This window comes from Canis lupus, chromosome 9 (assembly GCF_011100685.1).
Source record: "Canis lupus familiaris isolate Mischka breed German Shepherd chromosome 9, alternate assembly UU_Cfam_GSD_1.0, whole genome shotgun sequence".
Taxonomy (NCBI): Eukaryota; Metazoa; Chordata; class Mammalia; order Carnivora; family Canidae; genus Canis; species Canis lupus.
In genome coordinates, this window is record NC_049230.1 from 19549226 (window position 1) to 19685556 (window position 136331).

Below are 136331 nucleotides of genomic sequence, written 5' to 3' on the forward strand. Positions count from 1 at the left end.
TGCCTGCCTTTGGCTCGGGTCGTGATCCCAGGATCTGGGATCGAGTTCTGCATCGGGCTCCCTGTGAGGACCCTGCTTCTCCCTCTGCCTGTGTCTCTGCTTCTCTCTCTGTGTCTCTCATGAGAAAATAAATAAATCTTTAAAAAAGAGAAAGGAAGGAAGGAAAGAAGGGAGGAGGGAAGGAAGGAAGGAAGGAAGGAAGGAAGGAAGGAAGGAAGGAAGGAAGGAAGAAGAAAGAAAGAAAGAAAGAAAGAAAGAAAGAAAGAAAGAAAGAAAGAAAGAAGAAAGAAAGAAAGAAAACCCAATCTTCAAAACAGACAAAAGTAGGCAGGGAAGCATCAAGGCATCACCTCGAAGACCCCAGAGACGTTTTGTGAAATCCTTAGGATTTCTCAATCTACACTTTGGAAAATCCTGATCTAGCCTAATCGGCTCATTTTACAGATGGGGAAACTGAGGCCCACAAAGATATGAGTTGTTCAAGTGGTCCAGTGAGTTGTGACATCACTGGTACTAGAATGTATGACTCCCAGGCTCCAGTGGCCAGGCCTGTGCTCTTTCGTCTCTCTGCCTAGGAAAATGTAAAAGCCACACTTGCTGCCCCTAAAACTCAGGGTGCTCAATCCCCCTACAGCCCACACATGGAAGCCTACCTCCAGTTCTGGCCCCCACTCCAGCCCCATGGCCACCCCTCCCCAGCCCCCAGCCTCTTTGGCCAGTTGGGGATCTCCTTCATCCAGGAGAGAGTTGTGGAGGAGGGGCCGGAAGGCACCTCCCTGCTCATCCAGCAATGGGAGGCCCGCTGCTGTCCTCAGGGGTCCGGGGGTCCAGGAGGAGCCAGGGTGAACCTGGGGCCCCGGGAGCAAGATCTGCTGGGGCAGAGTCCCAAGACATCTCACTTTACAAGGATGGAATTTCACGACCTGTGTATTTTAATTAAATTTTTATTTTTATGCAATTTTAGCTAAAGTTCCCCTACTCCTACAGCTCACTCATTGTTATTAAAAACCATGACAAGATGAGAAAAAAAAAAAAAAAAAACAAGAAAAGAAAAATGCTGTCCGAGCAACGAAAATGAGACTACTTTTTAGAAGAGGTCTGACCGCCTTGCACACTTGAAACCCACTCCCAGCCTTCGGATGCTGATTCTGCCCCCGTGACTTCACAGATCAGATTTTAAGTCTGTGGCTTATTGCTTTCTGAGCCTCCTGGGGCTTATAGGATTATTTGGGATTTAATCCTTTAATAATTTTTCCTCCCTCCTGTCTGAAGGCTGATTTTCCAGCTGAAATCAGCCTGGGTAAAACCGCTTGCTCCCAGCCCTTCTCAGACTGCTGTCCTCTATCACAATACGAAAATTAAGGAGGGGATCTGTGGAAAACCAACCACTTCGGGGACTTACAAAGAGAAAGCTTAGGGACCCTATTCTGAAGAAAGGGAAAGGCAACCATGCCAACACCTGTGCCTGAAGCCTGGTATACGTTATCCTCTTTATTCCTTACCACAGCCTTGGAAGTCGGGGCTGTTATCTCCATTTACAGAAGAAAGAGATTCAGGGACAAGTAACATGCTCCAGGTGACAGAGGTGGTAAGAAGCAGAACCAGGCTTTCAACCCTCTCCCACTGGACTCAGGATCCCTGCTCTCTGGCCACACCAGCTGCTGCACGCTAGCCACTTCCTCCCCCCCTCCCCCCACCTGTTATCTATTCCTTTCAGCTGAGCAGGTGGCTAGACAGTGACACCTATGGAATGGAGACCCCCTGATCAGCTACATGGCCCTGGCAGTGAAAGGGTGAATGATGCCCCAAGGTGATCCCCCTCACCAACATATTCTCCTCCAAGAGAAGCAGATATGGGCCGATTCAGAGTGCCCTGAGTGCCCACTCTAAACCAGAGGTAGAGGCATCAGAAAGACCTCCCACCTGGGGCAAGAACCAAACCCATCTGAACCAACACAACAGGCCACTATGTTGCTGCTGTGTGGGAGCCCAGGGGAGACAATGAGCCTCTGACCTGCATACAGGTGGTCAACTGGGCCTCGGCCTTGAGTGGATGGGTTGGGTGTCCACCAGCAAAGAAGAAACAAGGGGAGCACTGAGCAGGATGACAGCATGAGCAAAGGTGTGGTGGTCCAAAAGAAAGGGTGCATTAAAGGGGCGCCTGGGTGGCTCAGTCAGTTGGGCATCCACCTTCGGTTTAGGTCATGATCCTGGGGTCCTGGGATTGAGCCCCATATTGGGTTCCCTGCTTGGTCGGGAGATCTGCTTCTCCCTCTGATTCTTTTTTTTTTTTTTTAATTTTTTTTATTTATTTATGGTAGTCACAGAGAGAGAGAGAGAGAGGCAGAGACACAGGCAGAGGGAGAAGCAGGCTCCATGCACCGGGAGCCCGATGTGGGATTCGATCCCGGGTCTCCAGGATCGCGCCCTGGGCCAAAGGCAAGCGCCAAACCACTGCACCACCCAGGGATCCCCTCTCCCTCTGATTCTTCCTCCTGCTTGTGCTCTCACTGGTGCTCTCTCTCTCTCTCTCTCAAATGAATAATTTTTTTATCTTAAAGATAGATAGATAGATAGATAGATAGATAGATAGATAGATAGTTGGATAAGTAAGTAAGTAAGTAAATAAATAAATAAATAAAAAGGGTGCATTCAAGAAACTGTGGAAAACACAGTTCTAAGTGCAGAAGGGAAAGGGCCAGTCCTCGTAGTTTGGGGCAAGGGTTGAGATCTCACCGGCTCTGTGACAGGAGTATAAAGCAACAGGAAAGGCAGCTGGGGGACACCTGGGTGGCTCAGTGGTTGAGTGTCTGCCTTTGGCTCAAGTCCTGGGATGGACTCCTGCATTGGGCTTCCTGCATGGAGCCTGCTTCTCCCTCTGCCTGTGTCTCTGCCTCTCTCTCTCTCTCTCTCATGAATAAATGAATAAAAATCTTTAAAATAAATAAATTTTTTTAAAAAAAGGAAAGGCGGCTAGGATTCTGATCTAGCTTAAGGGAAGGGACAGGGTCCCCAGCATCCTTTTGCCATCTGGCATTCCCAGAGGGAGAAAATGAAATGGAAATGCTGATTCCCCATCCCTCCTTCTGGCATCTCTGGCTGGCAGCTGAATCAGTGGCCCTCCTGTTTAGGGCTTTCTGGGAGAGGGGGTTGCACTCATTCACCTTGACTGGTGATTCCCCAATACCTGGCCCCCTTGAACCCAGCAGTGGCCCTCTGAAAGACAGCAGCCGAGTCCTTAAAAGGGAAGTCTCTGTCTGCTGCCCTCCTTCCCTCAGCTGAGCTCTGCCACTGGTATGTTGTTCTGTGTGCACAGTTCATTCAATCAACAAACCTCTAGTAGGCAATTTCACTGTGCCACAGGCTATGCTAAGCATTGGAAGGTAGAGGTGAGAAAGACAGCCCTGGCCCTCCTAGTGGAAGGAAAAGACAAATAACAGCTCATGGCAACCCAGCAGAAGGCTTGTCAGTGGAGCTGGTTGCAGGGGCCTATAGCAGCATTGGTATCTCCAGGGATCTTGTTAGAAATGCAAATTTGCAGGTCCTCGCTCCACATCTATTGATTCAGAAACTGGGAGTGGGTTTAGCAATCTGGGGTTTAACAAACCCTCCAGGCAATTCTGATGCAGGCTACCATGTTGGAGAATCTGTGAGCTATATGGGAATACAGAAGAGAGTGGACTTAACCCTGAGTGGAGTGATTTGGAAGGCTTCCTGGAGGAAGAAATCCCTGCAGTGGAACCTTCCAGAACAAGGCAGCAAGTGCAGGGATAAAAAGCTGTCCTGGGTAGAAGAAGCTGTGCGTGCAAATGCATAGAAGGTGAGGAGGCTCTGGGTGTCTTCAAAGAATTATAGGAGTGGTGGGTGGGCAGCCAAGTGGCTGCAAATGAGACTGGAGAGATTGAGAACAGAGAATTTCTGATAGAAGGAAGGTGAGAAAGAGAATTCCAGTGGGCAGGTGGACCCCCTGCAGTAAACAGCCCAGCCTGAGCCTTGCAGAACACGTATCCCCAGGGGCCTGGAAGCCCCCCCAACCCCCGTCTCCCCAAAACTTAACCAAAATGGCATGACCTCATGTGTTATGGCTGCAAAGGCGTGGGGGAAGCCAAATCCGGTGTTTGTATTGAAATTAATTGGGGGCTCCATGGATGATGAAGGCTTTGAGGAATGCACGGCCCCCCTTGTGATCCCACAAACAATGGTGTCGCTTACGACCACCGAGGCCCCCAGAGGCCCACATCTGCACGTCCACAGCCCTTCTCAACGAAATAATAATCGTAGGCAGACATGAATATTTAAAATCCAAAGCAGATACCCACAGAACCTTGGGATGAAGAGGGCTTTGGGCAAGCACCCCAGAGTTATTTTTAGCCTAGGAAATGGAGCCCCCATTTTACCGGGGCAGCCGCTTGTCAATCAGGAAAATCCCTCTGCTCACCCCCAGCCCTGATTTATGGTGATTCAGAGGGGAGATGCTGCCAGGAACAGGGCTGAGGCCAGGAAAATTTCATCTGTCTGGAATCCGACAGGAAAAAAGAGGCCTGGAAATTTCAGAGGAAGCTGGGATCTGTGCCTGTTCCAGCGCCTCTGTTTGTGTTCGCTCAGCTGGCTCCTGTTAGCGAGTTAAGGGTCCGCTGAGGAAAAGCGTCAGGCCAGGTTTTTCCATCACTCCAGAACCTTGAGCTTGATCCCCAGGCAGCGGCTGCTCCTGCGACCTCCGACCCCAAACAACAGGAGCCTTCACCAGGTCCCCCCTGGCCCCCAGCCCTGGGCCATATCTTAAATCAACATCTTTGGGTGTTTTTTTTTTTTTTTCCTTTCTCTTAAAAAAAAAAAAGGATAGCAAAGTGATTCTTTTTTGTTGTTTGTTTAATCAGATTTAGTACACTCAAGAAGTAAGGTTCAATATGAACACTAATTAATTCAATTTAGTTTTAATTTCCTCTCCTGGAATGGCCAGCTGTCCCAAAGCAGCCTCCTCATCTGTCCTCCCTGGTGCTGGGGCACCAGGAATCCCCCTAACTTCCAAATCTGATGCTATGAGCTCTAGAAGAAAGCCAGGGATTAGGGCTCTGCTCAAAATCCTGCTGTGTGGCAAATCCTAAAGGGGCGAACAGAATATGTCCTTTCCATGCATGCATTCCTTCATTCCCTAAGAGCCTATCTTGTGCCGGGCCCTGTACTAGGGGTTGCGGGGGGGCAGCGGGAAGAGGGGATACAAAATGGGCAGGACCTGCCCTTGAGGAGCTCACAATTTGGTGGGGGGCATAGCCCTGTAAATAAAGAACTGCACTGTCTTAACTCCCGTACAGAGGAGCAAATGGGGTCATCCTGGGTAAGCGGGAAAGTCACAAAGCACAGAGAAGCCCCTTGGGCTGGCTCGGAAAGTTGATGAAAGGGGACAAGATGAAGGGGACAAGTAGATCCAGGGGGAAGGAACCAAGTGTGCAAGGACAGAGAAGCAGGAAAGACGGGGGCAGACACACACCCACATCCCGAGGAGTCTGGTGTGCCTGATAGGATAGGATAGGACATAGATAGGATCTGAGAGTCGGCCTGGCTCAGGAAGGGGGTTTGTTGAGGCTGTTGGGACTTATGCCAATGGTGCTGGAGAGTTTAGCTGAGGAACATTGAGGCCAGATGGATGCTTTGTCCAGGTGACCCTTATGCTACTATGGAAGCTGGAGTATAAAGGGATGAGGCTGAAGGCAGAGGGACCAGAGGCTGATAAGTCAGGACCTCAGGGATGGAAAGAAGGGCAGGGTTTAAAGGACATTTAGAATCCCAATTAGAGGGAGGCCTGCGTGGCTCAGTCAGTTAAGCATCTGCCTTCAGCTTAGGTCATGATCTTGGGGTCCTGTAATCAAGCCCCACATCGAGCTCCCTGCTCAGCGGGTAGTCAGCTTCTCCCTCTGCCCACCCCTCCACGCATGCCCCCTACCACATGCTGTCTGTCTCTCGCATAAATAAATACAATCTTTAAAAAACAAAAAAGGAATCTAATTGGGATTAGAATACCCATGGTGGTTGGCAGATGGGAGTTCAGCAATCAAACATCAGTGGGCAAGGGGAGACCTAACTTCCTAGAGAATCCAAAGCAAAACCTCATGCCATAATGTCTGAAGGACAGAAAGCACCTAGACCCATGCCTGCTTCGTACAGGCAGCCAGGGACCCAGGGGAAGTGAACCTCAGTGGCCTGGCCCTGACCTGTCCTGGAATCCAGGGTTTCCAATGAGGTGTTTTCCTGGGGCACGGAGTTTAAGGAGATGCTCCAAACTAAGAAATCAAGATAGATCCTATTTTAATGAAGTACTTTTTAAACCAAACTTAATGCAAAAACTTACAATAGAAAAAAATATGAAATTTTTAAATAAAGATCCAACCTCACATCCAGTCTTTTGCCTCATCTACCTCACCCTAATCCCAACTCTGGTTCCAAACAAAATCTTTATTTTAAAAAACAGGCAGCCAGGGTGGCCTAGACGGCTCAGCTGATAGAGCTTCTGATGACACTTGATCTCGGGGTCATGAGTTTGAGCCCCACATTGGGTGTAGGGATTACTTTAAAAAAATCAGTAAAATGTTTTTAATAAAATAAATTAAAAAAAAAAAAAAACAGGCAGCCGGACTGATTTTCTTTCTTTTTTTCTTTTTTTTTAAAGATTTTATTTATTTATTCATGAGAGACACAGAGAGAGAGGCAGAGACACAGGCAAAGGGAGAAGCAGGCTCCATGCAGGGAGCCCGACATGGGACTGGATCCGGGGTCTCCAGGATCACGCCCTGGGCTGAAGGCAACGCTAAACCGCTGAGCCACCCAGGCTGCCCTGATTTTCTTAAAATTTTCTGTTAAATTGTATTGCTCTTGATTACTGCGTTTTTTGGTGCCCTACTGCATTTTGAGCCTGTGACAAATGCCTCATTCCCCTCACCCTAGATCTGGGATTGCCAAAGAGAGCCCCTTCCTGGAATACAAGCCCCAGCAAGGAACCTCCAGCCTGCAGAGAATAAAATGCCCGCTTGAATTCTGTTTGAGATCTCTCTGAGCTCATGTGTCCTGAGGGCTCCACGCTGACCAGCAACTCAGAACCAAGAGGCCCTACAGGACATGGCACCCCATCGCTTGGAAAATCTGATGCTACCATGCACCTGGGAAGGGTTATGCAAACTTTCTTTCTTTCTTTTTTTTTAATATTTTATTTTATTTATTTGAGGGAGATAGAAAGTGAGAGAGAGGGGTACCTGGGTGGCTCAGTGGTTGCGCATCTGCCTTTGGCTCAGGTCGTGACCCTGGAGTCCTGGGATAGAGTCCTACATCAAGATCCCCACAGGAAGCCTGCTTCTCCCTCTGCCTATGTCTCTGTGTCTCTCATGAATAAATACATAAAATCTTAAAAAAAAAAAGGGGGGGGATGCCTGGGTGGCTCAGCGTTTGAGCACCTGCCTTTGGCTCAGGGTGTGATCCTGGATACCTGGGATCAAGTCCCACGTTAGGCTCCCTGCATGGAGCCTGCTTCTCTCTGCCTATGTGTCTGCCTCTCTCTCTGTGTGTCTCTCATGAATAAATAAATAAAATCTTAAAAAAAAAAAAAAAGAAGAAGAAGAAGAAAGAGAGAGAGAGCGAGCATGAAGGGGGCAAGTGGGGAAAAGGCAGAGGGAGAAGCAGGCTCCCCACTGAGCAGAGAGCTTGATGTGGGGCTCAAGATCCCAGGACCCTGGGATCATGACCTGAACCACCCAGGCGCCCTGGTTGTGCAAACTTTCTAAGCTCAGTTGCCTCCTCTGTAATGGAGAGAGGAATGATTTTTGTTGCTTTTCACTTCAAAGGTATCTAAGTCAGCCCTAGGCCAGGACTCAAACCCAGGAATTTTTGTACAAGCAGTCCACCAACAACAAACCCATGCCATGTGTCAGGCACTGTCCTGGGGAGATGGTGATAAACAGCATGGTGAGAAATGTATTCCCAATCCTCTACCTGCCACTACAGTTTATATGCACAGATTTCGAAGAGCTAGGCCCAGAGACCAAAATCATTCATTCATTTGTTCATTCATTCATTCAATAACAGACATCTGCTGAATAGCTATCTATGCCAGTTGCTGCCAGGCATTGTTTGCATCAGATGCGATCCTTGGCCTTAAGACCCTTACAAACTAGCAGAGTTGGGCAGACATAGAAAAATAACTGTGATGCAGAATGAGGTGTGCTCTTTAGAGGCCAAGGAACAAGGGGATTTAGAGAGTAGGGGGAGGTGTTGCAGAGCAGGACCTTGAATTCCATTCACATAGAATTGTGCGGGACAAGGAACTTGTCTTAGTCCATGCAGACTGCTAGAAGGCAAAGACCATAGCCTGGGGGGCCAGAGATGCCCAGAGAGAAAGGAGCAACCACCAGACAGGGGCCAAACACTGCCAGCTTCTCCAAGGCTTTGTGTCCCTGCCATAAATTCCCCTTTCCTTGGCATGACTCAAGCAAGACGCTGGGCCTCGCAGATACATGAACCAGATCAGAATAGGTCCATCTCGCCCACTCCTGGGAGACCAGTTTCCTCCTTTCAGCATCTTTAAAGTGGTGAGATATTCCAGAGCTCTGAGCTGGAGCGAGAAATACACTTCCCATGTATAATTTGTCCTCCACTTCTGGTGGATTACAGATGAAGTAGCTTTGAGGCTCTAGTTGGGGAACCTAAGTGTTATGTGGGAAAATGAGTGTTGACTTTGAAACAACCAGTTTGATGAAGAGTTGGGGCCTGAGCATGGTGCGCTGTGCAGCCCAGTTGAGATCTCATGTCTCCCTCTGTTGCCTCTTTCCTCTTGATCCTAAAACCTTACATACACCACCTTCTCTCTCCTTCCCCAGAACTTCTTGAAGGAGAGACACTAGAGTAAGGTTTTAGACAGACTCACTTTCTCACTACCTCCGGGAAGACCCTGCCAGTCCCATAGACACCACCCTCTCTCTCCTTCCCCAGAGCTTCCTGAAGGAGCCAGCCACACTCACCACCTCCACTTCCTCAACTCCTGTGGACTTCTCAACCCTCTTCCCTCCATTCCATGCAAACAGATGCCAGTCCATGGGTTGAATGGAGATACAGCCTTTGGCTGATTTTGAGATTTCTCTGGCTAAAGTCACCAATGACCTCCTTGTCTTTAAACTATTGTTTGGTTCCTGTCTTCATGCCCTTACCACTCCAAGCCCTTCCAGCTGCGTGGAACCCTTTCTCCTTTAGTGCCTCCACTCTCCTGGTCCCATGGATATCACTCTTTTCCTGCCAGCCTCTGATGTCCCTCACCCCTTCCTCTGCCGGCCTCTCATTTTCAGCTCTCTTCTCCCTCTATACCCTTTCTCTGGTTCAGTTAGTCTGAGCCCAAATGCCCCTGGCTTGCACTGGAGCACCTCCAGCCTAAACTCTTCACTAAGACTTGAGCCTATCCTGTCTCATCTGGTCATTTCATCTGAATACCTTTCATTCGCTCAGAATCAATGAGTCCTAAACTGAGCCTATCCTCTGCTCCCCAGCCTGCCCCTCCTCTCATATTTCCCTGTTTGCTGTCTGTGACCACTACACACAATTGTCCAGTTTAGAACCCTGGAAATCAATTTCAACTCCTCCCTCTTCCTCATGTTCCATATCTCCTTAGTCATTGAGTTGTTTAGCCTCTTATCAGAAATCTCCCTAACCCCATGCTCGCTTCGGCAGCACATATACTAAAATTGGAATGATACAGAGAAGATTAGCATGGCCCCTGCGCAAGGATGACATGCAAATACGTGAAGAAATCTCCTAACCCCAATCCTTGCTCTCCATCCCTACCATGACTGTCTTGGTTCAAGCCTTTAGCATTTTCCCCTTGGATTATTGCAAAATATCCCAACTACTTTTCTACTTCCAGGTACTTCCAGCTTCCATCTTCCTCTCCATGGCCACCAGCATTCTTCTTTCTAAAAACAGATCAAAAGTGCCATATTCTGCCTAAGAGCTTCCAATAGCTCCCCATTGCCAATAGAATAAAATCCAAATTTTTATTTTAGCATACGGGGCCTTTCATGGGCAATGTTGAGCTGGTCTTATCACTCCCTCTGCCACCACTTGCTCTTTGCATGCTTTGACCAGATTCCATGCTTCTCCCAATCTCTAATCATGCTGCTTCTTTCACATCCTGCCATAGCACATGCAGATCTGCTATTTGTATCCCCCCAAAAAATCCTGTTAAAATTCTAATCCCTGGGAGACCTGGGTGGCTCAGCGGTTGAGTGTCTGCCTTTGGTGCAGGTCGTGATCCCAGGGTTCTGGGATCGAGTCCTAAATCAGGCTCCCCACAGGGAGCCTGCTTCTTCCTCTGCCTATGTCTCTGCCTCTCTCTCTGTGTCTCTCACGAATGAATAAATAAATAATTTTTTTAAAAAAGATAAGAAATAGAAAAAGAGGGCAGCCCGGTGGCTCAGAGGTTTAGTGCCGCCTTTCAGCCCAGGGTGTGATCCTGGAGACCTGGGATCGAGTCTCGCGTCGGGCTCCCTGCATGGAGCCTGCTTCTCCCTCTGCCTGGGTCTCTGCCTTTCTCTCTCTCTCTCTCTCTCTCTTTGTGTGTGTTTCTCATAAATAAATAAATAAATAAATAAATAAATAAATAAATAAATAAATAAATAAATAAATAAAATCTTAAAAAAAAAGAAATAGAAAAAGATAACATCCTAATCCCCAGTTTGATAGTGTGTAGGGGTAGGGCCTTTGGGAGATGAGTAGGTTATGAGGTCAGAGCCCTCATGAATGAGATCGATGTCCTTATAAAATGAGATCCCAGAGAACTCCTTCACCCATTCTGCCATGTAAGAACATGGCAAAAAGACACAGATGGACATTTATGAACAAGGAAGTAGGCTCTTACCAGCAGTCAAAACTGCTGGCTCCTCAATCTTGAACCTCCCAGCCTCCAGAACTGTGAAATTAATTTTTGTTATTTATAAGCCACCCAGCCTATAGTATTTTTGTTCTAATAGCCTGAATGGACTAAGATGGGGTCCTTGTCCAAAACAGTATCCCTTGCTTCCACTACACACATCATGGCTCCCTCCACCCAGAGGTAGAGGAGTTGCCCCTTTAATGCACCAGGGATCTGGGAATCCCTGCTCTCAGCCCTCTCCTGCCAGCTGACTTGGTGCTGCCCTTCTGGAGGCCCTTCCTTCCAACAAGGGTCAGGCCCTGGGAGACTTGGGGTGGAGGCCTGAGGGTGTGTCCTCGGCCTCTGGCAGGAGGCCCACCCAGCAGGGCACCCTGTCCCCAGCAGGAGGGAGAGGTCACTGAGGTTTCTCTCCATTCTCAGCCCCTCCTCCCTCTGCACCTCCCACCCCATCCAGCCCCTGACCACACACACAGCCTGCGGAGGCCTCTCCCTGAAGTCACTGGCTATCCCTTTAAAAGTAGAAAGAATCCCCAAAGCAAACTCCAAATGTTTTACCTCCCCATCGTCCCACAGCCCCACCAGCCTGTCCCTGTTTGGAGCAAAGACAGACCTAGCAAGCACAGAAAATGACATCATCGGATGTTGGTTAGAGACCTTCACACCAGAAGGGGAGCTGGTCTGTGGAGGGGGCCAAAGAGTAGGACCTTAGCTGACCCATCACCCTGCCTGCATTCCGGCTTCTTTCTCCCCAGCCCTTCGGGCCTCCAAAGCTTTAGCTGCACAGGAAGATCCTGTCTTCCTTCAAGCAGGCGGAATGTTCGCCTCTGCTATTAACAGAACATCCGGTAACATTTTAATTGAAAACTGAACTCTAATTATTCCACCTGCTGACCAGGAATGCAAGCAAAGCCAAGGCCAACTGGGATGCAGTAAACAGATCCACTTATGAAAAGATAGGAGAGAGAGGCAAAGGCTGAGGATCAAGGAACCAGGGAAGCCCAAGCATCGTGTCTCTGCCTCCCCGGAGACCCCACTCTGGTACCCTGAGAGCTCACCTCCTCCAAAAACCCCCCAAACACACATACATCCTCCCCCTTCCATGCTGTTCCCAGTCCTATACTGGCTCAACAATTCCTATTTCTTGCTCAAAGCAGACTTGCAGTCAGCAGATCTGAATAGTGTGAACCCAGAAGATGACCTGAGACTGTCCCCTCTGAGTGGCACTCCGCTTCCCACAGGCATGCGGCACAGTGTAGAAGAGCCTGGGAAGCCACAAGGCGCAAGCATGGTGATAGTCATTTACTGGAATATTTGGCAGGGAGAACCTTTGTTCTCACATCATATCAACGCAGATAGATTATGAGGAAGAAGGCAAGATTTGCATGAATTTTTTTAAAGATTTTATTTATTTTAAAAAATATATTTTATTTATTTATTCATGAGAGACACACAGAGAGAGGGGCAGAGACACAGGCAGAGGGAGAAGCAGGCTCCCCACAGGAAGCTGAATGTGGGACTCAATCCTGGGACTCCAGGATCGCACCCTGGGCCAAAGGTAGGCACTAAACCACTGAGCCACTCAGGGGTCCCATGAATTTTTTTTTTAAGATTTTATTTATTTATTCATGAGAGACACACAGAGAGAGGCAAAGACATAGGCAAAGGGAGAAGCAGAACTCTTCTGCAGGGAACCCGATGGAGGACTCGATCCCAGAACCCTGGGATCACGACCAGAGCCAAAGGCAGTCCCTCAACCACTGAGCCACTCAGGTGCCTGATTTGCATGAGTTTTTAAAATACTGCCTTCAACATCACGTTGCCGGAAATATAACATGGTGCCCACAATTAGATCTTGGTACAGAGAAAGGACATGAATGGAAACACCAGAGGAAGACAAGTAAACACTGGAGTTTAATTGTTGGTAAGGCACCAGGGTTAACGTCTCAGTTTTGATGAAAGTAACATGGTTCTATAGGATGTTCACATGGGAACTCTGTGCTATTATTGCAACTTTCTTATTAATCTAAAATTATTCCAAAACAGAAAATTTAGTTAAAAAAAATTTTTAAACCTGTGATGGCTTCTGGCTTCCTTCCCCCGCCCCCGACCCCCCAAACTCCAGGCCTCACAAGTTCACTATTGGCTTCATCAGGGAGCCTTGGGTGGTAACCGCTAGGAGCCTCACAAGGATAAGCTAGGACCAGAGGCAGGATGTGTGGTCATGGGCAGATCTGAGCCAGCTTGAACACAAGGGAATCAGTCTGCAGAACCACAGTCAGACCAAAGCCCTGGAATTCCAGATCATTCCAGATCTACAGGTCATTTGTTCACTTAGTAAGTATTTATCATAGCACGCGCCAAGGGTCGTACTAGGCTGCTGTGAGAAGGCGAACGTAGGGGGAAGAGGGCCACGGGTACAAAGATGAGTAAGACCTAGAGAAGTACAGTCTCCTCCCCTGAGGAAGCTGTGAGGGAAACAGATGTGCTCCCCACACGGTGACAATACCTGGCAGTGACTGGCCTATGGGGATGTGCCTACTGGGGTGACCAAGGAAGGCTTCGCAGAGGAGGTGGTATAAGCTCTCACGACTACAGCTGGGTTGCTCCCTGTGACCCACAGCTAGCCACAGCCAACCCTCTGGCTCAAAGCCGCAGGAAGGAGCTGAGAAACAGGAGGGCCATGCTCTCTGCAAATAGCAAGTGCTGTCAGCACCATAAAGTCATCATCACCATCATCATCATCATCACCATCAGACTCTGAGGGCCCAGCAGGAGGCCCAGGCCCGCAAAGGGAGCCCCTGGTGGGGGACAACAGGCGTGGAGGAGCCCGCAGCCCTGGGCCCCAGCTGTTTCCCATACCCGCAGCTAGCGGGGCCACTCTGAGGTGGGCAGGGGCGTGTTGACACAGCTGGGAAGACAGGCCCCGTCTGCCTCATTAATCACTTCTGCACAGGAGCTCGAGGGAGGGGCACCCCAGGGGCTCAGGCTCACCCGGGGCTCCCCGAGGGCGGGGTGGGGGCAGTTGCTGGCCTCCGGCCCAGAGCCAGGGGAAGGCCTAAAGAGGCCAGGATGGCACTGATCGAAGCTGCCAGGCCCTAGGGACCCCCGCAGGCCAGGGGATTTCCCAGCCAGGATGTTTGTCCGAAGAGCCAGCGGCAGTCTTCCTGCCCGGAGGTTAAAAACCGCTTCCAGCCTGCGGCTGGTAACCCCCTAACAGGCAGGTCCCAGGAGAAGCATATTTTTTTTTTCTTTCTCATTTGGCCAAGCCAGTGTCAGCTGCTTGCCAGGCGGTTCCTGACCCTCCCTAAACCCCATCCAGGGTGTGTGTGTGTGTGTGTGTGTGTGCACGCTCACATGTATCAGAGGATACTCTGAAACCATCAATGGTCACCAGGCTTTGCTGAGAATAGAGAGAAGATCCATTCGAACCATAGACTGTTTAACTCGACCAGGGAGAGGATGGGAGGCCGTGGAACTGCTTCTTCGTCCTCTGCTCATCATTCGTTCTGCGAACACTCACAGAGCATCTACCACGGGCCTGGCATGATTTGAGCTGCCTGGGAGACAGCAGAAAGCAGAGAGAAGGTTCTGTTCTCCTGCAACTCACCTTCTAGAGAGAGCGGCAGAGAATAGGAAAGCAGTATGTTCACTGGAGTGGTCAGGAAAGCCAAAGCCCTCGGCCCAGACCCAGTTCCCAGAACTACACACCCTGGGCACCCTCTTCCTCAGTCCCTCAGAGAGGCCCGGGGCTGGACTGGCAGCTGGGGGCACGAAGGCCTGTGTCATCTGGACTCCCCCAAGGCCTGCTCAGAAGGGGGAAGGAAGGACTAGCATCTCCCTCTAGTTTAACCCTAAATGGTCTGGACTAGCAGGTGGCCACGGAGCAGGGGTCTCTGCCCTCCTTCCCCGCCCTGGGAGCTAAAGGTCTGTGCCCTCTGCCTCCCTTCTCCACTCCACACTCCTTTCTCTCCTTTTTCTTGTTCCCTCCTATTCTTCCATTCTTTCTCTGCCTCTCTTCCTTCTCCTCCATCCCCGCTACTCTCTCACCTCCCCCCTCCCCTTCTTCCTGTCTCACATTTTCCTGCCCAGGAATCAGACCCCAGACAGTACCTAGGAAGTCTGCGGCCTTGCCTAATAGAACCGTAATAGTCCTCAGGGAGGCGCGATAATGACATCCTCCTTAAATAAAAGGACTTAATGGAGATTTCCCAAATTTGAAAACCACATTTCCACTAGCAACCAATTCGGCAAGTGACTGCTCTGGAAAGGAAGCTACAGTGAGGAGGGGGCAAGGTAGGAGGAGGGAAGGAGTCTGTGTAAAGAACGTTCTGCTCAGTGACTTGCCCTGGCAGCACAAAACCCCTGGCCCAAGGACACAGATCATAAGGGTGAGCCATCTCAGTCCTCCCTCACCCTACTGGGCCAGCCCAGAAAAAGCTGAAACTCAGAATCTGGAAATCCTGTGTGACCTGGGTGAGTTACCATTCCTCTCTGAGCCTCAGCTTTCTCAGCTTGAGTTGCCTTGTACTCATCATCTCTCAATATCACCTGAAGAAGGTCAGGCCATTAGCATTTACCTAGCTCCTAATGGAGCAGAAGCCAGATGTACTGCAGGCCAAGCCTTCACACAGACAGACCAGAGTCCTTCTAATCCTGTAAAAGAGCAGGTAAACCAGAGCTAAGCCACCCATTCACCCCCGATTTAAGAAAATACCAGACTATTGCATGGAGAGAGGAGGGGAAAAAATGGTTTTCTCATTGTTTCTCACTGGATAGGAATTAGCAGTAAGTGAGGTACAAAATATAGAATTAAGATCTCTGAGACTCTGGGTACCTCAGAATACAGGGATGCTAAGACTGAAAACAAGGGCTCTCAAGCCCACATAATTCCCTCCAACCCCAGTCCTGAGATGAGCAATATGATGGGAAAGCGCAGATGACAAATGGATGTTAACCAAATGAATCAAGTCTGAAGTTTTACAACAGTGATGAACCCAGCTCTGCCACTGACTTGCTCTGTGCTCTTGAAGAAGGATCTTCACCTCTCCCAGCCTCCATTTACCGAGATATAGACTCACAGGATTAGGTGATCTCGGAGAGCATTCCCATTCTAAAAATAATTTAAATTGGAGGTAAAATTCTTCTGATTTGGGGCTCTCTGCAGCGTGTGGGGTTGTGGTGTTTGCCAACACTGCCACCCAGTGGCAGGAACACACAATTCCCTCTTGAGGCCTCCATTCCTCAGCCTGGTCAAAGCCACCAAAGTTCACCGGGTCCCCTCAACCCATCTCCCCACCCACACCCCATAGCAAAGACTCATTCTTCTCAACAGTGGCTCTGTTTTAAGGTACCTGGCTCGCTCAGTCAGTAGAGCATGCAACTCTTGATCATGAGTTCAAGATCCACATTGGGCATAGAGCTCACAAAAAACAAAAACAACAACAACAAAAAAAAAAACAGTAGCTCTGTTTTGAAAAATCTCTCTCCTAGAGTCTGTAACATAGGACACTCATTGTTGCAAATATGATTCTGTCTTGGAAAAGGAAGAGGATTACCATTTCCAAGCTCCTACTATGTGCCAGTTACAATGGTGAATATGGTATACACATATTCTCTCTTGATCCTGAAAACAATGCTGTGAGGAAGATATAATTGGCCTTTGTTGTACAGATGAGGAGATTAGGGGTCCAAGAGGTAAAGATTAGAACAAGATTACCCTGAAACTGGGGCACCTGGTGGCTCAGTGAGCTAAGTGGCTGCCTTTGGTTCAGGTCATGATCCCAGAGTCCTGGGATCAAGCCCCACATCTGGCTCTCTGCTCAGGGGGGAGTCTGCTTCTCCCTCTCCCTGCCCCCAGCTGTTGTTCTCTCTCTCTCTCTCTCTCTCTCTCTCTCAAATAAATAAATAAAATCTTAAAAAGATATATATATTACCCTGAAACTCAGAGAGGAAGATCACCAGACTCCACTGCCTCACCAGGAATAATAGCTTTTTTTTTTTTTCAGGTCTCTCAGAATCCATCTTCACAAGCCTCTTAAGCTGGGGAGTTGAGAGGATCCCCGGGTGGCTCAGCGGTTCAAGTGCCTGCCTTTGCCCTGGGATGTGATCCTGGAGACCCGGGATTGAGTCCCATGTTGGGCTCCCTGCGTGGAGCTTGCTTCTCCTTCTGCCTGTGTCTCTGCCCCTCTCTCTCTCTATGTCTATCATGAATAAATAAATAAATCTTTAAAAAACAAAAAAAAAGCTGGGGAGTTGAGAGGACAAAGGATCAAGGTCTCTGAACACCCTCACCCTGCTCCTGGGATGGGAATCAATGGAATCTCACCGAAGGCTCTCAGCTCACTAGGCTGACTTGGGGCACTTTTCCTAAGAATACGAGAACCATATGACTTTCTTTCTTCATTCTCCCCCATAGGTTGATCACAGCCTCTGGGAGGTGGTAGGAAGGTTGCCACCAGTGGCGACAGAATAAATTCACAAACATGCCACAGACACATGAATTGAATTTCTGGTTCCTCCAAGTCATAGGTTCATGCCTTCTTTATGATGTGGAGGTTTCTTCCTGGCATCTCAGGGAACATTCTGAAAGTGATTCTCTTCCTGACACATTTACTGCAAACAAGACAGGCCCAATTCCAAAGTTTGTATTTTCACAGTTCCTTATCAGTTACCTCCTCGAACCCATCAGAACATCTTGTACAATCGCCACCAGTGTAACCACCCCAACCCCCGTAACAGCCAACACCCCACAAACAACATGGGTGTCATGAGGAGAGATGGATGGAGAGCTGCAGTGATGACCTTTCCCCCCAGGCTGGAGATATTTGTTTGTAATTGTCTCATCCCGTAATCTTATCTTATTCTTCTGGGCTTTCACCCAAAGGCCCTGGAAATGTACCAAACGGACCAAGACGCTGCCAGTATCTCCTCTGGAGCCCACCGACACCAGGATGCCATAAACACGATGGCTCCAGGACTTTACCTCTTCCAAAATAAGCCTGTAGGACTCAAAGATTAAACAGTAGCAATAAGAATAATAACATAAAGGATGCGTGTAGTTCACTGGATGCAGAGCTAACCAGGAAAAGGCTCTGTCTGAAAACAAATGGAAAGGGAAGAGTACAGCCAAGGTCTCACTCCATGCAACCCTCTGCCCCTAAGCCTGTCCCTAGCTAGCTCACCCCAGTTCCACGTGCCCCCCACTTTAAACTTACTCTATCACTTTCACATTTATGCACACTACATGAGCACACCCAAATGTCCTTTATCTGAGACGTTGTCACTGTCTATTGAGTGTGATACAGGGGAATCCCTGGGTGGCTCAGTGGTTTAGAGCCTGCCTTCATGCACAGGGTGTGATCCTGGAGACCAGGGATCGAGTCCCACATGGAGCTCCCTGCATGGAGCCTGCTTCTCCCTCTGCCTGTGTCTCTGCCTCTCTCTCTGTCTCTCTCTCTCTCTGCGTCTTTCATGAATAAATAAATAAATAAATAAATCTTAAAAAAAAAAGTATGATACAATGGTGAAGCTCCTTAACAGCAGCTATCACTCCATGAGATGAGCCCAGGAGCCCACATACAACCCAGTGTATGCAGTTTGGTGCTAGCAGTGTGGATCATTATGGGTCACGGGTAGGCTGTGCAGCATCTCCGGAACCAGGACACCCCGTTCTGAGAGATTCCTCTCCTACCTGTGAGTTCCTACTTTTTTCTGGGTTCAACACAGGGTTTCAGTTTCACGCTGAAACTCTGCCAGCACACCACAATGTCCCTCCTCCCCTGCCCTACTTGATCACAGGAAGCTTGGAGAGCCATGGAAAACCGTGCACAAGCCAGGGGAAGGCTTTACCTCATCACTAAACACTTTCTTGGGGATAGCTTTCTTTTGCTTGTAAACTGGAGAGGCGCGAAGCCCTGCTAATTGGCGGGGTGGTGTCAGCCAGCCCAGCAAGCTCTGATTAACTGGTGAAGTGGTGATGGTGTCGGGGTGAAGTGCTGCCCCCTGACTCCCCATGTCCAGGTCGGAGCAGCTTTTATGATTCAGGGAGCAGAGACCCACCCCTCCAGCTCTTTCCCCTGGAAGGCCAGAGAGGTGTCATCTCTAAGGGCAGCATGCCAGACAGAGCCTCAGAGCAGCATCCTCCCCACCAACTGACACACAGGCCCCCAAAGAGCCAGCAGCACCAAGAGCTCAGCATAGCATGGACTCCTCAAAACTCGCCCTTTGGGGAGACCCAGGGCCAGGCCAACCTGCAGAAGCCCCCAGCTCTGCTGCTGCCTGAATTGGGGCAGAGGCGACTCCAGCCTCCAGAGGGTTAAAAAACCCACTCTCCTCCATGGCTCTGTTCCAAAAGGTCTCCGTTAACACCAGAGGTTTCCTGATATCTCACTCACTTTAATAGATTTTTCCCATTGACGGCTCACTTTATTGACTATCACTTCCTTTTCTGCAGGGGAGCTATCTTCTGGGTCACTGATCCAACCAACTTAAAAGGGGCTGCATTGATTAGGTTTTATTGGTGGTGACTTGCACAGAGATGAGCCAGCTTGCTCCTACCTGCTAACAGCTCCTTTGTTTCCCCTCCCAGCCCCCACTTGTTCTGTTGACTTAGGAGAGGGACAGAGGGACAAAGTTGGAGCACTAGGGTAGTGAGCTTTATGCAGTAACAGGGAATTTCTGGCTGTACTGCCTCAAGATCTCTGAGGCATTAAGATAAGGATCACACACACACGCGCACACACACACAGGAATTAGTGTTAGCAAGGGCTTGAATAAAGATAGAACCAAATCCAGAAAGTCATCAGTTCATTTACTGAGCATTTACTGAGTACCTGCTATGTGTGCTAATCATAAATAATGCCTTCATAACATTTACAGGTTGCAAAACTTTTTTGGATTTATTATCTCACTTGATGCTCACCAATCTGAGCCATAAGTAAGATGATTATTACCCCTACTTCAGGGATAAAGCACCAGAGGCCAAAGAAACCTGCCCTAAATCACACAATTGGCTAGTGGCAAACTCAGAACTAAGCCTTCGGTTGTCTGACTCCAGAGTCTCCATCCTTCTATGCAAAGAGCCCAAGAGGATACCCAAAGGTATAAGGCGAAGTTAATATTTAATGTAAGTATAAGATTATTTATGTATGTGCAGTGCATGTGTCACTAACAGACAAAGTAGGGGGTGGAGCACAAAGGAACAGGACTGAAAAAGCTCCAGCAGGCATCTGGTTCAAACCCCGCAACTGACAGGTAAAGAAGAACAAGTCCCAGGGATATAGGATCATGCCCAATCCACACAATAAAGTCTTTCATTCATTCATTTTCCATGTCAGGCACTAGTGTGTGTTCTCATGAGAGCTTATGTGGTGAGCAAGTACCTGAGTGCAAAGGAAGAGCCACTCACCTGTGGTAATCCTCATTCATGTGGGGATGGCATCTATCCAGGCAGATAAGAGATGCCTTCTCTCTTCTGGGTCACTGGCCTAACCTTTTCTCCCCCCCTGCATAGGCCTTCCCACCCCAGCCTGTGGCCCCATTTGGAGCAGCCCCTCTCCAGCCAGAACCCCAAAGCACCAAATCCCCCAGTTTGATCTTGGTCCCAATCAAAATGCCCCTCCAGTGCCATCTCTCACTCTTAGCTTGTCCTGTCCTGGAATCAGACAGACCTTGTCTGGAAGGACAGCGGCTGCTACCCAGAGTCTTTCTGAAAGTAAAAGGCCAAGATGAGCAGAACAAGAATTGATCAATTAGATCCAACTGCAAAGCCACGAGTCAGGTGGGGGGGAGCACGTATTTGCATGGGTAACCATTTGAGTGACAGCCTCAGCACACAAGGGACCGTGAACGTGTTTGTGTGTCTGTGTTTGAGGCCCATGGAATTATTCCTGTCCATTCCCCTACTTGTGTGCTCATTCTGTCATTCGGGAAGTTTCTATTCCCCCAGCATCTTCTCTGTGGCAAACATTGTCCTGGGATCCGGTGATTCAGAGATGAACAGGCACTGTCTCTACCCAGGAGACATCCATGGTGGAATGCGGGAGAAAAACACATGTGCTAAGAATTAGAGCCGCGGTGGTGAGCCTCACGGTCAAGATGTTTGCAAGGGAGAGGAGACAGGGAAGTGTCTGGTAAAACACAGCCTCTGAGCAGAGTTCTGGACAAATAAGCATTCACTGAGTGGGCCAAGGGTGAAGGAGGATGTTCCAGGCGGTAGAGAGAAACATGCAGGGGCATGGTTGGTGCTCTTGGAACCAGAACAGTCAGGTTCAAGGGAGGGAGAGAGGTGGGCAGGGTTGGATGGCAGAGGGCAGGGACTGCTACGGATGGCAGGTGGGGACCAGGGAAGCTCTGCCAGCAGGGGGAACAGAAGGGGCACATTGGGTGGAAGGACAAGAATGTTATTCCTCAAATCTGGCCAACAAGATCAGCTCTTTTTACAGAAAGATCCCAACGACAGGCCGTTATGTCTGTGAAGCTCCTTCTGATGGAGAGAAGTTCTCCTCAGCTTTAGAATCACTGTGTTCAATCCTCTTCATCCCTCTCTCTCCTTCAGACCCCTATCTTGCAGAATCTGGGGTTTATTTTTTTTAATATTTTCAAATATTTTATATATTTATTCATGAGAGACACAGAGAGAGGGGCAGAGACCCAGGCAGAGGGAGAAGCAGGCTCCCTGCGGGGTGACCAACACGGGACTCAATCCTAGGACCCCGGGATCCTGTCCTGAGCCAAAGGCAGACACTCCACTACTGAGCCACCCAGGTGCCCCAGAATCTGTGTTTTACTCTCTGTGATGAAAAAATTAAGTCGTCTGAATTTAATAAATTAAACAGATTTCTGCTCCTAGGCAGGAAGCTTGGCACACTTCAGAAAGAATTCCAGCAAACCCTCCAGAAACAAATAGAGAGCTTGAGATCCACCCAAATGAGCAACAGCTAAAAGGGTCGGCCGGTTACCAGAACTCATTTTGGTCCGCATAAATCTGCAGCAATCAAGGGACGTGCCTTACAAAAACACATAAAGGCTGTTCCCCAGGGGGGCAGCAGTGGGCGCCTGCCAGGCACTCCCGCCGCAGAGATGAGTTCTAGCCCCTCCACGTATGGCACATGCCACACGCGTGTGTTCACACAGGCACCTGCTAAGTCCCAGAGCCACACTCCGAAGAGAGGACGGCTTCTGGGCCTTGTTTTAAGGTGGTGCTCACACACTCACACACACACTTCTCACACACTGACGCTCAAAAATCATGCTCACTCACACATACACACATCTCACATGTCTACCATACACACATACCGGCAATCACAGCCATGCACAGGTACACACTCACACCACATCTCTTATGCACAATCACATCCAGGTACACACATTCACACACATCTCACACGTAACAACACATACTCAACATACACACTTGCTCATACACAATCACAAACACTTGTACATACACACATCTCACACCACACATGCATGCACTCCCATACACATGCATCTCACACACACGCACCTTCTGCGCATGCATTCACAAACCACGTGACCCCGTGCACATACACACACATCTCACACCACACAGATCCTCATACACACGCTGATAAGCACAATCACACCCACTCACACATATACACAGCCACACATGCCAACACATATACACGTGCGCACATACGCTCACGCATTGTCTGTGTTCCAGGGAAACAACACTAGCACCTCATACGTCAGAGGGAAAGGTGTGTACGAGCCGGTGAACTTCCAGTCTGCTCAGTAGTATCTGTCCTCTGGATAGGGCTTGGGTAATGGGAGCATTGCCTTCCTGCTCCCACAGCTAGACTCACCAAAGCTCGTTCTTTGTCCCAAGATGCCACTGGAGCTATTTTATGTGCAGTTTATTGGAGTAGAACAGCTACACAGAAATATGCACAGATCACAAGTGTAGGTTTGATGCCTTTGCCCTAAGACCAATCTTGGATCAAGAGGCAGAACATAAAAAAAAAAAAAAAAAAGAGAGAGAGAGAGAGGCAGAACATTTCCTGATCCCAGAGGCCCCCATATCCCTTCTTCCACTAGGATAACCGCTCTCTTGACTCCTAACAGCCTAGATTAGCTTTGCCTGGTTTTGAACTTTTTTTTTCCTGGTTTTGAACTTTATATAAATGAAATCAGAAGTTCACTTTGACACTCCATCATGACAACCACATCAAGAGATCATGACAACCACATCAAGAGATTCAGGGGGCCCGTGGCTGGCCCAGTTGGTAGAGCATCTGATTCTTAATCTCAGGGTTGTGAGTTCAAGTCTCACGTTGGGCGTTGAGCCTACTTTAAATACATACATACATATGCACATACATAAAAATGTATAAGTAAAGTTTAAATAAAAATTTAAAAATTAGAGATGCCTGGTGGCTCAGCAGTTTAGTGCCTGCCTTCGGCCCAGGGTGTGATCCTGGAGACCCGGGATCGAGCCCCACTTCAGGCTCCCTGCCTGGAGCCTGCTTCTCCCTCTGCCTGTGTCTCTGCCTCTCTCTCTCTGTGTGTGTGTCTCTCATGAATAAATAAATAAAATCTGTTTTTAAAAAATTTAAAAATTAAAAAAAAATCATAACATTGATACAATAGGACAAAAGAAGATTAGGAAACAGGTATACAGAGTAGCATTTGTCAAACCACTTAAAAAAGGAATTAGGAAAGGTTTTGAAAAGTAAAAATGCAATCCACTGATGCAAGGGGTTCTTTGACCGATCAGGCAAAACTAGCTGCTCAGAGTAAAGTCAGATCTGCTGTAAGACACGGGCCCTAGATAAAAAGACACGAGGTACAACCAGATCTATCCCTCCTTGGACATTTTTCAAAATGGGTTGAAACCACTACACAGGAATGCAGACTCAGGAAATCTGGGCCAGAGTCCCAGCTCTGCCCCTAAGTCTCTGGTGACCCTGGGCAAGCCAGTTTGTCTCTCTGCACGTCTGTTTTCTCCCCTGTGCAGGAAGGGGTAAGAATAATAATAATTACACTTTCATGAGCACTTGCTGGGTGCCAAGCACTGCCCCAACCTACTTAATCTTCTAGACAAGGGGTCAGCAAACTGTGGCCCGTGGGCCAAATCTGGCCCCTCGGCTAGTGGTATACAGCCAACAAGCTAAGAACTATTCTCACATTTTTAAATGGCTTGAAAAAAAATCAAAAGGATGATATTTAGTGACACTTGAAAACTATGATATTCAAATTTTAGTGTCCATAAATAAAGTGTTATTGACATACAGCCATGCACATTCACTTACATCTATGACTGTTTCCAGAGCAGCTGTAACAAAGACCTCATGACCCACGAAGCTGAAAATATTTACTATCTGTCTCTCTATACGCAAAGCTTGCTGACCCCTACTCCAAACCACCCTCACCTTGGGCACTCTTTTTGATCGTCCCCACGTAACTGATAAGGAACCTGAGATACAGAACAGTTAAGAAAACTACCAGGGGCCCAGCTGAGAGCAGGAGGTCCAAGCTAAGTGTAGGCACCTGGCTCCAATCTACCCACTCCAGGGAGTTACCTGCCATATGCCAGACCCTTGAAGGCAGTGGGCATGATGGCATTGCTTGGCCAACAGCAGAGGAGGGGAACGTGAGATGGCTGCCTCCCTAGCCTCCTGGCAGTCATCAGTGTCTGAATCTACACACATCTCTCAGATGAAAATGCCCCAACATGCTACACATACCACATCCAGCCTAAAGACCTTCTGATTTGCGTTAACCATTCTCTGTTCTTGGCCCATTATCATAATAAGTTTTTGCAGGGCCATGCTCTTGGCCTCATTCATTCATTCATTCATTCATTCATTCTATTTTATCCCCATAGCTCAAGTCCATATGATAGTGTCTATCGTTCTGCTTGCTGCGTTCTTACAGAATGAGTCGTGTTTTTTTATGTGTCTGGTTTTTTTATTTATTTAAATGATATGTCATTTCTTCTTGTGTCTTCTTTTTCCCTTGGCAATACACTTTGCTCTCTACTCTCCTGCCCAGGTATAACATGCATAAGGTAAAATGTGTAATGGTCTTAAGTATAAAACTCGATTTTTTTTATCCATGAATATACCTGTATAATCACCATCTACACCAAAATAAGACATTTTTCCAGCTAGAAGTTTCCCTGGTTACCCTTTCCCCCATCTGCTGCCAGAGATAACCACTCTTCCAACCTCTGTCCCCACCCAGTAGTTCAGGTTGTTCTTGAACTTTATCTACATGGAATCCTTTGGTGGGTCTTCTTTCCTGTCCTTCTTTCGCTCCACTTGTCTGGGAGATACCTACCTGTGGTGTGGGTAGCAGTGGTTTGCTCTTTTTAACTGCCGTGTGGCACTTAGTTTTTAAGATCTAGCCACGCAGCTCTGTGTGCGTCCTGTCTGTTGCTTCTCACTGCTGCTCCATGGCATATCCACTTTACCTTCCCATTCTGCCAGCAAGGGACAACACGGGATGCCCCCACGACCCTCCTCTTCCACCTCCCCTTATGGAGCTGTGTGTACGCTTCCCCCAGAGGAATACCCAGGAGCAGAATTACCCAGGCCCAGGATCTGGGCGGGCTGAAACGGACAGGTTCTACCGAAGCAGAAGCTAGGAGAAGGAAGAGTGGCTGTCCTGGTCTTCCCCTGACCCCAGGCTCCCTCCCCCTTCCCTTGTAGAAAACCTTTCAGCTCCTCCTCTGTGTCCTCTTGCAGGACCCAGTTAAGCGCCTTGCTTCCTGAATGTCGCTGCCTGCGTGGCAGCCCGCACCATCCTCCTGCATTATAACAAGACGATAATCAATGAACTGCTAACTCTATTGCAATAAAGGAGCGAGCCCAACCTTATATAATTCTTTTTAATTGTTTTCTCACATTACAAGGGTTTTTTTTTTTTTTTTGCTAAACTTATTCCGCCATAAGTTATGTCGTTTAATTTCTCAAAGTGCTAATAATTTAATTGCTTCCTTCCTGCGCACAAAGTGCCTGTACTGTCTGTCCTCCCTCCCCAGCACTGAGATTATAAAACGGAGTTGGCAGGAATACCTAAGGGGGGAGTCTTTTTGGCGGTACGATTTGATGGGAAGCAGCTTTCTCAGAAGTCAGTGTGTGGGACTGGGAACCTGGCTTCGGACTTCAAAGGGGCATGGGGCCCAGCCAAGCCTGCCTGCTAGCTAGCTCCAGGGGGTTTGTGATAATCACAGGGGAGGGGAGAGGGGAAGAGCCGAGATTAGAGGGGCGGGATGAGGTAAAGGAGCACTGAACACAGAATGTTCCCGGTTCTGAGGGCTGTCAGGGAAGCTGGAATCCATCTCCAGCGAGAGGGATTTAGATCAGACCTGACACATTCCTGACAGTCAGGACCCCAAGAAGCTGACTGGACCAGGGCAGGGTGGGGAGGCGACATCTGCTAAAAAGAACCAGCATTTATTGAACGCTTACTGACAGCCTGACACTGGGTTCCCCTAGGTCATCAAATTTTGTCTTCACACCCAACTCTCTGAAGTTAGTACTATTACTAACCAGTCTTTAACAGATGAGGAAACTGAGGCAAAGAGGCATTCACTTGCTCAGGTCCTCATAGCCTGTTGGTGGCAGAGCAAGAAGAGTCGGCCTCCAAAGTCTACGCTTTCATCTGCCCCGTGGTAATGCCTCCACCGGCTGAGTGGAATGATGACATCATGGCTTATGTGGCAAGATGGGAGAGGTAGAGGCCTCTGAGGACAGGATTAGGGATGAGCTACTCTGGAAGGTTCCAACGCAGTGCTCTCCCTCTGCCCCTCTTGCCCAAGGTCTGATCCTCAGAATCGCTTTAATATCCCCCACATTTCCACACCCCCACTGCCCCGTGATGCCATGTTGTCTATAGGATATGAGGTCCTTGGGGCGCTGGGGTGGCTCAGTCAGTTAGGCATCTGCCTTCAGCTCAGGTCATGATCCCTGGGTCCTGGGATCGAGCCCCGAGTCAGGATCCTTGGTCTGCAGGGAACTTGCTTCTCCCTCTCCCTCTCCTGCCCGCCACTCCCCCTGCTTGTGCTCTCTGTGTCAAATAAATAAATAAAATCTTTAAAAAAAAAAGGATACAAGGTCCTTAACAAAGTTTCTGGAATGTTCACACTCCCCAGCCCCATCTTTAATGCCCCAAACTCCATTACCCTGGGACACAAACTTCTTTTCGGGCTTCTACTGCTTTGTCAATGCTGTTTCTTCGACCTTGAACCATTCTCCCTCCTTTCTGGATGCAATTTCACAAGGCCCAGCTCAAGGGCTGCCTCTCCATTCCCCCAGACCTCCTAGGACACTGGGGACACACTTCTCTGGGAAGAACGCCTGACCCTGCTGCTGTATTCTTGGCATGAGCTTACTCCTTTGTCTCCCCTTGCTACTTACTAGCTCTGTGACCTCAGAAACCTGATTTCTCTGAACCCCACATGTGTGATGGGCAACAAGTGAGCAGCACACATGAAATGTCTAGCCTGGCACAGGGTGAGCACCAAAAGAAAGATTGGCTGTATTTTTGGCTGTCGTGATCCATGGATTCCCATCTCCTGGCACACTACCTGTCCTGCAGTAGTTGCTTAATAAATAAATAAAATGGGTAAAATATCTAATTAATTAATTACCCCCTTACTCTCTCCCCTCCGTCCAGCCCCAGAAATGCTGCTGTGCATCCAAGTTTGGGACCCCAACGGTGGATCTCTTCACTGTTTCCATTAGCCTGGTATTTCCTCTGGGAGGGGGCAGGGCCTTCAGGGTTCCACATAAATTAACATCAAGTCCCCACTCCTCCTCTACTCCATAAACCAGGCAGCAGAGGGCATCCTGAGCCAGGAGCCACAGGCATGGGCCACTGTCCAGGATGTCCTGCCTCCAGATTTGGAGAACCCAGAGCTTTGCCGCTTTGCCACCAGCCATCCTTTCCTGTTCACTTTCCTTTCTCTGGCTCTGGTTATGATCAGCACTCTGCTTCCTTGCCCTGCTCCTCAGGATGGAGGTGTCTGGTTCAGGCTGCATATTTCCTGTTCTCCGTCTGTTGAGTCCATTCACATAAGGGAAAAAGGGCTAGATAAAATCAGAGAGGTTCTGGCTCCAATTACCATTCCTGGCTGTGTGACATTGGGTAAGTCACTCACCCTCTCTGAATCCCCAGGTTGTGGTATGATACTGATGGGTGAGACTCAGCAATGTAAAGCCACACAGAGATTATTCTGATGGTTCCCCTTCCCTGTGACAGCTGCCTGCCCTGGGAGACTGGGTAGGGCGGGGCCAGAGCTAAATACCTTGGGGTCTCCGGGGTTTGAGATACTGAGGGGACCAGAGAAGAGGGGTGGGATACAGAGCCACCACCATTACCCTGGCCTTGGAGAGGTGGGTGACTTGGAGGGCATGGACAGACACTGTCCTACCAGGGGGACCTATGTGACAAGGCACCGTAAGTGTGGCTCTGGGCTGCCACACTTCCCTGTCCAATGCATTTGCCGGAATTGGGTTTGAACAAAAGGCACAACTTCCTTCTCCGGTACTGTCTGAACAACTCCTAGAGAAGGAACATGGGGGCCCCAACATCTCAAAGCCCCCTCCTTTCTCCCCAGGGAGGACAGACATACAGATCAGTGTGGCTCTAAAGTTACTCCCTCCTCAGCTGAGTGCAGCAAAGACCAAATGGGGCCTGACACCCCAAAATATGGGTGGAGGGTCCCAGTGTGGCCCCTGAAGGACCTCCAGGAAAGGCCACTATTGAGCAGAACAGGGGGCTCAGATCCTCTTCGGGCTAGAATTGGAGATGCCCCCTCTGAGAGTGGCTCCCCACCCTCATGTTGACATATAGTTGCCTGGATTGCCTTTCATGCCTCAAACTTGAGTTATGAAAAATGTTATTATTATAACATTATGCTGCCACTCCCCACCCACCTCCCCGACCAGACAGGAAGCCTCTGGCAGGTAGAGGCTTGTTTTACATCTCCACGGACAAACCCCTTCCCCCAGCACCCACTCACTTCTTCCTTCCTTCGCTCACAAATATTTATTGGCTTCTGAAATCAGACAAGCCTGGGTTAATAGGCCGGCTCTGCCCCTTCCCAGCTGGGCGACCTCAGGCAAGTTCCCTCTCCTCACAGAGCCTGTGTGTTCCCATCTGTAATAAGCGGATAATGACAGACCCTCCTCTTCCCCTACAGAGCTTTCCCGAGGATTAAATTATTCTATACAGCATAGAGTAATGTCTGGCACCTAGTAAGCTCTCACTAAATGTGAGCTGTTTCTATTTTACTTATAACATCCCTCCCCTTAGTGGAGATTGTCGATCTTCCCTGCCAGAGGGTAAACTCAACCCACAGAAGGAACTGCATGAATGTGTGTTGAATGAACATATGAACAAATGGGGAAGGACAGGCTGACAGTACAGGTGAGAGGGTTCCAGAGAGTTGCTGCCAGCACTGCTCAAGGTGATCTGCCGGGGCTGAGCCAAACAGTGACCACTGCGGGTCCCGAGGAAGTGTCACTCAGGCACAGGGTCTTCTGCTCATCTCTCTGACTCTTGGCCTGTTCTTTTATTTTTTAAAAAAGATTTTATTTATTTATTTGACAGAGAGAGCACAGTTGCACAAGCAGGAGGAGCAGGAGAGGGAGAGAGAGAAGCAGGCTCCCTGCTGAGCAGGAAGCTCTAGGCAGGACTGGATCCCAGGACCCTGGGATCAGAACCTGAGCTGAAGGCAGATACTTAACCAACTGTGCCCGTTGGCAGTTCTTGAAGGCCAGTGTTTCAAGTGTCTCCGGATGCCTGGCCTCCCCCATGTGGGTGCAGGAATGAGGAGGGGAGCACTGAGCACCCTGCTTGAACCCCTTCTTTGTAGGTGGCGGAGGGCAGGCCGGCCCTGACTCCAGTGACATGGTGGCTGAGTCCTACCCTGAGGGAAGCTGTCATTTCTCATCCTGTGGCCTCAGAATCCAGCTTCTGGTGATGGGCAGCGCTCTTCCCTGAGGATTCTCAAATTTGCTTCTTCATCTCATCTGCATGTCAGATTTTAGGAAAGTAAGAACATGGTGTTATTTGGAGCCCTTTCTTCACCTTGTGCAGGTTCCCCATTCCTCCATACTCACGGGAGAGGGTGAGGGGCTCTGGGGAGAAGCTGAGAACTGGCCAAAGCTCCTGCGCCTGTCACCTAACTCTCCCCAGCCCCCACCCCTTGCTCAGCTCAGCTTTCCTGACCTAGGGAAGATACACCTGCAAGGGTCCTTCTCAATCCCCTGGGCAGGGTTCCTGCTGGGAAGATGGATCATGGGGTATTTTTGCCCCTGACTTGCGCAGAGATGCTTGGCCCCCTCCTTTGGGCTGCCCAACTGTCAATATGGACTCTTGCTCTCTGAATTAGTCCTCCATCTACACTTTATTTTTTTATTTATTTATTTTTTTCCCATCTACACTTTAGAGCAAGGCTCGGTGACTTTATTCTGTCAAGGAACAGAGAGTAGATATGGCTTTGAGTGTCATACATGCCATCTTCCCTACAATTATTCCACCCTTCTGTTGTAGCATGAAAGCAATCGGTCAATATGTAAACCAATAAGCAGGGCTCAATCTCACAACCCCGAGATCGTGACCTGAGCCAAAACCAAGAGTCGGATGCTTAACTGACTGTGCCCTAGATTTTTTTTCTAAGATTTATCTTTTTTTAATATATTTATTTATTTATTTATTCATGAAAGACACACAGAGAGAGAGAGAGAGAGAGAGAGAGGCAGAGACACAGGCAGAGGGAGAAGCAGGCTCCATGAAGGAAGCCCGATGTGGGACTCGATCCCAGGACTCCCGGGGCACCCGCTCAACCACTGAGCCACCCAGGCATCCCTAAGATTTATTTATCTATCTATTTATTTGAGAGAGAGAGCACGCACGTGTGTGAGTCGGGGGAGGATCAGAGAGAGAGGGAGAGAATCCTCAAGCGGACTCCCCACTGCATGGAGACCCTGAAATCATGACCTGAACAGAAATCAAGACTCCAATACTTAACCAACTGAGCCACCCAGGCACCCCGAGGCTGACAGATTGGATGGAAATTGAGCCAACTAGGTTGTGTTTTTCCTTCTATTTCCTCCAGAGCCCCAGACCCCAGGAAGGCATTTCCTAGGGAACAGGCCAACTGTCTTGGGCACAACCGAAAAGTCTCAAAGGAGTCTCCTCATTCTGGAAGAATTATTGCAGCCTTCCATCCAATGTCTTCTTCTTCTTTTTTTTTAAGATTTTATTTATTTATTAATGAGAGACATACACAGAGAGAGAGAGAGGCAGAGACACAGGCAGAAGGAGAAGCAGTCTCCATGCAGGGAGCCCGACGTCAGACTCGATCCCAGGTCTCCAGGATCAAACCCTAGGCTGAAGGCAGCGCTAAACTGCTGAGCCACCCGGGCTGCCCGCAGCCTTCCAATGTCTTGAAAATGAGAAGGGAAGCAGCAACTATTATAATCGCTGTGTGTGTACACACATGCACATACATGAGGATCCATAATCCTTCCTTCTCTGACAATCACCTCTCACCTCTTAACTGGGCCCTCCACTTCTCTGTCAAAAAAGGTAGAGTCCCTTAGATATCCCAATAGCCATAGCACACTGGGTTCTGGGGGCCTCAAAGCCAACTTTCCTAGAATCCAAATAAGCCTGGCCACCAACACCCAGTGAATGAGACAGGTCACTCCCTCAAAGCCAGCAAACCAGAACCATGGCTGAGCAGCTACTGGTGTATTCCCAAACAGCATGCAGAACTGGGAGGAATAGTCAGGATGGGCTGAAAAGAGACCTGCCAAGGCCAACGGGCCTCCTTGAGAGGAGTTCTCAGGTGACTAGAACTCAGCCCCTCCCACCCTGGGTGCCTTGACCCCAAAGCTAGCCCACCACTGCCCACAGGTCATGCTGCCTCTCCAAAAATCAGCCCATACATACACTGGGAGCCTGAAGTGGAGGAGGCAGTGAAGTGAGGGTGTACAAGGAAAAGGGGACAGCCACATGCATATATATGCACAAACATACAAAGACTGGCTTGTTCCTGTTAACTTGGCATCACAACACATTATCTCTAATGCTCTCGCTCCTACATAAGGTCATTGACCTCAAGAGCCAAGGGAGATCTTATTATCCCCATTGTACAGATGAAGAAATTGATGTTCAAAGAGATTGTTTGACTCACCCAGATCACAAAGCCAATCAGAGGCACAACCAGGAGTTGGATCTGGGCCTATCTCAAAACCCATGGGCCTAAGCAGAGACACCAATTTTTTTTCTTTTAAATACTTAGGTATTGGGGTGCCAGGGTGGCTCAGTCAGTTGGGCTGCAGACTCTTGGTTTCAGCTGGGGTTGTGATCCCAGGATCCTGGGATGGAGCTCCATATCAGGCACCTGGTTCAGCTGGGAGTCAGCTTGAAGTTCTTTCTCTCCCTCTCCCTTTGCCGCTCCTCCCACTCGTGCACCTGCGTATGTGCACGTGCATGCATGCTCTCTCATAAATAAAGAAATCTTTAAAAAATAATAAAAAAATACTATGGTAGTGGTAGTCAGGATAAAAAAAATCAACTCTGGACTTCCTCTAAGTTATTTTATGGTTTCTATTGTTTGTATTTTTAATTGTATGGCAGGTGGGACACCGGGCACAACCATCTTAACGATACACAGAACAATCTCCAGAAATTCTAGTCCAGCTGCACAAATTGCTTCTTGAACTACCTGTTCCCTGGTTGTGCCAGGCTCTGTCAGGGATGAAGTTTATTTGGCTCGTGATACATTCAGGCCTCCTGTGCTCACAGTCCCACACCATTTGTGTAAACAAAGGAGAGGAGATGAATGCACGTGTGTGAGGTCTGTGTTTGTTGTATATAGATACGCATGGTCCACGCCACCCAGAGCACCCAAGAAACTAAACATCTTGGCTGCCTCTAGGAAGGCCAAATGGGTTGCCAGGGAAGCGATTATAAAATCTCACCAGATAATATTATATGACTTTGGAATTTTGTACCATGGAGATGTCTTACCTATTCAAATAAATAAATAAATAAGTGCTTTGCAATGTTTACAACCTCGTTTTAAGGAAAAACAACATAAAATGTGAATCCAGTAGCTTCTGTGTTCAACTCTCCCGACATACCTGGGACAAAACAAAAACAAAAATCTGGTAACTGTCTCGTAGCAATGCAGAGAGAAAAATACAGAGCACCCAATACAATTTAAGGCTCAGCAAATGAGATTTGTGCAGAATGAGGATCCAGAGGGGGAAGCCAGGAAAGCGAGAGGGAGGGAACTGGGCAGAGAAGAGATCTGGTACCAAGTAGGGAGGCGGGGGAGGGGGCTCTGGAGGCCAAGCCCCTCCCAGTGTAAGTTGGCAGTGGGGGTGGGGGAGGGAAGGGGGGGGAGACATTTAAAGAGAGAGGAGCCCAGCCGGTGATTCCTGCCCTTGAGATACACCAGGAAGTCGAAACAGGGGAAGAAGGTGGAGCCATGGAGAACCAGCCCCTCGCACATCACTGGAACTTCAGGGGACCCTTCGCCAATCTGAGACTTGGTTTCTTTGTCTATAAAATGAAGGGTTTGGCCCAGAAAGATCTCCAGGTGCCTCACAGCTCTAATATTCTCTGATTTGATGGCTGCAGCCTTCTGCAAACGTGCATAAAATAGATTAGTTTTAAGCAGTAGTAAAAACAAAACTGAAAATCAGATTTATCATTTTAATTAAATATACTTTACATTCTCAATTTCTAGGGAGCAAAATGCAACCCCCCTATCAGTTTTCCCTTCATGGGAGACATTCATGTCTGATGCACAATTTAAGAAAATGCTGAAACACCCCCTAAGAAGATCCACGATTAACAAGCCCCTAACAGGTATTTCTTATCAGGAAAGTGGGACTTGTAGGGAGAAAAAAAAGAACATAAAAAGGAAATGTCAGGGAGGGAGGGTCAAGTGGGTCAGGGTACGAAGGACTAGAAATCAGCGGCTAGGGACAACTTGGTTTTGTCTCCTCTCTCCCCTCAGAAGTAGTAGCTAGCCCTGGGAACTGAGTGGAGCTTGCATGGGGACTCCAGAGCCGGGAGTGTTTGGTCCTCAGCCCCAGTGACATTTGGCCAATCGCTCTCTGAATTTTAGAGTGCTCAACTATTACAGGGACCTAAAAACATCAACTTCAGGGCCAGCCCGGGTGGCTCAGCAGTTTAGCGCCGCCTTCAGCCTAGGGCCTGATCCTGGAGACCTGGGATAGAGTCCCTCGTCAGGCTCCCTGCGTGGAGCCTGCTTCTCCCTCTGCCTGTGTCTCTGCCTCTCTCCCTCTCTCTCTCTCTCTCTCTCTCTGTGTGTGTGTGTGTCTCATGAATAAATAAAATCTTAAAAAAAAATCAACTTCAGGGAGTGCTGGGCAAACGTAGGAGAATATATCCTAAAACACTTAGGAAAGTGATAAAGTGTAAAGCGTGTGTGCAAAAACTGTATTTTGGAAACTCAAATTGGGATCCAGAATGCCTGGTGCCCTCTGGTTAGATACCACATCCTCTCGGCATGCTCTACCAGCCTTCCTCCCCGCCACGCACTTTCTCCACCCAGGCTCTTGATCCCCACGGAGAGAGAGAAGAAAGCTGAGCTTCACCCAGTGGGGGGGAGTGTCATTTCCTGGGCTCTGGGCTCCACAGTCTGGGGGACCATAAATTAACAAATATGGTTGTAAATTACCAGATAACTCTGGGCTGGGGTCACCAGCAGGATAGATGAGCATCAACAGAATTAAATCTTCAGCAAGGGCTCCCTGAGTCACAGGGAGCCCTTGGATGCCTGCGGGGGTGTGGGAGGGCAGTCAGGGGCTGGGGGTGACAGAGGAATTTGTTTTGAAAACCAAAAACACTCAGAAATAAAATCAGGAATCCCCACCGCCACCACTCTTCCCCCCCACCAAACAGTCCAGAGTGAGTCAAGTGCCTAGGCCTCTGCCAGCTGGGGCATTCCCTGCCGCAGCCGCAGCCAGTCGGGGCATCCCCCCCAGGTGCCCATTATTCGTGATGACAAGAGCAAATAGAGACACTTGCATCGAACTGAGGAGAGACTAAGGGAAATAAGGGGGTTTAGTCTTTAAAGAGAGAAATTGCCTTTCCTGGGTAGAGCCCTGCCCAGTAGGAGCTGCGGCCCCTCATAATTCAAGTCTGCACTTAATTAAAAAGGGGAGCATCCTGGACTCTGCTCAACTGGCACCAGTTCCATTCTAATCCTTTAGGCTGCTGACATTTGTCTGTTTGTCTCTCTTTGACAGAAAGGCAGGGGGGAATCAAAAGAGAAAAACAGTCTTCTACCCTGCTGCTTTCAGACAGGGTCTGAACTTGAGCTGGGGCACTTGGTCTGTAACTAGAGGGTTGAAAGCTAAATTAATAGGGGAAGAGACAAAATAGGTCAAGGAAGGTTTTGCATTTTGGGGAAGCCCCAAGTGGCTGCAGGCAGCAAGTATGAAAAGCTGAAGGCACCAGCACCTTCTAAAAATAAAAACTACTCTCCTCAGAGCCCGGTGGGTCTCTCTTTGGCCTTCCAGATTCTTCCCAGCATCAGGCTCAACCTTTCTTCCTGGGACAGTATTCTAGATGAAAAGAAGACACATGTATTCAGCCTTGTTTAAAAATAATAAGATGAAAAAAATAATAATAATAAGATGAGGGCAGCCCTGGTGGCTGAGCGGTTTAGCGCCACCTTCAGCTCAGGGCATGATCCTGGAGACCCTGGATCGAGTCCCACGTCAGGCTCCCTGCATGGAGCCTGCTTTTCCCTCTGCCTGTGTCTCTCTTTCTGTGTCTCTAATAAATAAAATCTTAAAAAAAAAAAAAAAAAAAAAGATGTTAGAGGCACTTGCCTGGCTCAGTCAGTAGAGCATGTGACTCTTGCTCTCAAGGTCATGAGTTTGAGCCCCATGGTGGGTGTAGAGCTTACTCTTAATTTTAATTTAAAAATTAAAAAAAATATATATATATATAGAGAGAGAGAGAACTTACTTAAAAATACAGAGAGCTAAAAAAATAAAAAATATATAGAGAGAGCTTACTTTAAAAATATATATTATATATATATAAATATATTATATAATATTAATTCTATATCATATATTAATAAAATAAAATATATTAATAAAATACTAAGCCATGGCCCCTCTCCTCAGCAAAGCACATACATGCATGCATACAGAGATTCAGGCAGCTGGCTTCAGAGGCAAACACAGTCATAAACCCTGGCTTCAGAACTCCTATGCTTTGAGGCAGCAATGTGAAAGTGGGCCTGGGAGTAAAGGACAAAAGAAAGCCCACAAGTGGCACTTTGTTGGTGGTGATCCTTATAATTATATATTATATATATCTAACCAACAAAAAAACCAAACCAAGCCAGGGTGGGGCACCAGGATGGTTCAGTTGGTACAGCATGCGGCTCTTGATCTCAGAGTCATGAGTTTGAGCCCCAAAGTGGGTGTAGAGATTACTTAAAAACACTTAAAAATAAAATTGAAATGCTCTTCACTGGATTTCTGACAACTTCTTATACAGCTCCCCAAAAGATGGCTCCCCAGGAGGAATCCTAAAATCAGCCCTTCCCAGGAATTGGCTTGGCCTCATGGAAGTCACTGTGTCCATCTCTCTACCCTTGAGAATATCACAGCTGCTACACTGAGATAAAATTCTCTCCTGGAAACTGGAATCTCCCACCTCAAATTCCTGACTGCCAGCTCCATCTCCCCCCTCCAACTCCCATGCCCCAACACTGGCAGTCAGGCTGGTGTGATCACCTTCTATTTTTCCCAAGGTTCTTGAGTATAACCCACTCTACAATACCCAAGAGAAAGAGAGGCCTGGTCTCCAAGTTCTCATTTAAAAAAAAAAAAAAAAAAAAAAGATATTTATTTATTTATTTATTTATTTATTTATTTTATTTATTTTAGAGAGAAAGTGTGAGCAGTGGGAGAGACAGAGGGAGCAAGAATCCCAAGCAGACTCCTTACTGAGCACAGTGCTGGATGCGGAGCTTGATCTCACAACCCTGAGATCAGGACCTGAGCTGAAACTAAGAGCTGGAGGCTTAGCCAACTATACCACCCAAAACACCCTTCTAAGACTTCATCTTTTGGAATTTCTCCTGAGACAGCTCTCTTCTACCAGGGTGCCCTCTGGAATTAAGACATCAGCTTTACCTGTACCTTTCCTCTTTAGCCCGACATGCTCCCAGCCAGATGATTAGAAGTAGGGCTCCCTCTTCTGTGGAGTCTCAAGAAAGGTCTCAGGCTAAGTGGAAGGTAGATATGAACAAGGGAAGCAATTGCACACACACCACCCCCCAAATATATCCTCCAAAAATCCTTCCAACCATTTTTAAGGTAATATATAGTGACAAGATGTTTTTTTTTTTAAGACCTTATTTATTTATTCATGAGAGACACAGAGAGAGGCAGAGACATAGGCAGAGGGAGAAGCAGGCTCCCCGTGAGGAGCCTGATGCAGGACTTGATCCCAGGATCCCAGGATCATGACCTGAGCCAAAGGCAGACACTCAACCCACTGAGCCACCCAGGTGCCCTGGCAAGATATTTGTAGACACCATCTATGATGAAGGCAATTAGCACAATGGTTCTTTTTTTTTTTTTTTTTAAGATTTCATTTATTTTATTTTATTTTTTTTTATTTATTTATGATAGTCACACACACAGAGAGAGAGAGAGAGAGAGAGAGAGAGAGAGAGGCAGAGACATAGGCAGAGGGAGAAGCAGGCTCCATGCACCAGGAGCCCGACGTGGGACTCGATCCCGGTTCTCCAGGATCGCAGTCAGATCGCGCCCTGGGCCAAAGGCAGGCGCTAAACCGCTGCGCCACCCAGGGATCCCGATTTCATTTATTTATTCATGAGAGACACAGAGAGAGAGAGGCAGAGGGAGAATCAGGCTCCATGCAGAGAGCCTGATGCGGAACTCGATCCTGGGACTCTTGGATCATGCCCTGAGCCAAAGGCAAACGCTTAACCACTGAGCCACCCAGGCATTCCAGCACAGTGGTTCTTGACTTAAAAGGTGGAGGAGGTGGGGAGATCACAGACCTGCTCTGGGATGACCCCCAAAAAGCCATGGCCCCTCTCCTCAGCAAAGCACATACATGCATGCACACAGAGATTCAGGCAGCTGGCTTCAGAGGCGAACACAGTCATAAACCCTGGCTTCAGAACTCCTATGCTTTGAGGCAGCAATGTGAAAGTGGGCCTGGGAGTAAAGGACATAAGGAAGCCCACGAGTGGCACTTTGTTGGTGGTAATCTTGACCCACCAATCCCATGAGGATGACTCCATGACTTCCCACCCCTACTGCCTGACCCTGATCTGATTCAGTAACCCTGGTGACAGATCTAGTCTAAGAGACACTAAAGGGACAGAGGACACCACTTGACCTTGTTTATCTCATCCATCTGGCCTTATGGAGCTGTCTCCCTGGGTTACCTTCTAGGTTCTACCCTTTATGCCATTGGGACTCTAAGCTCTTCCAGACACTGAGGAAGCCAGACTTTTGAAGACATTTCTTTCCTCCCCTCACAGGTTGGACAGGTCACCCAGTGCCCCACCACTACACTCTGATTGTTCCTAGGCCTCCTTATCTGATCCTCTCCCTTCTCTTTGCAGCTTAGTGTAGCTCTCTGACCAAGCCCCAGGGTGCTTTTATATGAATATTTGCATATCTAAAACCCACATTGACATTTTATAACTTAGACTCCTGGGAAACAGGTCAGAGTCCAGCCCCAATATACTAGAAAGAAGCATTTACCTGGGCAACCCCTTCCCAAGGTGTGTTGGGGGAGCACCAGGAACTATGTTGTGCTTCGTCAACCACCTATGTGTCCAAGAGATGACTGTAAATATCCTTAATCTGGGTGTGTCCACGTGTCCTTGTCCGGGTTAGGAGAGTCCTCAAACCAACCTGTTTTGTGTTCCCTCAATGTATAGTCTCTGTGACAAAGAGTCTGTTGGGGATGTCCTCAGTCTGTTGAGTGGACCCCTGGAGTAGATGTGTGTTTGCCCATGAGAGACTCCTAATTCTGGGAAACAAAGGGTTGCAGAAGGGGAGGTAGGTGGGGGAATGTGGTAACTGGGTGATGGGCACTAAGGAGGGCACTTGATGGGATGAGCACTGGGTGTTATATGTTGGCAAATTTAATTTAAATTTTAAAAAAATTTAAAAAGGAAAAAAAATTGAAAAAGGGACGCCTGGATGCCTCAGCGGTTTAGCACCTGCCTTCAGCCCAGGTCGTGATCCTGGGGTCCCAAGATCGAGTCCCACATCGGGTTCCCTGCATCAAGCCTGCTTCTCCCTCTGCCTGTGTCTCTGCCTCTCTCTCTCTCTCTCTCTGTGGCTCTCATGAATAAATAAAGTCATAAGAAAAAAAGACTTTAAAAATTATTTTTAAAAGATGTGTGCTTGCAAGTCTTCAATTTCCTCATTTGTAAAGTGGAGAAGACACCTCACAGGACCACTGTGAAAGTTAATTCCAAGTCAAGCACTGGACATGCTCAGGAAATGTTGCTTATCATGATGTGATTTCCAACAGAAACCTCTGGCCCCTCTATTCCTTCCTTTCCCTAACAATCTCAAGGCTTGGAAGAGGCTGGAATGTTCCCGCTGGAGATGTCGCTGCTCCTGGGTCCAGCCTGGGTGTTGAATCAGAGGCCAAGTGATAGCAGAGCCCACGGCAGCAAGTGGCATTTTCTCTCAGTCAGCTTGCTGAGCCAGAGGAAGACGAGGGGCAGGGCTTTCAGCTGGGACCCCGGATGGGGAATAGAAACGGAACACTTACTCCTCAGAGAGCCAGAGGCCTTCCAGAGAAATGCTAAAGCTCAGAACCCGAGGACACCCCTAAGAGAGCCCCCACCTGGAGTGCCCGCTCTGGGACCCACAGGAATCTTCTTCATCGTCATGGAGACTGCAAAGGAGTGGCCTTCCTGAAGAATCTTCTGTCCTCCTCCCCCACTTCTTTGGGCCCTGAGACACAAGCTCCTCCCTAAACTGGTGCCATCCAGCCCAAAGCTGGGATTTGCTGGGGCTTGTCTCTCCTTTTCTGGGCAGGGTTCCTGCTAAGCTCGATTAGCTTGGTCTTTATTGCACCTATTCACTGAACTAGTATTTCACAGGACCCTCCTAAGCTTGAAACAGCTGGGTAAGATTTTAAGAGACAAATGAGACCCCCCTCAGGACCGGGAGAATTCTCCATACTTAGGGATGACTATACCTTGAGGCAGCATGAAAGACACCTACAACAGAGATACAGGCAAGAATGTTGTGTGGTTCTTAAGGAACTGACTCAGGTTATCTGGAAGGCTTCCTGGAGCAGAGGGATAATAGACATGAGCCTCAAAGAATAATTCCTCAGAGAAGTTTATTTTCATCAGCCCACGATGATCTGGAATGAGCACTAAATAAAATAAATAGCCCTAGGTGCTAGCTAGAGGTTTGGTGTTCTAGTCTCACTTCTAATCTTCAGCACCCAAAAGAGCTTACCAGTATAATATCCTTCTCTGAAACCCTGCTGCCTCATCTGTAAAGAGGAGGTGTTAGATTGGACAAATTTTGTGCCTTGTTTTATATAAACTCTCCAGCCAACATAGGGTCCAAAGTCACAACCTCAAGATCAAGAGCCCCACTCTACCAGACTGAGCTAGCCAGGCGCCCCAGATTAGATGATTTTTGAAAGCAACCCCAACTGGCCTGGGGTTCAGCTAGTGTCTAGTGTGCACCACAAGTAAGCAGGGGACAAATTCAGGCTCTCCTCAAAGGAGTGTATGCACTGTAGATCCAGAGAGCATCTCAGAAAGAAGGCCTGGGGGGTACTTCATGTCCTGTGTGCCCGCATGACTACAGCCTAAACAGCCCAGCTCTTATCAGGTGTCTGCCTTGGTCACAGCTGCCTCCTGGGGGTACCCAGCACTGTGTCTGGCACAATAAATGTTTATTGACCAAACTGGTGAATGACTGAGGGACCAGAGCCTATGACCAGCTCTTTTTTTTTTTTTTTTTTTTTTTTTTTAAGGTTTTATTTATTTATTCATGAGAGACCCACAAGGAGAGAGGCAGAGACACAGGCAGAGAGAGAAACAGGCTCCTCGCAGGGAGCCCGATGTGGGACTCGATCCCCGGACCGGGATCATGCCCTGGGCCGGGATCACACGCCCTGAGCTGAAGGCAGACGCTCAACCGCTGAGCCACCCAGGAGTCCCTGTGACCAGCTCTTTAACTGAGTCCCACCCCCAGGTCATCAGATGCCTTGGGGCTTTTCTCCCTAAGATCTTATGTTTGCTCTGAAGATTAAGAGGAAAGATGGCTGAGCGGGAATTGCGCTTTCAGAGGTCCATGCGGGGCCCTCCGGTTTCTGCGGCAATCAACAGAAAGTGGGTCACAGAACAGCTCCGCAGAGCAGACCCTTGAGGAAAAGCCTGGATTCCGTGCTAACTTACATTTATTGAGGGCCTACTGTGTATCAGTTGTTGTCACAAAGCCTTAATTCATTTAGCTGTGGCCTCAAAGAGCTGTACGGGGGGATGTGGGAGATTGGGGGCTGTAAACTCCAGCTGCGCTGAGTTACCGCAGCCAAGTCACCACCCTTCCCTGAGTTTTCCTTCTCAATCTCTGTAAAATGGAAACAATAGAATCACTTCGCCAGGTTATGGGAATGAAATGAGCACGTGGAAGCGGAGCGCTTCATAAATGCTAGTTATTATTGTTCCTCTGGGCACAAGTCCGCTCGCCTCCCCGCAGGGCGCACACACAGACATGTTCACACTCCCACGTACACGCAGATGCAGAGACGTGTGCAGACGCCAGCCGGGCCAGCCCGAGGAGCTCGCCGAGCTTCGCACAGGGACACGGCGGAGCCCCGCGAGGAAGCCGTCGGGCCCTCGGCTTCGCTCCTTTTCTCTCAGCTCTTTATGAATGAACTCAGGCCGCGGAGGAGTTTATTTTTTTATGAATGGGAGCCCGAGCCGTGAATGAAGCCGGGAGCCAGCCCCTGCGTTCTGATTGGCCCCCGCCTCTGGGAAACTCCGCCCCCCCACGGCCCGGTCGGGCGAGTCTCCGGATTGGCGGGCGTGCCCGGCCCTAGGGTTTCATTCACAAAAGTCAATGAAACAAAGGGAACGGGGTGGTGGGGGGGAGGTAAGGGAGCCGAGGGAGGCAAGGAAATGCACCAATCAGCGGCTCCCCCGGGCTCACAACTGTCGGCGGCGCCCGGAAAACAAGCCGGTGCGCGGGGGACCCGGGGCCGGGGCCGCCTCGCTCCGGCCTAGCCCCGCGGCCCTCGGTGAGGCCCCGGGGCCAGCTCGCGACCCCCCGCCGCTCCAGCTCAGACGCCCCGGCCTCAGGTGAGGCTGCGGGAGGGGGAGGGAGGGAGAGCGTCCGAGACTCCTCGCCTCGCCGCCGACACACGCTGCGCTCTCTAACCGCCGCCTCCGCAGATTCTAGGGCGGGCGGGGGGGGTGTGGGAGGCGCTGGGATTCGGGGTTGGAGGGGGCGCGGGAGTTGTGGGCGTGCGAATGGTGCGCGCCTTACCCGCTCCGCGCGCGAGCGCACACGCACACACGCACACACACACACACACACACACACACACACACACACACGTCTTATGTAACCGAGCCTGGGCAGAGCAGGGCTGCAGAAAGCAGCCGAATCGGCGAGCCCGGCGCCCAGGAGCAGGTGGGACCTCCTTTGGCGGGAGGGGAGTGGTGACGGCGCTCAGCTCGGCAGGCGGAAACCTCCCCAGCGCCTGAGTGAGTCGGAGAAGTTTTGCTGTCGGACCCGGAGCCCCGGACTGCCCCTCCCCGCTGCCCTTACCCGCCCCCACCCCGCTGCCTTCCCTGGACGGTGTGCGAACGCAGCCCCCCCTCCCCAGGTCTCTGCCCCCGCGCGGGGCCCGGGCGGTGCGGCCGGAGGGAGCGGCCGGATGGAGCGGAGGATGAAAGGCGGATACTTGGACCAGCAAGTGCCCTACACCTTCTGCAGCGTGAGCTCCGCGCCGGCCTCCACGCCCGCCCCCGCCCTGCACCCCGCCCCCCCAGCCCTGCCCTGCGGCCCCAACGGGGCCCAGCGCTGCCCGGCCTCTGTGTCACCCCGGGACCCCAGCCCCGCCCCCCAGGCCGGGGGGCCTCAGGGTGACCCGGGGGCATTCTTCCCCTTCCCCGCAGAAATCGCCCGGAAATGGGAGCTTGCGCGAAGCGCTGATGGTCCCGCAGGGGAAGCTCATGGACCCGGGCTCCCTGCCGCCCCCCGACTCCGAAGGTAAAGAGCCGGAGAGAAAACCGTGACCCTCCTCACTTCACACGCCCCGAGGGCCGATCCTGGAGCCACCGCCCTGTTCCCCAAAAGACTCCCCTCCAAGGGACTCTTGATTATTCTTGGGCCCCTACCCTCAAGGAGTGTGTGTGGGAGGGTCACCCGGCTCTCTAGGGCTCCCTCCCTCTCACCATCTCCTTCATCTCACCTCCAATTCCATTATTCACTCCTCAGATCTCTTCCAGGATCTCAGTCACTTCCAGGAGACGTGGCTTGCTGAAGGTGAGTAGTTTTGTGACCTTTTCTATTATTGGGGTGGGGGATGCTCTCTACCCCTGATGTTCCAACCTAACCCACTTCTCTGTCTCTGCCCAAAGGAGCTCTCCAAGGACCCCCCCCAGCCCCCTTACTCCCCTCTCTCCCCAGCGCCCAATGTGGACACTTATATTGATATTTATTTTCTCTGCCCTGAGCCAGGCTTGTGTAACTAGGCCTGGGGATGAATCAGACCATTGTGTGGGGTATTTGCTTATTTGAATGGAACTTGGCCCCAGGCCCGTTTTCCTGGTTTTCCTGGTTGAAATTTTCATTTGCAAAGTTTGTTTGGCTGCAGCCGCCAGGCCGAGGTGTGTGTTGGTGTGTTGGGTTGGGGAGGGGGGCGGATAAGGGACAGGAGGATGAGGAGAAAGAGCAATTAATTTGTAACCTATCTTCAGGAGCTGCCAAAACATTGATTTTCACCCCCTTGGTTTCTCTTCTTCTCAACCCCCAGGGCTAAACAATTTACTGTCTGAGCCAAAAGCACAACAAAAGTTTAAATAATTCTTTTTTGCAGCGCTTTGGCAGAGAGGGCCCTGGGCTCACCCCTCGCCCCCCCCCCACCCCCACATATCCTTGATTGTAATTCTGATGGCAAGTGATCCTCCCTCCTTCTCTCCCGAATACCTCTGCCCCAGGCAAATTCCCCCTACTTTGGCTTAGGGTATTTGCTGGGGGGTTAGCCATGAGCTGGCTGAGGTGGAGTCTGGAGTGGGGCCTCCTCTGGATAGGGAGCTGTGTTCTGAGGGTCTTCTGGTTGGATCCCTTGGTGCGTTTTGGTGGGGCCTCAGGGTGTCGCTGGTGGGGTGGCAGGTAGAAGGCTTATGTTTAGACAGTCTGCGAGGGAAGGGTTAATACCCCCATCTTAGGATCCCTTTATTTAAACACTATGAAAACCTAGAAACCACTATACTAGGAACCCCCTTCTAAGGGCTTTTCTTTAGGATTTCCGTAAAGGATATCCCTCCACCTGGGTATCATTGGTCATTTTTTAAAGCTCAAACCCAGCTCCTCTGGAACCATCTTTAAAATTTAAAAGCAGGAGGTAGAAGGCAAAGACCCCTGACTAGATCCTTAGAGTAAGACCATCTGTCTTGACTACCGTGGTAACCCCAAAATATGTATATAAGCAGAATGACTATTTAGCATAGAGCAAAAGCTCAAGACATGTTGTGAAATTCGTGACCAAATGGCTGGCTATATGGGTACCGGAGGGATCTGGGGATCCGGGGGGTATTGCACACGCCTTCCCCGACTCTGCAAGCCCTGGGCGTCCAGCTCTGAGTTAGGTACAGAGTATATACCCAGTCTGCCCATCCTCCTCCCGAGGTTCCGGACCGGGCTGGAGCTGAAGAACGCAGAGGTGTCAATTTCCACGGTCTCTCAAAGACTTCCTTTCCCAATGCCTGATTTCTCTCCGGCTTGCCAGGCTTCTTGTCTGTCAGCGGAGGGTCCCTGTGCTTCCCACAGTGGGCAGCTCCCAGGGCTGTGATGTAGGGGTGGGCTGAGGTTGGCATGTTGGCAGCAGCTGGTCCATTTTTGCCTGGGTCTGGAATGGGAAGGGGGTGAAAAACGTTCTCTCCACCTTGGAAGCCCCACCCCTTGGCGGTGGGGGTCTGGAGATTGTACGTGTGTCTATCCGCATGTGTCAGTGTGAGGGGTGTGAGGGCAAGTGTGTGTGTGTGTGTGTGTGTGTGTGTGTGTGTGTGTGTGTTTCATGCTGCTGCCCTGGGAGTCCCTGTACATTTAAATCCAGTGGGTGGGGAGGTGGGGGTGGGGATCTCCTTGGTTCCCTCTCCTTCCTTCTGAGGGAGCAGCTCAGGTTCCCAGCTGGCGATGGATGGCCAGGCCTGAGAGGGGGATGCTGAGGCCACTCGCTCCTTCTCACTCTCTCTGCGGAGACAGATGCAGCTGCCGGGGCCCTGTCCCCCTGCACCATCCCAGCACCACCCCAGCCTCCTCTCCTGCCTCTTCCCACCAGGTCAGTGATCCCCACGGCCCAGAGGGAGCTTTGGGGTGGTGGGGAGGGGACTAGTTCTTTTGGAAACTTGCCAGTGGTGGGGTGCATCAGGAGGAATGGGGGCCGGAACCCAACCTCCCCACCGCAGGTTTGATTTTTATCTTTTTAAAAGCCCCAGTTTGGAGAGAAGCAGTGGATTCTTGTAGTGTGGGTGGGGCTGTGAAGAATTTGGGAAGTGCCAGTTTGGATCCACAAGGATGGGGTTGTAGGTTCAGTCTGGTGCCTAGACTTATTTAGGGGTGAGTGTCGGTGGGGCTTTGTAGACAGCTTAGACATCTTTGGGTTTGAGGTTTTTCTAGATAGTTGGGGGGGGGGTATAAATAAGGCTAAGAGGGTGTGTCTGTTTCGGGTGCCTGGGATCTGTTGAGTTGCTACAGAAAGGATCAGTCTGCTGTAGGGAGACCGGAGCTCAGGCTGGCTGAGCTCAAGCTGTGTCTGGTTAGAGTCAAAAATGTGCTGCTTCTTCTGGCTTGTTGGGAGCCCTTGGGAACCCTCAGGGACAATGACTTTGATCTATTTGGTAGTAAGGAACATTGAGTCTGGGCCATGTACGTCCTTTGTATGAGGCTGGGGTCTATAACGTAGAGTCTGGATTCACAGAAGCTCTGTGGGTAGGTTGCAGGGGTCCTTATGCCCGCCCTCCGATATTGTGTGGAAATTGTTAGGGGTGCACCATACACAAAGGAATGTGTTTTTTTTTTTGAGGAAGAGAAGATCCATAGGTTTTATGAGATTCTTAAAGGAGTGGGTCTGTGTTCCCCCTTTCAGAAGGTTTACTGCTCCCAAATCTTCCTCCAAGGTCTCCAGTCCCTTTGCCCTTTGGTCTCCCCCACTCCCACCCCCATCACATCTACAAGTCCAAAGAGAGAGCTGGTGTGTGAAGGGTGTTCACGGAGGATATGTTTTACCCGTGTGCTGCCATAGAGTAAAAAGCAAGTAGGTGTGTGTGGATCCGTGTGTATGCACGCTGGTGCCTCAGCATGTCTGTGGGACGAGATGGGGTTAATCCCCTCCCCCAGTTTTTCCTAGCTACAATGCCTCCTTCTACATCTTTCTGTCTCCTCCCCTTCCAGAAGGCTCTTGGGGACAAATGTCCCTCCATAGATAGAGAACTGGTTCCTTCCAGTACAGAGGACTGCCAGGGTGGGGGCAGGGTAAGGGTGAGAGACAAGGCCAGTGGTGACACAATGGAGCAGAAGCTCTGGAGAATGCCTCCCCCGCCGCTTCCAGTGGACTCCTAAAGAGGCCCCTTCACCGTGTGATTGGACCCCAGGAAGGGGAGAAGGTGATGAGGCATATATGGTGTAGATAGATGGCCAGCCTGGGGTGGGCTGAGCTGCTTGGCTGTTTTAACCTCTCATTTTTTTTTTGAAGCCCAGCTTGGGAGGCTCCCTAAAATGCTCTCTCTGAGCATTATGCTGGCGTGGCCCTTTCCCCATCTCCTAAATCATCTGCCATGTCCCCAGGCAGATAAGCTCCACCTCAGTGCCAGGATGGAGTCGGGGGCAGACCCTGGCACACTAGCTTGGCAGCCAGAACTTAGCCAAGTCAACAAATAAATAGAGTGGCATATTCTCAAGACCGAACATGGTAATTAGAAATTCTCCTGCTCTCCAGGAACTTGGGGCTTGGTGTTACTGTTCCCATCTCTATTCTTGTTGGCAGTCTCTGAGTGAGGCCCTATCCTGTCCCTTTGGTTTGAGAAGCCAGTGTGTTCTGGGGAGGGGCCAAGCAGTGATTGGAGTTCACACCACAGCCCATTTTTGTCTTGGCTGATTTCTCCTGGCCCTGGGAAGAGGATGGACCCTCTTACAGGGTATGATCTGTGTGCTGGGGATAGCCTCCTCTGGGACTGCTGGGGTGTGGGGGTTCTGGTCAAACCTTCAGGCCTGAGGTGGGAAGAAAGGGAAGCTGACCCCTAGGGCTCTGTAGCATCATGTGAACTGGCCTATGACTGGCCTGTGACGCCAGCAGGAGATGCCCCCAGCCCATTACCTCAATGGAAACTGGCGGTTAATGAAGCCCCAAAGGGGGCCCAGAATGCGTCAGCCTCCCCCATGTTCTACACCTCCCCTGCCCTCGGGACCCTCCTTGCCTAGGTAGCAGCAATGGAAATGTTGCTCATCCTGCTCCCATCACCCCCATCCTGCTAACTTAGGGGGTATCGCCTGTGGCTGGGTCAGAGGGCACATCAGGGATGAGTTTGGCCTTTGTGCCCCTGAGCAGATTTTGCTCCTTTGCTTTATCCAGTGTCTCCCAAACCTGCCTCTTCTTAAGAGCCACACGGGGTGCTTGTTAAAAGTATAGATACCTGGGCCCCAACCCAGGCTTATGGAATAAGACTTCCAGGGGTGGGGACTGGGAACGTGTGTGTTCTATTTGAGTAAATTCTATGCCCAGTGGGGGGCCCGAATTCATGACCCCAAGATCAAGAGTCATATGTTCCACCTACTGTCTGAGCCAGCCAGATGCCCCAGGAATGTGTCTTTTTAACAACATCCTAGGGATTCTTGATTTGGGTCAGTTTGGGAATGGTTGCCTTTGTGCTTTGGTCGTGCTCCGAACAGAGCTGCCTGTGTGTATTTGCCAAGGGACTTCGTGTCCTACTCATTTTTCAATCACTTTAGAATAGTTTTCTGCTGACTTTTCGTGAGTTCTTTAGCTGCTGGTGGCTTCTGATTCTTAAACCCCTAAGTCCAATCCCTCTGTCAAGAAGTCAGCTACCTATGAATGTGTATTTAAAGCACTTGATACCTCTGTTATTCAAAGCAAGTTGATGAAGAATCCTGCCAAGCAATTGATCACAGCCTAAAGTATCTCTCATGAGATGTGGTTTCTCTGGAGGGAGTAACTGCTCTATGGTGACCCTGTGTGTGGGAGGGGGAAAGCCCCCAGGGAGAGGGAAGAGCTGATTGGTTAGGATCTCTTTCACTCTTTTCCCAAGTCCACCAGAGAGGACTCCCAGGAGGTAGACCCTACTTCCTTGTGCTAGGGAATCCAGACAGATAAAGCCCCTGCCCTCAGGGAGCTTAACTTTCATGTAAAGAAGGTAGACAGCAAACACATAAATGAAAACATATTAATAAGATGCTTAAATAAAAAAAATAAGATGCTTAAATAAATAAGATGCATCCAAGGGTGCCTGGGTGGCTCAGTCAGTTAAGCATCTGCCTTTGGCTCACGTTGGGATCCCAGAGTCCTGGGACTGAGCCCCACATAAGGCTCTCTGCTCAATGAGGACTCTGCTTCTCCCTCCGCCTCTCCACCTTCCTCATTCTCTCACTCTCACTCTCTCTCAAATAAATAAATAAAATGTTTTTTTAAAAGATGCATCCAGGGCAGCCTCCATGGCGCAGTGGTTTAGCGCTGCCTGCAGCCTGAGGTGTGATCCTGGAGACCCAGGATCGAGTCCCACGTTGGGCTCCCTGCATGGAGCCTGCTCCTCCCTCTACCTGTGTCTCTGCCTCTCTCTCTCTCTCTCTCTGTGTGTGTCTCTATGAATAACTAAATAAAATCTTAAAAAAAAATGCATCCAGGTAAAATACACATACTAGGGCAAAAATAAACATGGGTTGAGATAGGAGCCAGGAGGGACCACTTTGGTGTGGGTGGTCAGAGAAGACATCTGTGAAAGTGACAAAGTGGCCAGAAAAACAGGCAGGCAAAAGTGTGGGGAAGAGGAAGCAAGAGCTCTGGAGAGGAAAGGCATGGAGAGGCAGGCCAGACCATGTGGGGTCTCAGAGGCCAGCCAAGAGGAAGAATTTGGGGTTCGTGCTTTAAGCAAGGAGAGAAGGGAGTGGACCTCTCTTACAGAAAGACCACTCTGACAGCTGTGTGCAGCACCTGCTGTAGGAGGTGAGCCTGGAAGGAGGGAGTTCCAACAGAGGCTCTGGCTGAAATCGCAGGAAGAAACTTTGGAGACTCTGGGGAACCTGTCAAGGCTAGGGTGTGTGTGTGCAGAGCTATGAGTGGAGGTGTTCCCCAGCCATCTCCTTGTGTCCTTCATACTTACCGCCTTTCTCAACTCTGGTTGTTTTATCCATCAGTTTCCCCATTGTCCACTCCGAGATCAGTCTCCTTGGCTTCAAGCCACTCTCTTCCTGGACTATCCCGAAGTTCTTGCTGTCTACCCTTCCCATTCCTGCTTTGATCTATTCTTGAGAGAGGGGCAATAGTGGCCAAAGTTCCTGGAGTCAGGGGAGATACTTAGCTATATGCCCACCTGAAGGAGTTAGAGAGGGCAGGGTAGGAACTAGAAATAAGGGGCTCCTGGGTGACTCAGTTGGTTAAGCGTCTGCTTTGTCTCAGGTCGTGATCTCAGGGTCCTGGGATCCAGCCAGAGCCCTACATTGTGTTGGGCTCCCTGCTCAGTGGGGTGTCTGCTTCTCCCTCACCCTCTGCACGTGCCCCTCTTCATGAAAAACACTAGAAATAAAGCCTGAATGTCCAGGTTGGAGGCCACGGATGAACTGATAATCCAGCCTAACCCCCAAACCCAGCCCCGCCCCCTCTGGCGCCCTGGGAGTGTTTCTCAGACCTCCAAGTTTGGGAATCTCTCTCCCCTCTCTCCCCTCTCTCCTAGCTACATGCTGAAGACATGAGGCAGGGTGACCTGTCCCTGTCCCCAGCCACATCCTCTCCTACTGTCATCCTATTCACCTCCCTTGAGCCACCCTCTTTTCTCCATTCCATCTTCTTTCCCGTGTTCTGGATTTCACCCAGGAAGTTGTATAAAACACGGATTCCTGGGCCCAGCCTGCATTCAAAATCTCCTCCCTATGTTATTCTAGGTCCATAGGATGTCTCTGTCATTCCTGCCAATCCCAGATGTGACTGCTGGGAGCTCTCAGAGGGAGCTTTGTGAATTCTGAGGGGCAGGGCTGCCTTCACTTCCGAAAACAGAGGGAGTAAAGACAAAGCATCTAGGAAAAGATGCTGGAATCTGCTCAGACAGGTTCTGGGAACTTGGAGTGTTCCCTCGAGGGTCTTCAGAGCCCTGAGATGGAGGGCGCTAAGACCTGGGTGGGGTTGCTATCGGTCCTTGGAAGACTAGTTTTCCCTTTGGGCTGGTGCTAATCTGCAGGGCTGTAATACCGGTGTCTCCCGGGGGCTGCTGTCCAGGGCTCCCACCCAGACTCACCTCTGAACTCTCTCCACAGCCCAGGTACCCGACAGTGATGAGCCTTTTGTTCCTGATTTCCATTCAGAAAACTGTGAGTGGAGGGCCCTGGGTAGAGGGAATGGGGAGTGGGGGAGGGCAGGAAATGAGTCATAAGGATAGAGAATCACAAAAGATCAACTTGTTCTCTCCCAAAGAAAAGGGGGAAGAACCGGGGCTCCCGGTTCTTGGGTTTGGACTCCCAAGGCCAAGCCAGTAACCGGGAGCTGGAGACCTTGGTTCAAATCAGAGCCTGCCTCGTCCTCTCTGTGTGGACACACCTGCGAGTGGACGCTTCTTCTCCCTGGCCCTCCATTTCCTGATTTATTTTATTTTATTTTATTTTATTTTATTTTATTAACTTAATTCATTTCCTGATTTCTGAAATGAGGGGTTTGGACCAGTTCAGCAAGGTCCAGTTCTATCCTTCTAAGTTACTTTCATGAAACTAAAGGGCAGGGGACAATTTTGCCTCCCAGGAGACACGTGACAATGTCTGTAGACCTTTTTGGTTGTCACACTGAGAGGATGCTACAGGCATTTAGTGGGTAGAGGCCAGAGATGCTATAAACCCCCTATAATGCTCAGGACAGTCACCCCCGCCAACAACAACAAAAATGATCTGGCCCAAAGGTCCTCAGTGCACTGTTGAGAAACTCTGCTTTAAATGTTAGATCCTCTGTTCTCAACTGTCTTCACCATTGAAATGAAATAGGGCACAAATAATGGAAAACAGCAGATAACTGAACAGTTAGTCGTTGGTGTTGGACTCAATGCAGTAAGAGGGAATCTCACACTCGCTGGGAACCAGCTCTGTTGCTCCTTCTGGTCTGGTGACTGGGGTTTGTGGACCCAGCAGGGGCCACAGGAAAGACCCATGTTCTTCACAGATAATTAGGAGCATGTGCTTAATGTTAGTCCGCTGACGTGCAAGTGGGCTAATATCCAACCTGAACCAGAAAAAGAAAGATTCTTTAGAGTACCCAAGAAGAAAACATGTCTGTCCCTTGGAACTTTCCAGGAAATTCCTGGAAATACAGGAAATTCAGGAAAACCACAGACCCTAGGCTGGAGGTGCTCACTCTCCTACAAAGGTGTTGGGGGGGAGGTGTTGGGGTTGTAGTAAATGTGGAATTTTAGACAGTTTCTTTGGTTAATATTGGACATTGACACTAGCCCGACATAAAACTAGACGTGTGTTAATAGCCAAACTGTCCTTAAAAGCGTCTGCACCTGAGTCTCTGAGAACTGAGACCCAGGGAATCACCCAGCTGGTCCTCAAAGAGCAGAAGGTGGCAGGGAGCTCTCCTTGCCTCTTCCGTGACCCCCTCTGGCCTTGCTCTGCCTCCTCCCACCCTGCAGTAGCTTTCCACAGCCCCACCACCAGGATCAAGAAGGAGCCCCAGAGCCCCCGCACAGACCCGGCCCTGTCCTGCAGCAGGAAGCTGCCACTCCCCTACCACCATGGCGAGCAGTGCCTTTATGCCAGGTGAGCCCCAGCCCGGCCCTGGGGGAGGGGAGGGTGGAGGAGGAAGGACAGGCAAAAGCAGCAGTTTGACGTAAGTTAGACAGCGAAAAGGGTTTCTGAGCCCCTGTAAGGTTGCCGCACAGCTCAGGTTTCCCTCTGAGTGGTTGGGAGGGAGACCACAGCAGTGGGTTCAAGGGGTGTGTGTTGAAGGCCTGGGTAGAGCCTCCCACTGGGAGGAAGCCACTGGCCTGCTGGCCACAGAGCACAGCCCAGTTGCCCTGGGCTGGGGAGAGGCATTCTCAGGATTACACGACCATTCTCCAGATTGACAAGAAAGGAGAAATTCCCTTGGGGCCCTGTCACTCCTACTGTTCCCTTCCCTGCACGCTCTGTTCTTCCTTCTCTGAGGATAAAAGGTTCAAAGATGCTCGCCCAGCTTCTCTGCCCCCTCACCCCCGTCTCCCCCTCAACTCCAGTGCCTATGACCCCCCTAGACAAATCGCCATCAAGTCCCCTGCCCCCGGTGCCCCTGGACAGTCGCCCCTGCAGCCCTTCCCCCGGGCAGAACAACGGAGTTTCCTGAGATCCTCTGGCACCTCCCAGCCCCACCCTGGCCATGGGTACCTTGGGGAGCAGAGGTAAGGACATCCACAGAACCTGTGGGCCCAGGTCTTCCCCAATCCCTGAGTGTTCTCCAGCTGTCCCTGAAGAGACCTGGTGTGAGGGGAGGTAGGGAAGAAGGGACGTTGACACCCCCCCACACACACATGCACACGCACACACCAGAGCCCACTCTGCAAGCCTGGGAGTGGTGGGCACAGGGATGGCTTAAGTTAATCTTCTCTTCTTTCTCTGTCCAACCACATCCAGCTCCGTCTTCCAGCAACCCTTGGATATTTGTCACTCGTTCACATCCTCCCAGGGAGGGGGCCGGGAACCCCTCACAGCTCCCTACCCACACCAGCTGTCGGAGCCCTGCCCACCCTACCCCCAGCAGAGCTTCAAGCAGGAGTACCTTGATCCCCTGTACGAACAGGCCAGCCAGCCAGGAGTGGGCCAGGGTGGAGCCAATGGGCACAGGTACCCAGGGGCGGGGGTGGTGATCAAACAGGAACAGACGGACTTCGCCTACGACTCAGGTAAGAAATGCTCCTGGAGAACGGGTTGGAGGATCTTTGGTGGGATTGCTGGGGAGGCTGGCATGTGTTCACATGAACCATTCCATTAAATCGAGAATGAGTACCTACAAGGTTTTTACGTTCCTACCCATTTACCAGTTCATACATCCAACCCACCCAACTACTCGGCTTTTTTTCATAGATTCAAAAGAATTGTCATCTTTCTTTTAAAAAAAATATTTATTTATTAGAGAGAGAGACAGAGCACTAGACAGAGCAAGCACAAGTAGGGGGCAGAGGGAGAGGGAGAAACAGGCTCCTCACTGAGCAGGGAGCCCAATGTGGGCTCCATCCCAGGACCCTGAGATCATGACCTGAGCCAAAGGCAGGCACTTAACCAACTGAGCCACCCAAGTGCCCCAGAATTGTCATTTTTCAGTTAGCAAACTCAGCAGATAAGGAGAGGGGGTGTCCTCAGGCAGCTTGTGATTTAATAGGAAAGTTGAAGTATCTCTTCCTTTTCTCTTTAGCAAGTGTTTGAGGTTAGTGTTACCTACTGAGACCCAAGTGCTGGCCTAAGAGCATGAGTCTTGTGGAGTTGGAGGACACAAAGATGAATAGGATATGTCATTGATCCCAGTCCCCACAGAAGCTTTAAAAAATATCAGATTTGAATGAAGAGAAACACAAACTTGAAACAAGCCAGGCTCCTGGTTTCCAACTGGAATGCACGGTTCCACATTCTGTTCCAGCCTCCAGGCTGATTTGGAACTGGGTTTGGAAGTAAGACTGCTTTTTAAATTCTAGTTCCACCTTCCTGTTGACAGGAGTGAGGTGTGCTCAGCCATATTCTAGAACAGCTATAATTCAAAGCCTGAAGTGCAGAGGGTAGAGGGACCCAGAAAACCTTGGCTTCAGTTACATTGTTACCATCCTGAAATTTGAGTTTATCTGCAGGCTTGTGTGAGAAAAAATACTTAGATAAGACTAGGCGCAGAGCTGGCTAGAGCTTCCGGATTTCCCATTCCTGATGTCCAGTCTTTTGGGGGCAGCAGCGGTGAACAGCCACCCCCCCCCCACCTCCAAGTGAGAACCACAAGGGTGCGCCTCTCCAACCCGGGGCCTAAACTGAGCCAAGCCTGGCAGCGAGGTGGAGGAAAGAGGAGGGAAACGCTCTTGCTGCTGACCTTCAAAGGCTGTAGACCGGAGGAGATCTGGTTACATGCCCTTGAACTCCCCCTCCCCCCTCGGCTTCCTCTCAATGGAGTCAGGAATTCCATTCACAAAATGGAGGCATGAATGAGCCCACCCTCCCGCCTCCTCCCGGAGGTGTCGGGTTTCACCATCTCATTCATAGGTGGGAGTGGAGGGGGTAGGGCGGGAAGGGGCTGGAACTGGAACGCGCCGCGTCGCCGACCCGGGCCCTCCAGGTGGAGAGCGGCTATTTTAGTCCCTTGGAACCGAATGAAAAGGGAGCGAAGGCGCCCTGGTGTCAGATCTGAAGACTCACGGCCCAGTGCCCACTGCCTCTTCCCCAAATACAGATACATTCTGGTGTGCTCTTCCTCCAGCCCCCAACCTCCGTTTTCTCCCTCCCTACACACATACACACACGCACACACGTGCGTGCACCCGCAGCTAGGAGGCTAGGAACCTGACCTGCCCACCGGAGGTTAGCCCATTCCAAGGGAGTCTTAGGCGTGGACACTGAACTCTTTCCCCGGAGGTTCATCCTTCCCCCAACCCCTCCCTAAACTCACAGGAAACAGCTGTTGCCTGGAATCCTGGGCCTTGTGCAACAGCTTTGCCCAGCCAGCTGCTGCGGCCCGTGCCCTCTGGCCCAACAAGCTGCGCGGTTCCAGCCTCGCGCTCCCTCTGGGTGAACTTGCCTTGGGATTTGGTGGTTGGCAGGCAGCTGGGGAAAGAACCGGAATGCGGGTGGCAGGAAGATGTTCTTAAGTGTGGGCAGGACTGCCACCCCCATAGCAGCCACCTGCAACCCCATCTTTTCTTCTTCCCTCCGGTCCCAGATGTCCCCGGGTGTGCGTCGATGTACCTTCACACAGAGGGTTTCTCTGGGCACTCTCCAGGGGACAGGACCGTGGGTAAGGCCACCCCCTCCTCTCTACCGAGCCCTCCAGGTTGGATGGGGGAAGTCCTGCTGTCAGGGAGGGTCTCTCGGCCACAAGTCCCTTTGGACTCTGGGGGCTCATAGCAGTGAGCTTCCCCGCCCCAGGTCTGAGTGGCCCCCAACCTCCTCCTCAAGGTTATGGCTACGAGAAACCTCTGAGACCATTCCCAGATGATGTCTGCGTCGTCCCGGAGAAATTCGAAGGTCAGAGAAGGGACTATTCATCAGAGGATCGGGGTCGTAGCCATGCCCTCTGTGTGGTCACGTCCCTCCACCTGCCCCCAGCCCTGGGATCCCGTTACCCCTGGGGAGAGAAGGGCTTGCTTAGGGGACCAGAAGGCACAAACCTGACACGTCCTGTTTTCTGCATTCCCCAGGAGACATTAAGCAGGAAGGGGTTGGGGCGTTCAGAGAGGGACCGCCCTACCAGCGCCGGGGGGCTTTGCAGCTGTGGCAGTTCCTGGTGGCCCTGCTGGATGACCCAACCAACGCCCACTTCATTGCCTGGACTGGCCGGGGGATGGAGTTCAAACTAATCGAGCCTGAGGAGGTAGGCCTCTCAGATGTCCGTACCTCTCTTCCCCGCATCTCCGGGGCCTGGAGACACTAGCACCTGGGGTCGTGGCAGATGCCTTCCCATCGGAGTTCTTTCCCAGGACCTGACTCCTGTCAGACCTGGGTCTCTGGGCCGCTGCTTACTGCAGGACCAGCTCACCATTTTGTTCCAAGTAACTCAGGTGCTCTTTCTGACCTGTCCTCCCCTGCCCCTATCTTTTTTCCTGCTAAGCTAGCACCACTGTCCCAAAACTCTGTCCTGTCTCCAGGTCGCCAGGCTCTGGGGCATCCAGAAGAACCGGCCGGCCATGAATTACGACAAGCTGAGCCGCTCACTCCGATACTACTATGAGAAAGGCATCATGCAGAAGGTGGGGGCTGCGGGCCCAGGGATGGGGGCCTCAGGGGGGCAGGGGAGCATTTCCCAGCAAGTCTGTGGGAGCAGGTAATGAACCTGTCAGAGGGAACAAGAAGTAGTGGACAAGATTTCCTGCTCCCAAAAAAGTGCCACACGGTAACCAGAAAGGCCTGAGCGTGGAGGCAGTGAGATGGGAGCACGAGAACTGCACCCCCCCCCCCCCCCCCCCCCGCCGCATCTGCCCCACCCTGGCCCGGTGCTGTGTCCCCCACCCCATGCTGACCCGCAGGGTGAGCTAGGCCCACCCAGCCCCTCTCTCCCCACAGGTGGCCGGCGAGCGCTACGTGTACAAGTTTGTGTGTGAGCCCGAGGCCCTCTTCTCTCTGGCTTTCCCGGACAATCAGCGTCCAGCCCTGAAGGCTGAGTTTGACCGGCCAGTCAGTGAGGAGGACACAGTCCCTTTGTCCCATTTGGACGAGAGCCCTGCCTACCTCCCAGAGCTAGCTGGCCCCACCCAGCCCTTTGGCCCCAAGGGTGGCTACTCTTACTAGGCCTGGCCGCTGCTCCCCTGCCACCGGTGGGTGCTATCTTGTGTACATATAGATGCGTTTGGTGTTGGGGAAACCCTCACTCTGAAACCCACAGATGTCTTTGGAGCAGATCCCCACTGGCCCACCTGCCGCCCCTGCCCAGACTCTGAGCTGCTCACCAGAGTCGTTGGGAAGGAAAAATGGAGACGCTGCAAGTGCAAAGGTGGGGTCCAGGAGCTCCTCTGGGGGTGTCGCCTCCAGCCTCTTCCCAGGCCCTGCTTAGAAGCCCAAGCTGCACTCCTCTCCCCCAACACAGAGGACGAGAGTTCACTCTGTTCTGGGTGACAGAGAAGGAGCGTTCCACTTTATCATGGTGGAAAGGGGTGCACTAAGCTTCCCAGAGTCTCCATGGTGGGCAGACAGAAGCCTGCATCCTGCACTCCGCTCCAAGCTGTGGCCCTGGAGGGTCCTGCTTGTCCATTCTTGGTGCTCCGTGTTCTGAGAGGCAGGAGGAGGCTGGAGTCAGGGGTTAGGGGTAGGGGAGGGGCTGCAGGGTGGAGGCCAGGTGGGCTGGGTTCCTGCTTCTAGGGCCCTTTGCCTTTTCTCTGCCTAGGATTCCACCTCCACCTCCACCACATCTGCCAGACCCCAATAAAGGCCCCTGCTTCTCCTCTTAGTTGTTCTGTGTCCTTTTTACTACCATGGGAGAAGGACCCGGAGGTTCAGAAAGAGCTTTGGCCTTGGGACAGATGACCAGGGTTGGGGTCTGGCCCTGACACTTCCCAGATGGATCTGGGAAGCCAGTTAACTTAACCTTGGACTTTTCCTCTGAAAAATGGGTTCAGTGATACCTGTTCTTTCCCCCTCTGGTGCTCCCAGGCCACTGGCTACTGAGCTTTGAGGCCCTCTGAGGCTCCCTCAGGCAGAGTTTGGCCTGTGGTTTCTGTGCTGCTGTTCCCACGACTGAGCTACCTAGGTCTACACCCCAACTGTGTGTCCTACCCTCCCCCTTTTAAGACTTTATTTATTCATTTATGAGAGACAGAGAGGAACAGACACAGGCAGAGGGAGAAGCAGGATCCTTGCAGGGAGCCCACGTGGGACTCGATCCCATGTCTCCAGGATCACACCCTGGGCTGAAGGCGGCCGCTAAACCGCTGAGCCACCTGGGCTGCCCTCCTGCCCCCCCCTTCTGCTGGGACTCCAGGATTCTGTTTTTGCTGAAACTGGGAACAAGTGTTTATAATGGAGATGGTCTGGAGAATGGAGGGGAGAAGGCACCCGGGCAAGGGGGTGCAGGGAGAGGCTGGAGCAAGCCCTGTGTTCTGCCAATGAAGGAAGAGGGCACTGGATCTTCAGGGAAAGGGGAGTAGAAAAACATGTGCTGCTTCCCCAGATTTAAATGCTGGGGCCCTTCTCTGTGGATGAGTGGGAAAGGCAAGGTTGAGAAAGCAGTTAACACCTAGGGAGACAATAGACCTCACAAGGGATTCAGGTGTGAGGGGCAGGATGGAAGGCTCCGGTGAAAATGCACTCCACTTAACAGAACCGCAGCCCTGCGGAGGCTGCGCTGGCCCAGCCCTCATGAAGACTTAACCAGCTTGGATCCCTAGCGTCCGAGCCTTCAAAGGAAGGGATGCCTGTCAACCACTACCCACAAATAAAAGGCAACATTGTTTTCTTAGAAACTGAAAACATCAACCTACTTTTAAAATTCAGAGCAAGGAACAAGTACATTTTAAAATGCAAGTTTTCAAAAATATACATGTTTTTTAAAAATACATAAATTTTTTAAATACGTAATTTAATTCCACATTAAAGCCAGGCTATCTCAGTGGGAAGCTGGAGAAGTCAGTGGAAACCCTGAGGTCCTGAGTCTTGCATAAAGGGGTGACAGAGATTTGGATGAGAAGCAGTATCCACAGCTTGAGACATATGACCTCTACCCTCTCAAGTGTTTAACACGCCACTCCTCACAGCTCTTTGTTCAAATCCTTAACCTTGGAGGGCCACTACTGGGAGGAGGCAGTCAAGCTCCAGGCTGGATGAAGGTGAACCCTGGACCGAGAAGCCTGACGCAGCTGGAGAGTTTACACAAGCCCTGCTGGGATGGTTCCCCCACATACACAAGCACACTCAGCACATGTACAGGGGCAGGAAACTCCTGAGCGAGGCTCCTGCAGGGCTGTGGTGAGTGGCCTAGAAGATTCCAGCTCTCTGCAGGAGATCCACATCCTCTCCTAGGCTGTCACTCAATCTCGGGGAAATATTGTTTCAAGGAAGAGAAACAAGGGCCCCATTGTGTGGGAGCAGCAGGCAAGTCCTCCTTCCCAATCTAGGCCTTTTCTCCCTCTGAGCAGGCTCAATAATGCTGCCCACATGCTGTTTCCTGATGGACAGTCTCAAGGTCAGACCCTAGCCATACTGACAGCGCAGAGAAGTGACCCCAGCTCATGGGGTAGATGTTCAAGGAACACCCATAGAGCTAGTGTCCTTTTTTCTGCTCAACTAATCCACCAAAGATGACTAGGCCTGCTCTCTCTCACTCTTCTCAACCTCAGCTCAAATCCCAAACCTCTCCACCCCACTGCCTTAACAACCTCCTACGGGCCGATGCCTCCAGGGCTGGTCACTCAGCTGGGGCAGGTGGCTGCCAAGCCTTGAGTTTGTCCCTGAAGTGGAGACTGGGGAGCTGTGTGCCCAGCCTCTGCTTTACTTTGGGTTTCCTTTGTAGGCCCCTGCCTCTCTCTCCTGATAAGGCCTTAAAAGGTAAACACACAAAGATCCCCTGCCCATAATTACTGGCCTGGCTTCCTGAGGAACACTTGAACAAATCAGCCCATGGAAGGGGCAGGGACCTCAGTCAGCAGATGTCCTGGCCTTTATTCCTCTGGGCTGGATCCTCTGAACTGTCTTTAGGGTGGTCAGTTTGCTGCCCAAAGACCGCCTACATTCTATTACATCCTAGAATGTCCTAGAATCTTTTAGCATCTGGTGTACCATTCCATAGTTCTAGTATTTATATCATTCCAGAACTTACTAGAGTTGGGATGAAAAAGGCAGTGGAGGCCATTATATCTGATGTGCCCAATCCCCCAGGGGCTTCTCTAGAAGCTCCACACCCAGACCCACTTTCCAGAGGCTTCACAACCTGGCCGGGCAGCATGTGTCTGGTGTTCTTTTGAGTTGAGCACTTCCTGAGGAACTGTGAGAGGGCCACTGGGAGGTGGCTATTCTCCAACCATATGCTATGAGAAACTCACTTGGCAATAGCAGCACCAACTGGCTGAGAGGGGTTCCATAGGTTTTCCGTTTGTGGTGGGGGACAAGAGGCTTTGACCATAAAAACCCTCTGGTGGCCCAGCGGTTTAGGGCCGCCTTAAGCTGAGGGACGTGATCCTGGAGACCCAGGATCCAGTCCCACGTCAGGCTCCATGCAGGGAGCCTGCTTCTCCCTCTGCCTGTGTTTGTGCCACTCTCTCAGTGTGTCTGTCATGAATAAATAAGTAAAATCTTAAAAAAAAAAAAAACAAAACCCTCTGTGGATGCCCATTGAAGACCTGGGGGTGGGGGTGGGGGTGGGAGGAATAAAAACAAAAGCTGTGATGACCCTTGCATGTTTCAAAAGGAAAAAGGGGCATGCTACACACTGTGTGGCATGCAGAGGAGGGAGCTAGGGAAAGCGTTCTGTATTCAATATGCTGCATCTGTTACCACTCAAGTGCCCAGACAGGGGCAGTGGATGTGGTTAATCATGGGGCCATGCGGCAGAGCTGGGCTCACGCGGGTGTCAACAGATAGGACTGCAGGCCTGGCCTATGCGTCACCCCCGAAACCAAAGAGCCCCAGAGCTCTGATTACAGGGGACTCTCTACCATGTGCACCAAAGCCACCAATTTCCCCACCCACCCTGAGCCCAGGCCAATATCCTAACCTTTCAGTTAGAAGAAACAGCCACAGAAAACCATTTATGTTTCCATAGGAAAATAAATATTTCTAGGAGGTTAAACAAAAGCACAGGGGCTGGACAGGGGCAGGAGGTGGGGCCAACTGTCAATGAGCTTCATGGTTCCCTTCTCAGAGTCCCAGCTAGGGCATCAGGCCCTCACTACATCTGGGTTCAGATGCTCACGACTCTTCCCGTCCTAGGGCTACATGAGTTGTCCGTCTCGTGGAGACAATGCCCTGTACTCCCACACTAGCTGTGAGCCCCAGCTGGCCACAGTGTCTTGATGGGGTCAGAGCTGCGGGTTCTGGTCAAACCAGGCGTAAATCCCTGTTTCTATTTTACCACCAGGGAAGAAGTTAAGAGGCAAGTTTAGAAAATGGCCAGTGAAGATATTTAGTCACTGGACAGCTGTATCCCCAGGACCAGCTTTTCCTTGCTAAGAGTTGAGTCCAGGCCCTAGGCCACCACTGCAGGAGAGAGGCAGGTAGATAAGTCTTGCCTCTCAGCGCCGTCGGAAGGCCCGGGATATTCTCCAAGCGTTGGGCTCCTCGTACCGGTTGTACAAGGGTTCTAGACGCTGTTGCTTCTTCTGCTTGCTTAGCTTGGTCGGGTCGGAGACCTTGAAGAAGGCTGGAGCAAACTCCACAAGCCACCTGGGGTCAATAGTGGTGACCTCACGCATGTACTCCTTCGTCGTCAGCACCAGCTCATGGTACACTACCCTAGGTGGGGGACAGAGATAAGGCTCAAGCCACCTGTGCAGGCCTCACTTCACAGTCCCCATGGTCCCTGGCGGGCCGCAAGGAACTTGCATTTTACCCCCTTACCTCCCCTGTGTGACCATTCAGGAGGCTGCAGTCTCTGTTCATGAGCCACACTCCCATACTGAGGAGTATGCACACCTCTAACTATAAGAAAGCTGTCAGGATGTATTCTAGTCCTTGCTCTAACTAGTCTTGGTTCTAACTAGTTAAGTAACATGAAGCCAGTAACACCTCTGGATCTGGGTTTCCTGCTCTGTGGACTGGGAGGGTGGTTTTTAAGGCTGTCTCCACAAAATTCTGGGGCTCTGAAAGAAGAGCTTTGGGGCCTGCCAAAGGCACTGGGGAAGGCCAACCAGCAAGGCTCTGCATCTCCAACCCCTCCTAGTATGACAACACTGTGTGGTTTTAGATCAGTTTGGTGTTACAGTGTGTAAGATTGCAATTTTTTTTTAAGTGCTACTTAAAAAAAACTCATTTAAACCATCTCACTAGACGATCTCTAAGATCTTCCTTGGCTCCCAACCCTAGGACTTTATTTCTATCAAATGGGCCTGATACTGTGCCTACTTCAGGCTTCTGTTGCTCTAGAAACGGAAGCAATGTTGGAGGAAAGTGCTGGGCTGGGCAAAGACCCAAATGCTAAGGCCTAGGAGAGTTACAGGTTCTTTCTGTACACGACTGCCCCCAGACCTCAATCGGCCCACCTACCATTCGGGCTGTCTGTTGAAAAGAGCACTGGAAGGGTGAATGTAGACCACCTGCTGGTCGATCAGTGTCCGGTAGCCCTCCTGTGGGTCTTTCTTGGCAGCGTTTCGGAAGAATCCACTGCAGATGGCCTTCTGCACTCGCACTGTGGACTTGCCACAGGAGACCACATCCAGCTTGTGTCTAACAGATTGAGAGAGGATAAATATATGAGACACCTCTGCATTCAGAGGTTCTATCTTCCAGAATGATGGTACCCCACACCCCCACTTCAGGTCCCCAGAGACTGACTGGGGTTCCCCTCTCCCAGCCCTAAATGTACCACAGGGGCAGCTCCATCGCAGGCAGGATGGATGCAGGAAGAGCCAGAGATTTTATTCAATTCAACCTGTAATGTTCCAGATGCTTATAAACAAAGCAGTTTTCTATTATTAATAAGTAAACTTCTTAGAAACTTTCTGAAGTGACTCTCAGCTCCACCCTTGCCTGGGGAGAGCTATAACAAAGACAGAAAAGGCTTATGTGAGAAGCCTATAACCTCTCAGGTACACCAAAAGAGGAACAGACAGGATAGTCAGGCAGACTCAACTCAAACATGGGGCCAGTCACCAGACATTACCTGTCCATTATGCCTAACATCTGCTTGCGAATATCCTGGGCCCGGCGCAGGGAGCGCGCCTGGATGAAGTTCTCATAGCACCATGGGTTGGAGAATTTGTTGTTCTTCCAGGAGTTGTACACGGCCAGCAGGGTGAGGTGGTCCCCTTCGGTCTGGTGGAATTTGGCTTTCTTCTGATCTGCGAGGGCTTGTTTATCCTGCCAAGAGGTGGGACAGGATCACTCTCTGTCCAGTGGCTCCTAAGTGACAGCCTAGCAGTTCCGGGGAGTCCCAACTGGCCCTGTCGAGTGGTTATGTGAAGTACTGCAGTGGCAAGAGGCTGATTCTACCAACTTTGCCACGCCTGTACCTGAACAAGTCTGAACTCCTTACCTTGGGCCTATAGAAGACATTCTGCACTGACAGCATGGACACGATGGTCAGCATCTCCTCACTGCAGCCCAGGTGCACGGACATGATCAGCATCTTGCACAGCATTGGCTCCAGGGGAAATTCTGCCATCTAGAGGGAGAAGAGGAGACTACAGCTGCTGCCCTCAGAAGACCCATCTGTATGCCAGTGACAGACACTGAGCAGAGTGGGTAACACACTACAGGACGGTTCACCTGAGCGCAACAACGTGAGCGCCGGTCTCTATCACAAGAATGTTGTCTTTTATTTTCCCAAATCAACCTCAACAAAATGTATGTGACCAAGAACGTTAACTACTCCAGGAGTGGATGAGAATTTTGCAGACATCTTTTAAAATTAAGGCTAGACTCAATAATACATCCTGAAATAAAACTGACTATGGATAAAATCTGTTTTCCTAATAAAGTAGTAATAGTTTTAAGCGACAGTGGAAAACCCAGTTTAAAAACAGGCATCTTAGGATCCCTGGGTGGCGCAGCGGTTTAGTACCTGCCTTTGGCCCAGGGCACGATCCTGGAGACCCGGGATCGAATCCCACGTCGGGCTCCCTGCATGGAGCCTGCTTCTCCCTCTGCCTATGTCTCTGCCTCTCTCTCTTTCACTCTCTCTCTGTGACTATCATGAATAAATAAATAAAATCTTTAAAAAAAAATAAAATAAAAACAGGCATCTAAAAAAAAAACAGGCATCTAAAAATAAATAAATAAATAAATAAATAAATAAATAAATAAATAAATAAATAAATAAATAAAAAAAATAAAACAGGCATCTAGAATTCTACTCAAAGTAGAGTAGGCCCCTACTGAGGGCCTCAGAGTTTAATTGTGCACAGAACAAAGAGAATGGAAGGCTAGCCAGGGACTAAAAAAACAGGAAATTCAGTCTGGCTCCTACCCTGCGGCCCAGACGAGTGAGCAGGCCCTCATCGTCCAAGGCCCCCAGCGTATAGAGCTGCTCCATGGCTGTGATCAAGGTTTCCATTGGTGGGGCATCCATGAAGTCAAAGGACAGCAGGTCATTGATGCCCATGGCCTAGAACAGAAGGAAAGAAAGCATGTGATTGGACAGTCAGCCCTGCTAGTGTTAACATGGAGGGAGTGTACCTGTCCATTTCTTTCCTGTTTCTTCTATTACAAGGAGGAAGTCATCAACAAGATTAGCAGTCATCTCCAGGGCTGAGTCACACAAAACTCAGACTGGTAGAAAGCATATACTCTCTCAGGAAACTTTAAAAATGGCGCCTTCAAAGTAAATACAGATACAATTCAACAACAAAAAGATGACAATTTAAAAATGGGCAAATGGGCACCTGGCTGGCTTAGTTGGAAGACCTCGCAACTTCTGACCTCAAGGTTGAGTTCTAGCCCCACATTGGGTATAGAGATTACTTAAATAAATAAATCAGGGATCCCTGGGTGGCGCAGCGGTTTGGTGCCTGCCTTTGGCCCGGGGCGCGATCCTGGAGACCCGGGATCGAATCCCATGTCGGGCTCCCGGTGCATGGAGCCTGCTTCTCCCTCTGCCTGTGTCTTTGCCTCTCTGTCTCTCTCTGTGTGACTATCATGAATAAATAAATAAAATCTTTAAAAAAAATCAAATCAAATCAATCAATCAATCAATCAATCAATAAATCATTAAAAAAATACACAACGGGGATCCCTGGGTGGCTCAGTGGTTTGGCGCCTGCCTTTAGCCCATGGCGCGATCCTGGAGTCCCAGGATGGAGTCCCGCGGAGGGCTCCTGGCATGGAGCCTGCTTCTCCCTCTGCCTGTGTCTCTGCCTCTCTCTCTCTCTCTCTCTCTCTCTCATGAATAAACAAATAAATCTTTAAAAAAAACCAACATAAATACAAGTAAACAAAAATGGGCAAAGGACATTAAGAGGCATTTCTCCCAATAAGTTATAAAAATGGCCAAAAAGCACATGAAAATATGCTCAACGGAACTGGTAATCAGGGAAATGCAAGTCAAAAGCACAAGATTATAGCCTACCCACTAGGATGGCTATAATAGGGAAAGGAACAGAACAAGGGTTGGCCAGGATGTGGAGAAACAGGGACCTTTATGCAATGTCAGTGGCAATGTTAAATGGTGACTTCTTGTTAAGTTAAACATACATCACCATATGACCCAACAATTCCAACTTCTAGATATGCCCAAGAGAACTGAAAAGAAGGACACAGATACTGGTACGCTAATTTTCATAGCAGCATTATTCACAAAAGCCAAAAGACAGAAACCACCCAAATATCCATCAACAGATGAAGGGATAGACAAAATGCAGTATATGCACACCAGGAGTATTATTCACCCTTAAAAAGGAATGAAATTCTAACACATGCTATATAACACAATGAACTATGAAAACACGATGCTGGGCAAAATAGGCCAGACACAAAAGGACAAACACTGCATGATTCCATTGGTATGGAAATCAAGCTCAGAGAGACCAGAAAGTGGAATAATGGTCATGGGGGCTGGGGTAGTGGTGGTGGAGATAAAGGATGGTGCCATGTAATGAGTTTCTCTATGGAATGATGACAAAGTTCCAGAAATAGATGGTGGTGATGGCTGCACAATATTGGGAAAGTACTTATTGCTGCTGAACTGTACATCTTAAAAAGGTTACAAGAATAATAGGTTGTGTCTTTTACCATATTTTTTAAAAAGGACAACATACCAGCTTGTCCTATCTCTTGCACACATAATTTCTACCTTGCATTGAGGAAGTGCCTCATATTGCATCAGGTGGCAGGGATAGGAAGATGACTAAGACATAGCCTGGCTCCCAGAGAGTTCACAATGGTGAGATACACAAAACACCAGTAACACCGTGCAGGCTGTATGCCGGGCAAAGAGTTGGCATTCGATATTCGATAGCCAATGTGTTGGCTAATTTGATGAATTGAAGAAACAAATGAGTGATGCACTATCCAAGCATGTTTAAGGGGGATGTGGTAGGACTTAAGCCTTCTGTTTCTTTTCCCTAAAGTGATTGTGACTATAAACACAGCAGGTGTCCAATAAATGCTTATTGTGTGAATAATAACTACAAGGAATTATGTTAGCAATCAGCGAGTACTGTGCCAAGGGCCTTTACCTGTATTATCTCATTTATTTTCAAAATAGATACTATTAATAGCCCACTTCTAGAAAGGAGAATATAGAAAAGCCGGTTGAGCAGATAAATTTGCCAAGGACATAGAGCTCAGAGCAAAACTTTGAGCCACAGATGCCTCTCTGTTCTCACTCCAGAGACTAAAGCAGGATTTTTTTTCTGAAGCTCTGTGTTAGCCTCTCTTACAGAGAATGAATAATAAATTACAACAGAGCACTCTGCACCAGCAGAGTGAGAGTGCCAGGGCCCCAGGGCAGCATCAGTGTCAGGGGGTGGGGATGCCATCAGCTGGGAAATTATTCATGCAGCTCCCCCTGCCAAAAGAGAATGAGGGTCCTCACTGGGGACCTAGAGAGGAAGAGCAATGATTCAGAATGAAAACCCAGCCCCCCTGAGGGTCAGTCTGAAACCTGTACTGATAGTTCCCTTGCAACGTTTTTTGGATTGGGGGTTTCGCTTCCATTCTAAAAGAGACTTGGATCAGGGTTGAAGGAAGTGTGACTGCCTGTCCACGGTTTGGCATGAATTAGATTTTTCTAATATCCTTTTAGAAAATGCCCCTAACCAAAATCTTTTATAACCAAATATCCTGCTGGTTATTATGGTCAGAAAAAAAACGTGTGCTCACAGTAGACATGCCAACTTAGCCCTAGCCCCGCAGCAGAGAGGCTGTTATCACAGCCATTTGCATTCCATTCAAAGGGACTAGTTCCACGAGGTTACTAAAATATTTAACAAGGTTCATAAAACCGATACTCCTTTACTATGGACATACGATTAAACTGTTCCACCAGCCCATCCTAACAAGACAGTGATCTCTACCTTGAGCGAGAGCACCGTGCTCGCCAGGTTGGTCCTCTGGATTTCCGGCACATTGGTGGTCAGCATTTCATCTCGGTAGGCACGTTCAGTGTACAGCCTGTAACACTTCCCTGGGCCCGTCCGCCCAGCTCTGCCAGCTCGTTGCTTTGCCTGAGCCTGGAGGGGAGGGCATATAAAAGTAACATATCTGTTGAACATTGCATAACAGCTTTACCAGATTTAGGAAATCTGCTAAAAGGGGGGCGCTTAGCAGCTGGCAGAACCCGAAATGGGGTTTATTTCACTTCCTTTAGGACCATTTCCAAGACTATCAAGGCTCTTATCATCCCCTCTCTAAAACTCGGCATTTCAGGAAAGTTTGTTCAAGTGAGGCAGATACAAGCAATGTGAATGGAAGAAACACTGAAAGATCGCAGAAATACACATTTAAAAATAGTGTGGCACAATATACGAGAAAAAGCGTAACACAATATGAGAAATGGGCAGCCCAGGTGGCTCAGCGGTTTAGCGCCACCTTCAGCCAGGGCCTGACCCTAGAGACCTGGGATCCAGTCCCATGTCGGGCTCCCTACAGGGAGCCTGCTTCTCCCTCTGCCTGTGTCTCTGCCTCTCTCTCTCTCTCATGAATAAATAAATAAAATCTTAAAAAAGAAGAAAAAAATGAGAAACACCATCCCCACAGTTGGGATAAAAAATGTAAGTGAACCCAAGAAATGTAGTGTTGATCCTACCAGTGATGACTCTGCAGCTCTTTTGTGTGTTTTTAAGGAGGCTCCACTTACTCCAGGGCCCAGCATGGAGACTAAAGTGGAACATGAACTCAAGACCCTGAGATCAAGACCTAATCCGAGGCCAGAGTCGGACTGAGCCATCCAGGCGCCCCTCCCAAATCAGCTTCGGAACTCTCAATAACAGAAGAAAATGTTCATGTACATAGGTGAAAAAGCAAGATACAGAACAATACTAATTTTGTAAACAAAACAAAAAAACTACCAGAAGGAAAAACTGGGAACAAAAAGCGCTAAAACTGTGACTAACTCTCATGGTAGGCTTGTGGATCAGTTCTATTTACTTTTATCAAATATCTAGTGTTGAACATGTATTATACCTTAATAATCAAGAAAATTAAATGTTTAAACAAAAAAAATGCACAAAACTGCACACTTAGCAAGACTACTAGACTTGCTAACAAGAAAGAAACAAACAAAAGATGGGCAAGAAAAGCATCAAAATGAGAAAGTGGTGGCAATAGAATTATGAGCAATTTAAATTTTTTTCTTCTTTATCCCCAAAATAATATAATACTTCTCTACACTACGTAGGGGAGAGGGACGCTAATTTTTCAAGTGTTTCTTTCTTTCTTTTTTTTTAAAGATTTTATTTATTTATTCATGAGAGACACAGAGAGAAGAGAGGCAGAGGGAGAAGCAGGCTCCCCGCAAAGAGCCCGATGTGGGACTCGATCCCAGGTCTCCAGGATCACGCCCTGGGCCGAAGGCGGCGCTAAACCGCTGAGCCACCCAGGGATGAATAAATTTCTTTCTTAAATTATTTATTTAAGTAATCTCTACACCCAAAGTGGAGCTCAAACTCATGACCCTGAGATCATGAGTCGTACCCTCTTCCAACAAACCAGGAAGCACTCTGAATTAGTTAAATACAACTAACTTTTAAATTAAAAAAAAAAAAAATACATGTAGTTTAGCCATAGATTGCTAGGAAACCATGAATGGCAATCTGAAGACGGCCATTTGCTGACAAAACCATCTGTCTTACAAATCAGGATTTTACAAATTCCTCTTCCAGTCCCAAACCAAAGGAGAGAGTATCAAAGGTCACTAACCACATTAAGGCAGGCAGCAATCACATATAGCATTCTACAGACATCTCTCTCCAAATCAGGGAGAACAAATGTAGCTTATTTCTCAATCACTGAAAGTGGCAAGCACCACCCCAAGAAATGGTACAGAGCACACAGGCAGGGGCCAGACTGCCCAGCTTCAAATCCTGGCTCCACCAGCTGTGTAGCCTTAGGCAGGTCTCTTAACCTCTCTGTGCCTCATTCTCATCTGTGAAAACAGCAACATCTACTACCACTAAGAATGAATGAGAGAATGCAAATGAGTTCATGTATGTGCAAGTACCTAGTGACTGGCATTTAGTAAGCACTCTGCAAATGGTAGCTGGTATCTCTTAAGGCCCAAAATGACAACAGCCTTATGATTTTTATGGATTATGAAAATCACACATCCCTCTTATAAAATATTAAGATAATATGTAAAAGCCAAAGAAAATAATGCACTTCGCCCCTCAGCATAATAACCAGCAGCTCCACCGACAAGTAACCCCAACTACCATGCCGACTACACTTTCTGTCTCAGGCATGCACACATATGCTGTACACAAGCATGCACCATTTATTTTTAAACAAAAGTTGGACTCTACTATTCATACTATGCTTCGGTTTACTTTTTTCAAATAATATATCACAATTATATGCTTATGTCATTAAATATAGATGCCCACCACCATGTTAATGCCACACAACATTCTATGGCGTGCATATACCATATTTTATTAAACGACTTCCCTTTTGGAGTTCATTTAGAATTTTCCCAGGTTTCCTTTCATATAAATAATACTTTGGCGAACATCCTTTTCCCTTACCTTCAGATGTATGCTTGCTAAACTTTCAGATGTATTCCTGGAAGTGGAACTGTTATCTTCAAAAAATGAACTTTTAAATGTTGGATGCCTTGTAGCCAAAATGCCCTCAAAAAGGCTGATCAAGTTATTCATTTTTAAATATAATTTGGGCAGGAAATTATTACACAATTACAAAAGAAATCCATTAACATCTCATGAATTATTACTATCTCAGATGTCTGTGGATAAGTACAATATTTTTTAAAATATGTCCTTATAAGTTTTATAATCTAGGGTGCTAGAATTGAAACTTTTTTAAGTTCCAGTTTTAGCAAGCTTTTTAATGCTGAAACACTATCCAAAAGATTGAACACAAACTACACACAAAATGTCCTTTATCTCACAAAAGCACCCAGTTATCTTAAAGGATCCTCTTTGAAAACAATAAAGTTCAGGGGTGCCTTGGTGGTTCAGTTGGTTAAGCGTCTGTCTTTGGCTCAGGTTATGATCTTGGGGTCCTGAGATCGAGCCCCACATCAGGTTCTCTGCTCAGCAGGGAGTGTTGCTTCTGCTTCTACCTCTGCTCTTCCCCCTGCCTGTATACTCACTCTCTCTCAAATAAATAATATTTAAAAAGAATATCTCTTAAAAAAATAAAAGAAACAATGAAGTTCAAAATACCAAACCATAAAAAATTTAGACACCCTAACGAGGATTTTCAGGACAGCTGTGGGTAGAAGCCACCATACCTGAGAAATCGGAGTGACCACAAGCTGGTCAATGCCAGTCTTGGAATTGTAAACTTTCTGTTTCACAAACCCAGGGTCCACCACATAGTAGATGCCGTCAATAGTCAGCGAGGTCTCTGCGATGTTGGTGGCAATCACGACCTGCAGACAAAAGGGACACTGCTGGATTAAGCTGCCCAGGCTCAGCCCTGAGGTGTGAATCAGGACATCTGACTTCAGACATCTTCTCGAAGGACTGTGCCATTCTCTCCCTCTCTAGATTAGATAGCACTTAATCTGGCCTCAAATGGGTGGAAGGGGAAGTGCCTTCATCTTAAAGGTCAAATTGGGGACAAGGTAGCGGTACCTGAGAGGAGAAGGAGAACAGGAAAAAGCAAAGGCCAATCAAAGCCAATTTCATTTGGTGCTAATGGCCACATATCTCATTTTCTAGATCCAACGTTGATTACTACAATTTTAATTTTCTTGCACCCTGGGAAAGCAGAGATTTCCTGGCATCACATGTGCCAGTGCAAAATGAGATTTTTCTTCCCCCATGGGGACATCTGGACTACAAAATGGGCTGTTAGTGTATGTGGAACAAGAGAGAGATGTTTTTGTTGTGTGGTTTTTTTTTTTTTGTTTTTTTTTCTGATCATAAAATGAACGAGGCGGCAGAGGAATTTCACAGTTTGTGTGTATGTAGCAGTATGTGTGATCTAGAAGATTATTGGTCTCGGCTTGGCACTACCACTGTTCTTCCACCCAGAGGTTCAGCTAATAAAACACAATTGCTTGGAAAAATCATTGCGAGGAAGCACCAGAACATCTCGCATCATGCCAGCATCTCACTGGCCCTGAAAGGCTTCCACCTGCCACAGAGCTGCAGAGCCCTCTTAAAAAGAAGTCCAATCATCAGGAACAAAACAGAGGAGGAATTGCCATCTCTCCCTCCAGCCCCCCGAAAACCTGCTCCTCCTCCATGTTTCTGTTCTCAGCACTATCTTCCATCCAGCTGTCCATGCCAGAAAGCAGGGAGTCACTCTGATTTCTCCCTGCCCTTCTTTCCTACCCCTCCAACTACCCACTATGTCTTGTCCATTCTAACTCTTCAGTGTTATTCAAATCCAAGTCTTCCATTCCTAGGTATATATACTCAAGAGAAATGAAGACATGTCCGCATAGAAACTTGTAAACAAATGCCCATAGCAGCATTGTTCATAATAGCTAAAACATGGAAACAACCTGAATATCCAACAACTGGGGAAAAGATAAACAAAATGTGGTACATCCACATTCTGGATATAGAATATCATTCTATGATAGAATATTATGCGGCAATTAAAAAAAAAAAAGTAGCACTAAAACTGCTACAACATGATGAAACCTGAGAATGTGCTAAGTGAAAGAAACCAGTCACCTAGGATCACGTTAGGATTCCATTTATATGAACTGTCAGGAATAAGCAAATACAGAAATACAGAAAGTAGTTTAGCGGCTTCCAGGGACTGAGCACAGGGCTGAATGGGGGGGGGGGGGGGTGTCACTGTTAAAGGGTACGGGGTTTCATTTAGAGGTCATGAAATTATTCTAAAATTAACCATAGTGATTAATGGTTAATGATTAATTCCCATGAAAAATGGCAATTAATGGTCAAACAATCCAGTAAATATACTAAAAGCCGCTGAATTGTGTATTTTATTTTACTTTTTAAAGATTTTATTTATTTATTCATGAGACACACAGAGAGAGAGAGAGGCAGAGACACAGGCAGAGGGAGAAAGAGGCTCCATGCAGGGAGCCTGACATGGGACTCGATCCCACAACTCCAGGATCATGCCCTGGGTTGAAGGTGGCACTAAATCACTGAGCCACTCAGGCTGCCCCCTGAATTGTATGTTTTAAAGGGATGAATTGGGATCCCTGGGTGGCGCAGCGGTTTAGCGCCTGTCTTTGGCCCAGGGCGCGATCCTGGAGACCCAGGATCGAATCCCACGTCAGGCTCCCGGTGCATGGAGCCTGCTTCTCCCTCTGCCTGTGTCTCTGCCTCTCTTTCTCTCTCTCTCTGTGTGACTATCATAAATAAATAAAAATTTAAAAAAAATGAATTGTATGGTATGTAAATTGTATCTTGGTAAGGCCGTTATTTAAAAAAAAATTCATCTGTCTCCTCTCCCACTGTCTTACATGCATACCCATGCAGTTAGCTCCAGCTACAGAAGTAGGCAGCTCCCTGAAATGGCCACACTCTCTTGTCCCTAGGTTATCACATGCTGTCCTCTCAGAATGCTTGTCCTCCAGCCCTTCTTAACCAGAGGAACAGCCACATGCTCTTTAGGACAAGCTTAGATCCTTACTTCCTCTGAGAATTCTGGGCATGGGGCTCCCCTCCTGGGTATCCACAGTCCCAGCAGCTCTTTCATACCATATGTTCACGGCCTATTTACTGGTGGATGCCCCACAGCAGAGAGAGGCCTGGCCTCACACTGCAGCTTTGTGTACCCCAAAGCCTGGGAGATGCTGAAAAAATATCTGTCGAATACAGGAGAGGAAGAGGAGCAGGGGCTACATACAAGATCCTTATTCCTTAACAAACTGATTGGACTATTTTCTAAGACATAAGAAAACACAGTGTGTGTGTGCACCTTAGGCAATCCCTGTTAGGGCCAGGTACATACATCGTGTGGTTCCAGAGCACACGGGAGCTTCATCCCTGCCCACTGTTACCTTTCTGCTGCCAGGTGGAGCTGGGTCAAAGATTCGGGTCTGCATCTCACTGGGAAGAGCAGAGTACACTGGCAGGATGATCAGCTCTGGAACATCCGGTCCCAGGGATTTCATTCTTTCATATAGGATCTCACAAGCAGTATCAATCTCCTCCTGACCAGTGAGGAAGACCAGGATATCACCTAAGAAGAGAACATTTACTTCCTGTGTGCGCATTCTATACAAAGGCCACAGAGACCTGAAAAGAATGCCAGATGATGGAAAACATACTCTATTCCAATCCTTAATAAATCAAGAGGTTTTCATCTGTCCATGTTTATTCTGGTTTTTCATTTTTAGAGTGTTATTTTTAATATTTTTTTATTTTTTAAAAGTTTGTGTCCATTCTTATTTGCATGTGTGTCTCCATGCTTAAATAGAGTACAATTAAACCCTGTACACCATTATTTATATCTCTACTGCTGCTTCAAACATACAAGACTTAGGCTTACAGAGAGACTGATCCTTAATAGGCATTTTTTAAAAGATGAGAGAAAAGCTACCCCCATCAGGACTTTCAGCCTAAGAGGGGAAAATGCTCCTTCTTCCTACCTGGTGGTTCTGTTAGGTGGATCTGCATGACAGTGATCAAGCTGGCATCCAGATAATCTGTCTCAGGTTCCTTCGTGTATAGTATTTCCACTGGGTATGTTCGACCTGGAATGGTGAAGATGGGGGCTTCATAGAAGTACTGAGAAAACTTCACTGCATCCAATGTGGCTGAGGTGACAATTAGCTTCATGTCTTGCCGTTTCTGAACCGTCTAAAGGGAAATGCAATGTGGTTCACTAAGGACTAAGCAAAAAGGCACAGGAACCTCAAATCTGATTCCCAGGATTCAGTCCCCGACAGGTGGAAGGGCAACCAAAGAGAACATAGTTACCTTCTTCAACAATCCAAACAGCACATCAGTGTGAATGGTTCTCTCATGAGCCTCATCTAACATGATGATCGCATACTGTGTGAGGTCGGGGTCAATCAGGCACTCGCGGAGCAACATCCCATCTGTCATGTACTTGATCACGGTCTCTGGGCTGGTACAGTCCTCAAATCGAATGGTGTAGCCCACCTAAAGCAGAGGTGAAGCTGAAAACCTTAGACACAAACCTCTCCTTCTGCAATCACCAGGCAAGACTTCAGCCTGGTCAGACTGTTACCTGTAATCTTAAGAGGTAAGAATTTGACCAAGATTCGTAGTGATTTCCTCACAGTGAATCTGCCTTGGGCTTGATCCTGAGTGGATCACTGATGACGAGAACCCTCTGCCCCTCAAGAGAAACCTGAAGAAAGACAAGCCTATTCCCACTGTACAGAGATCTGAGCCTTTACACTCTCTGCAGGTATTTCGAGAACAGCTTCACTACTCACTTACCTCTTGGCCCAGGCAACATCCAAACTCCTCCGACACTCTTTTGGCCACTGACATGGCTGCTACTCTTCTGGGCTGGGTACATCCAATCTTGCCCCGGGAAGTATAGCCTGCCTCTGCCAGGTACTGGGTGATCTGCGTTGTCTTCCCAGATCCTGTCTCTCCAATAACAATCAGGATTTGATTGTCATGGACAGCCTGAAAGCAACAGAATGTAAATACAGTCATTAAAACTTCCCACACATTACTCAAAAGGAAAATAATGTTTACGTTCTAATGCTAAAGAAGAAAGAGGGCTGGGACACCTTGGCGGCTCAGCGGTTGAGCATCTGCCTTCGGCTTAGGGTGTGATCCCAGTTCCAGGATCGAGTCCCACATCGGGCTCCCTGAATGAAGCATGCTTTTCCCTCTGCCTGTGTCTCTGCCTCTCTCTCTCATGAATAAATAAAATAAAAACTTAAAAAAATAAAGAAGAAAGAAGGGATATAATAATGTACACATGCTAAATTACAACCAGGTTATTTTTAATCATGCAAAGAAAAAATATTAATGATTTTTTTTTTTAATTTGTGCAACTTTTTCCTTTTTTTTTTTAAGATTTTATCTATTTATTCATGAGAGACACAGAGAGAGAGGCAGAGACATAGGCAGAGGCAGAAGCAGGCTCCCTGCAGGGAACCCAACATAGAACTCAATCCCGAGACCCCGGTATCACACCCTGAGCCGAAGGCAGATGCTCAACCACTGAGCCACCCAGGCGTCCCTACTGGTGATTTTCTATGGGCAATGCTCTTCCTTATTTGAACTGCAAGTATAACTTAAAAACTTGAGGGGTGCCTGGGTGGCTCAATGGTTGAGCATCTGCCTTTGGCTCAGGTTGTGATCCCAGGGTCCTGGAATCAAGTCCTGCAACAGGCTCCCCACAGGGAGTCTGCTTCTCCTTCTGCCTATGTCCCTGCCTTTCTCTCTCTCATGAATAAATAAAATCTTAAAAAAAAAAAGAAACAAAAAACAAAAACTTGAAATTTTACAGGTATTCTTTTTTTAACTGACTCAATTTAATTTTTTAAAATGTTATTGGTTTTCTCACATTCATAAAAACATAAAGGTAATGCTACAAGCATAAACCACCACCCAAGGGCGCCTCGGTGGCTCAGTCAGTTAAACAGACGCCTTCGACTCAGGTCATGATCCCAGGGTCCTGGGATCAAGATGGGCATCAGGCTCCCTGCTCAGTGGGGAGTCTGCTTCTCCCTCTCTCTCTGCCCCTCCCCCTGTTTGTGTGCGTGCATTCTCTCAAATAAATAAATCTTTAAAAATAAATAAACTACCACCCAGCTATCACTGATTTTATGTATATATATATTTTAAGTACTATATGCATGTGGTTAAAGAATTCAACAGTAAATAAAAAGGGTACATAAAGTGTTCCCTTGGGACACCTGGGTGGCTCAGCAGTTGAGCACCTGCCTTTGGCTCAGGACATGATCCCAGATTCCCGGGATTGAGTCCCACATCAGGCTCCTTGTATGGAGCCTGCTTCTCCTCCCTCTGCCTATGTCTTTGCCTCTCTTTCTGTGTCTCTCATGAATAAATAAAATTTTTAAAAATAAAATAAATCCCTTCCACTGCCAAATCTCTAGTACTTTACCCAAAAGTCATCTTATTTCTACACCATTTATAATAGCAAAGGATTGACATAATCTATATGTCTATTAATACGGACTAGTTAAGTAAGCCAGAAAACATCCACATAATGAAGCACCATCAAAAAAAAGAGAAGATTTTCTGAGCTAAATCATTAAGGGGAAAAGCAAGATGCAGAACATATGCATCATATGCTGCCATCTAGAAATATACAGTATACCTAAGACATGACATTTATGTATGTGTGTACATATGTATTTGTACTTGCTTACGTATGGTTGAGATCGCACAGAAAAGATTCACTAGGCACTAGTAAACTCGGTTGCCTAGGGAAAGTTTGCTGGTCTTCAAATCCGATCTCTAAAAAATGGAAATAAGTACCCAGAGCAAAATCTTGCCCATATGGGATCCCTGGCCAAGCATGCCCATTTCTCTTACTGGCAGGAGATGCTGCTCTGTGCAACATAACACCCCTGCCCACTCAGAACCACTCCAGGAGCTCCTCATTCAGATTTATTTCCTCACTGGAAAAAAAAAAAAAATGTAGAGGTGCCTGGCTGGCTCAGTCACTCAGTGGAACATGGGACTCTTGATCTCAAGGCCATGAGTTCAAGCCCCACACTGGTATAGAGATTACTCAGATAAATTTTTAAAATGTATATACTAACATATATATATGTGCATATGTATATGTGTACATATATATATTTATTTAAAGTACTTGCACATGTTGTTTTTTCCTATCCTCTTTGGAAAAGCCACTTCAAACGTACACATACCCGTCCAGCTAATTTTAATTCAAACATATCATCTTTCTTTTATTTTTTTAAAGGTATTTTATTTATTTATTCATGAGAGACACAGAGTGAGAGAGGCAGAGACAAAGGCAGAGGGAGAAGCAGGCTCCATGCAGGGAGCCTGACGTGGGACTCGATCCTGGATCTCCAGGATCACGCCCTGGGCTGAAGGCAGCGCTAAACCACTGGGCCACCTGGGCTGCCCATCATCTTTCTTTTAGAAAACACCACTATTGCCATACCAGTACATCATAAAGAGGCTTCTCACCTGGACCAGCTGCTCCTTCAGTTTGTAGATGGGCAGGCTCTCTCTCTGCTCAATGATTGACATCTGGGTCTTTTTCCCATAAGAAGCTTTGTTGCCCCCAAAGGCATGCTTCTTCCACTCGGGAATGTCATTGGGCATCATCCCAATACCTCTCATATTGGCAGCAATCTGCCTGCCTTCCGCTGCAAAGGGAAACAGGGGACAGTATTACCCTCCAGCTACCTCAGTGCCCCACCCCCAACATTCAACAAACCCCATCTCCCCAACTGATCCCTCCTGTCTGCTATCTCTGTGTTCAAGTCACCATCCTCTCTCCTATATCAGAAAAGCCTCCAAGGTCAGCTCGTGTCTACACTCATCCCATCTAATCCATTCTGCAGGGCATGCTCAACAATCCTTTGGAAATGCAACTCTGATCGTGCCCCTCCCATTTAGCACCTGGCAACACCTCTGAGTGAACTCTAGAATGGAGTTCCAATTCCTAAGACCTGGGTGCCCCACACCTCATGCCCACCACTCGGCCCACCACTCCATTCCAGCTATACAGACTTGCTTTCCACCTCACATCCCTACTCCAGGCTACTCCTCAGTCTGGGACAACCTGTCAGACTCCCCATCCCCTCTGACAAAGTCCTATTTATGCTTCAGGTTTCAACTTCTCAGAGAAGTGACACACATTACCTGTACTTCTTCACACTGCACTGGTAGTGATGTGGTTAGTTAGCTGGTAACTATTTCATTAATCTTCATTTTCCCTACTAAATTACAAGCCTCATAAGAGAAGGGATCACATCTACTTAATTCACAGCATGCCTCAAGCTCCCCAGCTGCCTCACCCAAATTACTAAGTACTCGTTATGACTGTATCTAGCACTGACTTAGCATTTACTGCACAAAGAATTATGTGAAAAAAGAAGCTTCAAAGTTGTATTATCTTTAGCATAGAAAATTCTTGGGGCAACTGGCTGGCTCAGTCAGAAGAGTGTGCGATTTGATCTCAGGGTTGTGAGTTCAAGTCCCATGTTGGGTGTGGAGCTTGCTTAAAAATAAAATATTTAAAATTACAAAAATAATAATTCTTTTTTTCTTTTATGTAAGCTCTATGCCCAATGTGGGGCTGAGATCAAGAGTCGGACACTTAACACACCACTGAAAGCTCAGATTGTTTTTGAAAAGTCCACACACCCCACCCAAGGTCTTACCATCAGGCAGAGGATCAACCCAGTGTTTGTTGAGCCCCATGGGAATAGAATCCATCTCAGCTTCCCGCTGGGCCTGCTTGAGTTCCCGCCTTTCTTTGGCTAAGGCACTCTGCATCATTGCTGCTTGGGAGAGGGAACCATCCGGGTTCTAGTGCAACAGAAGACATGCAACATCAGAATGAGATCTCACCATGTGTTAAATGTCCAGAAAATAAAATGCAGAGGTTAAACCTCTTGAATCTAAGAAATGAGACCCACCTAAAAGGATGTTCATCTCCATGTACCAGACTATAAAAGAATTGGAGGGGTTTGGCTTGGAGATGAGAACCCCAAGAGAGATGGGACACACAAGAAAAGGGTAAGACTTCCTCTAGATGATCCCAAGAACTAAAATTAAGACTAACATGGCTGCCTCAGTAAGAGAGATTTTAGCTCCAACTACAGAAGAGCTTATGATCAGATCCCCGTGAAGATGGAATGGGTCTCCTTAAGGGCTGGTGAATTACTGTTACCAACAAGGTCAAACAAACAGAAAACCACAGGGAAAGAGTGCTGCAGAAGGACACATGAGTGAATTATAAGCGATGATGGGTGGCTGGGCTGGGAGACCTTTAAAATACCCTTTTCCAAACCTAATAATTTATCCTAATTTTCCATGAATTTTTCTCTTCACAGCTCTGGCCTCCAGAGCACCCAGTGCTACAGCTTTCTAGTGAAGGTCAGTCCCAACTGATGAAGTGAACCCTTCAAAACTGCCTTTGAATCTGCAAGGTAATGAATGATTCAAGCCTAAGACAAGAGCAAAGGCAGTGGTAATATATCAAACACTCCATTTCCGTCTTTTGTCCCGAAATGCAGCAGAATGAGAACAAAAGAATTAAAAATTAACAAAGCCAAGTCAATCACCCTTTAAAACAAAAATATTCTAGACCCTGACCAACAGTCAATACACCTTCTAGCCTGAGCTCTGCTTCCACAGATGTAATAACCTACTCAGAGAAACTAGCTGAACTAGTTACTTTAAGGAAAAAAATTCACTTGACACATCCAGGTTAGAGCCCCAGCATTTCTCACCTTAACAATTTTAATAGGGCTCATGTCCATGCTTTGCTTGGTGTGCCCTCTTAGGAATGGAGGCTCTTCTTCAACCAGTTCGATCTCAAGATCTTCATCTAAAAGTCCCCCCAAAAGAAGAATTAGCAAAAATACAGGAGAGAAATAAGCAATCATTTTCACCAAAACAACTGATTTCCATGGGCACCAGCGATCCTTATCAAAGACAGCTTCCAGGGATCCCTGGGTGGTGCAGCGGTTTGGCGCCTGCCTTGGGCCCAGGGCGCGATCCTGGAGACCCGGGATCGAATCCCACAGCAGGCTCCCGGTGCATGGAGCCTGCTTCTCCCTCTGCCTGTGTCTCTGCCTCTCTCTCTCTCTCTGTGACTATCATTATGATCCCTGGGCCCAAGGCAGGCGCCAAACCGCTGCACCACCCAGGGATCCCTGTGACTATCATAAATAAATAAAAATTAAAAAAAAAAAAAAAAAAACAGCTTCCTGGGCAGCCCGGTGGCTCAGTGGTTTAGCACCGCCTTCAGTCCAGGGCATGATCCTGGAAACCCAGGATCAAGTCCCACATCAGGCACCCTGCATGGAGCCTGCTTCTCCCTCTGCCTGTGTCTCTACCTCTCTCTCTCTCTCGGTCTCTCTCATGAATAAACAATATTAAAAAAAAAAAAAAAACACAAAGACACCTTCCAAAGTCAAAAAAAGACAGCAATTCAAATGAAACTCCAATGAAGAGGACTGTTTCCCCTGCCCTCTAGATGCTTCTGGGCATTTATGGTCCAGCTCAATAACTGATCAGAGGAGCTATTTCCTCTTTCCTTTTTTTTTTTTTTTTTTTAAACATTTTATTTATTTGACAGAGAGAGAGCACAAGCAGGGGGAGCAGCAGGCAGAGAGGGAGAAGCAGGCTCCCCACTGAGCTAGGAGCCTGATATGGGGCTCGATCCCAGGACCCTGGGATCATGACTTGAGCCAAAGGCAGACGCTTAACCAACTGAGTCACCCAGGCATCCCGGGGGAGCTACTTTCAAAAGAAGTTAAGCCTGTGGAAAAATGTAGTCTAACATTCTAAATGGTACTAAGGTATTTGCCATCAGCTTCATTATAGTGTAACTTAACCCACAACAGACTGGCAAAAAAATTAAATTGGACAACTGGATAGTACCAAATATCAGCAAGGATGTGGATCAACAGGAGCTCACACTCATGACAGAAATATAAATTAGGGGCGCCTGGTTGGCTCAGTTGGTAAAGCATGAGACTCTTAATCTGGGGGTTGTGAGTTTAAGCCCCATGCTGGGTATAAAGATTACTTAAAAATAAAATCTTAAAGTGTAAATTGGTATAAAAATGTTATAAGGCAATTTGGACTGCCTGCTAAGTTTGAAAATACACATTTCCTACTATCCATTCTTTTCTTATACATACAGGGAAAAGAGAAGGTCTTGCACGTGTGCATTAGGAGACAGGTATAGGAATTTCCTAATAATATTGTCCATAAAGGTAAACACAAAGCAAGAAACAGGGGCACCTACGTGGCTCAGTCAGTTAAGCAGCTGACTCTTGATTTAGTTTCAGATCATGATCTCAGGGTCATGAGATTGAGTCCTGTTGTCAGGCTCTGTGCTCAGTATGGCGTCTGCTTAATATTCTCCTCCTCCCTCTATCCCTCCCGGCACTCACGTTCTAAGTAAATAAAATCTTAAAATAAAAGGGGGGTGCCTGGATGGCTCAGTTAGTTAAGCGTCTGCCTTAGGCTTAGGTCATGATCTCAGGGTCCTGGGATTAAGCCCTTGCTCAGCAGGGAGTCTGGGCTCCCTCTGTCCCTGCCCCTGCTCATGCTCTCTCTCTCAAATAAATAAAAATCTTAAAAATAAAAAATAAAGAAAAAAGGGACGCCTGGGTGGGTCAGCAGTTGAGCATCTGCCTTTGGCTTGGAATGTGATCCCAGGTCCAGGGATTAAGTCCCACATCAGGTTCCCAGCAAGGAGCCTGCTTCTCCCTCTGCCTATGTCTCTGCCTCTCTGTGTCTCTCATGAATAAATAAAATCTTTAAAAATAAAAAATAAATAGGGCAGCCCGGGTAGCTCAGCGGTTTTTTTTTTTTTTTTTTTTAATTTTTTTTTATTTTATTTATGATAGTCATACAGAGAGAGAGAGAGAGAGAGGCAGAGACACAGGCAGAGGGAGAAGCAGGCTCCATGCACCGGGAGCCCGACGTGGGATTCGATCCCGGGTCTCCAGGATCGCGCCCTGGGCCAAAGGCAGGCGCCAAACCGCTGCGCCACCCAGGGATCCCAGCTCAGCGGTTTAGCGCTGCCTTCAGCCCAGGGCATGATCCTGGGGACCCAGGATCGAGTCCCACATCATGCTCCCTGCATAGAGCCTGCTTCTCCCTCTGCCTGTGTCTCTGCCTCTCTCTATCTCTCTCTCTGTGTGTGTGTTTCTCATGAATGAATAAATAAATATAATCTTTAAAAAATAAATAAACAAATTTTTAAAATAAAGAAAAAGACATCTGCAAAATAGAAATATCTTATATGCCTATCAAAAGTGAGATGGATAAATAACAGGAAGTTTATATACAGAAAACACTACAGCAGTGAAAACAAAAATCAATAAAAATCATCATAGACAAATATCAAAACAATGATTTACAAAAAGGAATTAAGGGACACCTGGGTGGCTCAGCAGTTGAGTGCCTACATTCAGCTCAGAGCGTGATCCTGGGGTCCCAGGATGAAGTCCCATATCGAGCTCCCTGTGAGGAGCCTGCTTCTCCCTCTATGTCCCTGCCTCTCTCTCTGTCTCTCATGAATAAATAAATAAAACTTTAAAAAAACAAACAAAGGGGATCTCTGGGTGGCTCAGTGGTTTCACGCCTGCCTTTGGCCCAGGGCGTAATCCTGGAGTCCCGGGATCGAGTCCTGCGTCGGGCTCCCGGCATGGAGCCTACTTCTCCCTCTGCCTGTGTCTCTGCCTCTCTCTCTCTCTATGTCTATCATAAATAAATAAAAATAAATCTTAAAAAAAAAAAAGAAAAACAAACAAAAAACAATGAACAATGTACAGATAAAATTATATGTAACCCAGGTAGTAGGTACATGAGCATTCATTTATTACTGTTACATAATTAAGTCTCATTGTTCAATTTATTTTAGAAATTGTTAATAGGTCAAGTTAAAAATGGTTTCCTTGGCAACTCAGAGGCAATCTAATTGTATCCCAGGTTTTCAGAACAATTACTAAGAACATGAGATGAAACTTACTACCCAAAATACAATTACAGCTTCTTATAACCTGAAAACGTATCACAGAGGTGCCTGGGTAGCTCAGTTTGTTAAGTATCCAACTCTTGGTTTCAGCTCTGGTCATGATCTAAGGCTCCTGGGATTGAGCCCTGCATCAGGCTCCATGCTCAGGGGGAATCTGCTTGAGATTCTCTCTCCCCATCTCCCTCTCCCCGTACTTGTGTGTGCATGCTTTCTCTCTCTCCCAAATAAATAAAATCTTTTTTTTTTAAGTATCATAACCAAAAAGCATTACAATATACAAATGTCTATGAAATGAAAATGCATTTTCTGCTTCCATCCCAGAAGAACCCTGGTTCTCAGAGATAATGAGTGGTAAGCCCTAAGGAACAAATGAGCTAAATCTAACCACTCAGATTTAGATGTAGGTTAAAGTACATCTAAACCACCCTATCCGGGATGCCTGGGTGGCTCAGTGGTTGAGCATCTGCCTTTGGCTCAGGGTATGATCCCAGGGTTCGGGAATCGAGTCCCATCTCATATCAGGTTCCCTGCATGGAGCCTGCTTCTCCTTCTGCCTGTGTCTCTGCCTCTCTCTGGGTCTCGTGAATAAATAAATAAAATGTTTAAAAAATTAAAAAATAAACCACCCTATCCAACTGCTCAACTTGTCCACTGTCCTAATCCATGATCCTGCCTGATCCAAGTGGTAAGTTACCTTCTTCATCATCCACTTTAGGGAGAATGCCAGTCTCTTCATCAAAGTCTGGAAACTCTTCTTTGGAAAGGACATTGGCAGCAATCATCTAGTGAAAAGAGAGAAGGCAGCATTTGTAACCTGCTAGGGTAGAAACCCTTGTTTTACAGGAGTTAATACAGAGGTTCCACATAGGAAACCAAGGTTTTGTCGTCTTCTAACCTGGGACTGCAGGGCCTCAAACATCACACATCTCATTCTTAGGGGGCACAACATGGTGCCTACAAGCAGGACTCAGGGCAAGGGTTTCACCCCAGGAAGTGCTACCAGGACACCAGAGAATTTCCCAGCATGGTGCATATTCCAGATTACATAATATCCAACTTTGACAATTAGGTATCCATCCCTCTCCTTCACTGGACTCTCAGTTCCTCAGGAGTAAGGCACCCTGATATATTTGCCTCAGTAGCCTAGCATCTACTCAGTGCCTAGCACACCATGGCAAATGGCCCCAACCTGTTTGATCTCCCACTTCTCTGGGTCAGAAATGCGGGTAAGGCGCTTGCGCTCCAGTGAATCATCTTCTACTTCAGGGGCACTGACGAGGGAGAGGTGAGTGGGTCTATCAGGATTCCTCATTGAAGTCTCCTCATTGGTCTCCCCAACAAGATTTCGTCGTCGGTTGGGATTTAGATCTTCTCCAGTTTCTTGATCCACATCCTAAGGCACATATATAAACAAGGGAACTAACTCACTTGCTGCCCTCTTTTGTTTCTTTGGCCAACAGATGTAGAAACAGACTGCATATCTCACCTACCTTCATGCTCAGACTGGTCTTGGTCCCAGTGAAAGACAGTACTTTGACCTTCACCCTCTGGCCTTTGCTTACCACATCAGCGACATTGGCCACACGACCTTCTCGTCGGAGCTCAGAGATGTGCACCAGGCCTTCCCACCGCTTCCTAAGGGAGAGTCACACACATCTAGAGCATGCCTAAAATACCTTTTCCCCAATGGATTTTCACCCTTGTTGGAACTCAACAAAAGGAAATGGTGTTAAACTCAAAAATTTGAGAGGAAAGTACCCAAAGCTGGTCAAAAAATAAAACAGCAGGGTGACCTGGGTGGCTTAGTCAGTTAAGCATCTGACTCATTTTGGCTTAGGTTCTTAACTCAGGGTTGTGAGATCAAGCCCTGTGTTGGGCTCCACACTGAGCATGGAGTCTGCTTATCCCTCTCCCTCTGCTCATCCCCTCATCCTCATCCTCCTCCTACCCTGTACACATACTCTTTCTCTCTAAAATAAATAAAAATAAATTAAATCTTATTTTAAAAAAAAAGGTCAAATTCTAACAACCTGATATGGTTGATTTGATTAAAGCAATATTAATCATAACATTTTAGAATGCGAAAATCCAGAGGCAGGGTGGCTCAGTCGGTTAAGCATCTGCCTTCAGCTCAGGTCATGATGGCAGGGTCCTTGGATTGAGCCCCATGTTGGGCTCCCTGTGCAGCAGGGAGTCTGCTTCTCCCTTTCCCTCTGCCTCCCTTTGCTTGTGCATGTGCACTCTCTATCTCACTCTCTCAAATAAATAAAATCTTAAAAAATAATAATAATAATGTGAAAATCCACAGTGATCAGAGCAATTCTGCCCATCACAGGTGTGAAAGAGCACCAGCCATTACCTTAATCCCTCCAGCTGCACAAAGCATCCAAACTGCATTATGCTGGTAACTTTGCCATTGTAAATGTCCCCGATGGCAGGCTCTTCTGGGGGAGGACGGTCCACATGCTTATCCCGCCATCTGTCCAGGTTCCTCTCCCCATACTTGTCCCGGTCCTTCCTGTCTTTGGGGGGACTCTGACTTCTGCTCCTGGACCGATACCTCGACTTCCCTTTATTCCTTTCCCGGGTCCTGGAACGCGACCGAGAGCGGGACCGGTGTCTCCTCTTGTGTTCTCTATCACGGTCTCGCTCCCGCTCTCGGTCACGGTCGCGGCTTCGGCTCCGCTTCTTCTTCTTTGCCTTGTCCCTAACAAATCAACAAACAACTATTTGAAAAAGACACCAGTGCAGTTTCATTTCTGCATCCCCAAGCACCTAGCACAGTGCCACACACATCAGGTACCTACTAAGTGTGGAACTGAATGAGTTTCCCTAACTACAACAACCCCCACAGGCCAGTAAAAGATGAGGTCACAAACATATTCAGCCTCTTTCAAGCCAGATTTCTATCTTATGAATGACTTGGCATCTCCTGCCTAAGTACTCTTTGCAGGGAACAATGAAATACATCTAACTATGTGGTACATGGCCAGCCTAGATTCTGTAAACTTGCCCAAAATTTTGCTTAGCTGGTCCACAAAATTCAACTATTACAGTACCCTAAACCTCCAAAGGATAAGACACTAAGGACAAACCGGTGCTCAGCATCTCTTTGCTTCTCCTGGCCCGCTGCACTGGGCATTAAGGCCTCCAGTTCTTTCAGGACATCCACAGCAACTTTCACATCATCTTCATCCAGCATGGTCTACAACAGCAGAGGCCAGCAAAGTTAGAAGGAGAGAAGATGATCATGTGAGAATCTGCACTCTAGGTCCATCTACAAACCTGACAGCCCCTATATCACTAACCACGTATGGGAAGGAAGCAGAAGCAGGTGGAAATTTCCAACACAATTTGAGAGAGAGGCGGAAGGAATGCGCAAAGGCTCTTAGAAGTCACTGCTACATTTAGCAAATTTCCCTTTGCCTTCATACAAGCTCACAGAGGGCAATTAGCTATCACCTCTCCTGTTAAAGCATTGTGTGATGATTATAAATTGAAAATAAATGTTAAGGGGTGCCTGGGTGGTTCAGTCAGTTAAAGCATCTGCCTTCAGCTCAGGTCAGAACTCAGGGTCCCGGGAGCAAGCCCAACATTGGGCTCCCTGCTCAGCAGGGAGTCTGTTTCTCCCTCTTCCTCTGCTCTTCCCCTGGCTAGTGCACTAGCTCTCTCTCAAATTAATAAAATCTTAAAAAATAATATGTGAAAATCCCCAGTGATAAAAGAAATTCTGCTCATCACAGGTATGAAAGAAGAACACTAGCCAAATAAATAAATAAATAATTTTGCTAAATAAAAATCAAAACACTTAAAAAATTAGACCCTTTAACATGTAATAGAGAAAAAAAATCTAATTTCACATATCAGGTATCTGTTCTAGTACCTTAAGCTGTCTCATACTTATTCCATATCCCTAATTATGGCTTCCCACAATTCTCAACACCACTTCCCTGAAACATCATTCTCTGAACATAGTACATGCTCAGAGAACAGCCCAACACTTTTAGTTTGAAAAATATAATGAACATAAACTTAAAACTAGGAACTAATGAGACAAAGCAAAGGGACACGGAGGAGAAATACCCAGTGATAGCAGAGATTCTCAAAATGGGATCAGTACCCGGACAGAAGGGTTGTCTGGTTGGCAAAGGACCGGGAAGAGTTCCTTTAGCTTTTCTTTTCCGGTTTTGGGTTTAACAACTGGATCTTGTTTTCATCAAAGATAAAGAAGTTAAAAAAAAAAAAAAAAAGATTTAATATTTTAAACAAAGAACCTCAATATCAGATTTGCATCCAACTAAAAACTGAACATGACATTTTTCTACATATTATTCATACACATTACTATAAACATAATTTAATTTCCTAAAAATAACACTGATGACAAAACCCTCAACAAACTATCTGCACATGTGGTGGGGGGTGTGGAGGGGATACATCAGAATTCATGAGTTTAATTTTAAATCATTTGGAAAATTTTACTAGATTGTATACTTGGCCCAGCAGCTGCTAGAGAAAGAACACAATCTACAGGGACACCTAGGTGGCTCAGCAGTTGAGTGTCTGCCTTCGGCTCAGGGTGTGATCCTGGGGTCGATCAAGTCCTGCATCAGGCTCCTTGTGGGGGGCCTGCTTCTCCCTCTGCTTCTGTCTCTGCCCTCTCTCTGTGACTCTCATGAATAAATAAATAATCTTAAAAAAAAAAAAAAAAGGAACACAGTCTACAGGATGCTCACATTCTAAACCATTCTGGAGGCTAGGCACAGCCAGATGTTCTACTCACCTTTGCTAGTAGAAGGCTTTGCTGGAGGCCGCATGGTTTGTATGAGGCGCAGCAAGTTACTAATAAGAGAATCCTTTGAAAAGAAACAGAACAAAAATTATCAACCCTTAAATCAGTGCTTAAAAACACTTTAAAAAGGGGCACCTGGGTGGTACCTGACTCTTGATTCCACTCAGGTCATGATCTCAAGGTTGAGAGACTGAGCCCCATGCTGGGCTCCATGCTCAACACAGGGTTAAGACTCTCTCTCTCTCTAACCCTGGGGGCCCTCTCCTGCCCACCCCACCCCCAACACACACACAGCTCAAGTGCTCTCTAAAATAAATACATCTTTAAAAAAAAAAAAAAAACCAACTAAGAAAAGGTGATTGTTACCTGAATGGAGGCAACTGAAACAATGAAACACAGAGTTTCAACTTGATAGGCATGAACCTAGCAAAGTAGCTTCAGAGAAAGCTAATATTTAGGACTCTTTGGGGGAGGGGAAAGTAATTTAGTTCCAGTCAACCGTTTTTATTTTCCACCATTTAGAACTACCTCCAAAACCTAGACTCTTTTGTTTTTGACTTCATAGAACAAGAATATAAACACTCATAAAAGGCTTAACGATGGAAATCCTGCCCCATTTTCCTAGAAAAGTGTCACAGGAAATCCGGTTATATTACCACTGCTCAGTGGCATGAAACATTACACACTTAATGGTTTCTTTGATTGGTATGTACAAATTATCTCCCTTTTCCATCAAAATCCTATGTGAAATCCTATCAAAATTTAAATTCAATAGTGACATTAAAACGAAACCGGGGTCTCCAAGAACACATACCGTGAATTCAGCACCATTTTTGACCAGAGAAGCCTTAAAAGTATCAAAGGTGGTATTTTTCTCAGCCAGACTGATCACGAATTCAGCTGCAGAGGAGAAAAGGAATTAAAACTGGAGTGAAGACAAGCAAAAAATTACTTTCAAGTACATTAAAAGCAAAACCAATTAGCCTATCTACCAGTCATAAAAACCAAAGAGTCCCATCAAGTGAGAGTCAAATAAGAGAATTTAGAGTACCAAGATTATCTATGTATGTTCCAGTTAATTTTTCGAAATGCAAAGATATTAATACAGAAAGGCTCAGTGGGCCCTTCAGTGCATCTAAGGGAGAAATATCTCCCTGTCCCAGATCATCGTACTCTTCTCATGAGACTACTACCTGTGTGCATTGCCATACAGACTCCAGAGGTATCAATGCCCAAAAGCAAGAGCCCTCTCCCTCCCACTGCCATGGATGCACACAGTAGGATGCTTTCTACAGTTTCAGGTAGGTCTGACCCAATCCATCTACGAGAGCCAGGCAGCTGCTGGATGGTACAATCTCCAAGTGGATCAAAGACTCACTTGCCCCCCAGATTTTTCTCTACAAACCTGCCCAGTGTCTGAAATTTCTAATATTTGAGCTATTTATTAAGAGACTTTTGGGAGAGAAGTGCATTTTATGAGGGCTGAGATAAGCCTCACATGGTGAACCCCACAAGAAAATGGTTACTGATTTCATCTGGATTTTATTTTTTTTTAAGATTTTATTTATTTATTCATGAGAGATACAGAGAGACAGGCAGAGATATAGGCAGAGGGAGAAGCAGGCTCCTTGCGGAGAGCCTGATGTAGGACTCGATCCCAGGACCCCGGGATCACACCCTGTGCCAAAAGCAGACACTCAACCACTGAGCCACCCAGGTGCCCCTCAAGAGACTATTCCAAAGCAATCAGCAGCACATTCATACTGCAGCTGTCATTAATCAGGGTTTTTTTAAATTTTCAGAATTATAAGGGGACATCATTAAATTAACTGAACTATCAAAGATGAATTAGTGAGTCAGATTTTTTTTAAGCGAGCTCTACACCCAACGTGGGGCTAGAAATCATGACCTGGACATCAAGAGTCACACAGCTCTACCAACTGAGCTAGCCAGGTGCCCCAAAGATCAATTAGTGATTAAAAACAAGTTCAATGCTGAAAAGCAGGGACAATAATGACACCGATGTAAATGATAATACATCAGGGTGCCTCGGTGACTCATTCGGGTTAACCATCTGACTCCTGATTTTGGCTCAGGTCATGATCTCAGGGTGGTGAGATCAAGCCCTGTCAGGCTCCACGTGGGGGTGTGGAGCCTGCTTCTTTAGTCTCTTCTCCCTCCCCTCTGCCTCTTATTTCCCTTAAAAAAAAATTTAATTTTAAAAAGATAACATATTAAGACCAAAATCAAAAGAATGAAGTCAATAAATAAAATATAAAAGTAGCAAATATAGGGACGCCTGGGTGGCTCAGTGGTTGAGCACCTCCCTTCAGCCCAGGGCATGATCCTGGAGTACTAGGATCAAGTCCCACATCAGGCTCCCTGCATGGAGCCTGCTTCTCCCTCTGCCTATGTCTCTGCCTCTCTGTGTCTTTCATGAATAAATAAATAAAATCTTAAAAAAAAAAGTAGCAAATATATACCTTTTTGTTATTAAATCCACTTTGGCAATTTCGTTTCAACAGAACAATACTATCACATTTTTCCAACTTTAGTAATTTTAACATTACTGATTTTATAATTCTATGTTCAACACTGTGATATTGTGATTTATTGTAAGAAGAAATATGTGTTTGGTCTTCATCCCCTTTCCAGGCACAGCACTCCTAAAACTTGGAATTTCTGCAGTGCAGAGAGTGAAAAAGGTCTTTTGTTACATTAAGGAGATGACTTTAGGAAAGCCCCTATATAAGGGTGAGGCTGGAGGCTGGCTGCCAGGGAAACCAACTAGCAGATTACAGACTGGAACTTTCAGCCCTACCCCTGACCTCTGGAGAGGGGGAAGGGGCTGGAGATGGAGTTCGCTGACCAATGGCCAAGGATTTAATCAACTATGCCAGTTTTTTTTCAATTATCCCTATTATAACAAAGCCTCCACAAACACCCAAAAGGACTGGGTTTGGTCAGCTTCTAGGTAGGTGAACATATGGAGATTTGAGGATAGTGGGGCATTCAGAGAGCATGGAAGCTCCTCAATCTTTCCCACATACTTTGCCCTACGTCTCTCTTCCATTTGGTTGTCCCTGAGTTATATCCTTTTATAATAAGCCGGTAATCTAGGAAGTAAAATGTTAGCTGCTCTAGCAAATTAATCAAACCCAAGGAGGGGGGAGGGTCATTGGAACCTCTGATCTACAGTGACTTGAGTCAGCACAAGTTGACAACCTGATCTTGCAAATAGCAACTGAAGTTTGGGGTGGGGCAGTATTACATGTCTGAGTCTTTAACCTGGGGCATCTGATGCTATTTTCAGGAAGACAGTATCAAACCACAGTTCAATGTAGTACCAGTTAGTGTCATAGCACTGCTTAGCAATACTGGAAAAAAACACATCATAACTGGTGTCAGGGGTGCCTGGCTGGCTCAGTCGGAAGAGCATGAGACTCCTGATCTCAGGTTCGTGAGTTCAAGATCCACATTGGGCATAGAGATTACTTAAATACAGGGATCCCTGGGTGGCGCAGCGGTTTGGCGCCTGCCTTTGGCCCGGGGCGCGATCCTGGAGACCCGGGATCGAATCCCACGTCGGGCTCCCAGCATGGAGCCTGCTTCTCCCTCTGCCTGTGTCTCTGCCTCTCTGTCTCTCTCTGTGTGACTATCATGAATAAATAAATAAAATCTTAAAAAAAAAAAAGAAAAGAGATTACTTAAATACATATTTTTAATAAATAAATAAATAGTGTCAGAACTACAAACAGAAAAAAGCATTATTTGTGGTTTACTTCCAAATTAAATGGAGTCTTTATACACAAGCTAGAAAATTTTGGAGTTTATACCTCACTTTATTTTTGTATATAATGAGATTAACATCAAAACAATTTAACACTGGCTTGGTAAGTGTTTGCTGAATGAAGGAACAGACAACCTAGGTAGCAAACGACAAGAGTGTCACTTATCACCATTTAAAAGAGAAGGAGAAGAGCAGCCCAGGTGGCTCAGCAGTTTAGCACTGCCTTGGGCCCAGAGCATGATCCTGAAGACCTAGGATCGAGTCCCGCATGGAGCCCGCTTCTGCCTCTGCCTGTGTCTCTGCTTCTCCGTATGTCTCTCATGAATAAATAAATTTTAAAAATCTTTAAAATAAAAAGAGAAGGAGAATAAGGAAAAATGATACAAGACAAACGTATCTTGACTGGGAAGCAAGAAAAGAATGAACTAAAACATACCGGCAGCAGGGCATCTTTCTGTATGCTACATGGTAACCCCAAGAAAAAAAATCATCATTTCCATTCCACAGATGAGAAAAACAGCTTCAGAGAAATTACTCAAGGTCACACATCTAACCTCCCTGACCCCTTTCATCACAAGCCCTTTCCTTCCATCCCTCCAGCTGATGATTTCATCTTCATTTAGAAAATAGAACAATTAAATGGAAGTCTCTCCCTCACCTTTTCTACCACCAATTCCTAAACCTATCTGCATCTACAACCACATTCTCTGTCCTCCTTCCTATTAAAATGGATCAAGCATCCCTTTACCTATCAAAGGTCAATCCCTCCACTCATACCCTTGATTCCATCTATCCCTTTGCTTTCACAAGGACTCCACCTGCCTGTGGCCTTAGCTCTGGGCCCCTAGCCTTTCTCAGTTCCTCGTCGTGGGTTCTCCACATGAACTTTCTGTCCCCAGACCCCTAAAAAGTGGTTGAGAACAGTTAAAGGCTGACTTCAAAAGACTTGGATTCCAGATCAGGCTCACATTTGAGATGTAATTTTGAGAGGGATTAATCAGTCTTGTTTTCTTCACCGAAAAAAAAAAAAAAAGATAATAACCATCTCATAGGGTCGCGTGATGACCAAGTAAGATAATATAAGTAAAGCATTGTGCAGAATATCTGCCCTGTCAACAAATGTCGGCCATTATTATCATCATTACGATGCGGCGGCGGCGGCGGCTGCTGTTGTTAGCGCTGTTTAACTAGGTTGGGACGGGGACAGGGGAAAGCGCAAGAGCGATAGCCGCTCGGTTTCACCGAGAGCTCTGGGCAATGGTTTCTAACAGTTCAGCCCGGAGAGTCCTCATGTGGGGCCACGGCCGCGGGTTCCCTGGGCCCGTGTGTCTGCGACAGAGAGAGAAAGAGACTCACAGGGACACACGTACTCAGCCCATCAACCCCATTTCTGCTTCCGCTTTCCTCCACTCGCAGGGGCCTCTCCGGGCTTACCCAGATCCTTGTCGTTGATCCCCAGGTGATTGTCCAGCTCGGTGCAAACTTTCGACACTAAAGACAGATACTCAAGTTTGGCGAGTTCTTCCGCGGGACCCAGCTCTGTGCCGGTTACGGCTCCCGCCACGGCCACCGCCACCGCCATGGCTACAGCCGCCGCCACCCTACTTGACTGCCGGCCTTCGGAGCTATTCCGGGCCTGCTCCGGTTTCCACTTCCGGGTCGGCGCAGGCCCCCTTCTGTTTACAGTACATTATAAACTATAGGAACTTCCCGTGACGCAACCGAAGAACCATAGAGATCACACAGGAAGTGCTTAAGGAAGGGACGGCCAAGGGGGTTTACGCTGCACGCCGGCAGCGTCCTCTACTGGCCGGCAATCTTCTCTGTCGATTCTCAGACCCGGGAACGTTCCGTCTTCGCGCTCTCCCGCCCGACGTCGGCAGAGGGCGACCGTGGCCTGCGCAAGGGGCGCCGGGGAGGCCACGCCCCCACCCCCCCACCCCTGGCGCGCCTGCGCCTGCGCCTTGAAGAAGGACTCTCCATTCAATCCTGGGAAACGCAGAACTGGCTTTACAGCGGTTCACTCTGTTCCCCGGGTTTTTTTGCTTCTTCGTGGCTCGTGACCATCTCGAGCGATTCTGTGACAAACCAGCAGGCGATAGTCTAGTTCTGTTAGTAGTTCATTGTATAGGTGAGGAAACTGACATTTCGGCTATCTAGCTAAGTGACATTGGGCAAATTAATTTGGGGGGGACTTAGTTTTTTTAATCTATAAATTGGGATAATGTAACTGGGTTTAGGTGATGACTAAATAAGATAACTGTGCAAGGAATCTGGGGCACCTGGGTGGCTCAGTGGTGAGCATCTGCCTTCAGCTCAGGTCGTGGTTCTGGGGTCCTGAGATCGAGTCCCACATGGGGCTCCCCTGCAGGCAGCCTGCTTCTCCCTCTGCCTGTGTCTCTGCCTCTCTGTGTGCCTCTCATGAATAAGTAAATAAAATCTTTTTTTTTTAATTGTGCAAGAAACCTTGGGATAGTAAACATGCTATAAATGCCAGTTACTATCATCCTAAGGGTGAGACAATGATCACTGTAAAATTCGTCTGTCGGGTACAGATCCCCTCAGTCTGAGATCCCAGGGAGCTACGTGGCTCATCTCTTGTGAAGACGGCTTCTCAACTCCGGATTTTCCCGTGCCAGTACCCTCAGAACTTGTGCCCGCCAAGTAGCCCCGGTGCTGTGAACCTAGGGCCCTAGGCTCGGGTCTCCCAACTTCCGCTTCTGATCTCCTTTCTCCTTTGCGACAACCCTAAGGTGAGGTGAGGAATTTTCCCACGCTGCACTGCTGTGTGATGAATAAGGAATCGAAGGCACCCCAGAGTGAGTGGCCCTCCAATCTAGCAAAAGAGAGGAAATCAGACCCTTTAGCTTTTACCTTCAGGCTACGCTGCTGCACCTTTGGACTCTGTCCCTCCCTCATCTCCCCATGGACTGCAAAAAATGACAGAGAAACCCCTTGAGCAGTCGTTCCCACTGACTCCAAGAGCTCCATGTTTCCAGGTTCCTAAGGAATCAGTACTGCACTGATTCTTCTTCCTCCTGAATGGAAAGGAAAATCCTGCTCTTGACTCAATGTGCTCAACTGGCGAGTGTGGAGTTAGGATATTAGGGATGTATCCCATTTCACTTCCTTTCTCTGTGCTTTTTTGCCTTTAAAATTTTTGCAAAAAAAAATAAAAAATAAAATAAAATAAAATAAAATTTTTGCATTTATATTCTGCTTTTCTCCAGTATTTAACTGGAAGGGAAGGGAAACATGGAGTTTGTTTTGTCTTAAAAGTGCTATGAAAAAAAAAAAAAGCTATCGGGGAAAAGGCTCTAGAACTACAACTGGTGGTGGTAGTAGTAGTAGCAGTAAGTACCGTAAGAACTCTTAGGATCCGGGTGGTTGGGTTGCTCAGTCTGTTGAGTGCCTACCTTTGACTCGGGTCTTGATCCTGGGGTCCTGGGATATCAGGCCCCCTATTGGGTATGGGCTCTGTTTCTCCCTCTCCCTCTGTCTCCACCCCACTTGTGCTTTCTATCTCTCTAAAAAAATAAATAAAATCTTTTTTAAAAAAGTTCTCCCTCTCTTTCTGTACCCCCACCCCCAAGCGTGCTTTCTCTCTCAAAAAAATTAAATTAAAAATAAAGTTTAACTTTTAACACTCTTAGTATTATTTGGGGAAATATTGAACATACAACTTAATAGTAAATACTAACAGCAAAACTTATTAAATTTTATTTACACATAAATGTTTTCAGGAGTCCAAGTTTGTTACATAATACACATATTTCCTATAACACCAAGGAATGTTTTGAAGCCAAGGGAAAAGAAATAAAAGCATAGATAATGGATAATTTGACAGCCCAAACATGGATGCACATGGAATCCTCTTCTCCCCTTAAGAGACACTGAATTAAATGCAGGCTCCGATGAATGCAAGAGTGAATAACCAAGAGTGAACCAAGAGTGAATGCATTCTAATTGTCTTTTAGTTATAATATATATATTTTTTAATATTATATGAGATACAATTAATTGCCTGTAATTATTTTATTGCTTTCCTTGGATAGCTTCCATGTGGCCCCTGTAACACAGCCATTGACAGTTCCCAGTAAATAATTTACCTTCACCAGAAAATATATTAAAACACATAGTCTATGCTTAGTGACCACCCACACCACCCATTGTGGTAAGAAACGATTTTCCACCACCTTCTTTGTTGTAACAAGGACTTTGCTTTGATGCCTATTCCTAGACTGATGTATGTGTCCGGCCCTAACCGCAGTCCCCACATTATTTTTGCTCTGTCCCCAAACTGGTCACAGCTGCTGGCATTTGGATAAGAAGTGGGGGAAGGTAGGAAGCAGAGAAGAAAGTACTGAACCCTTAGTAACCCCAGATTGGATGGAGGAGGGCAGAAATCACCTAAGTGTGTGAAGCAGAAAGGTGGCATCCTCTGGGAAGTTGGGAAGAGAAAATCACAGGACTTCCTGTCACACACACACACACACACAAAAAAAAATGGTATTGCTGCAATCAAGACAGTCCTAGCTGTTTCTACTGGGGTAAAACTCCGATCTTAGGGGAAGCACCTCTGCTCTGGAAGGCAAAATATATATATATTTTTTTAATTTTATTTGTTTGTTCATGAGAGACACACAGAGGCATAGACATAGGCAGGGGTAGAAACAGGCTTCCTTGTGGAAGCCTGATACAGTACTTCATTCCAGGATCCCGGGATCATGGCCTGAACCAAAGGTAGACTCTCAACCGCTGACCCACCCAGGTGTCCCTGCTTCTAAGCATATTAACTGCTTAACAATTAACATATTAACTCAGCTATTATTGTTTTTTTTTTTTTTTATGATAGTCACACAGAGAGAGAGAGAGAGGCAGAGACATAGGCAGAGGGAGAAGCAGGCTCCATGCACCAGGAGCCCGACGTGGGATTCGATCCCGGGTCTCCAGGATCGCTCCCTGGGCCAAAGGCAGGCGCTAAACCGCTGCGCCACCCAGGGATCCCGCTATTATTGTTATTAATGCAGGGGGACTTTAGGGAAAAAAATGGCACCTTCTTCACTGCTCCACTGGAGCCCTGACCTAGTCTAAAGACATTGATGAAAATGGCCTAATAAACCCTTTCATCTGAGGTCCTCTCAGATAGGGACAGGACCCCAGAAAAAGCGAGGTAGTGAAACACCTCTTTGATTTTGCCCACAAATTCTTCTCCAAATTTGAATCAATTCATCAAATGCATATGGAACATCTACTTTGGGTCTCAACACTTTAGTAGTTTCTGGAAAGGACCCTCAGGGATCTGGAAGGTGGTAGAAACCTATCAGGAAAGAACTAGAATACTCAAAATGCTGCACTCGTAGCTGGTGGCAGAGCTGTGTTTATAACTCTGCTCTCTGCTGTCTAAACATGAGGGCAGGTGATTGGAAGACAAAAACAAAGCAGGTCTGCTCCCTGTCATCTGGGGGCTGCTGGGGGAGGGGAGGTGGCTGTCCAGGGCCAGAGCCATCTCACAGGGCAGTTTCTCCTGCTGCAATCTATTATTTGTCAGCCTTATCTTTTTATGCCCAGGCAAAGCCTCAATTTTGCCCTAAATGCCCCTGACCTGAAATTCCATCTCTTGTTAGGCCATCAACCTACCATCAGTAATAATGCATGCTTTGGCTACAAATTCTCCAAAGCTTTATAGTATTAGGCAAAAAATATTTCTTCTCAACAGGCTTCTCCCCCTCCCAAAAAAAAAAAAAAAATCAGGTTTCCTCCTTCCTCACTTTCAGGGCTATCTTTAAAATATCAGGAAAAAAGAAAAAAAAAAAACCAGACACCCAAACACCCTTATAATGTGAGCTTAGTTAAAAAAAAAAATTCTCCCATCTCCACATCCTTATCTTCTGTGAGAATGGTAAGGAATTTTCACATATTTATTTATGAGTTAATCATCCTTTAAGTGACCCTGCTTCTTAAACTTAATTTAGGTTGGTTTTCTTTATTTTTTTTAAGTTTGTTTATTTTTCAGCAATCTCTACACCCAATTTGGGGTTCGAACTCATGACCCCAAGATTAACAGTCACATGCTTTTTCAGACTGAGCCAGCCAGGCACTCCTAGGTCAGTTTTCTTTTCTTTTCTTTTAAGATTTTATTTATTTGACAGAGAAAGAGAGAACACAAGCAAGTGGAGCGGCATGCAGAAGGAGAGGAAGAAGGAGACGTCCTGCCAAGCAGGGAGCCCAACGCAGGGCTCGATTCCAGGACCCCAGAACCATGACCTGAGCCAGAGGCAGATGCTTAATCATCTGAGCCACCCAGGCGCCCCTAAAAAGAATTTTTTTTTATTTTTTATTTTTTTAAGGTCTTATTTATTTATTCATGAGAGAAACAGAGAGAGAGAGAGGCAGAGACACAGGCAGAGGGAGAAGCAGGCTCCATGCAGGGAGCCCAACGTGGGACTTGACGCAAGGACCGACCCCGGCATCATGACCCTAGTCAAAGGCAGACGCTCAACCACTGAGCCAGTCAGGCACCCCAAAAGAAATTTTTATAAGTGAATATTACAAATATGGGCAACAAAGTGACAAGTTACATTAAGAGTTCTTTTTTCTCGGGCAGCCCGGGTGGCGCAGTGGTTTAGCGCCGCATTCAGCTCAGGGCGGATCCTGGAGACCCGGGACCGAGTCCCACGTCAGGTTCCCTGCACGGAGCCTGCTTCTCCCTCTGCCTGTGTCTCTGCCTCTCTCTCTCTGTCATGCACAGGAGCCCGATGTGGGATTCGATCCCGGGTCTCCAGGATCGCGCCCTGGGCCAAAGGCAGGCGCCAAACCGCTGCGCCACCCAGAGATCCCCCTATAATCTTTAAAAAAAAATAGACTTCTTTTTTCTCTGGTGATTTTTATAGCCTCTGGTTTCTGTTTGAGGTAATTCTTTAGGAACTTTAAAGGCTTTCCTCAGAAGAGATGGAAAAAACAAGCACAGCCAAGAAGTGTATTGATGAGAAGAGACCAGAATAAAAGGGTTGACATTCCGTTTGCAAGCCAAGCATGTAAACAGCTGTCCAGTTAGTCCAGAACCAAAACTCTGGGTTAATCTGCATGTTCTTGCCACTAACTCAAAGGAACTGCTCCTCTGGAAACTCCACTTCTTCCCCCAAAATAAGGAGGATGAGTTTCTAGCATGGCTTCCATCCAAAACCTGGAGTGCTTGGCAGAGCAAGCCGTACAAGACTCCTTCCCTGACTCCCCAGAAGCTGAGCCTCTGGTAAAAGAGCTTTGATGAGAGCAGTAGCTGCTGCCCTGGTGTCAGAAGAGCTGCCTCTCCATTTGGGGTTTATAGCAATTATGGTGATTTATGCCTCTGGAGTGAAAATTAGCAATCTGGTGAGGTAACTAAAAATGAATGCATCTCTTCCTAGAGTTCACTCCACCCAGCTGAGCCACCAAATAAAACGAGCATATGGGGCAATTAAAGAGCTGAGCTCCTGCTCTCAGAGCTCAGCAGAACGGGACAGAGTTCAGGGGTCCAGGTTCCCCTGCCTGGTTCAATAATGATCACAAGTCCTAACAGGCATCCCCTTTGCCCCTCTATAGCGCCCCTAGTCCTGTTGTAAACACAAGCCTGTGGTTCCACCTTTCAAAGTCATTTGTTCCAGGACAGCTGTTTTACCCTCTTTTCTTGCAAATCTCTGAGAGAGAGGAAGGGGGAAGTAAGGATAAACCTCTATCACATGGGTATGTGTGGGGCAAAGATATTTTTTCTTCTTAGTCATATATTTGCCTTTACATGACCCAGAAAGACTGATCTTCCTTAACTTCCACAGCCCACACTCCAATATTGGTGTGAGGGGGACACCTGGGTGGCTCAGTGGGTTGTGCGTCTGACTTGTGATCATAGTTCAGGTCTTGATCTCAGGGTTGTGATTTCAAACCCCGAGTTGGGCTCCATGCTGGGTGTGAAGCCTAGTTTAAAAAAAAAATAAGTCAAATATTGGTGTGAGTAGAATTTATATGAAGCTTCTTTTTTTTTAAGATTTTATTTATTTATTCATGAGAGACAGAGAGAGAGAGAGAGAGAGGCAGAGACACAGGCAGAGGGAGAAGCAGGCTCCATGCAGGGAGCCCAACGTGGGACTTGATCCCAAGTCTCCAGGATCACACCCCGGGGCTGCAGGCGGTGCTAAACCGCTGCGCCACCGGGGCTGCCCTATATGAACCTTTTTGAAAGACATAGAGATCTGATATTGATTGGTCATCCTCACCACTGAGCACATGCAGAAATCCCCATTCTGTTTTATCCCCATGTACTTGGACCTAATGGGACAAAGAGCAGTTGGAGTCACCCGGTCAGCTAGTCAGAAATTTGGATTTAAATGCAGTATTCAATCATTTGTATTACTCATGAAATTTTAGAGTTGGAAGGGATTTAAGAAATAATGTAATCAAACTCACTCTGAGATACTGAGTTAATTGGTCTGAGTGTGAAAAGTTCCCAGATGCATCTACTAAATAGCAAAGTTTGGGAACCACTGCCTTAATCTCCTAATGCAAGGTTTTTCTACTTCAGCACTATTGATATTTAGGGCCAGGACCATTCTTTGTTGCTGGGTTTTTCAACACATTGTAGGATGGTTAGCAGAATCTCTGGCCTCTACCTAGTAGATGCCAATATCATCCCCGGCCCCTCATTCACAAAAATCAAAAATGTCTCCAGAGATTGCCAAATATCTAGGGAGCAAAATCAGTCTGGTTAAGAGCCACCCCCCTAATGTCTTCAGCTCCTACCCTCCTTGACCGGTGGGTAGCATTGTAAAAACCCTCCCTAAGAAGACTCTCCTTAATTTGGCTTTCTCAATGTTGCCCTCTGACTCAGTATAAGGACATATTTGTATTCAAAACATGTTTACAGAGTGGACATAGAAGTTGCTCACATGTCTTTTGCTCACCTCTCTTAACCAATTATCTGCAAGGGAGATAAGAAATGTGACCTTCATTGTGGCAGCCATGTCTAGCTAAAGACTGGTCCTATAGTACTATAATACTGGATCATGTCTTTTTCCACTTTCTCCCCTTTCCACTGGCTGGATATGCAGATGTGGCAGTGTTGAGTCCTCTTGGATCATATGAACAAGGTCATGACTCCAGGGTTGCTGATGCAAAAAGATGGAAGAAGACTAACTCTCTGACCTCCCAGAGCCATCATACCAGCTCTAGACTGCTTACTCCTAAATTGTTATGTGACAGAGAAATACACTTCTAAAGAGACTAGCTGGCTACTCTCGAGCATGCAACTCTTGATCTTGAGGTTGTAAGGTTGAGTCCCACTTTGAGCATAGAAATTACTGGAAAATAAAATCTTAAAAAAATGAAATACGCTTCTGTCTGGCTTAAGCTACCATTATTTGGGTGTCACTATTACATCAGCTGAACCTGCAACCTAATCAAAACAGATTCAATCAAGTTCAACTATCACTCCCAGCAACTCTCAGATCTGTCTCCAGCCACTGCAACTCTGCCAAGGTCTGAGTCCACATTTCAGTTATCTATAGGGAGTAGCAGCTGGATACCCAACTAGGATCTTTAACTTTATATATCTAAACCTCTCACTAACTTGTCCTGCTATTTTCGCTAGTGCTGCTTAAAAGGCATCCCATTCTTCAAGTTACTGAGGCTCCAAATCTTTTTTTTTTTTTTTTTTAAGATTTTACTTATTTATTCATGAGAGACACACAGAGAGAGGCAGAGACATAGGCAGAGGATGAAGCGGGCTCCATACAAGGAGCCCGACGCATGACTGGATCCCAGACCCCGGGATCACCCCTGGAGCTGAAGGCAGAGGCTCAACGGCTGAGCCACTCAGGCGTCCCTTGGGCTCCAAATCTTAAAGGCACATCTGAGTCATCCCACAGAAGTCCAACCCAAAGACATGCATGTGGTAGGCACAAAAAAGTTTCTCAAGTTGAAGGGATCAAGTGGCTTGCCCAAAGCCACACATTTAGTTAGAAATGTTTTGCTGTATGATAGAAACTGCACATTCAGATGATAGACAACTTCCTGGGTTTTTATGGGGCTGAAAATGTCATGAGGACACAGGCTTTCTTAGGAAAAGGTAGTGATTTGAGAAATTCTAAACTACAATTTAAATAAATGTTCTGCCAATTTCAGCCTTTGGCATACCATGCACTATAATTATATTCGTGTGTCTGTGTAATACAAGATACAATATAAGCATTTCATGTATTTTCATGGAGTAGATGTGACTCTTCACCCAAACATGCTCAAGCCTGCCTAATTCTTTGTAGGCCAGGGAGTATTTAGAATACTGAGATATTTTTGAAATTAAGAATCATTATGGGGGGCACATGGGTGGCTCAGTGGTTAAGTGTCTGCCTTTGGCTCAGATCACGATCCTAGGGTCCTGGGGTCAAGTCTCAAATCAGGCTCCCTGTAGGTATCCTGCTTCTCCCTCTGCCTATGTCTCTGCCTCTCTGTGTGTGTATCTCTCATGAATAAATAAATAAAATCTTTTTAAAAAAAGAATCATTGTGGGATCCTCTAGGCCAATTTTAAGCAAATCAGAAGATACCAAAATCAATATTTGAGCCATATGGCTGCTTTTACAATTGAATGCTGTAGCCAACCTTGTTTATGTATCCAAGATTTTTTTTTTTTAAAGATTTTTGAGCTATAGAAAAAGAAAGAGAATTGGTATTCATTGAGTATCTACTTAGGCATGTGGTTAAATGCTCCAGTGGTTATCATCAGAGCCCTGGGAGATAAGTAGGGACTGCAAGATATGAGAAAGTGGGGAGGCAGGCAGCAGGGCCATTTGGCCAGGCTTCAAATGATGGAGCCTCCAATTTTCGCTGCTTTTTAGAAGCAGATTTAAGCATGGCTGGTTTAAGCCTTGAACTATATTTTCCAACTCTTTCTAAAAGCCATTTGCCCCAATTGCCTTGGTCTGGACTAGTCATTCAGAGCTACACGTAAATTCCAGCTGAGTTTGCGATCAAGAAACTATCCCTTTGGCCACTTAGGAGACGGAGCTCATGTTATTATCACTCCAGCTCACAAGGAGACCTTTCTTCCTCCAGAGAACAAGGGAAGATGCTCTTTGGGTATCACTAGCTATTTATATGAATATGAAAGAAAGACTGATTAATGGCACATATTCTTATAGATTACAAATTGCATATATGAATTAAATTGCATATATAAAATTAAATTTCTGATTCACTAAAAAACTATTCCCTATAGTTTTCTCTTTTTTTAAAGATTTTATTTATTTATTCGTGAGAGAGGCAGAAACACAGGCAGATGGAGGAGAAGCAGGCCTCTGTGCAGGAGCCCATGTGGGACTCAATCCTGGAACTCTGGAGACAAAAGCAGACACTCAACCACTGAGCTACCCAGGCGTCCCTTCCCTATAATTTTCTACATTTTACCTTAACATTTACTCGTGTTTGTTTGGTTTTTTTAAAGATTTTATTTATTTATTCATGAGAGACACACACACACACACACACAGAGGCAGAGACACAGGCAGAGGGAGAAGCAGGCTCCATGCAGGGACTCGATCCCGGGTGTCCAGGATCACACCCTGAGCTGAAGGCAGCCCTAAACCACTGAGCCACCCGCCCACCTTTACTCGTTTTAAATCTGGTTAACATAAAACAGAAAGATTTCACTTTCAGTCAGTTATGTTCTTTTACACCTACACCAGTGCTTTTTGTCTTTTTGTCCATTCTGTAATAATACACTTCAGATTAGTTTGCATTTATTAATAGTTACAGAATTTCATCCACCATTTTTAAAGGTATTGTGTTTTTGTTTTTTTTTAAAGATTTTATTCATCCACTCATGATGGACACACGGGGAGAGAGAGGCAGAGACACAGGCAGAGAGAGAAACAGGCTCCATGCCGGGAGCCCAATGCGGGACTCGACTCCGGGACTCCAGGATCACGCCCTGGGCCAAAGGCAGGCACCAAACCCCTGAGCCACCCAGGGATCCCCTATTTTTAAAAGGTATTGTTTAATTAGACACTGAATCACTGAATTCTAGAATTTAGGTCTTGCCCAGGAAATAATTTGTTTAAAAGTAACTGCTTTGAGGGGCACCTGGGTGGCTCAGTCAGTTAAGCATCTGCCTTCAGCTCAAGTCATGATCCCAGGAATCCCAGCGTCTTGGGATTTGGCCCCTCCTTGGGCTCTCTGCTCAGTGGAGAGTCTGTTTCTCCCTCTCCCTCTATGCTCTCTCTCATTAATAAATAAAATCTTTTTATTTATTTTTTTAATCTTTTTTTTTAAAGTAACTGCTTTGCATACTTTTGGATTGTGAAAGTAAATATTGCATGTCATCAGATTTCTTTATATTAATACATTTTCTGGTTTGTCTCATTATTTTACTGCTCCCAGTCCTAGCTAGATCTAAGGGCAGGATGGAAGCATCAAAATGTCAATGTGGTGTTGGATGGTATGACAGGTCTCATTTTACATCATGAGCAAACTGAGCCTCAGAGGTGAAGTAACTGCACCATTGAGTTATCAGCCAGGCTCATGGTGAATCTCCCAGATCTCTGGAAATGGTTTTGTCTCTGCTGCTTGACACCCTCCATCCCCAACCTTGCCACATTTGATTGGTCTAGCACCAGACACCTGACCCATGCCAGGACAATCAGACTTCTTTTCTAGGATATTTGGTATTGGAATAGGGAAAAGAGACCAGGCCTGCTCTAATGGTAAAGTTATGATCCATGAGACACAAGAGCTACTAGAATAAAGCCAAACACATTAGAGAGGGTGAAAAGAAAGAAGAAGAAGAAGAAGAAGAAGAAGAAGAAGAAGAAGAAGAAGAAGAGAAGAAGAAGGAGAAGAAGAAAGAAATCCATGGGAGAGAGTGTCCTAGAGCCATTTAAGTCCTTGGTTCCAGTTATCCCCTTCTAGATGCTTGGGGATCTTTCCACTAAATTCCTCCTTTTTGCCTAAGCTGAGTCAAGTCATCTTTATGCAACTGGTAACTAGTGAGTAACAAAGAGATTGACTCCTGAGCCCATGCTCTGTTTGCTATAGTAGATCAAGTACATTCGATTGTTCAGATCTTGTCCCTAAACAATGTGAGAATCAACAGCACAAAGGCACCAAACCCAGACCTTCAGCTTTGCATGATTCGTACACATATTCAACTTCAGTTTCCCACAGTGTGGGGGAAGCCCACACTGATTCCCGCTGATGTTGTACCTTTAAAAATGACAGGTTCACCTAAGGGCATGGCTCACAAGGAAATATTATACTCCTAGCTATGTGTCTACACTGGACTTGGGTGGCTTGGTGAATAATCAGCCCTCTGGAGCCACACCCAGACAAACTCATATAGGCTTGAAAGAATGGGAAGGGAAAATAAAGGAAGCAGAAAAGGTGGGTACCTGGGTAGCTCAAGTCATGATCCCAGAGTCTTGGGATCGAGTACCGCATGGGATTTCCTGCTCCAGGAGGAGTCTCCTCCTCCCTCTTCCCTCTACCTCTCCCCCTTGCTCATATTCTCTCATTCTCTCTCTCAAATAAATAAATAAAATATATTTTTAAAGTAGAAAATGTGAGCTAAAGGCAAAGATAACAGGCCTCTCCATGGTTATATGCTTTACTGCTCCCAAAGTCCCTTCCCACGCATCATCTTGTGTTGGGTCCCATGGCAACCCAAGAGGGATAGAGAGCAGGCGCATATTAACCTACACTTGACAGAGAAGAAGACTATGAAAAGATATGTACTCCTGTGCCAGGAGCATAGTAGGTGTTCATTAAACTCATTCCTTCACTTCATGTGCTACTGATGTTCAGATATTCAGTGACCATTTGATGAATGAAAGATGTAGCACAAAGGCGTGAAGTCATTTGTCCAATGTGCCACAGCTAATAAAGGGCAGAGGAGACACTGAAACCTGGGTTGCCTTGCTCTGCATCTGACTACAAGATGCAGTGAGCATTTCTACACCCTTCATGAATTCATGTAATGCGAGTTCAGAGACTTTAATTATCCACTAGCATGAGAGAGGCAGTGCCATTTGTTACTTCTCAGGCTGGCCAGCCCTACAGAAAGTAGACATTATTAGACCTCCTAGCATTGAAAGGTCTTGCTTCCCAAGCAAACTGTTTCAGAAACCTCAGACTGCAGCACAAAAATGCTCAAGAAAAAAAGAGCGATTACTGTAGGAGCTAGTGAGTGATTTATGGATCAGCATGCAGTCCCAATTCCCTTTCTGCTACTCTCAGTGGCATGCGAAGCTAATTCGAGGAGGCAGAAGGACATTCCATTGCCCAAGTTGTGTTAAAAGGGAGGCGAAAACCTTGCCCTTCTATGGTAGGCAATCCCAGAAGCAGAAAACGTGATTTCTCCTGCTGAGCACGTGAAGATGATTGAGGCCTGTCATTGCTTTATTCCCTTGTCACCAGAAGAATATCAGTTCAGAAATCACATGCAAAAATTAGATCAAAATTTAAATGCAGATGAAGGCGTTGCTGTCACTTGGGGAGTCTCCCCCAGCTGAAGTTGCAGAATCTCTTCCTGCACCCCCTGGGAGCCATCTGTCACTGACTCCCCCGGCGCCAACAGATGCTTCTGTTCCCTGGGCAGCCAGGATCAGCTGGGTGTGAGTCTCCAACTCAAATCTGTCTTGGACAATCAGAGTACCTGGCTAGATTCCAACTAGACCCGATCCCGAGGAAATAAATAGAATAAATCCCAGAGGAAGATGATTTGTTTCTTAAGGCAGCCTCTTTGGAGGTCAGTCAGCCACAATCAACTTGGTATTCCCTTGGGCTCTGGAGAAAATGAGCACTCAGACTTATCACAGGTCCCAGGGTAGTTCCAGGCGCTGCATAATTCAAGCCAGCAATGCAGCAAAGCAACTGAGTGCTGCAGGATAAATGCTTTAGCAGTGCAGCTACCCTGTGGTTGACCCCCTCAAACCTCAAGTGAAGGAAGGAGATTGTAAATGGCATTGGTCCACCTACGTTGGTGAACAGCATCCAGAGAATTTATTAATACTCACCAAAATCAGGATGCCTGGGTGTCCCCGTTGCTTAAGCATCTACCTTCAGCTCAAGTCATGATCCCAGCATCCTGGGATGGAGCCCCACATCAGGCTCACTGCTCAGCAAGGAGCCTGCCCCTTCTTCTCCCTCTCCCTCTGCTCCTCTTCTTACCCACTCCTACTCTCTCTCTCTCTCTCTCAAATAAATGAATAAAATCTTAAAAAAAAAAAATACTCACTGAAGTCACCAAGAGACTGACCTAATGAGGCCAGAGTTGACCCTCTACAATGAGCACGAACCTTCCCAGTGCTAGGAGTACTCCAGTCTGAAATTATGCAGGTGCCTGGACCACATGGTACCTGTATCAGTTGGATGGTCCTGACCTACTGGGTGAGGATCTCTTAGGTTTATAGAGTCCTGAGGTCCTGAGGAATGCTTCTCAAAAGGTCAGCGGTTCTCTTAAAAACTTTATTGTTTCAGTATTTGGCAATATCCAAATAATTTTTAAATCGTGTTTCTACAAATATATCCTATAGACATGTGCACAGAAGCATGCAAGGCTACATTTCCAAAAGCAAAAGATATTCATGGCCCCACTGCTTAGAATAGTGAAAGGCTACCAATAACCCTAATGCCCATCACCAGGGAAATGGTTAAATGAGTTGCAGTACAACCATATGGTGAGTAGCCATGAATTGGCAGAGGGGTATGATACCATCATTTTTTTTTCTTTCTTAAAGAATAGATGATACAGATGGATATAAACACACTTAGAAACATATGTTTTTATACATATCTAATCTAGAAAGAAGCACAGGAAACAGGAGAGAGAATTAAGAAAGGACAACTAATTTTTTCGATATCCTTGTATTCAGTTTAAACTAGAGCATTATTTTTAATTTTTTTAAAGATTTTATTTATTTATCTGACAGAGAGGGAGGGAGAGAGCACAAGCAGGGGGAGCAGCAGGGAGAAGGAGAGGGAGAAGCAGGCTCCCGTAGAGCAGGGAACCCGATGTGGAACTTGATCCTAGGATCCTGAGATCATGACCTGAAAGTAGATGTTTAACTGACTGAGCCACCCAGGCACCCCCAATTTTTTAAATTTGAATCCAATTTGCTGGGATACCTGAGGGGCTCAGTGGTTGAGCGCCTGCCTTTGACTCAGGGCATAATGTCAGGGTCGTGGGATCAAGTCCCACATCGGGCTCCCTACAGGGAGCCTGTTTCTCCTCCTTCCTGTGTCTCTGCCTCTCTCTGTGTGATTCTCATGAATATATAAGTAAAATCTTTTTTTTTTAAGATTTTATTTATTTACTCATGAGAGACACAGAGAGAGAAAGAGGCAGAGGGAGAAGCAGGCTCCATGCAGGGAGCCTGACATGGGACTTGATCCTAGGTATCCAGGATCACGCCCTGGACTGAAGGCGGTGCTAAACCGCTGAGCCACCCAGGCTGCCCTAAATAAAATCTTTAAAAAAAAATAAATTCAATTTGCCAACATATAGTACATCATTAGTTTCAGATACAGAGTTCAGTTACTCCGTTGCATATAATACCCAGTGCTCATCACATCACATGTCCTCCTTTCTTTTTTTTAAAAGATTTAATTTATTTATTCATTGAGAGACACAGAGAGAGAGGCAGAGACACAGGCAAAGGGAGAAGCAGAGACACAGGCAAAGGGAGAAGCAGGCTCCCCATGGGGTGCGTTATGCAGGACTTGATCCCAGGACCCCAGGATCATGACCTGAGTCAAAGGCAGATACCTAACCACTGAGCCACTCAGGTGCTCTATCTTGTGCCCTCCTTAATGCCCATCACCCAGTTACCCCATCCTCCCATTATCTTTAAATTTTTTAACTGTTTTTTTTTTTTTTAATATATTCTATTCCTCGGTCTTTTTTTCAGAATGATGTCAGCCCAGCATCTGTCCCACCTGACCATTGTCTGGACCATTAATTTCCCAGTGAGCTTGCCATTGAACTTGATAGGCTTCTGTGAATTGTGACTCCGAGGTCCCTTCCCTGGCCACATCTATAAGGGGAAAATGTTCAATCATTTGACCCCATTATAGGTGGGTGATTCATGTGGTTGTACAATCATTTCTTCCTAGAAACAGTGATAAACAAGAGACCTGAACCAATTAAGGGGGACAAATCCACATTGTTAATACTCCTTCTGACCATCTTAAAACATACTGTCAAAAGAAAGGGTGGGGGTAGGATGGGGAGCTATTGTTTAACAGGTAGAGTGTTTCAGTTTTGCAAGGTGAAAAGAGTTCTGTGGATGGTGGTGCTGGTTGCACAATGAACATATTTACTGCCGCTGATCCTTACATTTCAAAATGGTTAAGATGGTTGATTCTAGGTGCATTTAACCACAAGTTACTAAATTATGCTTCACGCAGCCATCAGATCATGGTTTATTTTTTATTTTTATTTATTTATTAAAAAGATTTTATTTATTTATTCATGAGAGACACACAGAGAGAGAGGCAGAGACGTAGGCAGAGGGAGAAACAGTGGGACTCCATCCCGGTACTCCAGGATCATGACCTGGGCTGAAGGCAGGTGCTCAACCGCTGAGCCACCCAGGCTTCCCACAGTTTATTTTTTAAATGGTAACAAGAACATAAAACAAAAACAAATGCCCACTTTGGAAGGCATTCAATCTGAAAGCAGAATCAATAACAGCCATTGGAATTTTGGTAAATTAGACCCTCTCCCTCCTCAAAACAAAACAAAAAGTCCTTCATCTATTACTCGGCTCTAAAGAGCTGTTTTCTCCATGACAGGGTACTATTTTAAAAAGGAAAGATTTTTGCAGGACACCAGGAAGGGAGGCATTTGTAACCCTCTTGTAAAGCATCAGGACAGTTGAAAATTAATCGGGAGCCCTTGAGGGTGACAGATGAACAATGGACCAAGATGCCTAAAATGAGACAGTAGCCCTCCCAGAAGGATGTAAGCAGAAACATCCCAGCAGCAACTCCTGCAGGTAATCCCTATGCTCCTCAGTCACTCGGTAGCATCCAATTGCCTCACCTTGTCACATAGAGATGCCTGACTCTGGCTAACTCAGGAAAACCAGGGACATGTGGCAGGTTCTGCATATAAGACAGGTTTACTAACTGCAGGCTAGTAAGATGCTGGGTGAGTGAAAGGGGAAGGCTGGCTCCTCAGTCCTTGTCCTGATTTCCAGTTCAAATCTGGGTAGACTACAGGTCTGGAAAAAATGCTTTTGTCCTCAGAGATTCTAGAAAAATTATAAGGAGAAAACATTTTGAAAAATCTTTTGAGGGTAGCCCAGGTGGCTCAGCGGTTTAATGCCTGCCTTCAGCCCAGGGCCTGATTCTGGAGTTCCAGGATCGAGTCCCACATTGGGCAACCTGCATGGAGCCTGCTTCTCCCTCTGCATGTGTCTCTGACTCTCTCTCTCTCTCTCTCTCTCTCTCTCTCATAAATAAATAAAATATTTTAAAAATTTTTAAAAAGAAAAAAGAAAAATATTTTGAGCCAAGAAAAGGTATAGGTCTACATCCCCGTTCCCTCCCAAAGGCCGGCTACTTCCTTTGCTGCTGCAAGTGTTCTCCTAACACCTTTGAGCCTCAACTTTGTCATCTGTGAAGTGAGATAATAATAGTGCCTGTGGACAACACACAAGCAAACAGATAAATAAGTAAACAGGAAGATGTTTGATAGAAATAAGGGCTATGGGAAATATAAAGCAGGGGGATCAATTCATCTAGTGTTCAATTCAGACAAGACATAGGAGCACGTGGGATGGGTCAGGCACTGCTAGGTGCTGGAGATATGTCAATGAGCAAAACCTGACAGAGATCCCTACCCAACGGACATTAAGTTCCAGCTCCTGAGGATAAAGAGTGTGGGAATAAAAGGAGAGATCCTTTGTTAGAAGCAATGGTCAGGGGAAAGACTCTTTAAGGGACTTTTGATTTGAAAAGGAAGTCTCTCCAAGAACCTTGCAGGAAGAACGGCAGATGTAAAGGCCCTGAGGCAGATAGGCAGCTTTCAGAAAGAGAAAGGAGGTCAGTGAAGCTGAAGCAAAGCAGGAGGGAACTGACACTTTCTGGAAAAGTCCACAGGTTTCCAAACTTCAGAACTACAGGTGGGCGGGAGAGCCCTGAGACACCGGCTATGGGAACGGGTTTGGAGGATGGGAAGGTTTTCACTTCTTTCTTCCGTTTGCCCATTTCCCTCTGCCTGGAACACAACCCTGAAAGGGACTCATCCAGCCTTCTAATCTGAACTCCCAAGGAAGTAAGAGTTCCGGTGAGGAAACACTGCTGGGCCACCACCCACCAGGCAGGACCCAATCACCCTCTCCAAACTTGGGAGACTCCCTCTGCCAGATGCACACCTCCCTTGCTGGAGGGAATGGAGGCACCAGGACAAGTGCTATAATGGTTAGACTAGATTTTTCCAGCATCCAAGTGCCAGTCACCTCTTACTTCTCTGTTTTGTTAGAGTGCAGAATCTATTTTCTGCCCCCAGGTGCTGAACGTGAGATGAAGCGGCACTTTGGTCGGCTCCGGGGTTTGCTTTCTCCGGGGAAATCCCCCCGCCCCCACCCCAAGCGGCCTGGACAAACCCACTTTCATTCTCGTGGATTTCCCACCTCAGGGTGTGAGGCTGTCAGGCCCAACAACTGGTAAAGAAAAGCATCCCTACAAGGACAGCCTCAGAGGTGTAACATGGTGCTTTGGGGGGTAATTTGCACTGGAAGTAGATGTGGGAAATCGTTCTTAATTTGCAGTTCACTGGCACTTCACACGGTAACAAAAGTCGCTGATTCTCATGGTAAGGGGCCAGAGCAGTAATGCCTTTTGCATCTCTCTCTCTCTCTCTCTCTCTCTCTCACACACACACACACACACACACACACACACACACGCACTGTGATTTGCCACCTTTTACTTCAGAGGAAAAAAAACGAGTTCAGAGACACAAACCAAGAGCTGGCAGGCAGAGAGGGGAGGGTCAGGACTTCACTCCTCCTGGGGTAAGAATGAACTACCCTCCCTTGCCCCAGGGCTCAGCACTTCCTCAGTCACTTCTGGGAAGACTCTCCTAACCTCAGAGTGCTGACAAACTGGCTTCTTGGCCCTGCAAGAGCTGCCGCCAGGAACTGAGAGGTGTCAAGGTAGGAACTTCGAAGAAGCTCCATCTGAGATGAGGTTGGACAGTTGCCTTTCTGGAAGTGGCAAGTTGCTAGAGTATGGCAGAGTCAGTGTCGTTTATCCTGATGAACAAACTTGAGTCGGTCTTCTACATAGAGAAACAGGGAACCCAGAGGAACAGGCACCCCAGATCCCAGTCCTAGGAGGAGACAGTGGGGACCCCAAAGGGCAGCTTAGGGAGGCTTCACCCATTCCCTGTTAGCGATTTGCTCTGCTCCCTGGTCTTGATGGGGATGTTGACATTGACTGTTTTTCTAGTCTTTTCTAAAGGGCAAGCCCCTACTCCCACTGTCCATGTGGTTGCCCTTTAATCCCTCTTGGAGAGAAATTTTGAAGCCATGCTGGTTAAAATAATAATAATAGTAATAATAATAATAATAATAATAATAACTCAAAAACCACTCTGACCCTTTGCCATCCACACTGCCAACCTCAAAATATTTTATATTTACAAAGTGCATCATCATTTTCACTCCCCTTCCCCCATAAACTACTGATTTGAATTTCATGACAAACCCATCAGGTAATAGGTAGGGATTATTGGCTCCTTTTTTACTTCAGAGGAAACTGATTCTCAGATGGGTTTAGTAACTTGGCCAAGGTCACCCAGCTAATTCAGGAAGTGGTGAAATAGAGCCACAGATCCAAGCATCCAGATTCCTAGTTCCAAAATCTTAACACCTTGTCCTCTCTGCTCCAATTAACTTCAGATTCACCCAGATCTTGGAGGATGGCAGACAGAGACCACATGTGCTTGGGTTGGCCACAGAAGATATGGACCTGGCTTTGAGAAATGGCAATGCATCCTCAGTGACAGCCTTGTTACAATGATTAAATCGTCCTGTGTTGGTGACAGATTGGAAGATTGGGAGGCAGGTGGACTGTGAACCCAAGAGTGCCTCAGGGACAGACCAACCAATGAGAGTCATCCATCACTAGTTGCTGGCAGGGCCCGATGGACTCCTCCAATGTCTCTGGGGACCCGACAGCCCGGGGACCCTGATGAGCCAGATGTTATCTACCGCCATTTACATTTAAAATTCCTCATTTCTTGGCATGGATTGATGGAGGAAGCATAAAGGGGTGATGTAACGAGGTTGGTACTTTCAGCTCCTTTCTGACCTCCATTTAGGGCAACCTCAAGGGGGAAGTTCTCCTAAGGTTAAATGGCTTTAGGTGATGAGCAGGAGTACAATGAGACAACTCAGCCGAGAAGTCTCAGAGGTCTGTGGAGGGCAATTTGGCAGAATCTACCAGACTTTTAAAGGAATTGAATTTGTCCTGCAAATATATTCTCTCCTGGGCCAAAGGAAACATTCACAAAGACAGTCATCATCGCATTTGTATTGCTACAAATATCTATTAATGAACAAATATCTGTTAAGCACTGAGGATATGGTAGGAACCAGGCCAAAATAGCTGCCCTCATGAGCTTTCATCCTAGAGAGGAAAACATTAATTCATCCTGCCAATGAATCTTTACTGACCCCTCCTCTGTGCCAGGCATTGTTCTAGGAGAGAATTGCCAGATAAACTACAGGCTGCCTAGTTGATTATTTTTTTAAGTTTTAATTTGTTTATTCATTTAAGCAATCTCTACACCCAAAGAAGGACTCAAACTCATGACCCCAAGATGTAGAATCGTATGCTTTTCCTCCTGAGCCAATCAGGTGCCCCTGCCCAGTTAAATTTGAACATCAGATAAGCACAATATTTTTTTAGTATAACTATGTCCCAGTGTCCTATCTTCTTAGGGCATAAATATAGGAGATACTTACATTTTTTTTTAATTTTTTATTTATTTATGATAGTCACACACAGAGAGAGAGAGAGAGGCAGAGACACAGGCAGAGGGAGAAGCAGGCTCCATGCAGGGAGCCCGACGTGGGATTCAATCCCGGGTCTCCAGGATCGCGCCCTGGGCCAAAGGCAGGCGCTAAACTGCTGCGCCACCCAGGGATCCCCGAGATACTTACATTTTTAAAAAATTCATTGTTGGGTGTCTGGGTGGCTCAGTCAGTTGAGTGTTAAAACTTTTGATTTTGACTCAGGTCGTGATCTCAGGGTCATGGGATCAAGGCCGGTTGGGCTCCTCACTTATCTGGGAGTCTGCTTCTCTCCCTCTTCGTTTGTGCCCTCCCTCGGCCCGTGCTTGCTCTTATGCACGTGCTCTCTCTCTCTTGCTCTCTCTCTCTCTCTCTCTAAAATAAAACAAACAAATAAATTTTTAATAATATATATTCATTGTTTATCTAAAGTTCAAATTTAACTGGGAAGGCTGTATTTTAATTTGCTCTCTGACAAAATTCAAAGAACATTGTTTGTAAGAGAAAAAGTTCAGAAACAACCTAAGTGCCCATCAACAGGGGACTTAAATAAATTATGGTAAACCCAAGCCATAGGAAATTATTACCAAAAAAATAATAAGGTAGGTCTATATTATGATTTGGAATTACTTCCAAGATGCGTAGTTAGGTGAAAAGAGGAAGGCTTGAAATAGTGTACAAATGATCCCACCTTCTGGTAAAGAAAGAGATATAGAGATATGTACATATATGTCCATGGAAGGTGCTTGTTTCTACAGAAGGAGTATAAGAAAATTGGGGAATTACAAGGGTGCCACAATGTATACCCTTCTGCACCTTCTGCATTTTGAAATCTACCCATACATTACTTACTCTTTTCTTAAGATTTTATTTATTTATTCATGAGAGACACAGAGAAAGAGGCAGAGACATAGGCAGAAGGAGAAGCAGGCTCCCCACAGGGAGCCCAATGCGGGATTCAATTCCAGGACCCTGGGATTACACCCTGAGCCAAAGGCAAACGCTCAACCACTGCATGACCCAGGTGCCCCCATACATTACTTATTTTTAAACAAATTGTGTGTGTGTGTGTGTGTGTGTGTGTGTGTGTGTGTTAAAAAAACCTTGTCTCCTGGGGCTGTAAGATTCTTGGACAGAGTCTCCATAGCCTCCCTGAGCGTCTTCCACAATCATGATTTCAGGATGTTCCCAGAGGCAGGAGATGGGGGTCACTTGAGTTCAACATCAAGAACCATGGCATAGGGGCACCTGGGTGACTTAGTTAAGCATCTGCCTTCGGCTCAGGTCATGATGGTGGGATCCTGGGATAGAGCCCTGCAATGATCACCCTGCTCAGCGGGGAGTCAGGCCTCTCCCTCTGCACCACCCCCCTCAATTCACGCTGTCTCTCTCTCTCTCTCAAATGAATACATTTTAAAATCTTAAAAATAAAAAAATAAAAAAACAGGAACTCCTGGGTGGCTCAGCAGCTGAGAGTCTGCCTTGGGCTCAGGGCATGATTCTGGAGTTCTAGGATGGAGTCCCACATCAGGCTTCCTGCATGGAGCCTGCTTCTCCCTCTGCCTATGTCTCTGCCTCTCTCTCTCTCTCTCTCTCTCTCTCTCTGTCTCTCATGAACAAATAAATAAAATCTTTTAAATAAACAAACAAACAAACAAACAGGGAAGCCTGAGTGGCTCAGAGGTTGAGCGGCTGCCTTCAGTTCAGACGATGATCCCAGGGTCCTTGGATTGAGTCCTGCATTGGGCTCCCACATGGAGCCTACTTCTCCCTCTGCCTATGTCTCTGCCTCTCTTTCTGTGAATAAGTAAATAAAATATTAAAAAAAAAAAACATGGTACACAAGTAGGACCAGATACATGATTCTCAGGACCCAGTATAAAATGTTGACTCTTTATTCATAAAATATTAAGAATTTCAAAGGAGTAGCTGTGGAACATTAAATCAAGCATGGAAGAAGGGGATGGTTTTGCCACAAGACAGCCAGCCAGCCCTGCAAAGCAGACAAACCCCATGGCTGTTAGTAGGTTTCCTCAAACAAGGACACCTGGGAATATACATCCTCACAGAGTCATTTTCCATGCTCACTGCTGCCATGGTCATGAGCTCAGAAGAGAAACCAAAGCAATAAAATAAACATAAATCAAAACCAACCATGTTAATAAAATGGATCCAGAGGGTCAGTGTGGCAGACCGAACATTAGGATTCAGACAGCTTTAGTATCTTCCTGGAAAAATTACACAAATTGCTGTCAGAGGTATTTCAAAGTTCACACAAAATATGTCTCCTGGCTCATTTAACTCCCATTTCCCCAGCAGTAAATTATTAACAGAACAAGCTTGAGCTGGTACAGCTGTTGTTCCAACATCGGCCTGACGTCCACATGGAAAACTGCTCAACGATTTGTACTGGACCGGACCCAGGGCTAAATCCATGTCTCCTTGAGTGCCAGCCCCTGGCTACAGGGACAAAAGTGTCCAGCCTCCTTTTGCAGTGGGGGTGCAGGGTCCCCATCAAGAGGTCAAAGGCGCCCCTGCAGCCTCAGAGCAGCAGTCCAGTGATTGGCGACCTCATGAGGCCAAGGACACCAGCGCGTGGCCCACAGAGGCTGTCAGTGGGGAAGAAGGAGAAGGGGGTAGAGGTAGGCAAAGGAGGGAGGGGAGAGGATCGACCAAGAGAAGATATAGAAGCTTTGGGACAAAATATGTGGTTTCAAGATGCAGCTTTCACATTTCACCAATCCCATCCCCGTTTCTGGAAGTCCTTCCTGTCCTTGAGGCTGCTGAGGGAAGGATTTCCTCCAGGAAGACTTCACTGATTGCTACAGAACCGTGTTGCTACAAGAAGAAATAACAGCGGGGTGCCTGGGTGGCTCAGTGGTTAAGCATCTCTTAATTTTGGATCAGGTGAGGACCTCAGGGTGGTGAGATCAAGCCCTGAGTCGGACTCTGTGCTGGGTATGGAGCCTGCTTAGGATTCTCTCTCCCTCTCTTTCCCTCTCTCTTTCTTTCCCTCTCTAAAAAAATAAAAAAGAAGAAAAGAAAGAATAGCTAACATTGGTGGAGAATTTCCCACATGCCACCTGCATCATCTCGTTTAGTGCCTCCAGCCCTTCCAGGTGGGCGTTATTACTTGCCCTAGTTTTGCAAAGGAGGAAACCGAGGTACAGAAAGTTTAGTAACCTGCCCAAGGTCACACAGGGGACAAGTGTGCAGTTGGGACCAGCCTGAATCTGGAGCCCTCGCTTTGAGCCATTAGGCACTCCCATTTCTTTTTTCTGCTTCACTTTGTGCTCTCAGGTGGCTCAGACATTTGTACCTTGTGGTATGGCTGGTGGTGTCCCAGCATCACCTCTCCGCCCCCACACCTGAGAAAGGTCCCTTGAGCCCAGGACTTACTCATACCTCCATTTCTCCAGCAACCCAGTACAAAGTCTAGTAAGTGGTAGGTGCTCAATAAATATTAACACCATTCCTTTCTTCACTCAGACATATGTACAAAGAAGATTGTGTCTCAGCTACAGATCGGGGAAAATTATTTACAAGTCACATACCCAACACAGGATTTGTATCCAGAATATATAAAGAGTTCTCATAACTGAACAAACAGGGCAACTCAATTTAAAAATTAGCAAAAGAGGGATCCCTGGGTGGCGCAGCGGTTTGGCGCCTGCCTTTGGCCCAGGACGCGATCCTGGAGACCCAGGATCGAATCCCACATCAGGCTCCTGGTGCATGGAGCCTGCTTCTCCCTCTGCCTATGTCTCTGCCTCTCTCTCTCTCTCTGTGACTATCATAAATAAGTAAAAAATTTAAAAAAATAAATAAAAATTAGCAAAAGAGGAGTGCCTGGGTGGCTCAACTGGTTAAGTGTCTGTCTTCAGCTCAGGTCATGATCTCAGGGTCCTAGGATTGAGTCCCTCATCAGGCTCCCTGCTCAGTGGGGAACCTGCTTCTCCCTCTCTCTGCTTATGCTCTTTCTCAAAATAAATAAATAAAATCTTTTTTTTTAATTAAGCAAAAGAAAAAAATAAATAAATAAAATAAAATTTAGCAAAAGATAAGGGTGCATGGGTGGCTCCATTGGTTAAGTGGCAGACTCTTGATTTCCACTCAGGTCATGATCTCAGGGTGGTAGGATCAAGCCCCTCATTGGGCTCCATGCTTAGCAAAGAGTCAGCTTGAGGATTCTTTCTCTCTCTCCCTCTCCCTCTGCCCCTCTCCCCCACTCACACACTCTCTCTCTCTCTCTAAAATATAAATAAATCGGGCAGCCTCGGTGGCTCCGCGGTTTAGCGCCGCCTTCAGTCCAGGGTCTGATCCTGGAGACCCGGGATCGAGTCCCATCCCTACGTGGAGGCTGCTTCTCCCTCTGCCTCTGTCTCTGCCACTCTGTCTCTCATGAATAAATAAATAAAATCTTAAAAATATATACATATAAATAAATCTGTTTTTTAACAAGCAAAAGACATGAATCCTTTACCAAAGAGGATATTATAAAGATGGGAAACAAGCACATGAAAATATTTTCAATATCATTAGTCACTAGGGAAATGCAAATTAAAACCATGACAACTATTAGAATGACTAAAATAAAAACTACAGATAAAACCAAGTCTGGCAATGATATGGAGCTCTCTCCTCCATTGCTGGTGAGAATGCAAAATGGAATATAGTTTCGCAGTTCCTATAAAGTTAAGCATACATACATTTACCCTGCAACCCAATATTCCCAATCTTGGGCATTTACACTGAAGAAATGAATATTTATGTCCACACAAAAACCTGTAAACATATATTTATAGCATCTTTATGTATAATTGCCAAAAACTGACAACAAGACTCAAATGTCTTTTAGTGGTTGAATGGATTTTAAAACCCTGTAGAACATCCAAACAATAGAATACTACTCAGCAATAGAAAGGAACAAACTTTTGGTACACACAACTTGGATGAATCTCAAAGGCATTTATGCTGAGGAAAAGAGGCAAGCCTCAAAAGGTTACATGCTGTATGATGCCATTTGCATGTCATTCTCAAATAGTGAAACTAGAGGGCTGGAGAAAAGATCAGGAGATGCCAAGGGATAGAGGTAGGGGAGGAGCAGCAATAAAGGGATAACACAAGGGAGTTTGGGGGGACAATGAAACAATCCTGTATCCTGATTTTGGTAGTGGTTATATAAATCTATATATGTGTCAAAATTTATAGAACTACCCACTAGGGGGGTGCCTGGCTGGCTCAGTTGGAAGAGCATTCAACTCTTGATCTTGGGGTTGTAAGTTCAAACCCCATGTTGGGGAGCTTACTTAAAGAAATAAAACTTAAAAAAAAAGAAGACGAAGAAGAAAAGAAAGAAAGAAACTTCCTGGAGCACCTGGGTGGCTCAGTTAGTTAGGCATCTGCCTTCCTCTCAGGGCATGATCCCAGGGTCCTGGGATCCAGCCCCACCTCTGATTCCCTGCTCAGTGGAGAGCCTGCTTCTCCCTCTCTCTCTGTCGCTCCCCCTACTTGCACACCCTCTCTATCAAATGAATAAATAAAATCCTTCAAATAAAAAAAAGAAAGAACTACCCATTAGGATGGCTATAAGCAAAAAGAAAGAGAATTACAAGTGTTGACAAGGATGTACAGAAATTGGAACCCTGATACATGGAGGGAGGGAGGGAATGTAAAATGATGCAGCCACTTTGGAAAATAATGTGGCAGTTCCCCAAAAAGTTAAATATGGAGTTAACATATGACTCCATCATTCCACTCTTCGATATATGCCCAAGAAAATTAAAATATGTTCACACAAAAACTTGCTTACAAATGTTCATAGCAGCATTATTTATAATAGTCAAAAAGTGGAAACAACCCAAGTGTCCATTAACCGATGAATGGATAAACAAAATGTGGTATGCCCATACAATGAAATATTGTTTGACAATAAAAAGGAATGAAGTGCTGATACATGCTATAACATGGATGAGTCTTGAAAACATGCTAAGTGAAATAAACCCAACGCAGAAGATCACATGTGGTGCAATTCCATTTATATGAAATGTCCAGAACAGGCAAATCCATAGAGACAGAGAATAGACTCATATTTGCCAGGGATTGTGGGGAGGGATAAATGGGGAGTAAATACTAAAGGGTACAAAGTTTCTTTTGGGAATGATGAAAATGTTCTGGAATTAGCGGCAGTGATTACACAACTTTGCAAACATATTAAAAGTCATTGAATTATGTACTTTACAAGGGTGAATTGGACTTCCTGGCTGGCTCAGTCAGTGGCATACATGACTCTCAATCTTGAGGTTGTGAATTTGAGCCCTACTTTGAGTGGAGAGATTACTTAAAAATAATAATCTTTTTTTTAAAAGGGTAAGGGGCACCTGGGTGACCCAGTCAGCTAAGCATCTGACTCTTGATTTCAGCTCAGGTTGTGATCTCAGGGTTGTGAGATCGAGACCCACATCAGGCTCACGTGCTGGGTATGGAGCCTGTTTGAGATTATCTCTCTTTCTCTCTCTCCGCCTCTTCCCCATAAAAGAGTGAATTTCATAGTATGTGAATTATATGGACAAAAATATTCATAGAACTGTATGTACACCAACAGAAAACACTGTTTTAAGATTTTATTTATTCAAGAGAGACACACAGAAAAAAATTTTTTTTAATTTAAAAAATTAAAAAAAAAGAGAGACACACAGAGAAAAGCAGAGACAGGCAGAGGGAGAAGCAGTCTCCTTGTGGGGAGCCCGATGCAGGACCCAATCCCAGGACCCCAGGATCACGACCTGAGCCAAAGGCAAATGCTCAACCACTGAGCCACCCAGGTGCCCAACAGAAAACATTTTTAATTAAATTTAATAAAAGTAGCATTTGTGTTTGCAGGGAGGGAACCAAGCTCTCGCCTGTTTTGTTTCTCACACACTAAATGCTTAGGAGAGTGTTGCCCAAGTAGCTACACATTGGAACCACTTGAAGGTCTTTATAAACTTCTGATGTCTGGCAACCATCTCCAGACATTGTGATTTAATTGATCTGGGGTGCAAGGTGGGTACTGAGAGTTTTGAAAGATTCCAGGGTGATCTAACATGTAGCAAAATTTGAGAACCAGGAAGCCCGGGTGGCTCAGCGGTCTAGCGCTGCCTTCAGCCCAGGGCGTGATCCTGGAGACCGGGTATCGAGTCCCGCTTCGGGCTCCCTGCATGGAGCCTGCTTCTCCTTCTGCCTGTGTCTCTGCCTCTCTCTGTGTGTCTCTCATGAATGAATTAATAAAATCTTTTTAAAAATTTTGAGAACCACTGGCTTAGCAAATATTTGATGAACAATCATTCCAGGGAGCCAAAAGTCAGTCCTCTCCCTCAATTCACTTCAGAGAAGTCAGATCGGATTTGTCCTTGGCCAAAAGAACAAATGCAATCATTCCTGCTAGGGGGGTGCCTGGCTGGCTCAGTTGGAAGACCATTCTGTTCACAAGCTGGACAGAAACAAATTAGAACATTCCTTCCAGTTCCTTAAGGGCCACTGCTCTCTCCACAAACATGTGGTTGATAAGACCATCAACAATTCAAGGAGAATATGTTCTGCAGTGCCATGCCTCCTCCATCCTGCTCAGGCTCTCTCACTGCCCCCAATGGTAGTTGGGGACGAGAATGTGGAGGAGGGGAGGAACCACTTAATAAACCCATTCTCAGTAGGATGTAGCAAGCTTTGTTCATCATCCTTCCGAGGGACAGTCACATTTTCAAAGAAGACCAGATGTCAAACAAAAACATGAATGGCTAAGGATAGAATTTCAGATGCTAATAAGGGTGGTTTGGGAGAAGAGGGTCTCTTTCCCTTGACTTTTCAGGCATGTGTCTGTACAGGTCCTGATCATTTGGATCCTGTTTTCCAGGATCAGAACAGAGAATGAGATCGTAGCTAGCAGCCTTCCAATCGCTTAATGACTGGTTTGAACTGAAATTTCAGTTATGATTAGCTATTGTCTGTGGTATTTATGGACTTTATTGGGGAAGTAATCCCACACTTAATTGAAGGCACTTTTGTATTATCCACTGTTGTTTGATGCAGGTGAGTCTTCTCTCCCTGTTTTAGTTATTAAGACTTTTGGTTGCAGATTGCAAAAACCAACTCAAGGATTAAGCAACGAGGGAGTTTACAATAAGATTGCAGATGGGACTAGGAAAAGGTAAACCTTGAGGAGAGCAGAATCCGGGAATATAAGATCAGGGAGTAGAAACTGGGGCTCCACCCTAGTGGATGGGGAAGTTAGAACTCAGAGAATAATAATCACCTAATGCTAATTGGATATTTGCCATGTGCCAGCCACTGTTCTAAATCCTGCATGTTAATCCAATGAGTTTATTATTTCATCATCATCATCATCATCATCATCATTATTAATATGAGGTACATTACTATTACTGTTGCCATTTCACAAATGAAGAAACTAAGATACACAGAAGATGTCCAAAGTCTTCCAACCTTTGAAACTTCCTGCATTTAAACTCAGGCAGTAAAAAAATAAAAAATAATAAACTCAGGCAGTTTGGTTTCAGAATCCACATATTTAACCACCATGTGAATGATGCTCCCCCCCCCTTTAAAGATTATTTATTTATTCATGAGACACACAGAGAAAGAGAGGTAAAGGCACAGGCAGAGGGAGAAGCAGGCTCCATGCAGGGAGCTAGACGTGGGACTCCATCCCGGGTCTCCAGGATCAGGCCCTGGACTGAAGGCGGCGCTAAACCGCTAAGCCCTGAGAGCTGCCCATGAATGAAGCTTTTAAAGAACTGTGCAGGGATCCCTGGGTGGCGCAGCGGTTTGGCGCCTGCCTTTGGCCCAGGGCGCGATCCTGGAGACCTGGGATCGAATCCCACGTCGGGCTCCCGGTGCATGGAGCCTGCTTCTCCCTCTGCCTGTGTCTCTCTCTCTCTCTCTCGAATAAATAAATAAAATATTAAAAAAAAAAAAAAAAAGAATTGTGCAGTGGGCAACCTGTATATCCATATATAGTAGGCCTGCCTGTGGAATAGGACTAAACCAATGTTTCTCAACAGGGGCACTATGGGGATTGAGGGTCAGATAATTTATTGTACTGGGCTTCCTCAACTCTATTTGCTAAATGCCAGTATTAATCATTCCAATCATTGTGACAATCAAAATGCTCCCAGAAGAGAGTACCAACCTCAGTAGAGAACCACTGGAATAGACACCCCCAAAAGGTGTCTACCTCTCTATTTTGTGAGCCCCTTGAGACCTAAAATCCATGTGTCTTCCTTTCCTCCTCCCCTAGCAACTGGCCCAAGGATCTGTGTATGTACTAACTCCACAGCGTAGAGCATGCATTGTGCCTAGAGCCTGAAGGTGCCTACCGTCCTCACCTCCAGGATATGGCTGAGCATTGAATGAATGAAGGTGTCCAGTCTTATCAACCTAAAGTAATAGGGATGAAAATATAAGTCATACATGGTAGATTCACCTCCAACAGCCCTTCACAAACATACAACAGCTTTCACAATTCATAAATTAGTCATTTCTATTATGAAAAAAGTAAGTAAAAAAATTATTTTTTTTAATTTTGGGAAAGCGAAAAATATTCGTAATCCTACTCCCTGAATAACTACTCAGTTTGGGGACGCCTGGGTGGCTCAGAGGTTGAGTGTCTGCCTTCAATTCAGGGCGTGATCCCGGGGTCCCAGGATCGACTTCCGCATCAGGCTCCCTGCATGGAGCCTGTTTCTCCTGTCTCTGCCTCTCTCTCTCCCTCTCTCTCTCATGAATGAATAGATAAAATCTTTAAAAAAAATACTCTGTTTTGCATGTTACATCCATTCGCTATCCACACTCCCTCTCACAGTGTACAGGTTATAGTCAAAGAGCAACCATCTGGGCTTCTGTTGTTTTCAGCTGAAATTTATAAATGGTTTCCATGTTGCTACATGGTCTTCTGCATAGTGTTCCATCACACTGATCTACTTTGATCATGATGATTTTGGTCCTTAGCAACATCTTTTTTCAGCATTTTTAAAGGATCTACTTTAATTTTAAGCAAACTTCCAAGTGCTAAATGTTTAGCTAATTTCCAGGTTTATTGGGTTTTGGTGTTTTGCTTTATCAGCAATGTGCAATACACATTTTTATGCACATAACTCTGTTTCTGCTTTAATTACTCAGATAATTTCCAGAAATGGGATTATTGAGGCAGTGTGTGTGGACATCTTTATGGCTTTTAGAACAAAATTCCCTATCACTTTCCAAAAAATAAGCACCAATTTACATTGTTTCCTGACTGTCTATGAGTGCACTAATTTCACAACTTTACCAGTATTAAGGACTCTTCTTTTTGTCCCCCAAGATTTATTTATTTATTTGAGAGACAGAGAGAGACTATGAGCAGGGGAGAGAGAGAGAATCTCAAGCCGACTCCATGCTGAGAGCGGAGTCCCTGTGGGGCTCGATCCCACAACCCTGAGATCATGACCTGAGCTAATATTAAGAGTCAGCCACTTAACCAACTGAGCCCCTGGGATGCCCCAAGGACTCTTCATTTAAAAAAATAATTGTCGAGGTACATGGGTGGCTCAGTTGGTTAAGCATCTGCTTTCGGCTCAGGTCATGATCCCAGGGTCCTGGGATGGAGCCCCACATCAGGCTCCCAGGTCAGTGGGGTGCCTATTTCTCCCTCTCCTTCTGCCTACCACTCCTACCACTCGCCCTGCTGTGCCCTCTCTCTGTCAAATAAGTAAAATCTTAAAAAAAAAAATTGTCCACATATGTGAAGTGGTGGTATCTTAAGTTGGCTTAAATTTCTGTAATTTCATGCATTTTCTGGCTGCTGCTTATTATTGCATTCCTCCTTATATTAATAATTGTGCACAGTGTGTAGAATGGTAAATATTGGACGCCTGGGTGGCATCCAGTGGTGTGAGTCTGCCTTAGGCTCAGGTCGTGATCTCAGGGTCCTGGGATCAAGTCCCCCATTGGGATCCCCACAGGGAGCCTGCTTCTGTCTCTGCCTATATCTCTGCCTCTCTCTATGTGTCTCTCATGAATCAATAAATAAAATCTTTTTAAAAATAGAATGGTAATTATTATCTTCATTTTAAACGTGAAAACTCCACTAGAGAGGTGAGCTAAAGTTGCCCAAGTTCATGGCGTTGATCAAACTTAGAAGGAAAGTTTTCTACCTGTTTAGTTCAGTGCTCTTTTCAGCCCACCCCATAGCCTCCCCCTGCTCAGATATGCTCAGTGCTAAAACCAGCTTGTAGAACGTAGTTCCCACCCAAGAATACATAAGGCGCTGGTGCAGAGGGCCTCTGAGGCTCTGGAGTTATCAACTATCTCACTCCGAGTAATCAGCTCAGGTCAAAGAGGTAGGGTAGGCAAAGAGCCACCACAGGGGATCCGAGCACCTCAGGCTCCTCTCCTGCCTTTTGGCTCCAAATACTATAGAATGATGGAGCTGCTCCAGTATTTCACTTCTGATATATTCCTTAGGATTGTGATTCCCAGACCTGGCTGCTTCCCAAAATCCCTTGGGAGAAAACTTCCCACTTTCCAAACACAGATTCCTGGTCTATGGAATCAGAATCTTCAAGGGTTAGGGCCTGAGGAGCTAGGGTTTTTAACTCCTCCAGGTAATTATGAGGCTCACCTAAATTTAGAACCCATTGCTTTAGGGCGCCTGGATGCTCAGTTGGTTAAGCATCTGTCTTTGGCTCAGGTCAAGATCCCAGAGTCCTGGGATTGGGCCCCACATGAGGTTCCCTGCTCAGTGGAGTCTGCTTCTCCCTCTGCCCCTCCCCCTGCCTACCTGGGGCTTGGTGTAGGACCACGGGATGTGCATCCCTACAGGCATGCAGTCCACAGAGCACACAAAGGTGGCCTTTGGGGACTGGGAAAAGGTCTCACAACCACCACTTTTGCAACTGAATAAAAATGTAGACAAACCTCCATTGGAAACGGCTCTTCCTTCTCCCCAGACAAACCGGCTAGACTTCCTGTAAATCCAGTTTTCTCCAAGATCTCCAAATCATTAGCATATAAGCACTGGAAAGTGGAGGAAAAGGAGCAGAGCTTTTCTGCCCAGAAGAAAACTCTCTCTCCCAAGGAGAAGGGGGGCTGTGGGGGCCAGCATGGCAGGTGGTGTTTATCTGCAATCATAGGCTATTCACCAAACTCCCAAACCGCCTCTTAGATGCAAATTGTTCATCAGCATCATCACGTAGCCATTCAGCCTGGGGATAGAAGGGCAGCAATTTAAGTCTTTTGTTCCTGTCTTTGCCAAATCAAACTCCCAAATCGCCAGCCGAGCCTGGAAGCCACACAAAGGCACCATTTCCTGTGTGAAAGGACAGGACATCTACCCTGGGGGTGGATCACCAGGTCCTGGACTTAAAATTGGGAATCGGGTTTGTTTGTTTAGGCAAAATCACAAAGATGTTTTTATGTAAGTTCCAAAATATTTCCTCCCTTTATTGGAGGAGGAGTGAGAGGATATTTAACTTCAGACTTCTAGCAATCTTCCTACCTTACTCTCCACCAAATACTTCACTCTCAATTTGTGAGCAGGAATCTGAGGACTCACAACCCAGATCAAGTCATTTGTTTATCTAACTGTCCACACTGCAGGTTTACAGTGTGTCAGAAGCAACAGCCTGGGAGACAAAGGACTGGTAAACCACAGTGTATCTCTACACCATGACCTGCAAACATTGGTTTTGAGGTGGAAACAAACCATTAAGTGGAGACACGATGGAATTACAGTTGCAGTTAAAAAAAAAAAAAAAAAGTCTTTTAAAAAAAATCTATCAAACTGACCAAAATTAAGAGGAATTCTAACACCCAGGGTTGGCAAGAATGCAAGAAGTAGGCAGCCCACTCTTCTGCTGTACTTCTTGGAGGGCAACTGGACAGGTTGTGTCACAAGCTCTAAAAATTAGGCAAATCCCAATGCCACAGCAATCACACGTCTAGGAATTTATCCCGAGGCAGGGGTGGGGAATCAAAGGCGCACAGATACTACTTGCAGTGATATTTGTAATATTTTATTTTATTTAAGATTATATTTATGTATTCATGAGAGACACACAAAGAGAGGCAGAGACATAGGCAGAGGGAGAAGCAGGCTCCATGCAGGGAGCCCGATGTGAGACTCCCAGGACCCCAGAACCCCAGGATCATGATCATGAGCGGAAAGCAAATGCACAACCACTGAGCCACCCAGGCATCCCTATTTGCAGAATTTTATTTTATATTTTAAAGATTTTATTTATTTTTTCATGAGAGACACACAGAGAGAGAGGCAGAGACACAGGCAGAGGGAGAAGCAGGCTCCATGCAGGGAGCCCGATGTGGGACTTGATCCCGGGTCTCCAGGATCACGCCCTGGGCCGAATGCAGGAGCCAAACTGCTGAGCCACCCGGAGATCCCCGATACCAGGGATTTAAAGATGAATGAGTTATCAGCCCTCTGGGAGCATAAATTTTAGATGGAAAGACAGACAGGCAAAACAAACAGAAAAAAAAAATAGACCCACAGAAGAAGTGCTCTAGCAGAAGTAAGAATAAAGTACTGCAAGATGACAGAAGGCAAAGTCTTGGTCTGAGAATAAAAGGATATATAGATGGCATTTTGTTTTAGACATTAGCTTCAAGGAATATCCAGGTGAGGATGTCTGTGATGCTGTGGGCAAGAGGTCTGAATTAAACATACAAACTTGGGAGGTATCAGTGGAAAGCCAGTAGTTGACATCATGGGAGATGTTAGCATTTCTCAGTATATAAGTCAAGGATAATTTGGCAGCTTGAAAACGAGACTAGCAGGGCCAGGCCAGGACTGGGGCATTCATTGCCTTAACTAGATCACAGCTCCAGGGCAGCATGGCTGTGATTGATACTGTGGGTCTTCTCCACAGTTCAAAAGATAGATGCTGCAGCTTCAGGCACTATACCCTCGTATCTTTCTTTTTTTAGATTTTTTTTAAAGTAATAGTATACCCAGCATGGGGCTCAAACTCAGTCTTGAGATCAAGAGCTGCATGCTCCACCGAATGAGCCAACCAGGTGCCCCTTTCTTCATCTCTTGATTAAAAGCAGGAAGGGCTGCTTCTCCTTGCACGTTGGTCTCCTGAAATCCCTCCCATCCAAACTCCTACTCATGAGCCATTGTCCAGGGCTATGTCATGTGTCACCCTTAAACACATCACGTGCAAAGATAAATTTTTCATTGTGATTTTTTTGGGGCCAATCATGATTCATCCTCTGGCAGAGAGGAGGGGTCTTCCTCCCTGAACAAGAAGAAAAGATAATGTGGAATGGGCCTCCAACAGTATCTGCCTCTCCCTGAAGGAGCCAAGAGAATAGACAAAGGCCAAAGACAGAGAACTGGGAACTTGTCAACATTTTCAGGATGGGGGTGGAAAGGTAGAGATGGAGGAGAAAAGATCAGAGAAGCAGGAGGCAGGAGTTCCAGGGGCCAAGAAAAGAGAGTTCCCAGGAGGAAGTGGCCAACAGCTTCAAACATTATAGAGAGGTCAAATAGTTAAGGACAATCCTGGAGGCCATTAGTCTTGGTGAGTAGGAGGTCACTCTTGACCTTGGTAAGAGTGTTGCCAAGAACATAAAAACATATTGAAAGGGGTGAGTGGGAGGTAAAGAAGTGAAGTGTGCAGGCAAATGGAAGAAACAAAATATGTAGCCAGAGGGAAAAACCTTGGAGGGAAAAGCTATATTGAGCACAGAGTCGCTAAAATCCTGAGCGATATAGCCAGACCTGACTGGAGCTAAGCAGGAAGACTTGACCAGCTTCCTCTCCTGCATATTCATTAGGGACCTTCTTGCCAGCTTGAGAGAGAGAGTGAGATAGTAGAGCTCCTTCCACCCTGGCTCCATGATTAATTTCCATTTCCCTTGGGACTTGGCATAAAAGAAAGACTAAATCATGCTCTCCTACCATCTGGGCAATTATGGTCTCCCATCAGCTGGTACAAAATGAAGGGTTTGTGACACTTAGTGGCAACCCTGCCCCCATCACATCTGGGCCTTAATCTCTTGAATTAGCCAAATCAAGGGAAATTTGGAGATGTATTGTGATTCAAGTGATGAAATAAATAATCCCTTGGCCAGGCTGCACTCCAAATCTCCCAGCCTCCGCAATGCTTAATTGCAGAAGGCAAAGATGTGACTGGCTCTGCTTTCTGACATCTTGGGGGAAATACAGGTGTCTGAGCAGGAGGGTTATAGCAGGAATGTGCCCAGCTTGGGTTCCTATTGTGGGGCCTTCCTAGAGCTTCCTCATCTGCTGTTCACTCTGGACCCATGATCTAGAGCAAAGGGATATCTTGGGTTGTCTAGGGCAGGCAGTGCTGACCAGACCCCCACCCGTAATTTGAGAAGGACTGATACGAAGATTCTGTGATCCTAGAGCCCCAATGTGTCCTTCTACCCTGGCACCAATCACACAGCATTGGAATCCTCTGAGATTCTCTGTCTCATAGACTGTTTGCTGCCTGAGGGTAAGGAGCACATTTGCCTTTTTTCATACTACTCTGCCCAGTGCGCAGGATGGGGACTAACATAGAGTTATACTTAAGGTGTGTTGGCCATGTGAACAAACAAACAAGTGAATTAAAGAATGAGAAGGTGTAGAGAATATATTCTGACCACAAAACACTCCACCAAGGGCATTTCTTCAGGAACCACCATGTGTCCTTGGGTCAAGGGGAGGTGTGGATGGTGTGCCACTGGGATCATGCCTTCTGATAGAAAGGTAACTGGTTGCCCTCCCCGCCCCCATCCCCTTTGGATTACAAAGTCGCTTCACACCTGGTATCACATGCAATATTCCGAATCACCTTGATAGGTCAGGAAACAAGAGGAAATAAACCAAATGAAATCCTAAACAGATTCAGTAAGGAACTTCCTCCCTTTGTCAGGGATGTAATCAAGACAGAGAATCCCCTTCCCATTTGTGATGAATTAATCCTGCAACAGGGATTACTTTTCCCATTTTACAGATTTAAAAAACAAAAACTCAAACAAACTAGCTCAAAGGAACAAAATGCCTACTTATGTTTGCACAACAAGTAAATAAAAATCTATGACTGGACCCTGAGCCAAGCCCAACCCTCCCTCCACTTTACTCCCTTGCCTCTCTGAATATCCTCTGCTTCCCTTAACACACTACTTCCATTTAGCAAAGCCATCTTCTCCTCTAAAAACACTACACATCCCAAAGAGAAGCAAAGCTGCTGGGTATAGAGTTTGAACCTATCCTCGGGCCAACCAAATGCTTTGCCTAGGTTTCTTTATTCCCAGCCCCAATTGACCAGACATTCAGAATAGAGCCTATATCTGGCCTCAAGCTTCCTGATGTCATGTTGGCACATCCTCCCTGGAGACACTCCCACTTGGGGCAGTAGAGTCAACCTAAGCACCACTGAGATGGTGGAGCAATAGATTCTTAATACCCAAGCCTCTCAGGGCAGAAATAGCTGTAGGTCTCCGCACTTGTTGCTGGGTCCACTTTCTTTTTAATTTTATTTATCCACTTCAATTTTTTTCAGATTTTTTTTCTTATAAACCTCAACCATTTGAATAAGCAGAGAAAATAATTAACAACAATAAAAGGCAGCAATCACCCATAACCTACCCCTCAGAGAACATCCCTATTAACATTTTAGCATATTTCCTTCCAGTCTTTTTTTATGTGTTTGTTACATGGTTAACAGTATGTTATCGTGTACAATTTTGTATCCTTCCTCTTTTGCTGAGTGGAATGGCTTTGTTGACTTTTAGTATAATAAAAGTAGTTCTCCCTAAGCCTACATATACCTAGAAAAATCTAGGAAGGTCAGATGATGTAGAAACAATCAGATACTTATGTGCACGTACTACATTTTAGTTGCTTAGGGTACAAAGTTGAGCCAAACTTTTCCTTCCAGTCAGGGAAGAAAGACAGCAAGTTAGATAAACAAATCAATGAACAAGATCATTTCAGATTATGGTAAAGGCTTTCAAAAAACAGGTACTATCACAGAGAATAATGAAGAAGGCCTCTCAGAGGAAGGGGCATTTGACCTGAAACAGTGTGGGATGTTGCTCCAAGACCCAAAGAAGACCTGCTCAGAAGCAGAGGCACTGTCTCCACAGAGAGCCTGATACCACCCACAATGCTCCAGGCTGGAGACAGGGGCTCCTCCAACATTCAGCAAGTATCTATTGAACACCTGCTATGGGCTGGGTACTGGAGGCACAGTAAAGCTCAAAAGAGAAGTGGTTTCTTTCCTCGTGGCACTTATTGCCTAAGTGGGGAGACAGTGGATTATCAGAAAAGGAAAAGACCTCCCGAAGGGAATGACTTTTTTTTAAGATTTTATTTATTTATTTGAGACAGAGCATGAGTGGGGAGAGGCCTAGGGAGAGGGAGAAGCAGTCTCCCCACTGAGCATAGAGCAGGACATGGGCCTCGATCCTGGGACTTCAGGATCATGGCCTGAGATGAAGGCAGACCCTTAACTGACTGAGCCACCCAGGCACCCTGGGAGTGACATTTAACAAAGAGTTGAAGGATGAAAAGGATGTCATGTTGGCCCATCCTGTCAGCAAGGAGTCAGCAAGAAGACTCAGCAAAGAGAAGAGTAGCAGAGAGGAGCCTTCAAGTAGAGGGGAGCATAGTCTCAGAGCAGGAGAGCACTCGGAAGTGTTCATAGAACAGAAGAGTCCTGTTCAGCCTCTGATTCAGAGGGAGAGTGGTCCCAAGGGAGATGGACAAGGTAGGCAGTTGCTAGGAGAGCCTGATAAGCTAGAGTACATAGATTGAAGTTCATATTCAAAGTATGGGAAGCCAATGGAGAGTTTTAAGCAGGGCAATAACAGGATCTGGTTTATATATAGACTTTGGCTTTGGCTGCTGTGTGAAAAGTAGATTATAGGATGGGAAGAGTGAAAGCTGTAAGAAATAACCGGGGCTGGGCTCAGGGAGAGAAATGGATGCAGCAAAAAGAAAGTTAAGACATGAAGTTCACAGAATTCAGTGTCAAATTAGAAGTTTCTGGCTCAGGCACCTAAATAGATGGAAGTGCCACTTAGAGATGAAGAGCTCCAACTTCCCTGGGAGCTGGAGTTGGCGGGGCAGGGGTGGGTGTGCTGAAAATACTGAACCCCCTCCAGTCCCCTGAATAGCATGATGTCACCTTGTTAGTTAATAATAGCTACTAGGATGCCTCAAAGTTCTGCTTTGATCTCAATATAGGACCAAAATTGCTATTCTGCTTCAGCTACATTCTTGGCCTTTGGAAGACTGAACTGTGAAATGTCTCCTTCAATGGCATTTTTGAACTTGTATGTGATTGGACATCATGTGGCCACATATTTTGCCATCATATCTTCCCAGTACAACACCATCAGTAATACAAGCAGGGCATGTCATTCCAATTTATTGATACGTGTGAAAATTCCATTTCTATGCAGTCAAGTATTCCCAGTGTAACTTGGAGTGAAAATCTCTTTCTGTGTTCTATGTGTTGGAATTATTTTTTTTAAGTTTTGTTTTGTTTTACAGTAGGCTCCACACCCAATGTGGAGTCCAATACAGGAGTTGAACTCACAATCCTGAGATTAAGACCCGAGCTAAGATCAAGAGTCGGTCACTTGGGACGCCTGAGTGGCTCAGTGGTTGAGCGTCTGCCTTTGGCTCAGGTTGTGATCCTGGGGTCCTGGGATCAAGTCTCGTGTCGGGTTCCCCACAGGGAGCCTGCTTCTCCCTCTGCCTGTGTCTCTGCCTCTCTCTGTGTGTCTCTCATGAATAAATAAATATAACATTAAAAAAAAAGAGTCGGTCACTTGACTAAACCACCTAGGTTCCCCCAAAGATTTTTTTTTAAGATTTTATTTATTTATTCATGAGAGACACAGAAAGAAAGAGGCAGAGACACAGGCAGAGGGAGAAGCAGGCTCCATGCAGGGAGCCTGAGTTGGGACTCGTTCCCCGCTGAGTAGGGGGGGCCTCAATCCCAGGAACCCCAACCGCGACCCAAGCCAAAGTCAGAGGCTTAACCAACTCAGCCACCCAAGCACCCCCCCACCAGATTTTAAGTAATTTCTACCCCAGTTGGAGCTCAAACTCAAGACCCTAAGATCAAGAGTTGCACACTCTTCCAACGGAGCCAGCCAGGTACCCCTATGTGTTGAAATTACTGTCTCAAGGTAAAAATGCTTTAACAATTCTTTAACAACGTGAAAACTGGCAGTTTTATATACAAAAACTGTAGAACAAAAAGAAAAAAAAAACTGTAGAACTTCATAATGGTGGTCTAAAGAAATAGACAACTATGTAAATATAAGGACAGTGTATTAGCTAGGTCAGTGCTTTTTTTTTTTTTTAGGATTTTATTTATTTATTAGAAACAGAGAGAGAGAGGCAGAGACATAGGCAGAGGGAGAAGCAGACTCCATGCAGGGAGCCTGAGGTGGGACTCGATCCCGAGCCTCCAGCATGACACCCTGGGCCGAAGGCGGCACTAAACCACTAAACCATCCCGGCCGCCCCACTGCTTTTTTTTTTTTTTTTTTTTTTTTTAAGATGTTATTTTTGAGTAATCTCTACACCCAACATGAGGCTCAAACTCACAACCCCAAGATCTAGAGTCACATGCTCTACCAACTGAATCAGCCAGGCGCCCCTAGATCAGTGTTTCTTAAACTTAGAGACAATCAGAATTACCTAGAGAGCTAATTAAAATACAGATTCCAGGAGGCTTATCTTCGAACATTCTTATTTGCTAGGTCTCTGGACTGGCCCAAGAATTGGCCTAACAAGCTCCAAGTTGATAACGATCCTGTCGGTCTGAGGGACCCACACTGAGTAATGTTGAGCTAGAAAAGTTGACAGAAAACAGGATAGCCTTTCTGAGCCATGAAACATTTATGAACATTTAAATGATAATATAAGGCAAAAGAATAGTTATTTTATCATCAATCTAGTCTTTGTAGAATTGTTTGGTGAACTAGCATTTAAAACTGTAAACAGGAACACCTGGGTGGCTCAGAGGTTGAGCATCTGCCTTTGGCTCAAGGCGTGATCCCGGGTTTGGGGATCGAGTCCCACATCGGGCTCCCTGTGAGGAGCCCACTTCTCCTTCTATCTATATCTCTGCCTCCCTCTCTCTGTGTCTCATGAATAAATAAATAAAATATTTTTTAAAAATTAAAAATTAAAATAAAACTGTATACAAATAAACCTTGAAAACTGTCATCCTAGGACTCCTGACTGGCTCAGTTGGTAGAGCACGCAACTCTTGGTTTCAGGGTTGTAGGTTTGAGCCTCAAACTGCAGGAAGAGGTTACTTAAAAAATAAAATCTTAAACAAAAAAAATTTAAAAAAAGAAAGAAGAGACAAGAAAAACTGTAATCCTATTTAATGCGATTCAGTCCATGAGCCTTTCCAGCACTCTATCTGAGAAATTTCTTACATATTAAGGCTCACCCAACCTGTGATACAGCCTGGACCCAGCTGAGATCTTGATTGGATTAAGAGGATCAGCCACAAGTCTTTCGGAAGGCAGCATGAACTGCTTCTGGTGGGAAATAACCATCTCATGGAGACTCTACAATGCTTTCATATATAATTTCTAACATTCAATCAAAAATTACTAAGTATGAGGACCCTGGATGGCTCTGTCAGTGGAGCATGTGACTCTTGATCTCAGGGTTGTGAGTTCAAGCCCCATGTTGGGCATAAAGCTTAGTTTAAAAAAAAAATTATTAAGAATGTGGAGAGACAGGAATGTATGAGCAATAATCCAGTGATAAAAATATGTGCTGTAAATAGGTCCATAGGTGATATAGACACTGGAGTTATAAAATAAGAAGTTTTATTTTATTTATTTATTTACTTACTTACTTTTTAATCATGCAACATTCCCTTATTATGCATGGGTTTTTTTAAGTATTTCAATTTCTCCATACAGGCAAAAATAAGCATATTGTTTAACATATTGGAACTTCAAATGTTGCTCATTGCCTAGAAAAGAGAAAAATTATCCCTAAAATATGCTTAGCCAGGAGGTCAATTCATCTGCTGTCCTCTAAGAACATGGAAATGAACATGATAGGGATCCCTGGGTGGCTCAGCAGTTTAGTGCCTGCCTTCGGCCCAGGGCATGATCCTAGAGACCCGGAATGGAGTCCCACATCAGGCTTCCTGCATGGAGCCTGCTTCTCCCTTTGCCTGTGTCTCTGCCTCTCTCTCTGTGTGTATCTCTCATGAATAAATTTTTAAAAATCTTAAAAAAAAAAAAAAAAACATGATAGACAGACTGTCCTCCATCTGAACCTTCATTTACCCCCATTTGATAACCCTTTTTCAGGCCCAGATCAGCACCATGTTTCTTGCCAACAATCATTAAATGTCCAAGAAGACTTTCACTTCATCTTCTGCTACAGAAATCTGGGATATATGTTTCTTGGGTATCACCAGAAAATGTCTTGGAGCTTCAGGGGAAATGTCATGGGAAGCAAGATACTGGTCATCCCCATAAATGATTTTGGTTGGCATTTCCTTGTGAATGATCTTCCTGAAGGTCTTCCTTTGGTTTTTTTGTTTGTTTTGTTTTGTTTAAGTTTTATTTATTTAAGTAATCTCTACCCATCACGGGGCTCAAACTCATGACCCCGAGATCTAGAGTCTCACACTCTTCTGACTAAGTCAGACGGGTGCTCCTAAGACAGCCTTTTAAATAATTATTACGAATATGTTCAGAAAATAGGGGTGCCTAGGTGGCTCAGTCGGTTAAGCATCCAACTCTTGAATTTGGCTCAGGTCACGATCTCAGGGTTGTGAGACCGAGCCCGAGTTTGGCTTCTCACTGGATATGAAGACTGCTTAAGATTTTCTCTCTCAATCTCTCTCTCTCTGCCCTCCCCACTCCCGCGCGCGCCCCTCCCCACTTTCCTTTCAAAAATATATATATATTATATATTCTGAACATATACATATATATCTGTTCCGGCAATAGAGGAAAAGATTACAAAATGGATGAAAATGGAGAACTTCAACAGAATAAGAACAAAAAATCAAACAGTTATTTTATAAGAAAAATTCAAATTGACCCTGAAAATAAGAAAGCAGTGGATGAGTTTAACAGATGGGCTACAGCAGAGATGGGATAAGTGCACTAAAATACAATCACAGTCTCTTTGGGGCGAAATAAGGCAATTGAAGAACAATATTCTTAAATGCCTCCCCACCTCTTCTCTCCCAACCTCTACCCACCCTCCGTCCTCTCCCAACCTTATGATTTCCATGATTATGTTTCAGAAGTTGTTGCAATGGCTTTTTTGTTGCTGTTGTTTTTATTTTAAATATTTTTAGATTTACAAAAAAGTTGTAAAATTATAACAATAAAAAGAGTCCCTCTACCCTGTTTCCTCTAGGGGAGATTTCTTTTTTTAAGATTTTGTTTATTTATCTGAGAGAGAAAGAGAAAGTGCGCAGGGGGAGGAGGTGAGCAGAGGGAGAGTGACAAGCAGACTCCCTGCTGACCACAGAGCCCAACTAAGGGCTTGATCTCATGACCCGGAGATCATGACCTGAGCCAAATTCAAGAGTTGGATGCTCAGCTGACAAAGCCACCCAGGTGCCCCTTGGGGAGATTTTTCTTAAAGAAGTATTTATCCTTGGGCAAGTCAAATGATTCTAGGT

The 136331-nt window shown here is 46.7% G+C and overlaps 2 protein-coding genes, 1 long non-coding RNA gene and 1 other non-coding gene across 9 annotated transcripts; 2 read left to right on the top strand and 2 right to left on the bottom strand.

The window, feature by feature from the left end:
* Window positions 1-9686: 9686 nt before the first annotated feature.
* On the top strand, window positions 9687-9793 carry LOC119873546. Its single transcript, XR_005365044.1, has one exon. It is a non-coding gene; the product is annotated as a U6 spliceosomal RNA (small nuclear RNA).
* Window positions 9794-29430: 19637 nt separating this feature from the next.
* Window positions 29431-43602, bottom strand: LOC111097347. Its single transcript, XR_005364365.1, has 3 exons — window positions 43400-43602; window positions 32921-33033; window positions 29431-29910 (listed from the first exon to the last, which is right to left on the bottom strand). It is a non-coding gene; the product is annotated as an uncharacterized LOC111097347 (long non-coding RNA).
* On the top strand, window positions 42238-57519 carry ETV4 (ETS variant transcription factor 4). Of its 6 annotated transcripts, none has more exons than XM_038547196.1 (13): window positions 42238-42281; window positions 42812-42922; window positions 43104-43197; window positions 43426-43473; window positions 50689-50742; window positions 52050-52176; window positions 52632-52793; window positions 53026-53294; window positions 55304-55378; window positions 55540-55608; window positions 55782-55954; window positions 56229-56330; window positions 56644-57519. In XM_038547196.1, exons 2-13 carry the CDS (start codon window positions 42863-42865, stop codon window positions 56866-56868), a joined length of 1458 nt encoding a protein of 485 aa, XP_038403124.1. In that variant the 5' UTR covers window positions 42238-42281; window positions 42812-42862; the 3' UTR covers window positions 56869-57519. The 6 variants fall into 6 exon arrangements, with proteins under 6 accessions (XP_038403124.1, XP_038403126.1, XP_038403123.1 ...); XM_038547198.1 differs by lacking the exon at window positions 42238-42281 and adding an exon at window positions 42501-42689 and having other exon boundaries at window positions 50737-50742; XM_038547195.1 differs by lacking the exon at window positions 42238-42281 and adding an exon at window positions 42502-42689.
* A 3269-nt stretch (window positions 57520-60788) lies between these two features.
* Window positions 60789-93162, bottom strand: DHX8 (DEAH-box helicase 8). The gene is made up of 23 exons (XM_038547201.1): window positions 93015-93162; window positions 88605-88690; window positions 87782-87854; window positions 87119-87204; window positions 86094-86203; window positions 85358-85705; window positions 84489-84633; window positions 84188-84391; window positions 83693-83780; window positions 79733-79830; window positions 78659-78806; window positions 77457-77638; window positions 74748-74942; window positions 74259-74444; window positions 73928-74138; window positions 73337-73518; window positions 70631-70771; window positions 67236-67391; window positions 64190-64327; window positions 63257-63385; window positions 62885-63081; window positions 62269-62448; window positions 60789-61518 (listed from the first exon to the last, which is right to left on the bottom strand). The coding sequence occupies exons 1-23, from the start codon at window positions 93160-93162 to the stop codon at window positions 61299-61301; spliced, it is 3651 nt and encodes a 1216-aa protein (XP_038403129.1). The 3' UTR covers window positions 60789-61298.
* Between the last annotated feature and the right edge of the window lie 43169 nt (window positions 93163-136331).

Excerpts from the sequence above, each read along its gene's own strand:
- ETV4 (XM_038547196.1), top strand. The coding sequence starts at position 42,863 with ATGGAGCGGAGGATGAAAGGCGGATACTTGGACCAGCAAGTGCCCTAC. Across the intron at positions 43,198-43,425 it reads GCCGCCCCCCGACTCCGAAG|ATCTCTTCCAGGATCTCAGT; the intron begins GTAAAGAGCCGG and ends TTCACTCCTCAG. Across the intron at positions 52,177-52,631 it reads GAGCAGTGCCTTTATGCCAG|TGCCTATGACCCCCCTAGAC; the intron begins GTGAGCCCCAGC and ends CCTCAACTCCAG.
- DHX8 (XM_038547201.1), bottom strand. The coding sequence starts at position 93,162 with ATGGCGGTGGCGGTGGCCGTGGCGGGAGCCGTAACCGGCACAGAGCTG. Across the intron at positions 85,706-86,093 it reads CAAAGAGATGCTGAGCACCG|GGACAAGGCAAAGAAGAAGA; the intron begins GTTTGTCCTTAG and ends TTGATTTGTTAG. Across the intron at positions 77,639-78,658 it reads GGTTGATCCTCTGCCTGATG|CGGAAGGCAGGCAGATTGCT; the intron begins GTAAGACCTTGG and ends TTCCCTTTGCAG.